Source organism: Lygodium microphyllum, chromosome 15, assembly GCF_053477565.2.
Source record: "Lygodium microphyllum isolate KBCC chromosome 15, Lygodium_microphyllum_v1.1.10, whole genome shotgun sequence".
In the NCBI taxonomy this organism is placed as follows: Eukaryota; Viridiplantae; Streptophyta; class Polypodiopsida; order Schizaeales; family Lygodiaceae; genus Lygodium; species Lygodium microphyllum.
The window spans coordinates 66710244-66854422 of record NC_141149.1 but is presented as its reverse complement, the minus strand read 5'-3'; the positions used below and the strand labels follow the sequence as shown (position 1 = coordinate 66854422).

The following is a 144179-nucleotide window of genomic DNA, read 5'->3' as shown; positions in this document are numbered from 1 at the left end:
TTGAGAGAGAGTGAGGAAGTATTGTGAAGCTCATCTTGCTCTACTTCTCTCCTTCTTCTTCTTCTTCTTCTCTCCATATCACAATTCAATGGTGGACGTGAGGATATGGATTAGATCAAGTAACATTGCCTAGATCATGGAGCATCATTTATTGAGGTACCACAACTACAATGAAGTAAATTAGATAAGTGCACTCAGTAAAATCCAAGCTTTGGGTCAATCTATTGTTTCAAATGGTAGATCTAGATTTGTCATCATCAAGTTCCATGTGTAACTTGGCTAGGTGAGAGATAGCCACATGACTTAGTGCATCATGCCCTTGAAATAATAAGGGTTATGTCCAATACTCTTGATGTTGAGCCAGTGTAATGTAACATTTTGGTTTTGTTGCCAAGACCAAGAACATATAGATCATAAAGTTGCTTATGCACTTCACATTAATGGTTGTTTCTAATTACTTATGGATACACTTCCAAGCTGTGATTTTTTATATCTAAAGCCCATTGGACATTGCCTAGTGACTCAGTCTATTGAGCATCTTTATTGACTAAGGAATTGTTTCTTATGCTTTAATTGTTGACTTCTAAGTCATTACAACTTTACTAGTACTTAATACATGAGTATGAGAAGGTATCGTAATTGTTTTAATGCATGAAGTGTTTCTTTTGGTTCTACCACTCTCAAGAAATCAATGTGTGTGTAGTGCTATCATTCGTTTTGGTTTACATTTTCTATAGAAAAATTTTTAGCTAGCTATTTCATTATTGTGGATTCTCTCATCATTTTACAATTGGTATTGCCTTATATTTCTAGGGTATACCATATGCCCCCTAAAACAAGTAGTTCTTCCTCAAGTTGCCTTGGGTTCTTCTAGAGAATGAGCCATTAGTTATCAAATGAACGAGTGCATCTTTAGTCTTTTAGATGTGTTTAACTCTAGGGTAATGGGGCCTATTAAGTGATATCTATCGGGCCCTGCCCATTTCTATCAATTTCTATGCACAACCGTCCACCGAACCACATGACCACTGAAAGCTGAAAAGATGAGTGGGTCGCCTCTTACCCACCCAGCCTCCAATCCTCACTAAGAGAGCTAAAGAAGGGCACCACCTAGCCAAAGGGAGGATGGGCTAGGACATCCCTTTACTAAGAATGGAAGAACCAAAACACAACTTCACAAGAGAGAATTTGTAGCCCATCTTAAGGAAAATGAAGATGATGGAAGGTTAAGAGAGGTGATGGCTCCTAATTTCTCCCATGAACATATATATAACATGAGGACATAAGGAATCCCCGCCAATAGAGCATATGGAAAGTCTTACTTAATCAGTTTAAGTATAAATGTAGAGAGAGAATTAGAATAGAGTACATATGATCTAGATACCATATGATCTAGACATCATATTAGAATAAGAGAGAGAGAGGGAAAAAGATGAGAAGAGAGAGAGACAAGAGAAGAAGAGGTAGAGGAAGCTTGCCATTATGTATTCATGGAATGCTATATAAAAAAGAGGCATAGCTTACCTCAAATAGATGGACTAGCATGAGGGTGTTGCATAATGTGCTCTTAGTGGCTCCCCTTTGGGCTTGATGATTTAGAGTGCTCTCATGTGCTTGTGATTGTATCTCTATACATCTCCATGGGCACTTTATATAGCCTCCATGAGCTATTAGATTAAGCTAATCTTCTTAATTAACATAATTCTAGATTATGTATGGCATCTTTGATAATATGGAGAATAGTGGATGAAATAAGTCCCCACCTTGGTCATCATGTAAGAAGCCAAGGGTGGTGGTAGACAAAAGCTAGAGAAAGAGAGCCAGATTACAAGAGGTGGGTGTCCAAAGCACATTATTATAATATATATATAAGAATGATAAAATGAAAAGTTGACGTGATAAAGGTGAAAGAGAGAAGAAAATTGCCTGCAGCCATTTGCTTAGCCAGTAGTTTGCATCTTTGTAACTTTAAATTGGTGAAAAATCTAAAAAAAGTTTCTTCTACAACTTTGTAGACCAAGTCGAAACTAATCGGGTAACGTGATAATTTTCTTGAAATTCAATTTTTCCTAGGATTTATTAAAATTATTAAAAACGGCTTTCAAAAGTTGCTTTGACTTTAATTCCTTATATATATATAAATACATATAAGCATGTGATAGAGGGGGTCCAAGCTTATAAGCTTTTGTGTAAGATCCAAATGACACCATGATGTGGACATTGACTTGTGTACAAGGGTGAGGTGTCCTCTAATGATGGTAATAGATCCCAAATCTTGGTGATGTAGGTGAAACCCAAGTGTAGTTGGAGGTTAGTCCTTTGAAAAAATCCATGCACTCACTCAACCCCTAGGTATAATCAGTTTCCATCTTCACTAAGATAACCCATCCCTTTTAACCTTTACATTGACATCCCTCCTAAGAACTTGTTTCCCCACTTACTAGAGTTGTCGTATAACTGAGAAGCAATGTAGCATACCTAGTGCCTGAAGAGTAAACCCAAAGTGATAAGATGTAGGGTTTAAGCTATGGGTAAGGCTCTTGATAGGGGTTTTAGCCAAATTTTGCAATAGATCCGGTTTGTAAAAAACTTGAATCAACCACCAAGGCCCACCCTTCCTTGAACCCACAAAAATCTTGGTGTTTCCACATGGCAGTTAGAGGTTAATTTGATTTAAGGAAAGAGAAAACAGATATGACGAAAATGCTCGACAATTTGGCACAAGGCTTTTTCCTTTTAGAGACTAGTAATGCCCTGCCAAGTGGCACTATCACTCCAGTACCAAGACAGTGCCGCTTCACTTTAGTGGCATGACACCTTGTATACTCTATGTGTGTGTGTGTGTGTGTGTGTGTTTCATAGTGATGGCTTTCTCAATATTGCAAGAATAAGCCAAGAAGTGAACCCTCTCTGTCGGTAGCAACAATGGCCTTTTTTTCTCCTGGACCAACCTCTTTTACTTCAACAAAACCAAAGACACCACTACTAGCACTTGCATCAAAAAGAGAAGGATCGCTCTCAAGAAGGAGAAGAGGTGGTCCTAGTTGTCTCTTCCAACACTGCTATGGTCAACTCCACATTTTGGTTGCCTTGGGAACATAAAAAATATTTTTCAACATCAATGACGCGAAGCAACCTTGCCTTGGTGCAGCAACTAGAGCAATTGTAGCATAACTAATCTAGAAGAGTAGGCATAGTCCATAATTAGAGCTTGCAATAATGTAGAGGAGTCACCTTCTATCGTCGCACTAGCAAATACAAATCGCATATTTGGTATTGATATTCCACGTTTCATGCAAGAATCATAGGAAAACTCGTCAGCATATCAAATTTCTAATGTTCCACATCTAATCATTTTTTATAGGAATTGTGGAAACAAGTCTATCTTGGTAAGTGTTTATCTGGATTAGGCATATAATAGTTCTATTTTCTTCAAATGCAAGTGGCTTTGACACATCTCATGTGGCAGCCAGGTAGGCACCAATGCACCTTCAATCATTTCTCCTATACATAGACATGAGAGAGAGAGAGAGAGAGAGAGAGAGAGAGAGAGACTAATGAATGACAAAATTTAGCAAAGTATATGACAAAGCGGTAATCAAATTCAGAGGTTTGGACGCATACATCAACTTTAACCTAAGTGACTGCAAAAACGAGCTCAAGTAGCTATTCTACCTTTCATATACTACATTTTGTAGGATTTTCAATAGTTGGGTTCAAACAAAAGCACAACACAACCGTATATGAGTAACACTCCTATAACCATGGCCAATCAAGTTACAGCTCAGACTATGTTGTGGTGTTTCCATTATAGATGACTTCTCTTATGAAATAGGAAATTTTTAACATCTAGAGGCACCAATGTATGGGTTTTTCATGAGGAAGCTCTTGCTATACGGGTGTAGCATTGCATAAATGTGGAAGATGAAAAGCCCGGATGGATCAATTCCTATGCAAATAGCATGAAAATTCTTTTATCATTGCTTAGAAGTTGTCATTATAGTTAAGCTGAGTCAGATATAATTTAGGATGTAAAGGAGAATCATCTAATATATAACTGCAGTTGGTTAAAGTAAATCTTAGTTTTTTCGAGGCAATTTTCAAGTGATGCAATATATTTCATGGTGGCATGTAAGGTTATGTTAAACATTGTTATTGTAGTATCAAGTTTTGTGATTTTTTAACTTTTGTTAATCCCAGCTTGAGACGGAAGCAAAAGAAGCAAAATGTGGAAGAAATGGAAGAAGCAAGACATAGAACAAGCAAAGGTGCAAGGGCAGCCTCTACAATCAACTTAAAGGCAAAATCGCATTTTTAAGTGAAAGGCGACCCAACACTTTTGTAAAATAGCTCTAGGCTCCCTCCTATGAAAATTGTAAAAGGGTAGATGGGCATAGGCTAAAGAAATCGGCCAAGTAGAAGGGAATGGAAAAGAGAACCTTGCCACAATGGCCGGTCATGTAAAAAAGAGGATGGGTGCCCATGGGATTTTAGGGCATGTATATAAAGTTCAAAAAGTGAATGAGAGCTCATTCTTTGGTGTGTGGCAACAAGAGACTCTTCTTCTTCTCTTCTACTCTTCTCTTTGCTTGCTTGCATGTGCTTGAGAGAGGGAGTGTGAGAGTGTGAGGGAATGAGTGTGTGAGGGTGAGAGATCAAGGAGGTGAAGCTCTCTACCATCTCCTCTCTTTTTCTTCTTCTTCTTCTTCTTCTTCTTCTTCTTCTCTTCTCTTGCCTTACTCGTAGCTATGGAGGATGGAGCTTGGAGGTGGAGGCTTGAGGATGCTTGAGCTTGCATCAAGAATCGTGGAGCAACCAAAGCACTTAAGGGAGAAGGCAACTCGTTCGAGCATTGAGGTAAGCTCACTACACCCGAGTAAGACCGAAGGCGCATCGGCGAGGTGAGAGATAGCCATAGGTACTCGCTTGAAATTCTTGAACAATAAGCTATATGTGGGTCTTTGCAATTGAGTGTGATCTCCTTACATTTTGGTTCCGTTTTTGGGACCACGCATTTAAGCTTGAGTGCTTGTGCGCCGCAAATCAAGCATCGAAGTAAGGGTTTCATCCTCAAAAAAGAGCTTGAGATAGGTAGGAAGTTTTGGGTTTTTTAATCTTTATAACGAGTAATTATTTTGGCCATTTTGGCAGTTTGATGATTGGAAGAGTAGGAGAAACCATTTCAGTTCTTTGATTCTTGTTACATTTAGAGTAGGTTAGGAGTAAGAAATCGGATTGAAAAAGTGTAGAGTTTTCTCCTATAGAACAGGCCCAAACAAGGCATAAATTTTAAAAAACGGGAAAAAAAGAGTGCTCAAGGGGATTAAGGTTGACGAGTGAATGATTAGGAGTGGCAAGACCTTTGCCGCGAAGGGGTTTAATAGCCAAGAGGACAAAGGAGAGCTTATTCGAAACCCTAGTTGAGAGAGAGAGAGAGAGAGAGAGAGAGAGAGAGAGAGAGAGAGAGAGAGCTCCATTGCGTGGATTCACTTTGATCTTGCAGCCGACGAGTTTGTTGCCCGCTACAGGTATATCCAATGTTTCTCCTTAATCCATAGATAGGATCTAGAAGTTTTTGACAAGTATAAAGTCTTAAATCTCTCAATTCATCAAATTTTTTGCCATTTTGATAAAAAACGCACCACGTTGAACCCGTCCAAGCGGCTCGATTCTGAGTCCCAGATTCGACCCTCCACCATTCGTCTTTGGCCTCCTCGGCCCGTCTGAATCGGCCTCACTTACTCGGACACACAGCCACTCAACCCACTCGAACTCAGACCTAGCCAAGTTGCGCATTCAAACGCACTAGATACTCAACCCACCCAATTCGGCCTTGGCCTACATGACTCGGCCCAATCCTGTTCAGCCACTTGGCCCTCAGCCCTTGGACACAACACCAATTCGGCCCTCAGTCATTCAGTATGTCAGCCATTCAGACCAGCCATCCCAACTCGGCCCTCGACCACTCAGTCCCGTCCAAGTTATACACTCAACTGCAATTCAGACTTGCTAGGCCGAATTTGATTTTTCCCAAAATTCCTAAATTCTGGACCAAACCCACCTAGATACTAGCAGTTCAAACCTCCAAAGGCTATAAAGACACTTGAAACCCCTTTCTAGCACAAGGAATAGAAGAATCGGCAAGATGCAGACGTAGAGACAACGCTAGTCAACTATCTAGCAATGTGGCCTATTAGCAACATCAAGCAAAGTCGTAGACCCCCAAACTAATTTTAACTGAGCGAAAGGTGCAATGAAAACCCTATAACCTAGTGAGGGCAAAACCAAACATACAAGCCTATCAGGAAAACCCATAAACGAGATTGCAAGAGTTGCTTAAACACTTTGTTTTCTCACTCACTCTGATTTCCAACACTTGAAACACACTTAAGAAAAGCTAAAAGCCTAATTGCACATAGTGCACGAAAAAGAGTACACACATGCACACAGAGTGAGGGTAAGTTTAGGATTGTTTGTAATCAACAAGGAACTCACTTCAAACATAAAAACCTAGAGGAACCTGCTAGTAGAGAATATCCCAAGACATAGATGGGTGATCAAATCCCCAAGTGTAGGATCAAGCGAAGAGCACAACTGAAAAGCCAGATGCAACAAGGACTGACACTATCGAGGAAGTGCATCTACCCGATCTCATCAATTTGATTGACAACTTGGCAGAACAGGAAATCTTGCTCTCCGCCATAGCTCACTTCCAAGCAAGCTTCGATCCTTCTCACCTTTCACTATTATGCACTTAGTCGTACCATTCTAGGGTGGGTGTACGAGGCAGTCAATTGACGCTTAATACCCCTCCCATTAGAAAACTACTCAAAGTCTTTGGAGACATACTCACCCCTAGTATCGGACCATAGGCATTTCAATCTATACCCAGACTGGTTCTCAACCAATGCAAGCCAATGCTAAAAGGTAGCCAAAACATCATATTTCAACTTTATGGGATATGCCCAGACCTTATATGAGTAATCATCAATGAATGTGACAAAGTTCTTCGTGCCTTTTACTAATGACTGACAGTGCATAGGTCCATAGACATCAAAATGAACAAGAGATAAAGGCTTGTCCATGCACAGAGTGCCAGACTTCTTATGCATACTATGTGTTTGCTTACCATACAAACAATGATCACATGATTCAAAACACTTATAGTCAAGGGGTGGAAGATACAGCAAATGAGTAAGAAATTTCATTCCCTTTAAGGACATGTGCCCAAGGCAACCCACAAACAAAACATGATCTACGGATCTAGATACAACCAAGGGATATATAAAGTGCCAGACTTGGCACCACACGCTAGAACATGGTTCTAGAATCCCCAAAGGGAACAAAGTAACCCTCATCATTTAGTGTGTTGGTAGAGATAAGACTATTCGTTAGAGCTAATACATGTCGAATATTATACAAAGTAAACATACTACCTGAAGCAAAACTATAGCCGAATATCACCAATACCAACTATCTACAATGCCAAGTCATTTCGCAAATGGACAGATCTAGTCATATTGGGATAGGAGTGGAACCACTCTCTATGAGGGGTCACATGAAAGGAAGCCCCTGAATCCATCAATTGACACTGAGTAAAACCAAGCGAGGCATCAGTTAGTTACTATGACTCATCCAAAGAAGAAGCTACAAGTATGTAATCATCATCAGAGTCAGGTTGCTACACTACATTGATCTCTTTGATCTTAACACTAGACTTAGCATGGACAATGTTGCGATAGTCAAACTTGTCATGTGCTTTCCCTTTACTCTTTTCCTTGTGCTTGTCAGCATGCATCTTATGGCACTACGGCATGATATATCCTGCTTTTTCATAATAATTGTATGTTAAATCGAACTTATGTCCATGGGACTTACTATACGAGACTGTCTATATGACTTAGAATGAGACTTCTGCAAGTCTCTACCATGGCGGTCATTCCCGCTCTTACCATCATGGTGACCCCAAATAGTCAAAGCATGAGAAGTACGAGAAGCATGCACATTCTTCATATTGATCTCCTCTATCAGGAGTGCACCCTCTACATTAGACAATTTTAGCCCATTCTCTTGGACATATTTGCACACATAGCAATACAGAATGTATCCTAAGACTCAAGCAGTGTGACCAATAAGAACAAAGGTGGAAGATTGTCCTTAAAGTCAATACCCTATGATGATATTTGGCCAATGATAGCATGAAACTAGCTCAAATACTGAGAAACATTGGTACCTTCCTTCATGTGAAGGTCCATAAGTTGCTTTAGCCAATACATCTAAGAAGCAAGACTCTGCTTATCATAGAGATTACAAATTTTCTCCCAAAGATCCCATGTAGGCTACCCATCTGTGACAACATTATAATAAACCTGCTTGTTGAGGGATAGGATAATCATGGACCTACAAAGTTCATCTAAGTCATCCCATACATCATGATCTTGACCTTCAAGCTTAATGCTCTTGCATTTGATCAACCTAATATGAGATTTATGCACCAAATAACCTGCCAAATTTGGGTCTTCCAATAGCAATAATTGTTGCCATTCAACTTTCCAATGTCAAAGAAGGCACTGCCATTTGAATGACTAGCCATATCGTAGGAAAAATGAGGCACAATATAAACCAAATAGGCTATTGTAATACCTGCAAACAACCCCAAAAACATTGCCAAAACAAGCTAAAAACAAGAGTACGGACCAAATAATGAGCTATCCACAAACCATGCCCAAAATAGCATCAAATGAAGGGAGTTGCTCTCATAAATAATACAAGAATCTGCAGTGCGTGAGCTGAACTAGCTCAAGCTCAACTACAAATAAAATCCAAAGCTCAAGGTAACATCCAACTGTCAAGTAAGCGGCTCCCATTGGAATGAAAGTCAAATGCCAGAAAAGCAAACAAAGCTCAAATCCTCATGTGAGGAGCATCCAAGTACCCAAGATACATCAATTACATAGCCAAGAGCATAAGATCCAATAAAAGCTTCAAGCCTTTAAGGTCATAGATCTCTGAAGCATCCAATGAAGTAACCAACAACCAATGTTAAATGTTGTAAGCTCAAATCAAAGCTCAAATGCATTCAATAGCATAACCAAGCTTAGAGCTTCAATGTCATGCACCAATACATCCAATAGAATGCCCAAATGGCATGAAAGAGCATTAGATATAGACTATCCCTATTAAAAGCTTGTTGTCCATTGTATGTATAGCAGTAAAATGATAGTCAAGGCTGAGCAAAAGTTAGCTCACAATCGAAGCCAAAAGCATTCCAGGAGCATGGCTAAGCATGTGGCATCAACCATAGACATCAATGTATCATCCCAAGTAGCTGGGAAGCATCAACAAGCAATAAGCATATGCTTTCATTAATAAAATAACCTTCAACCTTGCTTATTACAATAGTAAAAATGACAGTAATACTAAGCCAAATATGGGATCAAATCAATCCAAAAGCATTCCAATACATTGGCCAAACATACCCCAAGTGTCCAACATCAAATGGGCATCACATAAGCCAAGAGTATGACATTTACCAGACAAATACCATTCAACCTTGTTATGATAGTAGTGAGGTCTATGATAAAACTGAGCTAAAACAGTGCTCAAATTAGTCCAATAGCATCTTAAACCAATGGCATATGATCCCCCAAGTATCCGACAACAAAACATAGGTATACGAGCATCCTGAGAAGCATATATGAGCTCCAAACATTGAAGATATGGCTATCCCTATTTTATGATAGCATGTTGTCCTATTTGCATAGTTAATAGCTAAAGCTCAATGACTCAAAACCACTGCTCAATGCTAATGGTCAATATTGGGAGGAGTGGTAAACAATGCCAAAGCCTTTGTCCAATGCTTACCGCGGAGTCGTTGAGCAACCACTTGTGGTTGAAAATGGCCATATGTTAAAAAACGTATTGTATTTCCAGCCCTAAATATTGAGCTAAATACTCCATGAAATAAGCTCAATATAGGATCAAGAATGCCTTGAGATAGCCCCAATAGGTCCTAAGAAGTCCTAGAGCAATGAGAGCTCAATATGAACCTCAAGAGGTGGAACTATGGCTGCTAATGATAAAACCCTATTATAGGTAACTCAAATGAGAGCCAAAGCAATGTCGGATTGAACTCAAGATCACGAAGAAGAAGGATCTGATACTAGTTAAAGGGAGAAGCCTAAGTGGAAGTATGAGCAAGCGGAAGCAAGAGAGGTGTAAGCTATGGCGGATCGAGCAAGAGAGCAAGACAGAGAGACTTGATATGTGAGAATTTCAACAATCACAATGTGTGACCGGTCTTCCCTTTATTCAGATGTCACTAAAAGAATAAAGAATAAAGTGATAGTGATGGGCACTCGTCGCCTCTACAATGTGCACGTGCACGTACTGCCAATGTAGTAATACACGGGTGGTTAGGCATAGGCGCCTTTACCCCCCAATAGGGTGTAGGATGAGATGATGTTTTTCCTCATCTAGGTATACTCATATGTACATATTGTATATTTCTTCTTGCTCCCATCACAGTTTCTTTAAGTGGGAGATTGTTGGGGGGTTAAAGGTTGCATGTTCCTAACTATCTATATTTACCTTGTACTTAGTGCCTACACAGCTATGTATTGTAGATGGTGACCACCCATGATTGTCATATTTATTCTTCATTCTTTACTATGATAGAATAATATAGGGAAGGCAAGTCACACATTGTGGGTGTTGGAGTTCCCACATACCAATCTTGCTCTCTTGAGTTCAAACCTCTAATCGATTACTCTTTCTTTTTCTTGTGCTCTTCTCTCTTTCACTCTTACTCGTACTTTCATATAGCAAGCTCATGATAGCTTTATGGGTCTCTTGGACAGCTTACAACACTGCCACAAGATAGATATATTTAGGCTCGCATATGGAACTAACACAGTGTGCTAATCAAGATTACTTTTACCTCAAGATTGAACTAGGATAACAAGCTCATTGCAAATTTATGGGCCTCTCATATGGCTTATAATGTTGCCATAGGATAGACACCATTTAAGCTCACCTACAAAACTAACGCAATAATGTCATGGAGGTTTTTATCCCTACTCTTCATGTGGTGATGTAGGAATATTAGGAATGCACCAAAGTTTGGGCCAAATTTCTTGTCATGTTAAAACATCTAAAAAAGATATGTACTTAGCACACACATGCCTTATTTATTGAAAACACCATCTAAAAGGTATGGTTTGACAAGTATGTGTAACAGAGACCCTTTCACAAAGGAGATCTAGTGCTTATATATTCAATCAAAGACTATAAGCAAAAACTAAAGTTCAAAGACTTTAAACCTTGTTACATGTACATCATCAATAGGACATGCAATGTGGAGGTAGAAATCTTGGATGGAGAAAATATTTGACTTTTTAAAGGGAGTCACATTAAAACGTACTATCCTCCATGTAACTATCTATATGAAAACTTCATGAAGAAACTCAATGTTCTCATTAGCTCCATTATGGTAACAAAACAAACTTGGTATAAGCACCTTGAACAACAATTGTAATTTAATTAGTTGTCTAAATTGTCATTCAAAACCTCATACTACAATGTCAAGGCCATTGTTGCCCTCAGTAGTAATCTAGAATTCAAGGATGAGCCTGACTGCTTATCTTGAATTCTAGTTGACCATGGCAAGACATATTGTTTGCTAATGCCTTAACTGACAAAGGATCTAATTTCAATACTCTACAACTTTATCACTTCACAAATGAATTAGGCCAATAGCAATTGACCCCAAGTATTTCCAAATTGGACCCTTATGGATTCAAATCCTACCTCTTGTTAGGAAAATGTAAGTGCATGCTCAAAGTTAGGAGATTAAAAGCATCCCTCCTCTTCTAATTCTATTGAGCTGTGAAGATGTGGGGACAAAATACTCTTGGGAACATCCATCAAGTATTGAATGAAATGTAGCATTAACTACATTGAAATTTTTTTTCATGTGTAGTTCTAAGGAGCAAGGTTTGCTTTCAACATAGGGAAACAACCAACAAACTAACCCCACCCCCTAAGCTTCCAATCAAGATGGTAGCCAACAATTTACTCAAGCTATTACTGAACAACAAAGTGAAATACAAATAACCTATTAGTAAGCCTAAGTCATCTGCTCAATATCAGTGGCAACCCATGAACAACTACCACACCAAACCACTACCTCCTAGATTAACTCACCTATTGCACAAAAGACCCTCCTTGAGATGCAAGGGTGCTATCAAGGCTATCATTATCTTTGGGTTTCAATATGTGCCATGCCAATTAGCCTAGCCAAAGATGTAGCCATATAAATTTAAGAAACCTTCCATAACTAAGCCTCAACAAACATGGAAACAAGCTACCTATAGTTCTAGAAGTTTGAAGCCTTATAAAGCTACTTATGTTACCCAAGATCTAGAACTTCCTATTATGATCCATGCATTAAAGATATGAATTTTTTTTTCTTCTAAACATGTAAAAATTCATATTACCTATAAGAGTCTCAAATGGATATTCATTTAATCAAAGTTAAATATGAGATAAAGATGATGGATAAAAAGCTTACAAAATTTTGACTTTGATATTAAATAGAGGCTAAGAAAGGACATGTAGTAGCTAAGTGCTTTTTGAGAAAAAATGCATTCTTGCACATTGTGATAAGGAATCTCAAACGACCATCTATCCTTGATAACATTTTTTTAGATCTTACTCATTGTGAACCATATACTTGGATTGAAAATATCAAAGTGTCATGAAAGCTATAATCCAAAGAGTGAGCAGGAAGTAATTGTAGGATGAAAGGTAGAAGTTATGGAGTGCAAGAGGCTTGAGAGAGAGAAGCACACAAGAGTGCTTAGTGGGTACAATGAATGGTATACTTATTCTTTGTTATCTTCACTTACGTATAACTATACAATGTGTACTTATATAAGGGGTGCCTGCCTAATTAGTGGCCCTTGGCCTTTACCACAACAACCTTCTATTAAAAGCCAATGCAACTTTATGGGAGTATAATAAAAAAGTGAAGATACTATCTAGTGCCCATCAACACTCTGTAGTGTGCAAAGTGCTCGCAAGGTAAACTTTTTATGAGAAGATCTGTAGGGTTATCATTCATATGGACCTTGACAATCTTTATACACTTTTCTCAAGAACCTCCCTAATGAAGTGACACTTCACCTCATGTGATTTGTCTTTGCATGAAAGATAGGATTATGTGCCAAAATGAATGACACTCTCACTATCATGTTGCAATGTAGGCATATCTCTTGCATTGACCGAGTCTCCCACTAGATGGGTAAGACATATAGCTTCCTTGTAAGACTTAGTTCCTACAACATACTCAACGTCAATGGTAGATAAATCCATATGTGGCCACAATGAAGCTACCCAAGAGATTGCATCACCTGTCAATGTGAAGACAAAGCCTATCTAGACCTCCTAAAGTCTACACTCCCTATAAAGTTAGGATTTACATACTCAAGAACAAATGCACCCTTTCTTCAAAAGCATATGCAATAGCTCTAGTGTTGTTCAAGTATCTAATGATAATTTTTAGTACCTCCCAATGCTTCTTGCCAAGGTTTTCCATATATTTGCTTACCTCCCATTGCATAGGCAATGCCTAAACATGTAGCAACCATTTCATAGGCAATGCCTAGATGTGTAGCAACCATGGCATATATTAAGCTACCAACTATAGATATATAAGAATCCTTGGATATTTTATTCTTCTGCTCATCTAACTTAGGGTTGTTCCCTTGGATAAGTTTCAAATATGAAAGCAATGGAACACTGATTGCCTTCCCTGTCTCCATATTGAAATGCTCCAATATTTATCTAATGTATTCTTTTTTAGAAAATTAGAGTATCTTTTCATCTCTATCCCACATAATACGCATGCCAAGAATGTGACTATTCCCTGTGTCCTTTATATCAAAGGTTTTATGCAACCTTTTCTTTAGTGCATCGACATCCATGACTAACTTACCAATAATCAGCATGCCATTTACATAACAAATTAAAACCATAAGGCTACCATCATAGCCTTCCTAGTGTACATGTGTCAAGATTGTGGGAGAGAAGGAAGGAGTCTCACTTGTAGCTTTCTTGCTTGCACAATGGGGGAATACACACAAGGGTGGAGGCTGAAAACAGTTTTCCTCTTCTTAGTTGTGTAAGCCAAAAGAACTCTAGTACAAAGAAATAGAAGAACCCTATATATGGGTCTCAAGCCAAACTCAACTAACTAAGGTGGCATACTAACTGAGCCACGAACTAGAGTAGATAAGGATAGCTATCATGTAGCTATTATTCATGGGCGGTGTACCAACCGCATCTGCAACTAACATGTCGGTGACATAAATGCACAACGGTCACCCTGGAATATCACGAGTGGAGCTCGATATCTCAACACTCCCCCTCGAGCTCAATCCCAATTCCTGCACACCAAGGAGGTCTCTAAACTTGCGCAGCTTCTCTGCGCCCAATGCCTTAGTGAATATGTCAGCTACCTGATCCTCTGTGCTGACATAAACTAGATCAATAAGACCTAGGACCTAGTAAAACCCTCTCCCACACATAGTGATAATGCACCTCAATGTGCTTTGTTCTAGCATGATAGACTAGGTTATTTGCCAAGTGTATACTGCTCATGTTGTCACAATAAATGACAACTGGTCCATCTGTAGACTGATGCATATCATAAAGTAGCTTATGCAACCAAGCTACCTCACATGCAGCCATTGTTGCACCCCTGTACTCAGCCTCTGTGCTCGAAAGGCAACTGTAGGCTGTTTCTTGCTGCTCCAAGTGACTGCAGCACTCCCAAAAGAGAATACATATCCACTAGTAGATCATCTATCAGAAATACTACCAGCCCAATCAGCATCAGTGTATCCATGCAGCTGTATCTGAATCCCAGTCTCATAAAATAGTCCATACTGCAATGTGGACTTCACATACCTGAGTATGCGTCTAGCCGCATCCAAATGTGGTTTCCTTGGAGCCTGCATAAACTGACTTACCAATCCAACAGCATAGCTCAAATCTAGCCTGGTAATAGTCATATAAATCAAACTTCCTACTATGCGTCTGTACATAGTAGGGTCTTCTAGAAGCTCACCTACATCTGTGCTCAGCTTCACATTCTGCTCCAAAGAAACTGAAATAGGCTTACAGCCTGTCATCCCATATTTGGACAGCATGTCCAATCCATATTGCCTCTGCAAGAGTTGTATCCCACTTGGTGATCTAATCACCTCAATGCCCAAGAAATAACGCAGCTCTCCCAAATCCTTCATCTCAAACTTCTGCTTCAATAGCATTTTCACATGAAGGATATCTTCATCACTGTCACCTGTCATAATCAAATCATCAACATAAATGACAAGTAGCATAATACCTTTCTCTGTTTTTCTCACATAAAGTGAGAAATCTGCCTTGGAAATCTGAAAGCCAATAGTGACAAGATACTGTCCTATCTTGTCAGACCATGCTCTAGGTGCTTGCTTCAAGCCATACAAGGTTTTCTTCAACCTGCAAACAAACTCAGGATAAACAGCATGCACATAACCTAGTGGCTGCTCCATATAGACCTCTTCTTGCAAATCACAATGCAAGAAGGCATTCTTTACATCCATCTGATGTAAAGACCATCCCTTTGATGCAGCCATAGCAATGACTACTCTTACGGTTGCCATCCTTGCAACCGGACTGAATGTTTCTTCATAGTCAATGCCATATGTTTGTGCATACCCCTTGACTACTAATCTTGCCTTGTATCTGTTCAGAGAACCATATGCATTGTGCTTCACCTTATAAACCCACTTACAGCCAATTGCATTTTTACCTTTAGGCAAAGGTACCAATTCCCATGTAACATTTGCTTCCAAGGCATCCATTTCTTCATCCATGGCTTTCTCCCATTTTTCTTTTCCTATGGCTTCCTCAAAAGAAGTGGGTTCTGGTTCCTGTATCACTTTAACCATATATGCATAGTGAATGGCTGTAAATCCATCATATTTCAGCCTATCCACAGGATACCTAGCTCTGGTAGACCTGCGCAAAGTAGGTTCACTCCCAGGTGCTCTCAAAACATCCCTGGTCTTCCTTACTCTAGGTGTAACAATAGAAGGAATACCCAACTCATCATCAATGCTCTGTTCTGAGCCACTGGATTCACCATCCACATAAGAGTGACCTGCATTCACATCAAACATGGGCTGATCAACCTTCTCTTTTCCTTTTCGTGATACCTGCATACCACTATCTGCATTGCTTTGAGAAGATTCTCCTAATCTCAATATGCCTGTCCATGGCGAAGAATGTGAACCACTACTAGAGGACGCTCCAGGTCCACTAATATTTTGTGACTGCTGCTGTGAATTCTGTGCAACATTACCATTTTGTGCATCTACATCATCAATCACATTTACTGGTTTATACAAGCTACTTATCTCATCAAAAACAATATATCTGCTCACTGTAAACTTACGAGTAGAAGGGTTATAGCATCTATACCCTTTTTGCTGCAGAGAGTAACCAATAAAGATGCACTTCTCAGCTTTTGGATCCAACTTGGATCTCAACTCATCTGGCACATGTACATAGGCACTGCAACCAAAAATTTTCAAATGAGAAATATCTGGTTTCCTACCAGTATACCTCTCCTCTGGAGCCATCTTATGTATTGCTGCAGTGGGAGTCCTGGTCATTATGTAGACTACTGTAGCAACTGCTTCAGCCCAATAAAAATCTTGCAAGTCTTTTTCATTGAGCATGGCACGAGATACCTCTCCAATATGCCTGTTTTTCCTTTCTGCAATTCCATTTTGTTATGGGGTATGACTGCATGAATATTGCTGCTTTATGCTATGCTCCTGCAGGAACCTTGCAAACTCATTTGAGAGGTATTCTTCCCCTCCATCTGACCTTAGGCATTTTATCTGCAGGCCTGTTTCTTTTTCAACCATAGCTTTAAGAGTTTTGAAATGCCCAAAAACTTCACTTTTCTTTTTCATAAAATACACCCAAACTTTTCTGCTATAGTCATCAATAAAAGTGACAAAATAATGACAGCCTCCAAGAGATGCAGCTTTAGTAGTCCACACATCAGAGTGGATTAATTCCAATGGCTTCTCACTCTCTTGAACATGTCTAGGAAATTGTTTCCTTACCTGTTTTCCAAACTGACAGGCTTCACATACCTTATGCATTTCTGCAACCTTGAATTTGGGCAATCCTGCAACAATATGTTGGGCCTGCATTGATTTAAGTCGTTGTACATTAACATGACCAATGTGTTTATGCCATATATCAATATCTGCAACTACACCGGTCCCATATGCAAACATTGCTGCACTCAATTCAGACATGTCTGCATCCAACGTAAACATTATGCCCTTCTTTCCTTTTGCTATCAAGTGACCTTTATTTTTCATATCCTCAACAAAGCATCCATGAGGATTAAATCTGACCTGCAAGCCCTGCTCAACCATTTGACCAACAGAAACCAGATTCTTGGTGATATTCGGGACATGAAATACATCGGACATGTATTTCTTTTTCCCATCCTGTATAGACAAAGGAATTTTTCCAATCTGCACAATAGGATGTGCAGTATCATCACCAGTCTCCACAAATCCTGGTTTTTTCATTTTTCTTGCATCCTCCATCCATTCTGCATGACCTGTCATGTGGTTTGATGCACCTGAGTCAATATACCATACATCATTGCTTTCTTCTGCACTTGTCACAGAATTGTTTATGTGCTGCACCATAAACAAATGCTCGTTTCTGTCATCACCCTGTCTACTAGAAGATGCATAATTCCCTTGTTGCAATTTTCCATTCATGATGTCATTCTGCTTTTTATAGCAATCTTTGGCCATATGACCCATTTTACCACAGTAGTAGCATTCAACATTACTGTTTGCATTTTGGTCTCTTTGCCATCCACCACGACCTCTTTGGCTCCCCCTGCCTCTAGAGTTACCATGTCCTCCTCCATAGGACTGGTTTTCTTGAGTTTGCTGCATATTCTGATTTCTACCACGGCCTCCATATCGGCCTCCTCTACCTCTGCCTCTACCTCTTCCAGCATTTGAGTAGAAGACAGCTTCTTTTGAAGTTCCTCCTGAAGAAGATGCACCACCATTTCTCTGCTCCTCAGAAATTAGAAGAGCAATCAACTCCTCAAAATCAGGAAATCTTTCACGGACGGAAATGGATGTTCGGAACTGTGCATAATCCTTTCCTAGACCATTCAAGGTCACTGAGACTAAATCATCATCTTCCACTGGCGACCCAATGGAAGCAAGTGTATCTGCAATCTTCTTCACCTTCATGTGGTAGTCATTGATGCTCATACTTTCTCTTTGCACATTGTGCAACTCTTGCTTGAGTTGCATTTTCCTGGCTTGCGTATTTGTGCTATACATTTTTGACAAAGTATCCCATGCCTCCTTTGGCGTACTTGCATCTTGAATTTGCACAATCATAGAGTCTGAAATGCTGATAGACAGCCAGTACATAACTTTCCTGGCTCTCTCATGCCATGCTTTAAATGCCTGCATTTGCTGTTGATTGGGAACATCAGGAAGAACTGGTTCTTCTTCATTTCCTGCAACAAATTCCCAATATCATTTTCCCATAAGGAAATTCGTCATTCTAAACTTCCATGCTTGAAAGTTGTTCTTGTCAAGCTTTTCAGTGACAATCTGTGAGAGAGAATCAGACGCCATTATAGAACACTGCAAAAAATTCTGTCACTGCAAAGAACACAGCTTCAGCCTCACAAAGGCAAATCTGCAAAACTGGCGAAAGTGGTATTTGACCACACAGTCACTTCCTAGTGACGATTTTGCATAAACAGGAACCAAGGATGATTCTGAAACTCCCAATGTCTCTGCGCACAAGCATACGATGCAATTTCTACAGTAACTTTTCACCGACCTCTAGAACAGTGGTCGCACAGCATAAAATAGGGCCTTTTCCTGAGTGCGTGCAAAGAACTTCCGCCTCCAAAATAGGCCCCAAAATGGCCTCAAATCAAAAAAACAAGGTCGCCGAGGGCTCAAGCCCTCGCCCGCAGCATATACTGCCCTCTTGCTTCACCGCGAAGGGTGTCTCAACCTGAGACAATGCACTCTTGCAATTTTCGGTTGTGCTACCTGCAGAGATGTGCTCCCAAAACAGAAAATGAAAGCAACATTGCTCCTCTTACCAGAACACCGCGAGCTTGGCTTGCTTTCTTGAGCTCCTTACCACGAACAAGGCTCTGATACCATGTCAAGATTGTGGGAGAGAAGGAAGGAGTCTCACTTGTAGCTTTCTTGCTTGCACAATGGGGGAATACACACAAGGGTGGAGGCTGAAAACAGTTTTCCTCTTCTTAGTTGTGTAAGCCAAAAGAACTCTAGTACAAAGAAATAGAAGAACCCTATATATGGGTCTCAAGCCAAACTCAACTAACTAAGGTGGCATACTAACTGAGCCACGAACTAGAGTAGATAAGGATAGCTATCATGTAGCTATTATTCATGGGCAATGTACCAACCGCATCTGCAACTAACATGTCGGTGACATAAATGCACAACGGTCACCCTGGCATATCATGAGTGGAGCTCGATATCTCAACAACATGAAGCAATCAATCCCACTTCTAATGTATCCCTAAGACTACATAAAGGCATCAAACTCATGGTACCATCCTTGAGGGCTTGTTTCAAACCATATAAGCATGTATGTAGCTTGCTTAGCAACTATTCTTTGCCTTCCACAACAAACCCCTTTGGTTACTATATGTTAACATCCTCAATCTCCATGTAAGAAAGTTATCTTTATATCCATCTAAATATGCTCCATGTATTCGTGGGTCACTACTACAAAGTACCATACTAAGGGTAGGGATCTTGACTACTTGTGAGAAGATCTCATCAAATTCAATGCACTAAAGATGTCTTTATATACTTAAGATCCATGACTTCCTTGGCCACCATTACACAACTATTGTGTGAAGGGTAGTGATCTTGACAATTGGTGAATAGATCTCTTCAAAACCAATGTAAGAGAATTAAGGAAGAAGCACACAAGAGAGTTTACTAGAGTACAATAAATGGCACCCTTATTCTTTGTTATCTTCACTTATATATAATTGTTCAATGTGTACTTACACAAGCGATGCCCCTCAACCATTGGCCATTGGTCTTTACCCCAACAAAGAGAAAACTCAATCAAGGAAAAGTATAAAATAAAGGAATATCATGCCACTAAAGGATACCTTTGTTATCAAAATCGACCCTACATCCCCAAATCTCATGAGATGAAAGTGAATTCTAATGGAAAGTCCATGATATTCCTATTGCAAGTTATGCAAAGACCCTTAATTATGTTTGAAGAAGCTATTTTTGGACAAGAATGAAGAAAGATACCTTGTGTTACATGGCTTGGTCCCTATCTTGTCAAAGAATCAAAGTAGAAAAAATCAAAATGCCATAAGAACCTCAATGCCTAAACATTTGAATAATGACATTGGAATCAATAAGTATGGGCTATATTGTTAGACTACCTATTGTTGTTGGTGGATACAGCTCCATTATGGTAGTGGTAGACAAGCTAATAAGAATAGCTCATTTGATCCCAGCCCAAGACTACTGATAAATTGAGATATCATAATACTCTTCACTAAATATATATTTGCATCATGTAAATGATCAAATATGATCATTAATGACAAAGGTTCAAAGTTCTAGACTTGCTTATTCATGCTATTAGAACCATCTTTATTTTGGTACTTTTTATCACCCATAAATCAATGGCCATATTGAAAGGGCAAATCAAGTCATTAGAACCTTCTAGGATCTTATTATGGATACAAACCAAGAAACCAGGTCAAATATCTACATCTAATAGAGTTTTCTAAATATATGTCACCCTTAAACTTCTCATATTAGACCTTTGGATAAAAGCATCAAAATCCATTCTAGATAAGATGGACCAACAATTCAATGCTATTCACTAAGATATCAAGGTAGCCCAAGGCATATAGAAGGCTTATTTAGATTCTCAAAGTATTGAGAGAGTATTCAAAGAATGTAACATAGCTTTTCTATAAGTGAGACCTAAAAAGTGATCCTTGTAATTGGAAAAATATAAGAAATTCAATCCAAGATAATGTGAACCATATGAGATAAGCATATCACTAGGAAATTAACCTTATAAGTTTAGATTGAAAGGTAGAGCCTGAGTGGAAGCACATAAGCAGAAGTAAGAGCAAGGCAAGAGCTATGGTGGATGGAGCAAGAGGGCAAGAGAGAGAGACACTATATGTGGGAACTCTAACCATCACAATGTGTGATCGGCCTTCCCTTATTCAATAGTCACTAAAAGAATAAAGAATAAAGTGACAATCTTCAAGTATTGGAAGTTATTGCCATCAAGCTTTTCAATATTGAAGATAGCACTATATATTGATGAAAACTACCATAATGATTGCAAATGTTAGCAAATAATAAGAGTATGAGCCACTATAAATTTAGCAAAAATAGCTCCAAAACTAATCCAAAAGGACATGTAAAAAGGGCATGAACAAATGAGACTAGAACTATCCACAAATTGCAATTGAAAGAGTTCCAAAACAAACTATCTTCTCTCCAAATGAATGTTGAAAAGTGCAATAACAACACTGTTGTAATAAATGTAGTAGTATGATTAAGACCATTGTGGAAAAATAGTCAAAAAATGCCAAGCTTCCACAGCTAGAAATATCTGAGTAACAACTCGTATATATAAAAGAAACTAGCAGTAAATAGGCATACAATCAATACTAAAGGTTGTCATGAACTCAAAGTGTCTATAAACCAAGCTCAATTGCATGGAAAATCCAAATCTCTAATGCAAAGTATCCAATCAATACTAAAGGCTGTCATGAACTCAAAGTGTCTATAAATCAAGCTCAAGTACATAGAAAATCCAAATCTCTAATGCAAAGTATCCAATCAATACTAAAGGCTGTCACTAACTCAAAATGTTCATAAACCAAGCTTAACTGCATAGAAAATCCAAAGCTCTAATGCAAAGTATCCAAGTAAATGCAAATATCTGAAAGTGCATCTAGAGAAGCATATCCAGAGTATAAAGGAGCCAACCAATACATTCGGGAGTATAAAACCCAAGAAGTCTTCAAACCCATAAGTGACAATCATTAAAGCAGCTGAAGCACATGGAAAAATCCCCAATACATAAAATGTAGCTCAAATCCCAATGTCAAAGCATTCCATAGTCATATTGAGACTTATATATCAATGCTAGCCATCACTATAGACATATACAATACCCAAAATATCATGTAGACACAAGAAGCATTTAAAGTATAGAGCTCACTATCCTATGTTTTTTGCCCAAACTGTTATGATAGTAATAAACCTCTGCAAAATTGAGCTAGTCATGCTCTAAACAATCCAAGTAGCATCCCAAAGCATTACCATAACATAAAGGCACAAAAGTAGCATCATTGAAGCATTTAACATGCATAATGGAGCTCATTGTTTTCTATCCATAGGGTATACAATAGGTCTGTATCAAACAATGAAGCAATAGCTAATCAAGAACACCTTGCTTGAGAGCAAGACAAACAATTCCGAAATGATTGCAAAGGAGTGTATCAAGTGCCAATAGTAAACAATGGCTAAGGTGAGGAAAGTGTGATAGGCAAGGAGCAATGCTTAAAATGCACCAAAAATTGCAAGATATTCCTTGCTCTCTTCATTGGGTCCTACTAACCATAGTTAGGGCCTTGGGTAATGCCCAAAGAGCCTCATTGAAATCTTAGAATAGGCCTTGGGAGTGCTAGAGCAAACAAAGATTCAATGTGTGCCTTAGGAAGAAGAAGCCATTTCTACCATGAAAACTTAATCTAAAGCTTTGTCATGGATCGATTGAAGCAAATGATGAAGAAGCTCCTCGAGTCCAAGCTCTGATACCAGTTGAAAGGTAATGCCCGAGTGGAAGCACACAAGCAAAAGCAAGAGCTATGGCAGATGGAGCAAGAGAGTAGGAGAGAGAGAAACCATAAGTGGGAACTCCAACCATCACAATGTGTGACCAACCTTCCCTTATTCAATAGTCACTAAAAGAATAAACAGGAAAGTGATAATTATGGATTCTTGCCACCGATAGTGTACAAGTGTGTGGGTACAATGTGTGTAGTAAATACATGGTGGCTAAGGCACATGTGCCTTTACCACTAACATAGATTATTCTAACATCTCAAGATCCATGATATATTTAATGTTAGGCTACTTAAACCTTATGTACCTAACCTTAAGCATGACTTGGACAATGAACAATTTGTAATGCAAGCCCAACAAGTTATTACCAAAAAGGATCTTACAAACTAGAGAGAATCCTCTTAGACCTTGCATTGACCAAGAATACCTTGTACAATGAATGGACTATCCAAAAGAAGATACCACATGGGTAGAGGAAGCTAGCCTTGTAAAAAAGTACCTCCACTTTCTATCAAGATGAGAACATCTCAAAGTTTCTAGGGGAAAGGGATATAATGTACCAATTATGTGTGCTAAAAGCCTAAGTGACTTGAGTTTAGAAATTACAAAAAGATTTCAAAGTAGGGGGACTTAATTCATCAAATAATCTATGAAATGTAAAAACAATAGCTCAAGACCATCACACAAAAAATGATACCACATTGAGACTAAATGTGACAAAAACAAGGATAAATTAGAAGGCTTGAGCTCAAGAATTGATAAATTGAAAAATCTTGATCAATTTTTAAAAAAACTTAACATGTAAGAATGTTATGGGACTAAAGTGGACACTGAGAACTCATTCTAAGTATCTTGAAGTAGTCAAACTAAAGCAAGCAAAACAAAGCCTTATGGGAAATTGAAGGATAACTAGAAATCCCCTTGCTTTCAGGGATCTGCATGTAAGACAAAGAAAAACATAAGCGTTTCCTAATATTAGACCATCCAAATTGGGAACAAAGCACCTTGGTTTTAGGGATTTTGAAGTCATCTACTATCACCCTTACTTTCCCCCTCCCCACTCATATATAAACACTCTCTTGCTCACACTAATGATCATATTTCTCTTCATTATGATTTTATGCAAGCATCATTATTGGGAGAGAACAAGTTGATTCTTGTTCATCTCCTCTTCTTCTTCATCATTATTGAATATCTTTCATACTCAAAATGCTCACGCAAGTGCAATCTTGATCCATAGCTTGCAAATTGGTAGCATCAACATCATCTTGAGTATTGTCAACAAAAAGCAACTCTCATCATCTAAAATAGTATATCCTTCTTACTTAAAAGCATTATGCAAGTACACAACACTCTTGAAATATAGCTTGCAAAATAGGGCATCAACACCACAATAGTCTCCAACCACACCTAGAGTAGTGGGCAAGTGGAATCTCTCAACTAGTTTGCCAGGGACACTTCAACACTGAAGTCTCATCAACCATGCACAAGTGATCACTGACACTTGAGCAACCTTCATGGACACTTCATAAGGGTCACTAGACCTTTGATGACCTTTTGGTCTCCTTGCCCAACTCTCCAAACTCTCGCTCCTATCCTCATGACAATCACACTCCCACCACCTTTAGTCCTTTGTCAACTCTATATGCTACTATTGTTCCTCCGACTCCACATGCAACCATATCTTATACTCATGGTGCATGGTCTCATGTTCTTCTACCTCTCCTCTTCAAGTTGGTGTCAAGCCTACTCTTAATACTCTAGTCATCCACATGCAACCACCTCACATCCCACACCCCTACAAACACCCAATATAATAAACCTTATATAAGCTCCATGATTGTGCTTTAAAGATGCATCTAGCTTCTCAAAATAACCTTGAGAACCTTTTCTTTTTTCCACATTGATGTCACTAATCCTCGTTTTGGAACCCACAACCCATGAAAAAGCATTCGAAGAAGCAAACACAAACATTTTCTTTAAAAGTCTCAATCATTAAGCTTTAAATATGAGGCCTTAAAAGAGTATAGAACCCCCTTCACATGTGATGAAGCTTCAGAGTCCTTTGCACCCCATTTGCATGGGCTTTAAATTTATTTATTAAGAGCAACACATCTTCACCTCATCCTTTGCCAAAATGTGATCGATTCAAATACCCCAACAACATTCACCACAAAATGTCCCTAGCCCAAGTCTAAGATGGCCATGAGATCTTATATGTCAACTAATTGAGCCTTCATGCTATACCCTTCTCCTCAATCTTAAAATATCAAGCCTCTAACCTCTAGGTCAAACCATCCAGATCAAAACCTAAATGTTGCTTCATCATCATCACAACAAAAGTGAAACTTGGCTAGTCAATAGGAAAATCATTAGCACATTGTCATAGAAAATAAAAAACTGTGAGTAGCTAAGACCTTCCAACATCCAGCTTACACTAGAGTACAAAATATGTTCACTTATTCTATGTTGTGCCTAATATATATGCATTGTCGTCTCATGATTAGATCCATATAGATACTTAAGAAAGCACATCACATCATAAATATTTAAAATCCATTCTGAAGGGCCTAGATTTCATAGATTAAGAAAAAAATTTCATAGAAGTGATAATGAGAAAGCAAGGAATAAGATAGTACCAATTGTAGATGTAACTGAAAAAAGAAGCCTATGTTGGATGAGGAATTGCCCAAAGTCAAAGTTGAAGGTGAAACAATACTGACAAAACAACTTAATCAAGTGGAGGTGAGTTAAGAAAATTAGATTCAATAATCATGGTAAAAAATTAGGCGAATTTCACATTTTAAAAAGTGATAAGAAACATAGGATTAGAAAAGTCTAAGCCAAATGATTAGAGTTACAACCATAACTAGAAAATAATCCATCAAAAATATTAATCAAGATTGCAATTTTACATAACTAAAAAAAGAAAACTTAGTAAAGACTTGAACATATATTAATTTATTAAAAAAACATGATTCATAGGTTAAATTATCTTAGCCTAGGGCTGGTATCTTGGGGAAAATAAGAAAAGAAAGATCATGAAAATAAATTGAAATTACGTTATGCTTTTCTTTAGAGTTGTAAAAGAACACTAAGGAAATTCTAGTAATGAATGATTGATTATGAAATGACTACTTTTGTTTATGGGTTCAATGATTTAATGAAATTAACCCTTGGAACCATGCTTGACAACCTAATGAGGAGAAAAGGTTAAAGAAAGTGACCATTGGATATCCCCAAACCAATCTGTTTGAGCATCTTATAGCATGGAGATCAAAATCATATTGCATGACGAGTTACTCCACCTTGGAAGGTGTGAGGGAATAAGAGATTGCTTGAATATTTTTAGGAGAACTCCCTTGTTCGAGGGAAGCTTAGTGGGGCTATGAGCTAGCAATAAATATTCATATATCTTAGGATGAGAGTGTGACCATGCCTTAACCTTGAATGATTAAAAGATCCCATCCTATGAAGATAATTTACCACTCTTATGAGAGTGAAATATTACATTTACCTTTGAATAAATATAAATAGCATTCCTTGTGCAAGGAACACTATGCCACTTCATGAGGGAAGCGAAGTGCCAGGCTACCAAATGTCAAATTTTCTTCCCTTGTTTCTCTCTCTCCCCCTCTCTCTCTCTCTCTCTCTCTCTCTCTCTCTCTCTCTCTCTCTCTCTCTCTTTCCTTCTATCTCTCCTCTTTTTCCCCCCTCCTCTTCCTCTAATATTTCTCTCTCTACTCTCTCTCTATTGAAAACCAGAGTTGCAGCATTGGAATGTGTGCACAAGATGGAGAAGAGAGCTCAAAGTACAAGAATGAAATCTTGCTTACTAAGTTGCTTAGAGTACAACTTGGGTACACTCTCCCACAATTGATAGTGGCCCTTAGGCTGTTTATATAGCCTTTGCCAAGCTAGGGTTAGGGTTTCCCCTGCCCCTAGGGCTATTCACACTCATCTGCCCTTATACTCCCTTGCTTACAGTGGGTTCCTATGCCTGCCTTCTAACACCCCCCCTCAATGCCAGGGTGGCATTGGATTACAAAGCATGTAAGAGGTTCCCCCCCTTCTTCGAATGCCTTTATAAATCAGGCTTACAAGGTTATTTTAGGTAGATGATTTAAATAGTCAAAATAGTCGATCTTCAGATGGATTGGAGGCATAGTTGGCCACTTTCATCTTCTTGGGATACTTCTTCCAACAGTTGTTTACAAGATGTCCTTTTTCTTATTAAAGAACATCTAGTGAGAACTGTATGAACCAATACTTGATCATGGGAATTTGAAGTTGCCTGACTGTTGCTGCTTTCTTTGTGGTTCCTCTTTTCTTCATCCAAATAGGATTGAATGGTACTTGCCAATGTAGGATCTGGAATGTTGCTGAGAGTGGTTACAAGAGTAGGAAACACCTGTTTTACAGCTTTTAGGAGAATAGCAATAGTATCTTCTTCATGTATTGAAGCTTGTACAGAGGCAAGCTGTGCCATAAGTCCCTTCATATGAGAGATGAATTTTCCCAAATCTTCTCCTGAACGATATTCCAAGCTAAAAAAATCAATTTTAAGGAAGATTTTAGTATTTTTGCCAGTGGCTCCATAGAGCTTTTCAAGCTCATCCCATTTTTCTTTAGCAGTGTTTAATTGATCAACATGATGAATCAGGGATTCATCTAAGTGTAACATTATGATTGCTTGAGCACGTTGGTCATCCTCTATATCAATCAGATTTGCAGATTTTACATCTCTACTGCCTTGAATGAGAGGCCAATACCCTCTCTCCATCATTTTGTATTTTATAAGTACCTGCCATGGGTGGAAATCTTTGCCATCAAACTTTCGAATTTGAGGACGAACATCAGCGTATGTTGTGGTCATTGGGAAGGTCTTACCACTTGTTAGGACAAGGGCAGTGTCTAATCCCTTACAAACTTTCCACTGAATGCGGAAGCAAATCAGACAATTTGAAATCAAAGTTGCAATGAAGAGAAAGGCTGAAAATCATATAAATGTAAAATTTCAAAGTATGACTGTGGTGGTCCTTTCTTATGTGCAAACTTCTTCCGAGGTTTAATAGTCTTTTTAGGTTTTAATGAAGTAAACCTAGACTGGACTTCAGGCTCCTCCTTGTGGTATGGCTTAGTGGATGAAGCTTGTGTTGGACAAGGTTGGTCTATGATCTCAATGCTTGTTGTTGCTGATGATTTCGAGGAGAGTACAATGACACTCATGCTTTTGATTTCATTGACCAGTGTACTTGAGACAAAGTCACTCACGGTATGCCATACACTTCTAGTGTATGATGGTCTATGTGTTAATTGTACACATAACCTTACAACAATATACGAAGAGGAATAAAAAAACTCACTGGATTTTAATGAATGCCCAACAAGAAAATGATTAGATGATTCATGATTAGTGTTTAGAAAATACTATTGTCAAGCTTAGTGAAGTGCTTGAATGGAACCCGGTTGGAAGTCGGCTCCTAATGCTTAGTGATGTCCATTGAGCATGCCCAAGATCTTTAGAATTTGGAATAGGCTTCAGAGACTCTGCTTCAGTGATTAGAATCACTGTTAATGAAGCTTAGAGTGAAAAAATGACAAAATGTCAAGCTTGGAGCTTGTTGGCTATGGCTGCCTCAAAAAACACAGTCAAGGTTTGGCAGAGATCTCTCTTTGTGAGAGGAATTTCCAGGAACCCTTTTAGATGAGGCTAGCCCACTAAGGGGGCTATCAAAGCCCTAAGATAGCTACAGGGATCGCGTTGCCTACTGCGTGTACAACAGCCCGAATTCCGCATTGTCAAAAACAGCGCCTGTTTCTGGGAATCACGCAATGCTGGCCACGCCGTCGACTAATCTCGAGGTTTATCGTATCAGGCTGATTTGCCGTGGGATAGGCAAGAAGTCCCTAGAAGAAATCAGAGGGAGATATGGCCTCCTTTGTCCTCCCCAAGTCCTCCAATGGAGGTAGGTTGCAGGCAGCTATGGAGGAAAGAAGGATAAGGTGAAGGAGGTAAAGGCTCATGTGCACTTAGTGATAGCTGAGGTTGAGGGAAGCTGAGGAGAGTAGAGATGGCTCTGATACCATGTTGAAAACGAGAGTTGCAACATTGGAATGTGTGAACAAGAGGGAGAAGAGAGCTCAAAGTACAAGAATGAAATCTTGCTTAATAAGTTGCTTAGAGAACAACTTGGGTACACTCTCCCACAATTGATAGTGACCCTTAGGCTGTTTATATAGCCTTTGCCAAGCTAGGGTTAGGGTTTCCCCTGCCCCTAGGGCTATTCATACTCATCTGCCCTTATACTCCCTTGCTTACAGTGGGTTCCTATGCCTGCCTTCTAACACTCTCCCCCTCCCTTTTTTCCTTTCTTTTATATTCTTCTTCTCCTCTCTCTCTCTCCAACCTTTATTCTCTCTCTTCTCTAGCTACTCTCTCTTAATCTTTCATATTTTTTTCTCTATCCTCTTAATTCTTCTTCTCCTCCTCCTCCTCCTCCTCCTCCTCCTCCTCCTCCTCCTCCTCCTCCTCCTCCTCCTCCTCCTCCTCCTCCTCCTCCTCCTCCTCCTCCTCCTCCTCCTCCTCCTCCTCCTCCTCCTCCTCCTCCTCCTCCTCCTCCTCCTCCTCCTCTCTCTCTCTCTCTCTCTCTCTCTCTCTCTCTCTCTCTCTCTCTCTCTCCCCTTATTTTTATCTCTTCTTGAGTTGCAACATAAATTTTTTCTCTTTTTTAATTGCAAGATAAAAATCATATTCTGCTCTTTTTCTTCTCCCCCCCCCATCTCTCTCTCTCTCTCTCTCTCTCTCTCTCTCTCTCTCTCTCTCTCTCTCTCTCTCTCTGTTTTCTTTTATCTCTCCTCTCTTTGTCTCTCCTCTTTTTTTCTTCTCCCCCCTTTTTCTTCTCCTCCTCCTCCTTCTCGTCCTCATCCTCCTCCTCGTCCTCCCCTCTCTCTCTCTCTCTCTCTCTCCAACCTTTTTTCTCTCTCCCTCTCTCGCCTCTCTCTCTCTCTCTCTCCAACCTTTTTTCTCTCTCCCTCTCTCGCCTCTCTCTCTCTCTCATGTTGTATGCATGTGCCCCTACTCTGCTACTTTGTTGCTTCTTTGCCTAATGCCACATGGCAACAGTTTCAACTCCTCTTTTGGCCACCGATTTTGTGCAATTGCACACACTAATGGTGGGAGAAAGAGAGAAAGGGGGAGGGAAAAAAAGCTATGTTTTTTGGGGGGGGGGGAGAGAGAGAGAGGAGCAATGCAGGTAGTGTGAGTCCATCATCCTAGAATCATAGGTAGCCATGACTGGTCTCTCGCATCCTCTTCACCTACACCCTCACAACTTTCAAACAATCAAAAATGATAGCTTAGTTGCACAACATGCTCATGACTCTCCCATACATGATGTTTACATAGAGAGAGTCACACAATTGCATATGAAGAGGCATGTAGAGGTACTTACATCAACTCCTACCACTCATGTCCTCAAAAATGTTTGTTGTCTTACTATAAGAGAGTGAGTGAGTGAGTGGGGGAGAGAGAGAGAGAGAGTGTGTGTGTGTGTGTCACAAGAGATGATGATGTCACAAGAGAGTAAAGAGACTTACAAGTTGCAAATTTGAATTTGGTTTGGGATTGCTTGGAGGGTTGGAAATCATCTAGAGGTTTGGAGATTTACTAATGCTACAACCAAAATAATCATATAGATGATTTCTAAAATTAAGGGATTGCAAAAAAATCTTATGTAGCATGTGCTCACTTCTCACTTGTTTCACACTCTCCTTGAGCTAGCCTTGAGCCAAGTGTAGCGTTAATTACTCTCTCATTACTCTCATCCATGATTAGTTACCAAGTCATTGTCTTGGGTGGGCATTAGATAATTGATTTAGGATGACTCTCTTGATTTTTTGCTCGCTTAGTAGAACTAGAATTCCCACGAGGATTACATCTACCATTCATAGAAGGAGACAATGGTGTTGGTTATGGAACCACATGTTTTGGTCAACTACTCAAGGACTACTATAGGGACAATGAGCGTATTCACTAGTTATCTTGCTTGATTCCAAATTTCAAGTCCATTGTCAATTTGTCTTGTCAATAAGATCCCTAGAATACCCAAGCCTAGCAATTCTTAACTCACACATTACAATGTCATAATGGATCATTTTGATTATACAATATGAACCATATTTTTACTAGTAATTGGATTTTAGGGCTTCAAGAAATTTGGTTTGATAAGTAGAATTTTGGCTAGCACCATATGCACCTAGCTTCATCCAATGATGAAGTATCTTTGGTGGTTCGACACCCCACCTTGACCACAAAAAAGTGACGAAAAATGTTATACCTAGCTCAAAGTGGATCAAAATGGATGTAGGAGTGGATTATTGCGATGTCATAGTAATACTCACTACCATGTCACAATGGTCATGTGTTGAAGATTAAAAAGGTGGAGATCCTTTTTGGTTGCATTTCAATAACTTGTTGGGCTTTCATAGTCTCCTATTCTTAGCTAAGATGCTCCTCATCCACTCTATGATGCAAATCTACTAGTGCAGTTCCTACTCTCAACCAATGGAAGTACACAAGCAAGCTCAAAAATCATGGTTTTGCTATAGTTTACATCACCATAAGGGAGCAAGCTCAAAAAGCATGGCTTCATTGTAGTTTACATCATTATAGGGGAGCAAGGAATCATCTCAAGATCCTTGTATACACTCCTCAAGTACCATAGCCTCTTTTATTTCAATTTGGTATTCATTGTCATCACAAGTAAAAAGAAGGAAGAAGAAGAAATGAAGTAAGAAGAGGGAAGGAAGCTTCTCCCAAGCACACATGCGTGCGTGCGCATGCACACACACACACAATCTCAACCTAGCTATGGTGGAAGTAAGAAGGAGAAGAGGATAGAAGCACTAGCTCTCAAGTTGGCACACACAAGAATGACCCCTCTATTCATTGTTATATACTATATATGTAGGGTTTCCTTTTGGGTGGTCACTCTTAACCCTTTTGTACCTCACTTGACCACTTGCAATGCTCAATATTTAGACTAGGTTTTCCTAGCTTGCTTGAGGGATAATAAAGTGCATACACAATATTTTTATAAATAGCCTAGGTGATATTGCATTATACAACGACTTATTGGACATTTTAGTATTATACACAAGCTTATACAATTTGCACAAGGGTGATCCTAATGCTTGGATTTTACAATGTGGCATGATGTGTAAAATTGAATAAATATTAAACAATACAAAGTTGGTGCATGTAAAACATCCCTTAGCTTTCAATTGCTCCATTCAAGCTCATTGATGCTATCACTTGATTTTTAAATATTTGTAAATTGTTAAACACATGCATGATTATACACACACATACATCCACATTACCAAGTTCAACAACTATTAAGATTTAGGCTTCCACTTGGAAAATTATTAAAGCAAACTCATTCTTTTAAAATATAGGCAAAGAGGAGTATGTACACCACAATTACATGAATATAAATGTAAATCTAAAAACTAGGCTTTCTCTATTGTACATGATAAGAACTTGTAGGCATGCTACAAAGGAATATGGGCATTTGTAAGTGGACAATAGGGTGAGTGGAAGGATGGAGGCCCTAAACTCAAAACCCTCGATAGTTAAAGTTCCAATGTGAATATATATTTTGCGAGGCCTTACTCTATCTCTTCTCTTGCTTATCCTTTTTACTTGAATGTGAGAGTTAGTATGCGAGAATGAAGAGGAATCCATTTATCGTTTGTGAGCTATTCTTCTTTCCTTCTTTTCCTCTCTTGTCCCCATGAAATTTATGGAAGAATTGAGCACTTGAAGCAAAGAAGCACTAGTGGAGGCAAGACTTGGATTGGGAGCTTCATCCAAGCCCTCTCTTCAATGGTGGCTAGACTATGACAACTTAGGGAAGTGCACCAATGATGAGGATAAGCTAAGGCATCCTATGCTTGATATGCATAGGCATAACCATCATAACCCTGTATGTAGCCATAAGCTTGATTCCACTAGTTTGGATTAGTTTGTCCTTGGCCCTAGTTAATGGGCTTGTAGCCCAAGTGGTTTGAGTAGGTGGTTGTGTATATGGATGCATGAGCACAAACCTTGGATACATCTCATGAGGCATAGTTCTAATTTCAAGCCTTCTATAGAAAAACTAACAACTACTAATTCCAATGTTGAAATAAAAAAGAAAGTTTAATGTGATTAGATTTGACTATTTTTAAAGAAGGCATATGTGGTTGTAAAGTAAATTAATATATTCATATAATATGATAGATGTTCAACAAAAAGTTATTTTTGTCCAACTTTACAAAGCATGTACATTGAGGAAACCCAACATGCACTCTTAAGTGTAAAGACAAATTAGGATAAAAATATTCTACCATGACAGTTATAGTGTATCCCACAATACCTCTTTAAAAGTGCTATGCTTCAAGAATAATATATGACTAGCATGTTGAGCATTCGAATGTTCTGGCAGGTTGGAAACAATTTAAACCTCTTTGACCAGACATGTCAAACATGGTTAGGTTTCTGAACAAAGTTTACTATAGTATTTTACAAGTGCTATGTATATTCGTTTGACAAACCTTTTAAATTAAGAATAAGTGACATATCATCTTTTCTGATAAATTCAAGAATCTTGAACTTTACTGATGTTGTACAAAGAAGGATTAGCGATGACACCAACTTTTTTTTTGAAATGTGGGCATTGTCAGCAACATGAATAGTTTCTTATGTGATATTTTATGTCTAATGGATCCACAAACCTTTATAGGTTCCTAGGCATATTACTGCTCCTTAACAAGGATTCCTTTTTGCTCCTTTATGAGGATACTCGTGCACAATTTTCGATTAAAGTTTTAAGTTTTACACACTCTTATGTACATTTAGTTTTGGTTTTTCTAAGTTTGAGGTAAAGAAAACTTCAAATAGATAAGATAATAATAGATTTTGCAATACAAGTGCTTCATTGTGTAGGAGAGAATGTTCATTTCAACATTTTATCCATACAATCATTGTTGCCATTACTCATAATATTTAACTATAGCCTTGTGAAAGTAAAAACAAGGGAGACAGGAGCGTGGTTTTGTGACTCAAATAAATCTTTCTTATGTGGTTTAGAGAGCTCAAAGTTTGGTAACAAGGACAAGGTTGGTGTGTTTGTGACATCTGTATTGAAAATCAAACCACTCTTAAAGAGTGTCATGTTTGTTACTAGTAGTTGGATTTTGACCATGTGATAAGTTGTCTCTAAAAGGTTCTTTTTCTTGTATGAGTCTCTACAGTTATGTATAAACAATGCATATCCAAAGGTGTTTGGTCAAAGATAAGTGAAAGTAGATGTTGATTTTGGGGAAAGAAGGTGTTGTGAAAGGAAGGAATGCAAACATGAAATACCATGGGTGATTCCGTGTGCGTGGATTGTGTGAAGGACATAAGTTTTTTTGGAGATTTGCAACTTTTTGAGATTGCAAATACAATAAAAGTTCACTTGAATGATTCCATGAGGATATGGTGGGAGGTAGACAAAAATGGTATTGGGTCACTTTTGAAAGAAAAAGTTTACTTGAATGATTACATGAGGGTATGGTGAGAGGTAGACAAAACTGGTACTGGATTGCTTTAAACACTAAAGAGTTAGGGAATGTCACATGTGGAGCCCCATCTATCACAAGCACTTCCATGTGAATCTCCAAGTGACATGTCCATTGCACTTCTTGTTATTAATTTGCCAATGATGCTTTAAGGAGAGCCTCAAATAACTTTATACACCCTAATAAATATGTCTTGCTTATGGGTCCTCATGTTCATTATTGTGATGCATGCCTTAGTTATGAATGTGTAAGTCAATACTCATGTAAAACCACACTTGAGGTGACACCACACAATGATAGAAAGCGAGAAGCTTACCACCGCGAGGAATGCCTATCATGGTAATAGTTCAACACTTGAAATTTCGATCGACATTTGCCAAGCTAACACGATTCAGATGTGTCCTTGATAACACAATTGAGTAGCTACTTGAGTTTGGCATCGCTAGAAAAGGCGACGAGCAGTTCTCGAGTGTCCATATGCACATCACCTTACTATATGTATCTAGTGTAGGAGGTGCTTAGGGAATAAGAATTCTTTGAGACTAGCTACACCCCAAACATTTGTGTATTTTTATTCTAAACCTAAGGAATATGAGGACACGTGTATGCTGGTAGATGCGAAGTACGATGAACATCAGCATTGATTGGGGAGTGGGGGTTGTGTGAAACGATGGGTCACGAGGCCATGTGAAAGAGCTAGGTACACTATCAATTCATCATTCTAAAGTTGACCATGGACTAGGCAACGCAAGGCAAGGCTAGAGCCTAGGGGGCTATGCTCTCGTCTCGTGGGAAGGCCGGAAGGACACGACCGAAAGGGGGAGAGCTCCTCAGCCGAGAGAAGAGGCCGGTTAGAGAAACGGAGGGAGGAGGGGGATACTTCGAAAAGGAGTTTTGTAAGTATGCTAGCCTTGGAACAAGAGCCTGCTCTCTCTCTCTCTCTCTCTCACTTGACACCCATGAACCTATGAATAAGAGGCTATAATCTCTCTCTCTCTCTCTCTCTCTCTCTCAATTGACATTCATGAGCCTATGAGTAAGAGGCTAGATCCTCTCTCACTCACGCACGCACACAGTCATGAGTCATCCGCCCAGGAATAAGACCTTCTCGCTCTCTCTCTCTCTAGACTATAACACACTGCACTGCTGAATTGCTCTCTCTCTCTCTCTCTCTCTCTCTGTCTCTGTGTCTCGACGGACTTCAATTCAGCAGCTAGTTTAAATAATTAGTCTCTTCTTCCTCCCCCCCCTTCTCTCTCTCTCTCTCTCTCTCTCTCCAATGAAGCCTTGAGAGAGACAGAGTGAGGTCCTGTCCCCCCTCACCATGTCGCCATTCGTAGAAACTTTCCGCAACTGGAAAGATTTCCCCAATGGCTTGAGCGTCCTCGTCCTGGATGGCGATGAGGATTTCATCCATCACACCACTGCCCAGCTGGAGAGCTACTCCTTCATCGGTGAGAGCTTCGTTTTATACTTTCCCGTTCTATAAAGTGGGGACAACTGATGATCTATACTCACATGCAGGGCATTACAGGCTACTTGCTAGGAAAATAATTTACTGATCACTTTTGATTATTAAAGCAGAATTATTGCTTAACACCTTTTCATGGACTGATGATGAGCTCTTCAGAGAATTATTGTGCAGCCACGCTTTAGCAAACTATTAATCTTTACCGGAGAAGGTATAGAATACAGTGAAATAGATATAATTAAGTAGAAAGTACCAACTTATCTTTTGCCTTTTCTTTTTTGGTTTCCGGTGGGATCAAGTAATAAAACATACAGAAATTTATATCTCAATTCAGAAAATTAGATTTCAATTCACTTAATCATACTTCTCAAATCCATGATGTATCAGAAAACTACTGTGGAGTTTCCTCTGTTGCCCATCAATCAGAGTCCCTTTTATGCATTGAAATTGTAATCCTGTTACTGCTACTGTAAGAATCATAACCTCATTTAGGTTCCAGGTCTCTAGTAGTGTCCAGTATTTACAGAGAACCCTGTGAACACTTGCATATAATGAGGTTTAGACATGTCTCTAGTAGTATGAAGTGTTTATAGAGAACTCTGTGAACGCTTGCATACGATGAAGTTAGACATGTTCCCACATCTGAATCACCATTTCTCAATCCCCCAGAACTCCCAAAACATCACGAGTTTCTGCAAGGGAGCTACCACGTTCTAATCTGTGCCTGTGATCACCATTTCCCACTTCGCAGCAGGCTATGTATGTTGTGCCTCCTTGCAGGAGCTCATGAAGTTGACAATACATGGTGAATGACATAGAGTTTCTCACAAAACTTGTGCATTTCATGTTTAAATTTAAAGACAGACTTAATTCAAAGATTTGCCTTCGCCTGACACTACTACAGTGCATCCAGTCTCAGAGGCAGTACTTCTGTCCATTTTCATCTTCTAAGCTCTGCCAAAATATTCTGAGCAATCTCGTGTCTAGATCTACGTAAGCTCAGGCTGTCCCGTCATGATGAACTTTAGACATTTAATGCAGATTCTCCTCCACTCTTGAGGCCTTGTCTAACCACTTGCCATTCAATACCTCGGCTACCCGTCTGCTGTTCACTGCTCGCAGAAAACAATTTTCACAGCCAATGGAGAGTAGAGATGTACATGAAACTATGGGCATGCTATGTTATTTCTTACAGAAGATTGTGATACTTGACTAGCGTATTGATAGAGCTAAATGCAGCATATATGCTGTTGAGCTGAGCTGTCAGCATTATCATTGCTACGTGATCTAAAGTGTATATACTTATAAGTGCATGATATTTCTTGAGCTGATGCAAGTGGCTGAAGCATACCAGCCTTTCACAGCCATTCGGGACACACTGCACCCTCGATCCCTGAGCACTGCTCAATCAAGGAAGTACTTGACGCTGAGAACAGCCTGCAACAAATACAACCTGGTCAGGAAGGGCAGTGACTGCAAAGGGAATCCTTATTGAAAGGGCAAGAGCCATATGCCTGCCCATGGTGCTATTGAACTCCCAACCTCTTGGCTATAAGCTCAAGTCCTAAACACTTAGCTACCGGTTTGGAGATGATATGTTCATATTGACATCACTGTGATGTGAATTTGGTAGTAATGCTCTCATGTTCCCTGTGTTTTGGAGGGGCTGAACCCATGCATGCTTGATATAAGTGCTCGAAATCAAGTATACTACAAATTCTATAAAACGGAGAACCTTTGAAATGGAGATAGTGTTGAAAACTGGCATATTGGTCCTGGTATGGTCTCTGTTATGTAGTATTCAGAGTCATTATCTCTGAAATTGAAAGGGCCATAATTACTCTTGTTTTGTACTTCATGTCTTTCATCCACATATTAAATGTGAAAATTGATGTGCAGTAACAAGCTTTTTGAATCAAGATGAGGCATGTGCAGCGCTTGCGAATCCTTCACAAATATTTCATGTTGCATTGGTAGAGGCAAGAAGGCTTCTGCTTTTTTCTGTTTTTGGAAATCTTCATCTCGCATTCTGTTTGTTGCAGCAGTCCTCTAAAGTCTCAAATTTGCTGTACTTCTGTATCAGGCTACCACAGACACTGGCACTGTTGATGGTTGCAAGATACTTGAATTTGCAAAGGATATTCCCATTATTAGTAAGTCTATGGGGAACCATAAGGATGTGAAAATAAGTCTTTCTTTACGACTTCCATTCTCATTCCATTGTACATAAATTCCTAGGTCCAAGTTTTGTGGATGATGTGTGATACGCAGGTCTAATCACAACCAAAATCCTTGGTTCTTGATTCTTATTTTATTGCAGTGATGTCGGCAACAGAAAATATGCCCACGATGGTGAAATCAATTTCTGTGAGTATAGCATATATATGTGTTTTCTGAGTCATTTGTGTGCAGTGCCTGATTGTTGGTTTATTCACATTTTCTTTTGTCTTCCTTAACCAGCTTGGGGCTGTGGAATTCTTGCTCAAGCCATTATCGCAGGACAAGCTCAAAAATATTTGGCAGCATGTTGTTCGAAAGGTTCTGAGCTAGCGGTTTCTTTTCAGGGTTTCAACTTCTAGGAGAAATCTACTTATGCTTTCTCATACGGGTCTGGTTATTTTGTCAGCACGAGTGTAGTTGTCACTATTCAAGTGATTTGAGGTAGTTAATAGGGTCTCTGTAGATGAGATTGGCTGTGTATTGACAGCTGACCTCCTCAAGCTGGATATTATTTTTTGTAGGCATTGGACTCAAGAGACACATTACTACCAGGTTTTCTTGAAGCAGGGAACAGATCTGCAGAGTTGTGTCAGCAGACATCTGAAGTGAATGAGGAGGAGAAAGTGTCTGGTAAAACTGCCACTTTAGTTGCTGAAGTGCCAAGTGCTCAATGCTTTGTACTTTCTGCCCCAAATGAGAAATTTGCTGCACCATCAACCCCTCAGTTGGACCATCAGAGAATGGCCTTGACTGAAGCAGTCCCTGAAGAGTCTTCCCAATCACTTGACTCTATGCAAGCTAGTATCCATAAAGAAACCTGTGAAGAAATTGATGTAGTTGAGAAGTCCCTTATTTCAGAAAAGCTATTGGAAGTCAAAGTAGAATCCAATAATGTTCTTGCACCAAGGCCTGAGCTCATTGCTGTGAAACAAGAAGTGGATACAGATTGTGATTTCTTTGATCATGGAAAGCAAGAAAAAGAAGACATCAACAAGCAGCTTCTCTACTGCATAGGTTCGCAGTCTTCATCCGTTGACAGGAGTTCAGAGTCTGAGTTGAGTCAAGATTCAAAATCTGATGTTACAGAATTCAAGGCTGATAGCATCAGTCAACAACTTGCAAAACCAAAACCTTGCAAGGTTAACCCTACCACTGTGCCCAAAGAGCTAGATTCTCCTGTTTCTAGCCAACACAATGCTCAAGAAAGCAGAGGTAATACTTCACTGCAGAGTGAGGATCTGGAAGAAAAAGGAGGGCATATGAATGCAGAATCTCCAGTTTCTCCCCGATATTCTGAACAGGATGAAAGTGAAAAGACAGCAAGAGATGATTATAAGAGGAAGACGGACAGCTCAGAGCAGTGCAGCAAAGAAACCAAAGGTTCAAATGGGAAGAAAAAGACCAAGGTACCTCGCACTGCCATATCTACCTCTCTCAACCTTTAAGATAGAACCTGTAAATTATTTAAGACTAAGCCAGTTGTGTTTCCTGTTGCTTGCAGGTGGATTGGACTGCAGAGTTGCATCGCCGTTTTGTGCAAGCTGTTGAGTATCTTGGAGTAGACCAGGCCATTCCATCTAGAATCTTGGAGGTGATGAATGTGGAGGGTTTGACGCGACACAACATTGCTAGCCATTTACAGGTAACTTATGTGTATCTAAGCAACAGAAGCTTTTGTTTGCTACGACAGGCCTGGCACTATTAGTTACGATAACTATTATACAATGCAGACCTAAAAGGGATATGTGTCAAGACCAGGCTTTTGGGAGCCAAATGTCAGAAACCATGTTACTGGACATCAAAATGGCACATCTCAGTGAATCTTTCGAAGAACAGGTGTAGATCAGACGTGCATGCCCTTTGAGTGGATTACTATGTGCCATTGTTACCGATCCAGTCTTGTTATGTACAGATGAGCTAACATGAAAGGAAAGATTCCGTGGGCTGGAATTATCTGATGGGAAGTGTCATGTGTCTGAGGCTTATGCAGATAATTTCTACTTTTTTCTGCACAACAATGAGGGAGTTGTCAGACAGAGGCGTGAAGGCTCTTAGGTTATTTGGGATGAGAGCTGCATTGCATCTAGATTTTCAAAAATTCTTCATTGCTCCCATTGAAAAAATAGCAGAGGCATGACATCTTATGGCTTTTCCAAATAATAGATGCGAATGATTTAGTTTGCCTATGTGGGTCATTTCATTGCAAGGAACACATCTAGAAAGCAGCAAATGGATTAGATCATGCAGAATTTGAGAGAAAAATTCAGTTTTGGAAGTGACCCAACGGCTATTGCAGTGAGGCAGCTGATATTGCAAACCCATGTTGATGGTATGTGTGCAGTTATATCGGCTATTCCTGATGTGCACAAAAACAGAAAGTTATGTCCTCATTTCAGTCTGTTTGGATGTTCCTTGGGCTACCATTGACACAAGGCCTTGAGTCTCATAGTTGCAGATAAAATTTGTTTGCCAACAATGCATGGAGGTTTGAATATACTCAACATACATCAACATGCATTGCCGAGAGAGTTGACTGTCCTGGCAGTTAAGTTTACGAGAGGAAGCTCTGGACAGTGATATTAGCTTATGTGTATTCGGGAGATGGCATATTACTGTTGTATTTAGTAATTGGAAGATAGATTATGCAGATATAGTACCTGGCAAGTTCAATGGATTAGTGTGTGGCCGCCCATGTGCTGCATGTCTCATAGAAGACAGGAAGACTTGGTTATCTTGGACAATAAGACAGGATACTTAAGGAAATTTTATGATGTTGGAGAGCATACACTTGAACTGGGTATTTGAACATCCCTTTGCCAAGGTCAAACCTTGTAGAGCTCACCATTTGGCAGAGAATGGTATCAGGCAAATACAAGGTGTAGTTTATTGTCAGGACAATGTCCTAATCTTTTGACAGACATGTAGAAGATTGGGGTTGCAATTGCATCATGGATCTGATTGGGGCAAAGTTAGTGTCTTGTTAAGCAGTGTTACAATCTCTGTCTTCACTTACTTGGAAAAATTGAAGTGCTGAGTGGAGTATTATGTCCAATACACGTATATTTCCATTGCATCGACTTTCACAGCACTCTGGAATGTGGTGATCAGTATTGACACATGGGCAAGCCATTGAAATGTTTTGCGAAAAATCTCCACAGGGTGTGGACAAGCGAACTCCCTTTAAACAAAGACTCTTCTTTTTGTGATGTCTTATTGACACCTTGCAAACTGGAAGTATCTTATATCAACGCAAAACTGCAACTTCAGATTAGAGGAGACGTTGAGCAAATAAGTAAAATATGCTACATCTGTTGTGAGATGTCCACGATCTTATCATACATGGGTTTGCTGGTCCTCACACCCATCAAAACCTAGGGAAGAATTTCTGGCTGTCTTTTCCTGGTTGTCTTGAAGATTTCTTGCTTGACATAGAGATCATGCCTTCTTCTTGGTTTGGACTATAATCACCTTTTGTGTAGACTCTTGCAACAATCTCATTATGATTGTATCTCTTCAGGGCATCCAGATCCCTTATTTCCCTGTTTTATCTCTTGAGGCTCTGATGGGGTTCACTTCTTTCCTCACATTCAGGTAGTGGCAGCCTTGTCGGGTGGGTCCTTTATGTTCCAGAACAGGCTTTCCTTGTACTTGACAGAGCTTTTATAGTGTATGTGTTCTTTGGGACTTTGAGGTGTTGGTCCCACCTTACTTGGACATTGATTTGGATGTCTGCCCAACCAATTTTTGGCAAGATTTACTTCCTGGCCTACTGCATGATACAAGAGTAAGCATTTTGGTTGCTATGATAGGCAGTGTCCCAAGGGGTCTCATCCCTTTTGAAGTTGATGGACTCTTTGACACAAGTGGGAGCATATGGAATTTTCTTACAAGATTGTTGGCTTGGAAGTACAATGGGATCAAGAGAGGTTGGAAAAGAGAGTGTGTTCTGCATGTGTCTTTACCTTATCACAAGATCATGCACTTACTAACAAGCTAATGTAAAGCATAAACAAAGAGTAGAGAACAATTAAAGCAAAATAAAGAAGGATGATTAGATAAGATTTACACGCCATCAATAGACAAAGGATAATGACCAAGTAAAAGTTATCCCAAAGCAACCCACCATATACATTCACAACAAGTAGGTGTTAGGCTATGAAAAATCAGGTCAAGATTAATCCTTGATCATCGATCAATTTATTGGCTCTTCTATAGCCCCAAAAGGTAAAACTCAAAAAAGTTCTTGTTGGGTGTCCATATCACCCAAGGGGGAGCCACTTTTCATTCTGCATTTCTCATTGGCTCTTCTTTTTCTTTTTTGTGATAAAAAATGTGGCCACCTATATTACTTAGGAAAATTTTACAATGATGTAGATGTGCTCAATAGTCTAGTTGAAGCTATCTCAAAATCACAACACAATCATATATACAAGCCTCTCAAGGTGGTTTTGGGGCATATGGGAGAAAGAATGATGGAGGAGGAATGTATCGCCACCTACCCATTGGCATTGTGAGAAATAGGTCTGCCACCCTGAGTGAGCATAAACTATTGTTGAAGCTCTTGATGGGCTTGAGACTCACCCAACTAATCTCAATAGCCATGGAGTGAGTGGATAATGGATGTCTAGAGCTCTACGAAGGTCGTGTATACCGAGAGGCGCCCCACTAAAAATCATCTGGTGATGTGCCTTCTAGATGACAAATATGCTACCAATGAGGTTCCCAATGATCTTTGAGACCTCTGAGCATGATGGTGTGGGCTCTTGTACCTGGTGACTAGGCAATGCATCCAAGCCAACCACAATGCAAGAGCCTATCTCAATAATGAAGATCGTTGTGAGAGGTGAGAGAATGCATAGAGATTGAAGCTCAAGCTCAAGCTCAGTTTGCAAGTACAGTTGACAGTAAAGAGTGTGTGAGTGTGATAGCATGACACCCAATGCAATAATCTCAAGAGTGTAAGATACAAGTACAAAGTACAACCCTTAAACCTTAGGGTTGTAAGAGTGAGTTCACACTCGAAAGATGTAAAATACGTAACTTAGGTACATAAAATAAAAGGAAATAAATTTGGGGGAAAAACCTCTTGTAAGGAGAGTAAAAAGTGCCCCAATGTCCTATTGAGGATCACCAACACTCTCTGTGAGCATAAGCATGAGTCAAGCCCAACAAACCCCCATGGAGTGAAGAGTGATCAATATACAAGGGTCATCCACCAAAGGAGATCAAATTTAAACCATTGCGGAATGCTTCAAATTTGTCATGAGAAGAAAGAGCTTTGGTGAAGATGTCTGCCACACCACTGGGTCCTTGGCATAAAGCAATTCAAGAGTCCTAGTACCTTGCAAGTAACGGAAAACACACTTGACAACTTGCTAATGTGACATGTGTGGCTGATGCATATATCAGCTTTGGGCTAAAACTGCAAATTGAATGTTTAGCCTTGTGTTGCATAAGTAAATGAGACATCCATTTGCTGGAGCATACATATGGATATTAAACAGATCATAGTCATCATGCAAGGACAACTTTAGTCCAGACTCCATTGGTGTACAAACTGGCTTGCAATCTTATAAGCCAAATCTCTCAAGAAGTCTACTAATGTATCTAGATTGTGATAATCCAATGCCTCTAGCATCATAAATGAACCGAATGCCCAAGTAATAGTGCAAAGGCCCCAAATCTGACATCTCAAAAGTTTGCTGCAAATTTTGTTTGAATGCTGAAATCTGATCAGCATGTGTCCTTGTAAGCAAAAGATCATCAACATATAAACATATGACCAGCAAGGATTCCCCCTCTTTTCATACGTAAAGGGTAGACTCAGATGAGCTGTTTATGAACCCTTGGTTGAGTAAAAAGGCATCAATCTTTGCATACCAAGCTGGAAGAGCTTGCTTCAAATCATATAAAGCCTTTTTTAAGTGTTTGGATCCCACAACTGTAAAACTAATGGGCTACTGTACATATACTTCTTCTTGAAGTTCCCCATGTAAAAATGCAGTCTTTATATCAAGTTGGTGTATAGTCCATCCATAACGGGCAGCCAAAGCAACCATAGACCTAGTGGTAGTCATGCGGGATGTGGGAACAAATATCTCCTCATAGTCAATGCCTTTTTTCTGTGCATAGCCTTTAGCCACAAGCTTGGCCTTATATGACCCACTTTGTACAGATGGATTTCTTTCGAGTCTTAACCATATAGCTAGATTGATCTTCAACAAGTGCTACCAAAGCCAAAAATGCATCATACACTTCTGACTTTTTCACCAAAGAGTAGACTCAACAAAAACAAGTAAAGTCATAAATGAAAGTGACAAAATAGTAACAACTACCCAATGACTTTGTTTGCATAGGGCCACATACATCTGAGTGCACAATTTGTAATTTGACAGTTGCTCTAAAAGAAACATCACAAGGAAATGAAAAACAATACATTTTTTCCAAAATGCATCCCTCGCATATATGCTCAGGAGGTCTCTTCAAAAGAGGTAAACCATCAAGCATTTGTGTATGCTGCATAAGCATCAAGCTACCATAGTTTACATGCCCCATGTGAGCATGCCATAGCTTTGCGTGTGAAATAGCAAGAGTAAGAATAGACGCTAGATAGACTGACTGATCAACTGAAAAAGCATTCAACTCATATAACCCATGACATAAAGTGTTAATCAAAACCAAAGTCACGTGTTCCTTATCTCTGACCATACATCTACTATCATCAAAGGTGACTTGCAAACCACACCTTGCCAAGGAAGAAATAGACAATAAGTTCTTCTTTATGCCTGGCACAAATGAAGCATCACGTAAGTGGAGAATAGAGCCATAGTGACTATCAACACAATCTCCTCAATGTCTCTAATAGGGTACGATGCATTGTTGGCACATTGTACATATTTGCCAATAGGGGTTGCAATATGATAGACAAAAATAAATCTCTGCAGGATGTGATATGTCTCGAAACACCACTGTTAAAAAACCATGTGCTTGTATCCTTAGTAGAGCTAAATGCTTTATTAGCCCAAGAAGAGTCATAACTGCCTGAGTAAAAACAATGGTCCTGGTTTGCAACAAAAGACACAAACTTAGTAGCAGTAGAAGGTGTATCAGAAACAGACATCCTTGACTTCTCTTCCTTCTCCTCAGGTATGAGCTTTCTACATTTTGTGATGTAGTGTCTTGGCTTCTTGCAATAGTGGCACTTGCCCTTCTTGGCTGCACCTAATGTCCCAGAGCTCTGTAGAGCATTTTTAGCTTGGTTGCCCTTGCCCTTCTGCTTTGCCATAGAAGCCTGCTTAGAGGCTAACTTCCACATCACTGTTCTTTCTTGTCTGGTCTTCCTCTAAGAGCAAACTAACCAATTGAAGGAAAGTAAGTGGCTATGAGAAAATCCTCATGGTGAGGTTCAAGGCCGTATAAAAGGCCAAATACAAGGGTGGCAATGAATTCAAGATAGTAGATATCAATTGCGCTTTTGAGTAATACTCATCTACATTTATAAGCTACTCGCGCAAGTCCTAAATTTGATTTAGATGACCTTGCATAGAATAACCCTCATCCATCTTCATAGTCTCAAGCTCTTTCTTCAAGAAAGAGATGCGTATCTCATTCTTTCCAGCAAACATCTGTCCTAAGGTCAGCCATGCTTCTTGTGAATAAGTTGTAGACCAAATGTGTGGGATGATGGATCGTTGAACTGCCAATGCAATTAGCGACAAAGCTTGAGCATCCCATGTGTTCCATGCCTTTTGTGCTGTTGATCTCTGGGAACTGGTTGAGCTGGAGCAGGCATAACAAGCTGAGTGGGCTGAGTTTGCCGTTGTCCATGTCCTTGTGGGGAGGTGTAGCAGGAGCCACAACCCTAGGCCTAACTTCTTCACCATTGACATAAACCCAAAGATTCTTTATAATCAACACATTCTTCATGATAAAAGACCATAGAGAATAGTTGTTGCCATCCAACCTATCCTTCTTGGATACATATGTGAATACATCACCTCCCTGATTTGCCATGGTAAATGTCACTGATCAAGGAGCAAAAGAGCAATACTTCAAGCTAGACCAACTCGGAAATCTCAAAATTTCTAGAAATTACAGCAAGCACTTTGTTGTAATTAGCAAATTTAATCACGCTCTGTCAAAAATTGTCTAAACTACACGCTTTCCAAGGTGCAAATAGTGCTCAGCAGCACTAAAAATGCAAAAGTCCAAAAATTTATTGCCCTAACATGCACAAAATCAGTCTATTTCAGATTGTTATTGATGCACATTTGCTAATCTCTGAGCAAACAACAAAAGCCCCAAAATTTTGATCCAAAATTTCACCAAATATCGGCGTGAAATGTGTCTCAAATACTCGCAAAATCAGAGAGATGCTACCTGGGCACAAGCCCCTTCCAGTGAATGTGATTTGAATTAATTTTTTTTAAAAAAATTCTCTTTGATTTTTATAGTTGGAGCTTGAGTTGGAGGCAAATGAGCTATGCACTACACTGGACTGACAGGGCGGTGTTCTAAGTGGTAGGCGCTGCTGCCACTACGCAGGGAGCTGGTGACAGGTGCTTAAGCGGACAAGAGCAGGGGCACTGGAGGTGGAAGCCTTGCTTTCTCAGGTGGCGTGCAGGGAGTTGGCAGCATCTGCCACAGGGACAGGGTGCCTTAAGTGTTGGCGGGTGGCTCTCCAGGTGGTAGGCGTTGGAAGCAGCGCGAAGAGTAGGTGCAAGGGGTGGACAGGAGACATGAGGTTAGACGTGGGCGTTGACGACTGCACTTAGCTTGGGGCATTTGTGTAGAGGGGGCGCTGGAGGCAGACAAGGCCAAGCTAGGAATGTTGGCGATGTCGGCCAATAAGGTAGGAGAGACTGGCGGATGAGATGGTGGCACTTGGAGCTAGGAGCTGACACACAGCTGAGGGGTGGTGGCTCAGCTGGAGATGATGGCCACTGGTCAGGTTGAGCTGAGAGCCAGCTTTGATACCGAATGTGAGAGATGAGAGAATGCATAGAGATTGAAGCTCAAGCTCAAGCTCAGCTGCAATTACAGTTGACAGTAAAGAGTGTGTGAGTATGATAGCACGACACCCAATTCCATAATCTCACGAGTGTAAGATGCAAGTACAAAGTACAACCCTTAAACCTTAGGGTTGTAAGAGTGTGTTCACATCCGAAAGGTGTATCTTTTTAGGTACAATTGCCCTTTAGTGGGGTTGTTGTGACCACATGAGATGTGAAGGCAGGTGAGCCTTGAAGTGGAAGCATGGAGCGGAAGCTAGTGTATGCATATGTGGATACTATAAGTGTAGTGAATATATAGGTGGTGTAGGCGCATAGATGCCCTTACCCCTAACAACCTCCCACTTAAAAGAAAATATACCACTAGTAAATGAAATAACACACTTTCTTTGGCTGCTAGCTATCTCGCAGGATTGATAGAAGGTTCGACGAAAAGCATCATTGATGATGTGCTTTGACCGATCTCTGTTATGTAAGGGTGTTCCACTCTAGCGCATCTAGAGACCAACTCTCCCATATCTAGAGGTGCTACTCTTGGATCTCAAACCAACATATGTACGGGTCTAGCCGCCAAGTCTTCCCTTGGAGGTTAATGACACGGATCCTCCTCCAAGGGATGGTAGGGAGAGCCACACCCTGCTCTCCTTTCTCGATGGCAAGCTGGCCACCCTCTTGTACTAAGAAAAAAGTTCTTGGTGGGCACTGTTGAGTTTACATGCCAAGCCCATAGGCAAGAACTGAGTTGCCCATACCTCTCTCGGTTGCACTAGCTTTCTTTGGGGAGGAGCTAATTAACCTCGGGACCATCAAGATAGCTCAAGGCCAAATTTCTTTTAGCCCAAGGTGTATCACCCCAAAGCAACTAGGGCATTGGGCAAAGGGTGCTTGTTGATTGCCTAGTGACCTGCCAAGGCTACAGAGGCGACGGTTATCTTACCAAGGAAACTCACGCGATCACTGTAGAGAGATCAAGGCATTGAATACAGGATGCTTGTTGACTGTCCAGTGGCCTACGAGGGCCTTTGCAGATGGAACCACATTGAACTTTACTTTTTTTTGTTTTTTTATAAAAATTTTAAAAGTGTTTTGAATGATAGTTTTCGTTCTATTGAGTAATCTGTGCCCCTAGGAAAAATAAAAGGGATGGGTAGACCCAACACATCACAAAATAAACAAGCTATTCCAACCATCCATGAGTTCCAATGAAAAAGGAAAGGTATGTGGTGAAGAAAGTAAGATTATTTCCCTAGGAGAATGCCATGGGAGCTTCCATAAATATGGTGGATTCACAACCATCCACTCTTTGAGAGAAAAGGTATAAATGCACATTGATGCATGTTCATATAAATAGAATGCCAATGCATGGGATAATGCAAAGGGCAATGCAAAATGTCATGCTCATGTAAAATGCTATGTAACGGTGCCACTCGGACAGTGCTCTGATAGGGGAATTATTCACTTGTCCAAGCATCCTTTTACAGTCATAGTCATTGTGATGATGCGGATGACGATGTGGATCTCTTTGGATGGCCATCACTGTAAGTCTTGTGAAGCTATGTAGATCTCTAGGGATGGCTATGGGCATAAGTCTTGTGAAGCAACCATGGCTGCAGGAAAAAGTCTTGTAAAGTAGTTGTTATTGGTGACTAAGGCATCTAGTGGAGCATCTTGTTTGTGAAAGCATTAGAGTGTGGCATGTGGATTCTTGCATGGTTCTCTCTTTGGTTCTTAAAGAACAAGTGAGAGATGCAAGCCATTGTAATGTGAGCTTTGTCATATGAGGTTTCTTTGCTTGTGGAGCATTGCTATGCTTTTTGAAATGCACTTGAGGATATTGCTTCCCTTTGTGTTGTTGGCAAATGCATGTTTGCATAGAGTGTGGGTTTCGGATGGCCACAAGATAGAGCAAATTGCATTATGACATGAATTGTTGTTATGCAATTCCTTAGCCCCAACAATATATTGCACTTTCCCCCGACATGCCTAGCTTCTTGCATTGGAGTTCTTTCATAGTGGCACTTGGACCCACATGAGAGTTGCATGTTAGGCGAAGTTCCCACTTCCTTTGGAGGTGGGAATCTTTGTTATTTGCAAGTCATGGAGTGGCAGGGCCTATTTGCTAGCTCCCTTGGATGGGCCGAATTACTCTTTCTTCCTCAAGACTTCCCAGTTAGGTAGTTGAGCAAAGACACAAGTGGAGGAGATCCCAAGAGAGTAGTCTTGAGCTAAAAATGCATTACTTGCTGATTAGCCACTTAAAATAGCCCAAAACAAGCTTAATTAATCAATTTATTGAAACTTTCATTAAAAGAAATGTATTCCTAGAGAGGATTTGTGTCCCATAAGCCAAACCCTAATTTGGGAGGACCTAGCTATCTATAAATAGACAGGCTGCCCACCACTCAGTCTCAATCTCATTTTTTTCAGCTTGCAAGTGTCTTCTTACTGCTGTGCACACCCTGTACTTGGAGGATATCTCAGTTGAAGCTGTTGCCCAGTGCTGTCTACCATCTCGTGTCCTTGTGCTACTGTTTCAGATCCTTCTACCAGCTGGTGACTTCTGTCTACACTGGAACAACTTACGTTTACTGCTTCTACATGGTTTGCTGCTGCCATACAGCATGTCAGCTTGCCATCCTGCTGCTGTGTAAGCCCTATTGCTGTGTTTGACTGATTTCTGCGTTCGCTTGATCTGCCTTGCCATCAAATTTGCATTGCATAGTTGTTTGCATCCATACAGCTGCCATGTCATCATCATACTTGGGTTTTGCTGATCTGCATCATCTGCTGCCCTTCTCTCATTGCTCCAGCCATCATAGTGTACGCTTGCTGCTGCCAGATAATTTGGAGGTTGCTTGCTACATCTTAGGACCTGCCAAGAGTATGAAACACTCTTATGCTCATACTCTTTGCCCCAATCTTGGAGACACAGGTGTTTAGGTGTTAGTTTTCACCTTGCATAGTGTATTTGTCGTACAATTGTGTTTGTATTTTGTAGACAAGCATTTCTTTATATGGTATCAGAGCTAGGTACTTGTTGAAAAAATATAGGCCCTTGATCAAAAAGCTATGTCTTCGAAAACAGGAACTATAGAGGTCAGATGACATTGAACACTTCCACACCTACTCAGTTTCCAAAAGAGCCTATGTCTAGAACTAAGTAAGAATTGCTTCCACCAGCCAATTCCACAAGGTTCCGATATGGCTAGAGATCCTTTTTACTTTACTAGAGAGACGTGTTTTTATTCTATCATAGACAAGGAGCTGCAGCTGATCATGGCTTTGTTAGAGGTTGCCATCCCTTGGATAGGCATTTATTAGATAGGCTATGTACATATGCATTTCCTATCAGATAGGCATTCGAGAATAGTTTTGTGTGGTGGAGTAGATAGGATATCCATGTGGCAGATTTTTGTGCAGTTACAGTCGGTAGGACATGTGGCAGTCTGGTTGTATAACAGGTTTCAGCCATTGTAGGTGCCACGTGGCACAACACGAGCAGTCGGTTAGTTTGTTGTAGTCGGCTGCATTTAATGCAGCTGACCTGCATTATTTTTATTTTTGGGTTATTTATATTGTCCATCATCACACACTTTCACACACTTTGATCACAGGTTTTCAGATTACTGATTGTGGAGACTACTACACATACTTCAAGGTTCACAGCCCGTGAGATCTTTGAGGTGGAGACATACATAGATATATACTTTGCGCTCGTGTACATATTTGCTTCCTTATAGAGCATTTTTCATTGCAGATTTTTTGTGTTTCACAGTCTCTTTCACTTTCTCGCCTCTCTCTGTTCACTCTTAGTCTTGGTCATATGCTTCCGCACAGCTTCACTCTGACATGGTATAAGAGCATTGAAGGACTACCTACTTGAAGAGGAGATTTCAGTGCGACACAAGGCTGTGTTTTCAGCATTCAAGGGTGAGTAAGAGTGTTGCGCATCAGAACAAGGCTGTGTTTTCAGCGTTCAAGGGTGAGCAAGAGTGTTGCGCATCAGAACAAGGCTGAGGCGAGCGTGGGTGTGGGAGAAAGGAGCAAAGTTGCTGAATTTGCTACTAATTTTTGCTCTTTGAGAAGAAAGAAGACTCGTTTTGGACCTTTTAGTGCAGATTTTATCTTTTCATTGCCTTTGGCATGGGTGAAGAAGGAGCGGGACGGAAGAGCCCTATCGGGCTGCGTTTTCAGAGCAAGAGGGAGACTACTTTTTCTATTTTCTTTAGGCTATTTAGGTGAAGATGTCTTATTAGGCCGAGATAGAGTTTCAAGTGATCATGGACTGGAAGGTGCCCATGTTCTCGGCTCTTCCATCAAATTAAAAGCTCGATGGCGAGAACTGCCGCATCTAGCGTGTTATGATGCTTGCCATTTCGGAGTCCTATGATTTGGTGGAGCTTGTTACGGAGGGTATTCACTGTCCTTCATTGAGAGACGAGTCCAAACTCTCTAGAAGTGATAAGTTGGAGTTGAAAAGGCTCAGCTACATTGGGACAAATTAAATGTTTGCATTCGCTCATTTTTATTTCTCTCCTACACTACAACAGTGATCTCCCATATAGAGCGTTTGACAGTGGCTCGAGAGATATGGTTGGAGCTTGATTAGATATGTAACTGAATAACCGTCATGAAACAAGTTTCTTTGAAAGTGCAGATGAGGATCATGAGTGTTAACAAGTCATCTTTTATGCAAGAGCATATTAACAAGTTGAGGCAGCTTTAGATGTAGGAGCAGAACGCAGGGAAGGTGATCACTTTTGAAGACATGGCGATAACTCTTCTTTCATAATTACCACCTTGTTTTAGTGGTTTTTATTTTGCCTTGATTGTCTCAGGGTGATCGGAGACTCTTCATTGGGAGGAGTTGGTTTCTATGGTCTTGGATCAAGAGGAGTAGTTGAAAGGGACCAATGCTTCTAAATTGGAGGCATTGATAGGTCAGTCCTCTTAGAAGAAGGGAAAGGACCAAAAGGAGGAGGAGGACAAATCAAAGAAGGACAAGGAAAAGGAGTCTACTTGTCTCATGGTAAGACAAGTCATTGGAAGAATGATTGCCACAAGAAGGAGAATAAGAAAAAGAAGAAGAATGAGAAATCTTCAAAGGATTCTGGAGCGGTGGTTGCTCCCTCATTAGCTACTTTTCTCCACTTGGAGGTGGTTGAGGCATCAATCTTGAAGGCCATACTCGGGAGTGGATTTTTGATAGTGGTGCATCCTGTCGCATGACTCCTACTACAGTAGATGTTGCTCATTTGTGGCCTTCAGATGGGCACATTCTCATTGGTGATAGTTCTTCTATCCCTATTTAGGGATGGGGTAACATGCATCTTATTTCAAATGGGCAAGGTGGTGCCCATATATCCAAGGTGCCTTATGTAGCAGCCTTGGAATACCATTTGCTTTCGGTGCACAAGATTTGTGCCCTTGGCCTATTGGTTGAGTTTGATGTGGATTCCTTTCGGATTCTTGATTGTGGATCAAGACAGGTCCTTGCTTCAGGTCATGAGGAGAATGGAGTCTACAAGTTGAGGTCTTCTTCTACCTTGACTTTTCTTTTTCTTACCACTCAGACACAGTCTGAGCTATAGCATGCTCGGTTGGCCACCTCAACTATGATTACCTTTGGAAGGCATCTAGGGGATAACTTGTTCGAGGTTTGTCGGATATTGTCATGAGCTAGTAGCCATGTATATCCTGCATCCATGGGAAGCAAACTTGTGATGCTATTTTCAGAAAGGCTTCAAGGTGGTCTTCAGCACCCTTGGAGCTTGTTTCTACTGATCTTTGTGGACCAATGCAAACGGAGTCTCGTAAAGGGAGCTTGTATTTCATGCTAATTGTGGATGATTACAATAGGATGACACGGCCTTATTTTTTGAAGTTGAAGTCAGAGGCCTTCTCCAACTTCACGGATTGGAACTCTTTGAGGAGAATCGCTTGGGCTAGAAACTGGAGAGCTTACAATTGGATACGAGTGGAGATCTTGTTTCTAATGAGCTTGCTCGTCTCTGTGCAAATTGTGGTATCCACCAGGAGTTTGTCAACACAAACACTCCTTAGGAGAATGACATCTTGCCAGTGTGATCGAGATGGTCGTACCATGATGGAACATAGATAGACATTGCAATGTCTATGGGTTGAGGCTGTGGCTACTACAATCCACATCCTTAATCGCTCTCCTACTTCCATTGTTGTTAGTATGACACCTTACGAGGTGTATTTTGGATCTAAGCTAGATGTTTCTTATTTTCGGGTTTTTGGGTGTGATGCCTAAATTCACATTCTGAAACCATAGCGTGAGAAATTTGAAGTGGCTTCGAAAGGACAGGTGTTTGTGGGCTATATCTCTTAGTCTTAGGGTTATTGATTTTATGATCTCGTCAATTGGAATGTCTGCATGAGCCATGCTATTCAGTTTGTGAAAGTTCTAGCCTTAGAGGGGGGGTGAGGACCACCTCGTTTTTGGCAATCTAGGAGATAGTTAGGCACTAGCGATTGTACCTTTGAAGCTGCTGTCTCTTGAGGATTCTTCTTCAGATGAGAGTTTTTTCTCTGCCACCAAACTCTCTGATTGCGTCCTAGTAGTCAATGGACATTCTAGAGACTTCAGCAGATCGCAAGCGACGAAGAGATCCGACCTCCTCATTAGGCTCGTGATACTCTTCATGGTGTAGGGATTGAGGGAATCCTTGAGGAGTGGCAGCCGCAAGATGGCCCGCGGCGTTCTCGAAGGAACCAAGCAAATTTCACAGAGCTTATGTACACTAATTACTGTTTGATGAATTGTATCATGCAAGATTGGGATGATGAGTATGAACAGAAGCAAAGAGAGTACACACGTCAATCGAGGTGAAGCAGGAGTTTAGTGAATAGTGAGTGAGTGTGAGAGTGAGAGTAGACAGATAGATGTGTACCGGTGTGGTACAGACAAAGAATAAAATAATGTATTTATACTTAGGGTACGGTACACTTACACCCGCAAGGGTGAGTTTACATGTGTAAAGTAATATACACATGGGAGTAGCGTAAGGGCCTTTACACCCAACAACCTCCCACTTAAAGGCCCTAATAAGCGAACCTTTAACCAACTCCCACTAGTCGCATGCAATGCTCATGTTGAGCCCTTGCAAGACTTTTAGTGAGAACATGTGTAGGGTTATCTTGTGGTTTGATCTTAGTTAGTGTGACTAGACCATCATCAAGAGCGTGTCTAATGAAATGATATCTAACATCAATATGTTTGGTATGTGTATGAAACATGGCATTTGTAGCTAAGTATACAACACTTTGGCTACCACATCCAAGTACAGGTGTTTTGGTGGGCAACCCAAAATCCTTGATCAAACAACCAAGCCAAACAGCTTTTTTTGAAGCTTCAATGGTAGAAAGTGCTACTATCTTTTGCAATCTAGAGCACCAAGAAAGTGTCCCACCAGTCAAGGTAAAAATGTACCCGCTAGTAGACTTGCGAGTATCCAAGTCACTTGCCATGTTTGCATCACAATACCCTTGTAGATCTAACATACCCTTTCCATAGCAAATACATTTTCTTTGTGTGCCCTTGAGGTATCATAAGATGCATTTCACTGCTTCCCAATGCGCTTTGCCAAGATTTGACATAAATCAGCTCACAACTCCCACTGCATGAGCAATGTCAGGTCCAATGGCAACCATAGCATACATAAGTGAACCACAAGCTAAAGCATAAGGAACACCCTTCATAGAGCTGGGTGCCATATCATCTTTTGGGTAGTTTTCTTTGCTAAGCTTAAGATATGGTGGTAAAGGAACACCAAGTGGCTTAGCATCAGCCATAGAAAAACGATCAAGTACTTTGCTGATGTACTTTTCTTGTGAGAGAAACAAGAGCCGTTGCTCTCTATTTCTCATCACACTCATGCCCAAAATGTGTTTAGTTGGACCAAGATCCTGCATGGAAAAGGTTGAATTCAGCTGTTTTTTCAATGAATTAATCTGGCTTTTATGTTTACCAGCAATAAGCATATCATCCACATAAAGCACAAGTATAATAACGCTTCCATCATCAGCCTTCTTAATACATAAGCAGTGTTTTGCATTACTTCTTTTAAACCCATGTGAGAGCATGAAGGCATCAAACTTTTTATACCATTAATATCCGAAGTGTGGTCATTTTGACAATAGGAGAAAAGACTTCCTAAAAGTCAATGCCCTCCTCTTGTGTATAGCCCTTAGCAACTGGGTTTGTATTTAGGTTTGCCATCCACACACTTGATTTTATAGATCCATTTGTTAGGAATGGCTTTCCTATCCTTGGGTAGTGAAACCAAATCCCAAGTATCATTCTGATACAATGAATTCATTTCTTTCAGTCCAAAGAGGGATCAAACCTTTGTATAGGTCTTCTGACACGTGTAGACCTTCTTATCCAATGATTAGTGTTGTCAGGCAATGTATCCACATCCAAAGGAATGTCAACGACCTCATTATTTGGCTGCTAAAATGCATGTTCAAGTTGCTGCAATGTATTTTTAGGCTGTTGTAATTCATTTTCAGCATGCTAATTTTGTTGCCCTAGCTGATTTTCAGCATCCCTTTGCTGCTCATTTTCGTCTGGCTCAATGATGATACGCTGATTCTCATAACGAGCATCAAATGGAACTGAATTTTCAGTGGCGGATGGTTGTTTAAGAGGGTGATCATGTTGAAATTTCACTTTCTTTTTGTCTGAGTCATTAGATGTGACATTTTTTAGCAGCTTTGACTCATTAAATACCACATCCCGGCTGTGTAGCACCTTTTTCATGCTTGGAACCCAAACTCTTTAGCCCATTTTTCCTTCATCTCGATAACCCATAAAGATGCCTCTATGAGATTTCATGTCAAGTTTGATCTAGCTATCAATAGGTAGACGTATATAGTATTTGTAGACAAAGACTCTTAAGTGGTCATATGAAGTAGGTTTGCCAGGCCAAACCTCTTCAGGAACGCCACTTTCAAGTACACGATGTGGAGATAGGTTGCAGATATGCACCGTGGTTTTGAGTGCCTCTCCCCAAAATGATTGCAGGAGATTAGCTGTGGACAACATGCACCGTATCTTCTCACATAACGTACGATTCATTTGCTCAGCCACACCATTAGATGGCGGATTATAAGGAGCTATAAGCTCCCGTTTAATCCCCGTATCTTCTCACATAACGTACGATTCATTTGCTCAGCCACACCATTAGATGGCGGATTATAAGGAGCTATAAGCTCCCGTTTAATCCCATTGGCATAAAAAAACTTATTGAATTCTTTAGATACATACTCTCCCCCGTTATGTGTTCTTATGCATTTTAATTTTAAACCCTTTTGAGTACTAACAAATGTATAAAACCTTTCAAAAGTGTCTAATGTCTGACTTTTCTGCTTAAGCAAGTAAACCCATAGTTTGAATGGTCATCAATAAAGGACAAAAAATAACGAAAACCATTGTGAGTTTATAATGGCTTGGTGCATATATCAGAATGGACTAAATCCAAGATACATATCTTTTAGACGCTTCATGAGAGTATAGACTCTTTACATGTTTACCCAGAACACAGTCATCACAAAAGTCAAGCTTTGAGTTTTTCACATCAACTCTTCCAAGTGAAGAAAGTGCCTGTAAACCCTTTTGGCTCGTGTGTCTGAGACGCTTGTGCCATAACTCCATGTATGATTTCACTTTAGCAACTACAATAAACTTTCCAAGAAGTGGCTTGCAGTAGAGATAATATAGAGTGCCCTTTTTACCACCTCTAGTGACTAGCATAGACCCTTTCTGTATCTTCCACATTCCACCACTAAAACTAGTGAAGTAATCTTTGTTGTCTAGCTACCCAACTAAAAGCAAGCTCTTCTTAATGCCAGGTATATACCTAACATCATGAAGGATCAATTCTTGACCATTTTCAAGAGCCAGGTCTATGGTGCCCATTCCTTCAATATCACATGTATGGTTATTGCCTAGATAGACCTTTTCAAGTTTACCTTTTGTATAAAAAAAAAATCACTCCAGAGATGGAGTTACATGAAATGAAGCACCACTATCAACAATCCAAGATTGTGACAAACCATCATGGGTTGATAACAAAGCATCTATCACATCCCTTTTAGTGATATACATGTTCTCCACTGTCATAGCATGTGGATCTGAAGATGCAACCAGCAAATCATCATCTTTATCTTCTTCTACCTCCTCAATAACGACACTAGATACCACATTTACTTTTTTTGTTTCTTTAGGAATAGAGCTGCTATTCTTTTCATTCTTTTTCCCTTTTGCACTAGCTTGCTTTTTTCATTCTTGATCCCTTTTAAAGTACTTACAATCGGGATTTTTATGCCCTTTGCGACCACACTGATAACAAGTTACATCTTGCTGTTTTTTCTTGCTTTTGCTGCGATTTTATTTTTATTTGCAACATTTGATATTTTTTTAGTTCTTCCTCTTACATTGTAGACTGATCCATTGTTTTCCCCACTTGCCTTGCGTCTAATCTCTCCATTGAGAATAGAACCACGCATACCATCAAATGTCAAGTTGGGGTTGTTGCTCAGAGACACAACCAATGCTTCGCATGAATCAGGCAAAGTCATGAGCAAGAACATAGCCCTCGATTTAGGATCAAAAGTTGGCAAGCTTGCATCCTGTATTTGACTTAAGATACTAGTGAAAGCATTCAAATGCTCTGAGGTAGACTTAGATTCATCAAGCTTCAAGTTGACCAATTTTCGCATGAGATGTACCTAATTGATAGGAGTTGTATTCTCATAAGTAGCCTTGAGTTTCTCCCAAACTGCATAGGCAGTAGCAAGTCCCTTTGTAACAACCAAGATATCATCTGTGACAGCCATTTTAATGTAAGTTATGGCCTATTTATTCATTTTATCTCAATCCTCATTTGGTAAAGCATTAGGCTTATGTTTTGCCAAGGCATCATCACAATCCTTCAGAAAGAGTTTACCTTGCATACGATCTTTCCAAAGATCAAAGTCATTGCCATCAAATTTGCAAATCTCAAAGAGATTCTTTGTGTTAGATGTAGATGCACTGTTAGCCATCTTCAACAATAAAAAAACTGCAATAAAGTGCTGAATGCTTTCAGCCAATAGCAAGGTTGCTTAATGTAACAGCAATTACACATCAAATTTGATACATTTGCATTAATGACAGCTCCCACTTCAATAATACATCATAATGCCCAAATGCAATAACCCAAGTGCTGTATATACCATTGTTTCATTGCATAATGAGCATCTAGCAATACATATACCAAGAAAAGCTGCCCTTTACAACATTTGAAACATCCCAAGTTTAAAATTTCTCCCACTTAGCAGTGAATCTGCTGCAAGTTTCATTGTCAAAGCTCAAACCGACTCAAAGTGCATCACCAATGTGGAAAGCCCCAAAATTTTTACAGTAAATCTGCCCCAATTGCATTAGAACATCTTCCCAAGCATCAAATGTGGACAAATGTTGCAGAAATTTTACAAATTCTGCGAAAGCCCCAAATTTCGGGTTCCAAGTGTACACAAATTTCAATGAAATTGGCTCAATAGAGCAGAATTTCACTTACATGTGAAAAAGCCCTAAAATTTCCGAGGCCTATGCACCCAATGTCTGTAATTTATGGGTCAACAGTTAGTGTTATACATGTCCGGCACCAAATCTAGAAAAGGCTCCAAATTTCAAGAGTAAATTTGCACAGATTTTGTTTTGTGCTTGCGCGCGTGAACACTCGGTAAGATGAGGGGCCTGATTCTTCAAAGGAATTAAAAAATGATAATAATAAAAGATATCTAAGTGTTGATTGTTATGGCCTGTCACCCCCGTTGCCTGATTGGGTCGCGTGTCGGCCGTCAAGATGACCTGGAGCCCTGCCAGCGCTTGTCGCCCACTTGTCGCTTGGGTTTGTCCCTTGTGCTTGTCGTCTGCATCAGTTGCATGTGCTTGTCGCAGGTTGCATCTGTTGCCTGCGACTGTAGCCTGTGACTATTGCCTATGCCTATCGACAATGAGTGTTGTTGTTGCCTATCGACTGTGAGTGATGCCTACGCCTATCGTGTCTACCAGCTTGGACTGTCGAGTTGTGATACCAATATGATGAGTATGAACAGAAGCAAAGAGAGTATACACGTCAATTGAGGTGCAGCAGGAGTTTAGTGAACAATGAGTGAGTGTGAGAGTGAGAGTTGACAGATAGGTGTGTACCACTGTGGTACACACAAAGAATAAAAGAATGTATTTATACTTAGGATATGGTACACTTACATCCGCAAGAGTGAGTTCACATGTGTAAAGTAATATACACACGGGAGTAGTATAAGGACCTTCACACCCAACATGGGAGTCCACCTCAGTGAAGGAGGCTTTACAACATCTTTACAACATGATCGTTTGCAGAAAGCAATGGAGTAGGAGCTTGAGTCGATTAAGCGGAATGGCACTTGGTATCTTGTGCCTAAGCCTTCTCATAAAAAGGCAATTGGAGTTAAATGGGTCTTTAAGACTAAGTATTGCAGCAATGGCATGTTGGACAAGCATAAGGCTTGCCTTGTTGCTAAAGGTTTTGCACAGCGCCCAAGCATTGATTTCCGTGATACTTTTGCTCCTACAGCTTGGATGGCTACCTGCTATAGGTAGTTGGTTGGCTTCTTGATCTAGCTTCTCAACACTTGTGTTGACTTATGTTGTAGGTGTGTTGGCCGAGTTCATGAGTGAACCTAAGATGGTGCATTGGCAGGTTGCTCAAAGAGTTTTGTAGTTTCTTCGGGGGATCCCCGATCTCGGGATCTATTATCTAGTAGGTATAGGTGATGCAGGCTTGGTACTTACAGGATGGAGTGATTGAGATTAGGCTGGCGATGTTGATCATCAGGGGTCCACAATAGGTTATTGTTTTACCTTGGGTGCAACTGCTGTTTTGCCCACAGACAGGTCCTACTGTTCTTCAGTGCGACAATGAGAGCTGCATTGCCTTGTCCTAGAACCTTGTTTTTCATGCTAGGACGAAGCACATGGAGATTCAATACCATTTCATTTAGGAGAAGCTTTTGGATGAGACTATTGATGTGATATATTGCAAGACAGAGGACAATCTTGTAGACTTGCTTACAAAGGCGCTTCCTCAAGCTTTACTTCGACAACATTCTAGATCACTCAGCCTTATGCCACATCTAGGATCTGAGAGGGGTTGTCATCCCTTGGACATGCATTCATAAAATAGGCTGTGTATATATGCATTTCTTGTCAGACAGGCATGTGAGAGCAGTTTTGTGTGGTGGAGCAGGCAGCATATTCATGTGGCAGATTTCTGTGCTGTCGCAGTCGGCAGGACACGTGGCAGTCTGGTCATACAGCAGGTTTCAGTCTTCACAGGTGCTGCATGGCATAGTAGGAGCAGTCAACCAGCTTATGTGCAGTCAGCTGCATTTAATGCAGCCGACCTGCATTATTTTTAGCATTTCTTTTTGGGCTATTTATACTGCCCAGCCTCCACACACTTTCACATCCTTTGATCGCAAGTTTCCAAATTACTGATTGTGGAGACTGCTGCACATACTTCAAGGTTCACAGCCCATGAGATCTTCTAGGTGGAGACATACACTCTGTGCTCGCGTACATATATGCTTCCTTATACAATATTCTTCATTGCAGATTTTCTGTGTTCCATTGTCTCTTTTACTCTCTGTTCACTCTCAGTCTTGGTCATACGCTTCCTCACCTCTTTACTCTGATAGGCTCATAGAGCCAGGAAGAGTGAAGAGCTTAACGAAAAGATAGCAATTGAACAATAGCTACTTGAAGAAGGTATACATGGTTCTTTCCCTTCAGACATTGTGCGTAAATGTGATGATGTTGTAGGGTTGTCGAGAACTCTATTAGGGATGGGTTCTCCTCTTGGAAAAAGAGATCTAGAGCATGTCCTCTACTTTTAGACCATTTCATCTACTCCGATGCAAGGTATGCAAGTTTTGCCATTTGTCACTTCTTCTTTTACATCTACTCCCTTGCAGCATTTTGATAAAGATCATGTTGAAGCTAGAGTGCCATATGTTGATTATGATAAAATCCCTCTTGAAGATCCATTTTCGTATGTTAATACTTGAAGAGGTGACTAAAAGAAAAAGATTGGTATTCCTTGTTCTCCTTTTTCTTCGTTAAATTTTTATTCTCAAAGTCAGATTAACAATGTTGTTTTTTCTTCTATGCATTCTATATCATTATCATCATTCCAATTTCCATATTTAAATCAACAAAATCAATTTAATGTATCTTTATCCACATCATTTATACCACAGTTGCAAAACCCATCCATCCCACCCACTTCTTCCATTGTATGACCGTTATCATTTACACCATTCACATTTTCATTTCAGACACCATATGTCATTATACATATCACACCGGAGAATCCTTCAAAAATAGACACATCCTTTGGGATCTCTATACCTTTCATTTTAGGTGGTGCTCATGCACCTTTGGGTGAGGCTTGGCCTTCACCTTACACGCCTTTGGGCTGTTCCTAGCATGGGGTTTCTACCCTTGCTTACCTAGGTGTGGACGAGTTGATACCACAATTTGCTTCCATGGTAATTCCTAGTGGGCAATTTGGTTATGCTACTATGTCTCAATTGATAGTTGTGTAGGGTTTGAGAGTCCCCGTGCCTGCTCCACAAGTACATGTGGGTCTCTCTCTGACTTTTTTTGCTTATCCTCCCTATTCCTCTTCCTATTCTTAATACCTTCCTTACACTCATATACCTCACAATTCTTTGTCTTCATCATCCAAGCATGCATTTATTGATGCAACTTATTTTAACAGGTCTAACCATATCACTTGGTCAAATCTAATGAGGCATGTCCTTCTGTAGGGGCTAGAATCCCAACCAAACCGACACCTTGTTCCATCAGAGGTTGTTCACTGATGGAAGGCTAGAAATATCTGAGCTATTGTTTAGTTGATGCAAGGTCAATTATTTGAATTCCACTCATAGCTATAGCACTTTGACCTAGCATAAGAGTGGCAAGAGTACTTGATTGACCACTATGCAACTCGGGATAGGACTTGTTGTATAAATCTTGACCATGAGCTTCAAAACTTGAAAATCATCGATTGGGATGACCCAAAGGTCAAGTTGGCTGAGTATTGGTGACTTTTTGTTGAAAATCCCTTGATGACTAGGTTACATTGTTTCTAAATAAGTTGCCTAGGAAATACTTTTGTTTTGTGCAGCAAATGATTTGATAGCTTGCAATGCCTATACTCTATGAATTCGAGTGTCAGTTATTGCATTATGCTTGGTTGTTTGATCGGTTTCATGGTGCTTTCTTTGTAGGGGGGGCTTTTGTTCTCTCTTCTCGAAGAGGGCAACAAGGATATGACAAGAAAAATCAAAATCAAAACAAAAAATAAAATCAAACTCAAAATTAAAATCAAAACCAAGCTAGTGAGATAGAAGGGAACTCCTAATCACCCTTAAAACTCGGGTGGCAAATGTACCAAAGAAAAATTGGCATTGTCAACATTTTCAAAAGATTTGCCATTTTGACGAGGATGTTGATCAAAGGCAAGAGTTACATAACCAAAATAAAAGACTTAGACCCAGGCCCCCCTGTAGGAAAGGCAGGGTGGTGGCAACCAAAATCAAGGGTAGTGGAGAGATCAAACCCATATTGCCACCATTTAGCCATCACAGCTAGTATCGTTCTCAACTCCAAAGGGATGTCTTTGACTAGTCTACTAGACATGAGGCTCACCTTGTCTCCATAGAGACATATGAGGCTATTTAGTCTATATTTGCAAGTTACCTCTTGATGAGGCAAAGCATATCATCTTCTTTTTGGATAGTGTGGATAGTGGAGCTACCCAACATATGACCCCCATCTAGTACATTTTTATCTTCAAGCCCCTACACGTGAGAATATCCGATGCAGGAAAGACTCCTCAGTCAAGATCCATGGCTTAGGTTGCATTAAGTTTGATACTAACAAGGATCAGGATCTTACTTTGCTGGACGATGTATACTATGTCTCCCAGCTTTTGGTGGATTTATTGTCCATTCAATAACTTTGCCAATCGGGGCAAGTAGTTTTCTTTATAGTGACCAGAGTGGAGGTTATAGACTTTTAGATTGGTTTAGTGATTGCTTGTGGTGAGGCATAGCTTAGTGGCCTTGTTTTTTTCTTAGACGACAGTCAAGGATTTAGAGTTCCATCGCTTTGAGGCTTTAGCCATTGTACAGAAACCTACAAACAATGAGTGCCTTTGGCATTATTACTTCAGACACCTTGGATACGACTTGCTCTATGAGCTATTACGCTATCAAATGGTTAAGGGAATCCACATCTAAAACTATTCAAGGATGTCTGTCCAGCCTGTTAGCTTGGGAAATAGCATCGCACTCCATCTCCTCAATAGACTACTCATAGAGCTGAGGTGCCTTTGTGATGGATTCATGTTGACCTTTGTGGGCCGATATCCATTGCCACCTTAATGGCATGCTATACTTCTTTTTTACAGTGGATGAATTTTCTAGATACATGTGGGTGTATTCTCCAAAGCATGACACATTCACCTACTTTTCATTTTGGGTGTTGTTGGTATATAATTAGATTGATTGTGAAGTAGGATATATGAGGAGTGATTTTGATAATGAGTGTATCTCCATGAGTTCATTGACCTCCTACAAGAGCATGGCATTTCTCACCAACTCACCTCTACCAACTCCTCTCAGAATGGAGTCATTGAGTATAGAAACTAGACGATGATGAACATGGCACGTTGTATGTTGTTCACAATAGAGCTTCTCGAATACCTTTGGGTTAGGGCTGTTAACACTTGGGTGTACATCCTCAATCGGTGCTCGATTGTGGCGGTTTCTCAAAGGATACCCTTTGAGGTATTTTTTGGCACTTGGCCTGTGATTTTCTACTTCAAAGTTTTTGAATGACGTGCTCATACGCACACTCTTGATGATAAGATAGGAAAGCTTGCTTCTCGAGCTAATCTTCCAATTTTTGTAGGCTATTTCTTTGAGACAAAAGCCTATTGTTTGTTCGATCCTTGGACGAGGGGATATCATTTTTTATGAGAGGAATGTTGTATATAGCACAGCATTAGCCCTTGAGCTAATCCCTTCACCTTCCATATGCGAGATAGTGCCGTTTGAGCTAGGTATGCTATCTGCTTGTGATCCACTTGCAGAGTCTTTTGCACCCAGGCCTCCTCCACAAGACCCGTTACCTCGCTAGTACTAGTTGATTGTGCAGGATTCAGGAATCCTTCTATCGAATTCCACTTCGGAGGCTCGAGAAGATCTGCTTAGCTTACACCTAGTGTATCATAACATATGTCTTTATGATAGACTATATAGTACATTTTGAGCTAGAGAGTTGGCAATAGATTCTAAAGCATCCCCAACGGCGAGAGGCCATGGAAAAGGAACTTGTCTGAGATGAGACTTGGAACTTGGTGAATCGTCTAAGCCACAAGAAAGTCATTGGGACCAAGTGGATTTTTAGGACTAAATTGAAAGTCGATGGAACTTTGGATAAATACAAGGCTCACCTTGTAATGCAAGGTTTTCGATAAAAATATGGCATAGATAATAATGAAGAGACCTCTGCATCCTGTTGTGTGCTTGACATCATTCCGTTTGTTGGTTGAACTAGGTGCATACCACAATTGGCCATTCTATTAGATGAATGCCAAAAGTGCCTTTTTGAATGGTGATTTGGAGGAGGAAGTTTATATGGATCAACCTCCTAGTTCTCCTCATGTGGACCAAAAGACAAGGTTTTTTGTTTGTAGAAAGCTCTTTATGGATTGAATCAAGCACCACGTTTTTGGTTCTATAGGATGGATAAGTTCCTTAGAACTCATGGCTTTCATTTTATCCCTTATGACCCAAACTTATATGTAATAACCACTTCTGAGGGGATCCCTATATCCTTTTATATGGTGATCATTTATTTATCATAGGCTCAGATTTTGCTACCATAGTGGACATATAAGCTAACCTTGTTCTACATTCAAGCTGATTGACCTTGGCCAATTGTCTTATTTCTTGGAGATGGAGATGGTTCTCGATTTGGGATAGTATTTTTGTCTCACAATAGAAGTACATGCCATCTTGTTAGTTAAGTAGTATTGCATTGATCAAAGACGACATGCGATCATGCCTCTTCATCCCACTACCAAGCTTTCTAAGGATTCCCTAGATCAGCCCTTTAATGAGCATACCTATAGATCTGTTTAGAAAAACTTCTTTGGTTGATTCATACTAGACTAAACGTTGCATCTTTTATCTCCTTTCTCAGTCAATATTTCAATGCACCTAAGATGTCACATTGAATTGATTGCATGTATGTGTTGATGTATGCTTGGTATATTTTATTATTATGGCTTGACATATGGTTATGATTTGCTTATGTAAGGGTACATTGATTTGGACTTGGCTAGAGATTCCGATGCCCAACGTTCTCATGGTGGCTACGTGTTTTCTTTAGGCATGGCTCCCATTTCATGGTCAAGCTATAAGTAGGAGATAGTGGTTGCTTTTACAGTCGAGACAAAGTATTGAGTCCTTTGTGAGATGGGATCACCAAGGCTCTCTACTTGAGAGGATTAGTGGCAGCTCTTCATTTCCCATGTGTTTCACTGACTGTCCCCTACTACAACAACCAAAGTGCTATAACACTAGTTGATAACCCCATCATCAATTAGTGGACACGATACGTTGGTGTCCGCTTCGACTTCACTAGAAAGTGGGTTGAGCTTGGTATCATCCACTTAGAGTTTGTGCCTACATCAAACAATTTTACAGACATACTAATCAAAGTGGTTAATTAACCGGCTCTTTAGTACTTACTACCCAAGATCAACGTGGGTACAACTCCCCCTAGTACAACAATACTATTGAGCATGAGCTTGAAGTCCGAGAGAGTGTCAATCACATATCTTTAGCCTTTGATAGGGAGAGAGTGCTTTCCTTTGGTTGAGAGGCAACCTTCTTCTCTTGATGATGATAGGATTTTGGCTCATTATTGCTTCATAGAAATTTATTATTTGTAACATTGTATCATTATTTGCATCCTTTGGATGACTATGATTGTTAAAAGGGCGCTTAGGCGAGTGAATAATTGCCTTGGGAGGGCACTGTCCAAGTGGCATTGTTGCATACCATTGTGGTTTCATCTGCCTTTGTAGGTTGTGGTAGGCTACTAGCCAGCCGATGAGCACCCTTTGTTTGATGCCTTGGCCTCTCTAGGGTGATCACTTGGGCTCCTTCGGTAAGATAACCATCGCCTTTGTAGTCTTGGTAGGTCATTAGGCAGCCTATGTGCACCCTTTGCATGTGTTGGTTGGTTTGGGGTGGCACTGTGGGAAAAACAAGAATATATAGGTTTGGGCTAGTACAACTTCTTTTTGGTTCTAGTTTTGGGCATGAGAGGGGGGTATTGAGCTAAAAATGCATTACATGCTGATTAGCCACTTAAAACAGTCCCAAATCAAGCTTAATTAATCAATTTACCAAAACTTCCATGAGTGTTTGTGTCTCATAAGCCAAACTTGAAACCATAATTTGGGAGGACCCAACCATCTAAAAATAGACAAGCTGCCCACCACTTAGTTTCAATCTCATTTTCTTAGCTTGCACGTGCCTTCTCACTGTTGTCCACGCCGGAGCTATTGCCCATTCTTGTTTATATTTGGCACGTGCTTGTGTTTACTCTTTCCGCACCATCAGATACTGCCTTACAGCTTGTTAACCTATCGTCTTGTTGCCATGTCAGCCTTATTGCTATGTTTGAGTGGTTTTTGCATTTGCCTAATTTGCCACATCATCAAAATTTGCGTTTTGCGGCCGTTTGCATTTGTACAACCGCCATGTCATCAACAAACTTGGGTTTTGCTGATGTGCCATTTGTCACGATCTGGCCACCATCACAAGTTGTGGTTGCTGCTACCTGACACATTCGGAGGCTGCTTGCTGCATCTTGGGATCTGTTAGGAGTATGACACACTCTTCCGCTCATGGCTCTTGGAGGCCTTTGTAGGGGTTCAAGGAGCGACCATCATTGCCCTCCTTGGTCCTATGACCATAATGGGGGAGTGGAGCTCACCATCTAAGCCCTCTGCCAAGAACTAGTGTCAGTCACACAACTCACCTTCTTCTTTGTCTTGGATCACGTCAAGCAACCTGCTCGGAAAACCCTAAGACTTTTCCCATGAGCTTGCACCTAGCATCGTGGAATGTGAATAGTCATTCACTATAATGGGGCAAACGGTCCTAGAAAGTTGATTGTTTGGTAAGAACTGTAGCTAGCTTTTGCTAGATGGATTGACATTTAAATTCTATAGGACCATTGTTGGGAATAAAGGCTCACCATACCTTTTACTATGTTCGGCTGTGAATGCACCCCTACACTCTTGTACTTTATATATTATTTAAACCTAAAGTGATACACCCGTCATTGTACCAAAATACTAATTGTGTTGTGCACTCACTCCTTCAACTCACTCTTCTCTTTGCACTTAGTCTAGCTTGTACTGTGTCTCAATCCTAGCAAGAGCCTTCAAACTGGTATTAGAGTGGGAAGTAGATAAGCTGGTCTGTTGTCATAGGCGAGCAGCTGATGGGTTGCGCAAGAAGGTAGGCGAGTAGGCAACAACGCAATTGACGGGCTGGTCAAGTGGAAGGCAGGAGTCACGAGCGACATGTTGGTTAGGCAGCATGAGCTGTGCCAGTTCGACGCAGCAGGTCAGGTAGAAGGTAGAAGTCACGGGCAACACGTACGCAGGTCACGCAAGAGACCAAGATGGCAACACCATGACATGCCCCTTTTTCCTCTTTTTTCTTTAATTTCTGTAATTTTCCCTTCTCCCCTTTGCCAGGTTTCATATGCACAAGCACAGTGTGCAATTTTGACCTTGAAATTTGGAGCTTTTCTCAGATTTGGGGACTTTGATGCAGGACAAGACAATTTGACTCAGAATTGCACATTTGGTGCACATTTGTCCAAGAAAATTTGGGACTTTTCACATTTTAGTGAAATTTCTTTAATTTTACTAAAAATTCTGCACACTAGACCCAAGAAAATTGGGGCTTTTGCAAAATTCCTTCGATTTGTGCAACAACTACCTAGTATATGCACTTGGGTACATGTATTGATGCAATTTGGATGGATTTCCTTTTGAAAATTTGGGACTTTTGATTGAAATTGTCAAATATTTGCCTAGGAATGCTTTTGGAGCAGAAATTGCAGTTAAATTTTGGGGATTTCACATGTAATTGGTGCCTTGGTCTCTAAATGTGTCAGTAATTGCTTGTGGAGTGCAACAATAGATACTCTCTAATTCTGAAAATCTATTTGCAGATCTGAAATTTCTGCAATCTCTGGATTTTCACTGCTGGTTGGTACTTCCAGTGTACCGTGGTTACTTGTGTGACATTTGGGCTTGCATTTGGTGACTTTTGAGTTAATATAGTACTGCAAATTATGGCTGGAAATAGTGACAACAGCAATCTTTTGCACATCAAGAAGCTCGAGGGTGCACATAATTTTGCAATATGGCAAAAACAGTGCTACAATGTCTTGGTGCAGAAGAAATAGGTGAAGACCATCAAAACAAAGGGAATAAAACCAGTAGATATTGAACAAGACAAGTGGGATGATTTGGATGAGCTTGCATGCTCTACCATTGAGCTCTCAGTGTCAGACAACTTGCTCTTTAACATTGAGAAGTTGAATTTAGCATATGCAATGTGGCAAGGCTTGAAGAATTATATGCTCAGAAAAGCGCAGCCAACAAGGTTTATTGGCTGAAAAAGTTAAATGGACTTTTGCATGAAAGAAGGTACAACCATTTCTATACATTTGAACGAGTTCAACTCAATTTTCAGTCAGTTGATTGCTTTGGATTTCCATATTAATGATGCGTTCAAGGCTACTTTCTTGCTATGCGCTTTGCCTGAAAGTTGGGATAGCAAGGCTTGAAGAATTGTATGCTCAGAAAAGTGCAGCCAACAAGGTTTATTGGCTGAAAAAGTTAATGGACTTTTGCATGAAAGAAGGTACAACCATTTCTATACATTTGAACGAGTTCAACTCAATTTTCAGTTAGCTGATTGCTTTGGATTTCCATACTGATGATGAGTTCAAGGCTAGTTTCTTGCTATGCACTTTGCCTGAAAGTTGGGATACTTTTAGGACAGCTTTGAGTAACTCAAATCCTTAGCTGTTATATTTTGGTGTGGAGAGTTCTTTGCTGATGGAAAGACTTAATAGGTAAAATAATTTAGTAAACAAGTCTTCTAATGCATTGCACACTAGAGGCAGATTTCAGCAACAGGGCAGTTTTAAAAATAGAGCATGTAGTAAGTCTTGTGACAAAAATGTGGAGTGCCATCATTGTGGCAAGAAAGGGCACTACAAATGGGACTGTTTTCAATTGAAGAAAGAGAGATGCAAAAACAAAAACACTAAAGACAATAAGGCTGAGAAAAAGGACAACCAGCTTGCAAAGAAGAGCAGTGTGAAAATAGAAGAGATAAATGTAGTCACTCATGAGAATGACAACGACGATAATGTACTTCTTGCTTCTTCTTTGAGTGCACATGCATTGATTGCAGATTCTAAGGATGACATGCACACTTGGATACTTGATTCAAGTGCGTCCTTTCATGTCACACCATATCATGAGTGGTTTTCTGACTACAATGGTGGTACATGTGGTGTTGTCCACTCGAGGGATAAGTCTGCATGTAAAATTGCAGGCATTGGCATTGTGAAACTGGAGTTTCAGCATGGCTCTGTGTTTGTTTTGCATAATGTGAGGCATGTACCTCAGCTCAAGAAGAGCTTGATAAGCATAGGGTAGCTAGATGATGAAGGCTATCACACCATCTTTGGGGATAGCAAATAGAAAATTTGTAAGGGTTCTCGCATTGTTGCCAAGGGCTCCAAAAGTGATACTTTGTATCCTTTGCATGTATCTAGTGTGCGTGACCATGTAGTCACCATAATGGAGTAGCCAAGTGTTTCTTTGTGGCATAGCCGATTAGGACACATGAGTCAAATTGGAATGAAAGTGCTTTTTCGTTTGGGTTATTTGTCGTCTTTGAGGTATGCTGATTTTGAACAGTGTGATCATTGTATTTATGGTAAGCATGCTCAAACGTCACATAATAAATCTCTTTCTCTAAAGTCTTCACCCTTAGAGTTAGTACATTCAGATGTATGTCAAATGCCAGGGTTATTTCTAGGGGAAAAAAAGTATTTCATTACCTTTATTGATGATGTCACATGCAAAGTATGGGTTTATCCAATCCGTCGCAAAGACGAGGCCTTGGATAAATGTAAAAAATTCCTGGCACTTGTTGAAAATCAAACCAGCAAGACATTAAAGTGTCTTCGCTTTGATAATGGTGGGTAATATATGTCCAATGTTTGTATTGTTGAGACATTTGCAATCACACCTATTGTAGCCTCTTTGTATGAGGCAGTTCTGGGCTAAGGACATGCAGGCAGACTGAATCTCATATGCGCAGAGAGGGAAACTGTAGCCATCCAACAACTATAAAGCATTGTACTTGACTACCACTTTTCATATAGAATGAATACAATATCATGATGCTTTGTACTTTCAGTTAAGTGTCTTGTCTTTGTCAGTCCACTAGACAAGATTGTGTTTATGAGTCCAAGCTTCCATCTTCGAATCTAATTCACTTGTGTAACAGTTGTGGTCTTCAGTCAATGTCATCATGAGTTTAGTCTATGCTTACAAGCCGTCATAGCCATGCTCTAGATCCACATATTTTAACATGGTATCAGAGCTCAGCTGAGCATGGCCTAACTCTCCTTTCACTCCTCTCAGCTCATTTGAGTACTGGACCCTATCTCCAACTTCATTTGCATTCTTACCTTCAATAAAGCTTCCATGGTAGCCATAGCAAGCAACACTTTGTCAGCTTGAAGCTTTCATATCTCTCTCCACAGGCCAAATCTCTCTGAACTTCCTTCTGGAGAAGTGTTTCTCTACTTCCAAAGATCCTCTTTGGCACCTCAATCATTGAGATTGGGCAACTATAACATTGTCTCTTTTCAGAGTCACTGCCATAACTGTGTCTGTGGACAGCACCTACCTACCTCTGTTGGAGCAGCCATATCTTATCAATGAGGTCATATCTCTTCGAGCTTTCCTCTCGAAAGTTGTTCTTCAGGTCAAGGCGCAACTTCTTGGCACAAAAATCAAGGAGATTGATGCACACCATACCCGACATTTGGATTTTCCCAAATCTGGGCGCAGTTTTGACAGCAACCACTTTGAATTCTTAGATCTCTCAGCTTGGGCAAAACGAGTACAAACCCTCTTAGGGGAAGTTAGATCCATTAGTGAGGGTCCTCTATCTTAAAGGGTTTGAGCAGATTCGACCTGTGGAGCTTGTGGGAGCTCATTTACCAGTAGCTGGTCCCTGCTTTGACAAGACAGCCATAGCCACTTACCTTCAAGCTCATTTTTCCTTCATTTTCTCTCTCTTGCCCAAGCCAAGGCCACTCTAATCTGAAATTTTCAGCAAGTATTCAACCATCAAATCAACAAGGAAGGGAAGCTATGAAAAGTTTTTGAAGATCAGTCAAACTTAAGCAACAAACATCAAATTTCAAACTAGTATCTTTTGATACTTTTCTGCCATTGCTTGTGTCTTTTGACACATACAAAGATTAACTCATTGCTGGTTATTCTCAGTCATTTGAAGCTGATTTCCATCATGAAAATTACCAAAATCAATTCTTTTATGAAGATGCTTCTCATGAAGAGTAACATTACTCTTGTTGCTCAATTCAACTACATGGAAGACTTGTTTATTCCGCTTGCAAGGATGGATGGATTTACTTGTTTTGAAGAGCAATCGATGAATTTATTTGAAGATTTTGAAGACATTTTTGCTGCCTCAAAGATGATGATACCTTTTCTCGAGGGAGACATGGACATAAAGACTCATACAATTGGTGCAAGCAAAGTCAATGAAGAAGTAGATCAAGAGGACCAAAAGATCAAAGAGAAAAAGAATAAGAAGAAGAAGCATAAAAATCATGAAGACTTTGAAGTGGCAAATAAAGTGAAGTACAAGTACAGGAAGCTAGGCAAGAAGAACCTCAAGCTTGCTAGTATGTGCATAAGACCATGGGACGACTGTGGCTAGGAGAGTTCTATGGGTCATGCTAGACATTGGCAACCTAATGCTATAGGATCCTCAATATCTATGCATCCATAGAGATCCATGCTTGCATGGATTTTTGGTTGGAGATTGTCGTAGCCTTACCCAAGGTGGAATGCTGGATTGTTGGAGGCGACTTTGATAACTTGGAGACATTAGAGGATTAGGAGGGTCGAGACATGGACTTCCAAGGCATGGTAAATGGGGAGCGAGAGGCATGGGAAGCCTTCATCATTCCAATAGAAGTTAGGATGCTGGAGGGATTACCTTCTACAGGCACGATGGCTCTTTTGATTTCTCTTGGGTATATAGGTAATTGGGTGGTATGCCTTTAGAGCAATTGGATAAATTCTACATAGGGGAGTGAGGGTGCACTTGAGGACGGCATGTGGGGTAGTTGGCAGGGACCACCTTATCAGTTTATACCTTGATTCTCCTCACGCTTGATGCCCTTGCTTCAGCCTTGGATCCTTACTCTTACCTTATATCATATTCAACCTATGGGCATGAGGAGGTAGATCGAGTAGCTTTGGACAAGGGAGTGTGGACAGATTGCAAAGGAGGTTGCAAAGGCCTTGAGAGAGTCAAGAAGGATTTGTCAAGAGATCGTCAAAGCCCATCAACAATGTTGGGAGGAGGTGAGGGCCCTTCAGAGAGATTTAATAGCTATTTAGAGGTTGCTATATAGGAGTCACATGGGGATCCTACCCTCCATATCCATAAATTGCGAGCATGAATGAATCTCGTAGGCTTAGAGGACAAGAGGTCCAGAGTAATTCTTCCATGCTTCTGTTCTTTTTTGGGTGTGAAAAAGGGACACGATATGCAGAGAGTTTTTCAGAGTTCACTACTTGTGCACCTTGGAGGACTAGATTTGTAGTCTGTGACTAGTATGGAAGGGTCCGTTGTTCTTGCCTAAAGGAGGTGATTGGGCTCGCCATTGACTTCTACAGACAAAATTTTAGTAGGGGGTGGTCTCAAATTGGGCGAGTGATGTAGGCAATAGGTTTAAGATTGCACCACATTCCTTGTCATAGGGGAGATGGGATGGTCTCTTCTTTCTCCTTCCACTGAGGAGGAGCTAGCCTAGGCTTTCTAGTCACAGGATAGGTAGAAATGTTGTGGAAAGGATGGGTTTTCCAAGGCCTTCTTCATTGCATATTGGGAGGAAGCATTTCAAAAAATCTTTAGTTTTGGATGGATGTGCAATATGTTAGTAGGTCTAGTTAGTCTCCTCTCCAAAGGGACATACTGCTTGGAGTTGTCCTAGTGGATGCTAATCACCTTGTTGTTAACTATCTACAAGACACTAGCCAAGATGATTGGTAGTAGACTCCACTCCTTTCTCTTGGATATCATTCGTGATGCATAGAGTTGGGTTTTCACCACCTTCTTCGACACCATGAAGTAGGCATAGCATAGCGGCCACTAGGTGCTTATACTCCTTTTGGACTTTGAGAAGGCTTATGATAGGGTTGATTAGGACTTCTTAGAGGGTACCATGGTATGGCTAGGTTTTCCTCAAGAGTCAATTGGAGACGTATCTGAATTATACAGATCAACCATTAGTAGAAAGATTGTCAGAGGTAAGGAGGGGTAGAATTTCCAATAGAGAAATTCATATGTCAGGCTTCTCTCTAGCTCCATATCTCTTCTTACTCTTTGTGGAGTTGATGTTTTACTTCATTTTGAGTGAGTAGGTTGCAAGTCCTCAAGCTTCGTGTAAGGGCAGAGATGGAGTTGGTAGACTTGGAGTTATCCTAATGACAAGGGTGCATTTGCTATATTTACATGATAACTAGCACTATCAGATGCTCCTACATGACCAACACCAAATCCTTGTGCTCCAATAGTCCCTAGGGATGTAGATACATATCTATATGGCATGGTTTGTGCCCCGGGCATCATGCCTATGCTACCATACATGGGATTGGGCATTTCACTTGCGTTACCCGGACACATTGGGTGTTGTGAGCCATGCATTGGCTGTTGTATACCATAGGGATTTGAGCCATACACGTAGGGACCGATTAGGCACGAAGATCGAGGCAGTCAGTCGTTACGCGCAATGAGAGATAGAGAGAGTGCGTGAGAGCAGAGTAGAGAGTGAGCCTGTTTTCAAGTACAATGCTGAGTGTGTGTCTTTAGGTTTTTTAGATAGATATATATGTGTAAGTATAAGTGCTAAGGGCATGTTCACACTTGAGCACATTTAAAAGGCAAGAGGCCTTTATTCCCAACAACCTCCCACCTAAAGGCAATGTGCCTTAAGAGGAGAAAAGAATCAGCTAAGTCTAGGTATGCACAAAGTTGAAATACATATATCTATCCAACTCCCATTATTTGTTGGCAATGAGAAAACCGCTCTGCTAGAAGACCCTTCATGAGAAGGTCTGCAGGGTAATCATCTGTATGCACTTTGACAAGCTCAATGCTTTTGCTGTCAAGTACATCTCTAATGAAGTGGTACTTCACCTGTATGTGTTTTGTCTTTGCATGAAAGATAGGATACCGTGCTAGCATGATAGCACTTTGACTATCACAATGGAGAACAGGTAACTTTGTGATACCAAGCTCTCCCACTAGACATGAAAGCCATAAAGCCTCCTTGTATGCCTCAGTGGCAGCCACATACTCTGCCTCTGTAGTAGACAATGCAACACACTTTTTAGCCTGGAGATCCAAGAGGCTGCTCCTCCTATGAAAGTAAACATATACCCAAAAGTGGACTTCCTGCAGTCCGCATGACCAGCATAGTCTGCATCCGTAAAGCCAACAATAGATGCCTTCTGCTTTCCAAAGCAGATGCACAACTCCTTTGTGCCATTGAGGTATCTCATAATACCTTTCACTGCATCCCAATGCTTCTTGTCAAGGGTTGCCATGTATCTGGTAACCACTCCCACTGCAAAGGCAATGTTAGGACGTGTAGCAACCATAGCATATATCAAACTGCCAACAGCTGAAGCATATGGTATCTTGGCCATTTCAGCCTTCTCATCATCAGATATAGGGTTGTCTTCTGCACTAAGTTTCACATATGGAGGCAATGGAACCCCAATTGTTTTCCCCCCCTCCATATTGAAACACTGCAAAACTTTGGAGATATACTCCTGCTGAGATAGATAGAATAAGCCTTTCGATCTATCTCTGAGTATCGCATGCCAAGAATGTGATTTGCATCACCAAGATCTTTCATGTCAAAGTTGCCATGAAGACTTTGCTTCAATGAATCCAAGGCATGAGTATCCCTGCCAGCAATCAACATGTCATCAACATGCAAAACTAAGATAATCAAGCTACCATATGCTGCCTTCTTGGTGTACAAGCAATGATCCACTTGACTTCTATGAAAGCCTTGGGACTGCATGAATGTATCAAACTTATGATACCATTCTCTTGGTGCTTGTTTTAGCTCATAAAAACTCCTTTTGAGTTTACATACCAATTTTTTCCTTCCCTTGTTTAACAAACCCTTTGGGCTGCTGCATATATATGTCTTCATGTAGATCACCATGTAAAAATGCAGTCTTTATATCCATCTGTATGAGCTCCATATCCTCAATTGCAACCAAGCCCAAAATGGTTCTCAATGTAGTCATCTTGACTACAGGAGAGAAAATCTCATCAAAGTCAATTCCATGCTCCTGCTTGTACCCCTTTGCAACCAATCTTGCTTTGTACTTTGGTGAGGAATGAGAAGTGACCATCTTGTAAACCCATTTGTATGGAAGGGTTTTTTGCCCTTTAGGCAACTGCACCAAGTCCCAAGTGCCATTTTTTTCAGGAGATTCCGTCTCTGACAGCACGACTTTATACCATTTCTTGCTGTCCTGTCTGTCCATTGCTTCCTTGAAGCAAGACGGTTCACCACAGTCTGTCAACATGACATATTCAGCCACATTAATTGCACCAAGAACAAACCTGTTAGGTTGTCTAGTAGCCCTAGATGATCTCCTAACCCAATGGTCATTGTTTGCTGGCTGTTCCTGCAAATTTCCATTTTCAGCATGCTGTTCTGGCATTTCAGCTTGCAAATCAGCATTAACAGCTTGTTGTCCTGGCTGTTCCTATACATGTAATGGCTCATTTTCATGGGCAATAGCTGGCTGATCATTTCCAGCATCATTTTCTGCATTTACAGGTTCATTTACAGTAGGTATTTGCTGCTGTACAGCGGGCACATTTTGCTGTCCAAAAGGTATTTCTTCCCAAAATACAACCCTACGGACCTCCTCAGTCTTTTCGGGCTGTTTGTGCATACGATCTTCTTGGAAGATAACGTCATTGCTGCGTACTGCTTTCCTTTTCTGGGAATCCCATAATCTATATCCCATTTCACCCTCGTCACCATATCCTAGGAAAATGCATTTACAGGACTTTGGCTCAAGTTTGCTGTATTTTTCTTTACGATTGTGCACAAAAGCCTCGTAGCCAAACACTTTCAGATGAGCATATGAAGGTGGCTTGCCCGACCACGCTTCTTGGGGAACTCCCCTCCCCAAGACCTGTTTGGTGACCGATCAATTAAGTGAACGGCTGTCATAACAGGCTTTGCCGAAAAACCATGGGGCAATGCAGCATGAGACAGGATCGTACGGACCTTGTCCTGTATGGTCCGATTCATACGCTCTGTAACTCCATTTTGGGGCAAATTATGAGGGGCAGTTAGCTCTCTTTATCCCTTTGCTGTCACAAAATGCCTGAAAGGCCTTAGACATATATTCCCCACCATTGTCAGAGCAAAGATACTTAAGTGTTTTATCTGTCTGATTTTCAGCCAATGCCAAAGATAATCCTGGCATTTGACATACATTCGAATGTACTAACTCTAGAGGAGAAGATTTCAAAGAAAGAGACTTTTTGTGAGACGTCTGTGCATGTTTGCCATAAATGCAATGATCACAATGCTCAAAATCAGCATAACGAAGACAAGGCAAGTGATCCAAACCAGAAAGCACTTTTATTCCTATTTGACTCATGTGTCCCAACCGACCATGCCACAAAGAAACGCTTGGCTGCTCGATCACAGCAACAACATGGTCATGCACACTAGATACATGAAGTGGATACAAAGTATCACTCTTGCAACCTTTGGCAATAAGCCTAGATCCCTTACAAATCTTCCATTTTTCATCACCAAAGGTGGTATGAAAACCATCATCAGCTAGCTGCCCTGTGCTAATCAAGCTCTTCTTGAGCTGAGGTACATGCCGTACATGCTGAAGTGTAAAGATAGAGCCATGCTGAAACTGTAACTGCACACTACCAATACCTGCAATCTCACATGCATAGTTGTCCCCAAGATGGATAACACCATGTCGACCCCCTGTATAGGCGGAAAAACACTCACGATGAGGGGTGACATGAAAGGAAGCACTTGAATCAAGAATCCAGGTATGCATGTCATCATCTGTATCTGCAAGTAAAGCATGTGCACCAAAGTGTGAAGAGACAAAGAGTATATCACTTCCACTGTCACTGTCATGAGTGACTACATTCACCTCTTCAATTTTTACACTGCTCTTCTTAGACTGGCTATCATTTTTCTCTTCCGTGCTATTCTTCTTGCCTTTTCCTTTCTCTTTCTTCCATTTGTAACAATCACGTTTAAAGTGACCATTCTTTCCACAATGATGGCATTCAACATCTTTGCCATGTGATTTACTGCGTCCCTTGCCATCATATTTGCCCTTTTGCTGTGATTTGCCCCTAATATGCAAAGCACTGGAAGACTTGCTAGATGCATTGTTCTGCTGATTCATCTCTTCCATAAGTAGAGCACTCTCTACATCAGCATACAACAAGATTACATTAGAATTACTCATAGCAGTTCTAAATGTATCCCAACTCTCTAGTAGAGTGCAAAGCAAGAAAGTAGCCTTAAATTCCTCATCAATCTTGAACTTCAAGGCAACCAGCCGGCTGAAAATGGAGTTAAACTCACTCAAGTGAGTAGACATTGCTGTATCCTCTTTCATACGCAAATCCATAAGCTTTTTCAGCCAATACACTTTGCTTGCAGCACTCTTCTGTGCATACAGTTCTTCCTGTCTAGTCCATATAGCATACGCAGAATCCAAACCTTCAATGTTAAAGAGCAAGGCATCAGAAATCGATAGCTCTATGGTTGAGTGTGCGAGCTCATTTAACTCATCCCAATCGTCCTGATCCATGTTTGCGGGCTTTGCCCCTTTGGTTTTGATCGGCTTTGCCTGCTTCTTTTGTAACAGGATATTGTAGCAGTGCTTTTGCCAAACTGCAAAATTATGTGCACCTTCAAGCTTCTTTATGTACATCAGATTACTGCTGTCATTGCTGCCAGCCATGATTTTCAGCCCAAATGTGACAAAAAACTAGCAAATGCAGGTCCAAACTGTCACCCAAGTGACCAAGGTACAAACAAGTACCAATCAATAATAAATGACCACGCAGAAGTACAAATTTCAGATCTGTAATTAAATTTTCAGGAGCACCAAACCATGTGCTACAACATTATCCAACTGATTGCAGCTGTTCCAAGGGCATATGCATCACATTACATGAGAAATCCCAAAATTTCAGCTGCAATTTCTGTTGTACATGTACCCACGGGCATAAAATTTGACACGAACGGTCAAAAGCCCCAAAATTTTGTGCTCAAAGCATCAAACACACATGTGCATTTCCTCTGTTATGCATCGGATATGCCAGTTTTGCCAAAATAGAGCAATTTCACTAAAACCCCCAAATTTTACCAAGTGTTGATGTCCAAATTGCGCGGAATTCAACCTGCATGTACATAAAATGCCCAAATGCAGCCCAGATTTTTCCCAAACTGTAAAAGCCCCAAATTGCACAGGGTCCAATGTGCCTCAATGTCGAGAAATTGGGTTAATTTCAGCCCAATTTGCGCATGTACATTAAAAGCCCAAAATGCCAGGAACAAAATGTCACAAATTCTTGCAATTTCTGAGACAAATTTGCTTGTCCTGCATCACAATCCCCAAATCTAGGAAAAGCCCTAAATTTTCGGACCAAGATTGCATAAATTTGCACACTATGCTTGCGCGTGCGAACCCCTGTTGAGCCAAGGGGAAATTCCAAGAGAATTTATAAGAAAACAAAAAACGAATTTGTGGCCCACAAAGAATGACGTGACGAGGTCCATTGACCTGCCAGTCACATCATATCGTGTGACTTGGAACCCCGCCAATTGCCGTCTGACGTGCGTCGCCTGTCCGTCACAGGCTGGTCGCAGCTCCCTGTAGACGTCGCATGTGTTGCCCGCTGGCCCCCTCCGTGAATCCGGCTGCTGCCCGTCACACCTGCTACTGCTCGCGATGACGCCTGGTCGCAACTGCTGATCCACACCTGCACCCAATTGTCCCGTCAGTTCCTGCTAGTCCACGCTGGACCAGTCGCCTGGTCCTGCCCGTGTCGCTGGTCACCTGCGACTGTTTCCTCTCTCCTATCTAGCGACGGACACATACTCAACTGCTGTACGTGAGCTGCCTGAGTGCTGTACGTGAGCTACCTTTGACCTTGAGGAGCGTGCACTCTGCGCTCTGATACCAGTTTGTAGGGACTGATTAGGCATGGAGATCGAGGCAGACAATCGTTACGCACAGTGAGAGACAGAGAGAGTGCACGAGAGCAGAGTAGAGAGTGAGCCCATTTTCAAGTACAATGACAAGTGTGTGCCTTTAGGTTTTTTAGATAGATATATATGTGTAAGTACAAGTGCTAAGGGTGTGTTCACACCCGAGCACATTTAAAAGGCACGAGGCCTTTATTCCCAATAATACATTTCCATATACGGTACCTATCCAACCATAGCATGAAAAATGGTACCACCACCAAAGTATCCTTGTTGTCCCATGCTTGCATACGCATAATTACATTGCTGCCCATGTTCCTATGGATTGGCACTACCAAGTTGGCCATGCATTTGCACTTACTGCCTCATGGGTACCAATTGTTTCTACTCATCAGGTATTTTGGGCTCTTTCAAAGAAGGCTTAGGCATTTCCTTTGGTTTTTGTGGCTGTCCTAAAGCGGTAGAAGGTGTCTTCTTCTCTTTGCCTTTACTGTCCTTCCTTGGGTCATTCACAAATCGAGAAAATTGGGAATCCTTTGCCAATTCAGCAAAAAGTTTTGCTGTTGTACGCATTTGATTCTTCAAGCTATCATCGAATTCTTCAGCCCCTTACTGGTCATCAGCCTCTTTATGCATTGAAGTGCCAACATTTGGGTCATTTCCCACATTTTCAGCTTGTTGTCCATGTTGAGAACCATGCCCAACATTGTTCATTGTGTTTCCCCCCTCACCACGTGACTGACCAAGGACTGATGCATCCTCTCCACTTGATTCCATATCACCATGTGAAGACATGCTTGTTGTAATTCACTGTTGAGAGCAATTTCAGCACTAATGCAATAGTCCCAAGTTGCAATCAAGTGCCATGGGCCCACCAATTCAAAGGATTTGATGGTATTCAGGCAATGGAACCATGCAACTAGCCTTCCTTCCATGGATGGGTAGTAATTCCGTGATTATAACTTAGTTATAATAGCAACATTTATTACAAGACTGAGAAATGCAAATTAACTCACAATCTTGGACAATGGATACCTTGTTGATTCCAAAATTAGTGTCCCTTTCGGTATTTCTTTAACTTAATTGAAAAAGAAGTTGATGTACAATTGGATTTTTCCAATCCTTTCGGTATTCCAACTCCCCTTGCTATCCAAAATGACTAGCAAGTCTTCAATTTGATTCGCCCCTTGATTTGGGCAGTCAATTGGCCTTCATTCGCTTTGATAGAGATAGAAATTGCCCCAAATTCATCGATTTGCCGGTCCCTCTAGTTGAATTCGACTGAAAACAGCTTCAGCCCTGTTGAATCCAAGTTTAGAGCTTCCAATTTTTCACACGCTTTCCGAGGTTGTTGCTAAACCCTAATTTTTGTAGGAGATTAGGGTTTACAGCAGAGAAATTTGAAATTTCTCGACCTTTGGCGATCTTGATGCTGTAATTTTTAGAGCAAGGCTATAGAAAGGCTTAGAGACGAGAGAGAATGTTGAGGAGAGAGAAAATTCAGGCTTTCTTTGCAACAAAGAATTGAAGAAAATCTGTCATTTGTTGTTACTGCCTTGTGTCAACAACCTATAGATGTTGTCATCTACAATAAATGCTGCCACCAATAGCCCAAATGCTGTCACCTGCAGTTTGGGAGTCCCTAAGAGTTGTTGCTTGCTGCCAGTCTACTCTTTCTTGTTGGAAAATTGAGGAAAAACAGTCCAATCAGCTCCAATAGCTCCCCACGATTCACAACAGTAGAATGGTCATATTTTTCCTCTTTTTCAGCCTCCCACCAGCCTTCATAGGCAAGTTTGCCAAATGGTAGCCTTCCCAAATGGCTTTTCCAGTGTTGTTCATAATTAAAGATTAATTTAAGTCTTTAAATATTGAAAATTAATCTAATAATTATTTCTATGTCCAAAAAAATAATTTAATTGGCCAATCATTAAATTGGTTAGGTAACTTTCATTTTCGAGTGTCTTTGCGCCATCTTTGACCATCAGATTGATATTAGGTACCATTAAATGCCACTTCTCTAGTATCACCAATTGACACTTATGGCCAAATGAATGAGCTAGGCCAACAGTTGGTACGAGATACCACCAAGTATCTTTGAAGTATAAGTTATAGTAATTTTTACCTTTGACATCCCGTGATTTCCTCGGATCTTAAGCTAGTAATTTTACTCTTATCTCAGTTACACCTCACATGTGCAACATTTACTTAACCATGTAATTAAAAATTAATCCACATGTTAAGTGAGGTTTAAAAAATACATATTCTCATGACAAGATTTGGTGCAAGGCTAGAACCCCAATTTGATCCCGCACTTGTTTCATACAAGATTATTTTGCTCATGGAAGGCTTGTAATACCTCCGCTATTATTGAGCTTATGTAGGGTTTACACTCAACTTTAGTATTTTGACTTAGCATTCGAGTATTGGGCACACTTCATTGACCACTATGTCGTCTTTGATGAGAAGGACATTATGCAGTTTTTTGCACTGGACTGTACATCCTCACATCCCCTCACACTGCATGAGATCGTGCCTTTTGAGTCGAGTCTACTGCTTTCTCTTGACCTTTTTGCAGACACTTCAGCTCCTAGACTCCCTCTACAAGACTTGTTACCTTGATGGTATCAATAGACCATGTAGGATTTTTGGATTCTTCCATCGGATTCCACTTCGGAGGGTGCTAGAAGGTCTATCGGCCCGTTCCTTACGCTTTCTCTACATCATTGTTTACAACTGATTACATTGCACTTTTGAGTGGGGCGGTTGGTAGGAGGCTCTCTAGGACGCTTTGTGGTGCGAGGCCATGGAAAAGGAACTAAATAGTATCGATTGAAATGAGACTTAGATCTCGGTGGATCGTCCTTGTCACAAACTGATCGTCGGGACAAAGTGGATTTTTAGAACCAAGCTAAAGGCTAATGGTACTTTAGACAAATACAAGCTCACATTGTAGTATAAGGTTTCAGGCAAAAGCACGGCATTGACTATGAAAAAACCTTTACAACTCTTGCTTGATTAACATTATTTCATCTATTGGTTGCGCTCGTCGCTCATCACGGTTGGCCGATCTATTAGATGGATATCAAAAGTGCATTTTTGAATGGTTATTTGGAGGAGGAAGTCTATGTGGAGCAACCTCTTGGCTTTTCTCGCGTTGACCGAAACGACAATGTATTTTGCTTGTGAAAAGCTCTTTATGGACTGAAGCAAGTATTGAGGTCTTCGTACCACAAGATGGAAGAGTTCTTACGGACTCATGGATATCATTCTAATCCCTATGATCCAAATCTTTATGTGCACACCACAAGCATGAGGATAGGCTTGTACATTGATGACATAATTCGAGGCAAATCTTTGCGCTACATTCGAGATAAACAACTTAGATTTATCAGAGATGGTGATTGTTCGATCCAAGGGAAATATATTTCTATCACAGCAAAAGTATGCACTAGAGTTGGTGGAACAGTATAGCACCGATTTCACACGGCTAGTGGCTACACCTCTAGATTCCATTGTCCATTTGTATAAGGATACCTCGGGTCAATCTTTTGATGTTCGAATCTCTCTCTTTGTTGTAGGAAAACTACTTTGGTTGATACATACTAGGCCAAATATGCATACTCAGTTAGTTTGCTTAGTCAGTATTTTAATGCACCTAGAATGTCTCATTGGATTGCTTGTCTTCATATGTTAAGATATTTACGGTATACCTATAATTATGGACTAACTTATGGTCATGATTTATGCTTGCAGGGGTACATTGGTTCTAACTAGGCGCGAGATTCTAACACTGAATATTTCCATGACGGCTACCTCTTTACCTTGGGCATGACACTCGTCTCTTGGGCTAGCCATAAGCAAGAAATAGTGGCGGCTTCCACGGTTGAGGAAGACTATCAGACTCTCTTCAATTGTACCATCGAAGTCATCTATTTGAGAAACTTGTTGGTTGCGCTTTAGTTTTCTTGTGAGTACTACGGCAACGAGAGTACCATTGCCCTTGCAAGCAATCCATCACGATACCTCAGACACAACAGATAGTGGTTTACTTCAACTTCACTAGAGAGTAGGTTAAGCTAGATATTATTCACCTAGAGTTTGTGCCTTCCAGTGATAATTTTGCAGATATTTTGACTAAGGTGGTCAATAGGTTGGTTTTGCAGTACCTTCTACTATGGATCGGCTTAGGTACACCCTCCTCTACTTCTTGAGATTGACAAGGAGAGGGTGCTTCCCTCTTACTTCTCCTTATAGTTTGAGAGAAGGGGGTTTGCTTCTCTTGATAGTAACAATGATGACACTTATAATTCTTTTACTGTGACATTTATTTTCCGTACTTTGGGGCACAGTGACTTAATGAGATGAAGATTGATTTAAAATTTTCACTTAATGCTAAATTTTATGACAAACTAAAACAAAGCCCACTGGTAGGGGGTGACTTTAACATGGTGGAGGCTCTTGAGGGGACAAGAGAGACAGATACACAGATATCATTAGGGGAGGAGAGCAGGCTGCTTGGGAGGAGTTTTTATTTCAGATTAGAGGCCAGGACCCATGGTTCACAACAGAGTTTGGTAGGACCACAGGCTCACTTCAGTTCTCCAGGAGAGACAGGGCGATAGGAGCCAGGACCTTCTCCAGGATTGATCGATTTTATGTGGATGACTGGGCTTGCGACAGAGGCGGCCTTACAGGCAACATACCTGGCACGACCCTCTCAGACCACTCACCGATTCAGATACTTCTTCTTGAGAGAGTAGGGGGACCCCATTCTAGTGTCAGGATTCCAGAGCACTTGTTTTATGAGGATGATCTTAGAGAAACAGTGACACAGTGCTGGAGATCTAGACCCTTCTCAGTTGGACGGGCAGCTAGTGACTTGGATGAGAGCCTACAGGAGATTAGTTCCCTCTTCAGAGAGGAGGCCACAAGGAGGAGATAGAGCCTTCTAGAGAAGGAAAGAGCTGCTAGGGCATCATTGGTTGCCTTACAAAGGGAGGAGGAGAGATGGCCAGGATGCAGGTGGATAGTTGAGAGGATGCATATTGCTAGGGCAAAGATTGATTTCATGAAGAAAGCTAGATCAGAGTATATATTTCATGTGAGAGCCTCTTTTTGGACTCAGTCTAGGGACAAGGTTAATAGGGATTTTTTCCGCACCACAGGGCCTAAACACTCTAGACAGGGTGTTCGGAGACTCAAGAGAGCTGATGGATCCATTGCACAAGGCCCTCTAGAGGCGAGACAGGTGGCCACATAACACTATACATCCCTACTAGGATCCACCACTAGACCCCTTGGATTTGAGAGAGATAGAGTAGCAGTTTGGTAGAGCACGCAGAGGGTGGTTACAGATAGGATGAGCAGAAATTTGATGGCCCATTTTACAGAGGAGTTAGAGGAGGCACTTCAGGCACTACCCTCAGGCAAGTGTCCAAGGTAAGATGGACTAGATAAATCCTTCTTTGTGAGCTACTGGGATCTTATGAAAAAAGGCCTTCACTCAGCCTTTCAGGAGATTATGGCGCCAGGGACTATGCTAGAGAGACTCTCTAAGGGGTTGATTCATATTATCCCGAAAGGAAGTGGAGATAGATTGGAGATCACACAGTGGAGACCGATCACCTTGCTTGGAACTGCCTATAAGATCCTCGCAAAGGCGATTAGTCTCAGGTTGGCACCATTGATGTCAGATATTATACACCCCACTCAAACAGGATTTGTCCGAGAGCACAGCATCTAGGACAACATCTTCACCTTCTGGGACACCACAGCTTTGGCTAGATCTAGGAGGCAAGACCTTATTGTGCTCCTTCTCGACTTTGAGAAGGCATATGATCGCGTGGATAGGGAGTTCCTAGAGGGCACAATGCTGATGATGGGCTTTCCAAAGGAATGGGTCAAGGGTGTAGCAGCTCTCTATTCTTCAGCACATAGCCAAGTCATGACTGGAGGGGAAAGAGGAGATAGATTCAACATCCATATATCAGTTAGACAGGGATGTCCACTTGCTCCGTTCTTGTTTCTATTTGTAGCAGAGGCCATGAGTTCCTTCTTGAGATACAGATCTACAAGTATCAAAGGCATCAGGCTACCCATCCTTAAAATCGAGGAGCTTCTTGATGTGGAGTCTGCTGGTGATACAACAATTTGCTTGGATGGGAATGAGGGAAACTTTAGGGCCTTTGTAACAGCCATGGAAACATTTTGCAGAGCATCAGGAGCACTAATTAATTGGCACAAATCCTTTGGATTTTGGATATGCGACACTAGACAGCTAGAGTGGCGACCACATGAGAATTTCACATGGGTTCCCCGCAGGACCACTGTGAGATATCTCGGATGCCATGTGGGGATTGACATTACCTCAGAGCAGCAGTTGGCACCCCTTCTTTTGAGCATCAGATAGAAGCTTTTGTATTGGAACTCGGCGAGACTCTCGTTGGCAGGAAGAGTAGTGGTTGCCAACCAATTTCTTCTTGCGACCATGTGGTACATCACTTCTTGTTGGGCATTCTCTAGGTCGTGTATTGGCAGGTGAAACGCCTCATCAGGAACTTCATTTGGTTAGGAGGAGATGGGAGTCCAGCCAGAGCAAAGATGGCTTGGGATGTCATCATACAGCCTAGATCTAGAGGAGGATTGGGGATCATAGACCTAGATAGTCAGAGCCAAGCCTTATTGGTCAAGCTCATTGTTAGGGGTTTGCAGCCCTGGAAGAAACTTTTGATGGGGAGGCTAGAGGACTTGACACCTATACATGGAGGACCATGGTAGCCCAACATTCACTGGATATTTCAGGAGATCAGCACCAGAGATTTAGGGAGGAGCTTCGAGGTTAGATTTGCAGCTGCCATTATTAGAGCTTGGAGATCTGTATCTCCAAGGCTCCACCAGCTCTCCCCGACTACTATTGAAGAGAAGAGGAGACAGCCTCTTCTCTTTAATTATTATTTGAGATCAAAGTCATGCCACACCATTGGGCAATAGACACACTTATCATGGGGGAGATTCTCTTTATAGGTCGCTACATCAGTGGGGGAGTGGTTTGCATTTCAGGAGCTACCACACGAGACCCAAAGATAGAGATTACATGGTCTTAGGGGAGCCAGGGCTATGATTGAGGCCGTGATGGAAGGGGTTCCACCAGATTGGCAAACTGAAACAGCTTCCTCTCAGACTTGGATTGGTCTTTTCTCTAGAGGGGATATCCTTCTAGCAATCATTGCATCTAGCAGAGATAGGACATTCACTTTCACAGTCGAGGAGGATGGCTGCCTCTAGTGAGAGGACCTTGACCTTACAGCACTCAGTGGCTGCTCTAGGCGGAGAATCAGAGTAGTGGCACACTTTCAAAGAAAATGGCACATAGACCCAAACCCAACCACTTGTCTTATAGATGGATGGAGATATTGGGCATACCAGAGGAGGCCTCTACAGAGACTTCAATGGGATCCAGGAGAGTGGGTGTGTAGGGATCCCTTCCTTTATAGGCCATTCGACATCCCCTTCTTTGGCTACACTACTAGATTGGGACGGAGGATACAGATGAGCAAGATTAGAGCACAGCCTGCATCCATCCCTCATTGGCATAGAGAGGGAGTCTCAAATGAGTTTCTATTCGACTTTTGGAGGCAGCTACATGACAGCTTCAGGCCCAGGAAGATATCTCTCTTTCTATGGCTTTTAGCCCATAGGAGTTTAGCAGTTGGCACTTGGCTTGGATATGGCAAGGACCCAGTGGCTTGCGCGCGATATGGTGAGCCAGAGGAGACACAGAGACATTGCCTCTGGGACTGTCCTAGAGCCCAAGAGATTTGGAGGAGAGCTCTTAGGATAGTATTCCATGGTACAGCAGAGTCCATGGTAGTGACATGGGGGGTTGCAGCTTGGGTCACAGACAGAGGTCTAGCTTGCGGCTATGAGGACACTCAAGGGAGCATTTCTTTTCTCATCATTGGACAGCATCTGAGCAGGATCCCTACCCCAGACTACTCACAGACATAGTGGACTCAGGGACATTGTCACAGATGGGAGCTGTTTTCCAGCATTATAGCTTGGTACATATGGACTGCGAGATGTAGCTAGGTCATTGATCTTCAGGATATACCCACTGGGGAGTCTTCATCGAGGATTTGGATAGAGATAGTCGATTTTCTCCGTGGGAGATGGGAGAGGTTGTAGGGCAGCTCTGAGAGGATGAGGAAGAAAAGAGAGGTTTTTGTGAGGATTTGGAATTCAGATACCTTCTTTCACACTACCCCTTAGATGGTGTGGCACTTTAGCCCACCAGATTGGTTGTTTACACACCATTGTATCTTTGATGTACTTAGTTACTCTTCACAGAGCTTCTTGTACTTTGTATTTACCTTAGGGGGACTTTCTCCAAGGTGTTATTAATAGAGTTCTCTTTTCTTGGAAAAAAAAACTAAAACAAAGCCTTTTTTTAAAAAAATCCATTGTTGATTCCATCCGCCTTTGAAGGACTTGGTAGGACACACGGAGGATGCTTTGGTATGTTTCAGAATGTGTTTCGGAGTACAACACACTCTCCAACTCATAATCTTTGCCTTGATCCTAGAGATACGAGAGTTCAAGGTTCAATATTTAGTGCACAATGTGCTTGTTGAATGAGCATCGTATATTCAATAGTCATTCACTTCATTATTCATTGTGTATATTGTCTCTGAGTTACCCTAATCCTAATTGTGTTCTATGTTATCAGTTTATGCTTTGTCATATGATTGGTTTTGTGTTTTCTAAGTTTAGAGCATCTTTTTACATCTGATGGTAGCAAAGTTGGTGGGAGGGGTGCAAACTTGACTATACATGATGTGCAAGTACTCTTTAAACTCCTTTGTGATATTACTAAGTTTATGCGGTCTCCATCTAGTGACGCCTAGCCTACGATGCATATCTTGGGGAGCCTTCTATTGGTAGTTAGTTAGTGTGAGTCACCACTTATTGTATAAGGCTGAGATGCATGACTATGATCCTCATCGTGGAGGTAGATTCTTGTATTGTGGTTGACTTGGATACATTGCCATTTGTTGGGATAGAGTCCGCAATGTCATATATATAGATATGAAAGATTATTGGGAGTCTCACAAGGTAGTACATTTAGAAGGCATGTTGTTAGTTGATTTTAGCAATGGATACCTCTCCGTATATATGATTGTGGCAAAGCTTTGAACATCCATCATCCATTCCCTCCATGGCTGTTGGGACCAGATGCAAAGCAATTCCTGTAGGGGGTAAAGGCTAATAGAGCCGTCCACCCATCTTACCAACCCTAACTATATATGTACAAACTCATTCTTTATTTTTTAAGTGATAAGACAATAAGTTATTGCTCATAAGAGAGCTATTGGAGGCACAAGAAACATAGCATCTTCTTTGTGCGTGTGTCTCTATGTAAAACTCCATTCTTCTTGTCCAATGCCGCCAATATAAAACTCTTCATTGTCTTTGTTTTCGATGAGATTTGGTGTGGATGAAGAGGTCGGCAAAGTCTTGAGGGCAGTTCATAAGTAGTTAGTCCACTTTGTTTTTTTATCCAAGGCTCTTTGGGACTTCATTTTTGACTTGTAAGTGCTGCACAGGTTGTTTTGTCTTTTTTTGAAATTCTAGATAGGTTGTTCAAAATGTGCAACATCAAGAAGTTTGATGATATTATTTTGGATTTGTGGAAGGAGCAAATCCAAGTTGTCCTAATTCAAAAGAAGCAGTCCAAACCTATAAGGGACATAGATGAAAACTAGGAGACATGTTTGAAGATGATTGGTTAGAGCTTAATGCATTGGCCAAATCCACTTTTAGGCTGCACTTGGCAGAATCTGTATAATTTATGGTTGTCAATGAGACCACTACACATGACCTATGGAAGAAGCTACGTGATACTTATGAGAAGGAAATTGTTTCCTATAAGGTACATCTCATGAAAAGATTATTTGAGTTGTAAATAAAGGAGGGCTTTACTATCGTATCCTACCTTAATGAACTCAACATTATATTTAGTCAGATGCAAGCCCAAAAGTTCAAATTTGAAGATGAGGTTAAGTCAATCTTTTTGGTATACTCCTTGTTAGCATCATGGGATATCTTTAGAACAACCATCAATAATTCAGCTTCTTGTTTGCATCATGGGATCCATATAAAAAACTTAAACAAAAACAGTAGTGAGCCGCTTGACTTAGTGCACATTGATATATATGGATCCATGCCTACAAAGTCTATGGGGGGGCATTCCATTTTATTACATTCATGATGCAACTAGGAAAGTATGGTTTTTCACTATGAGTAGAAAAGATAAGGCTTTGTCTTGTTTTCAAAAATTTTTAGTACAACGATGCAGAAAATTAGTCTAGCAAGAGACTTAAGTGTCTTAGAATTGATAGTGGTGAAGAATGTATCTCTCATGAGTTCGGAATTTTTTGTAAAGCACATGGGATAAAAAGAAGACTCACTGTACTTGGTATCCAAAATGACATTGCAAAGCGTATGAATAGGACAACAAATAAAAGAATGTTGAGTATGCTATCTAATGCTGGTCTTACTCGAGGATTTTGGGTTGAGGCTATGGCAATTGCTGCACATTTGATAAATAGGTTGCTTAGTACTACATTGGATGGTGGCATTCTTGAAGAGGCATGGTTGGGCAAGAAGCCCTCTTACGATTACTTAAAGAGTATTTGGTTGTGAAGCTTATGTGCTTGTACCAAAGGAAAAGTCTAGCGAGGTAGAGCCAAAATCTACTAAACACATTTTTTGGGGCTATGGATGGAGTGGCAAGATGATTTATTGCCTTTGGGATCCAAAAGGTAGAAAGATTATTGGTAGTAATGATGTGATTTTCAATGAGAAGAAGATGCATAAGTAGTCTCTTGAGGAAGTGGAAACAATAAAGTTTACTTTCTAGGATGCAATGCCACGTGTTATTTTTCCATGTAAATCAAGTGCTAGTGTACCAAATGTGCAGTCAGAGAACACAAATTATGCTTCAGCTAGTGAGTAGGAAGTAGGGAGATTTATTGAGCATCAAGTTGAGAGCCCCATGGTGCCTTAGAAAGAAAGAGTGGATATTGAAATTTCCACTCCAAGTCAGTCCATTGTGCTATGTAAATCTACTCATATCACTCGTCTCCCTACGAGATTTTAGTCTAGGGTTGATTATTTGATATTGACAGATTGTGGGGAGCCATCTTGTATAAAGAGGCCATGACTCGTGATGATACTCTTAATTAGGAGCTAGCTATGCAATTTGAAATAAATTCTATTATGAAGAATCAAACTTGAGACTCGAGAATTTGTTCCTTTGCCAAAGTGTAAACATGTTTTGCTATCCAAGTGGATCTTTAAGTTAAAGGCTATTGGTGATGCTAAACAAAAGTATAAGGCAAGGTTAGTAGGCAAAGATTTGAAGTAAGAAAAAGGTGTGGACTTTGATGAGATCTTTTCACATGTGGTGAAATTGACTACTCTTCTCACTATGCTTGTCTTAGTAGCCAAGGATGACATGGATCTTGTACAATTGGATGCTAAGGCAACATTTTTGCACAATTACCTTCATGATGAGATCTACATACAATAGTCAGTGGGTTTTGTGAAACATGGCAAAGAAAAATCGAAGGGTTTTTGTTTGCAAGCTTTAAAAAAGTATTTATTAATTAAAGCAAGCTCCACATGCATGAGATCTACATATAGTAGCCAAAGGTTTTGTCTATAAGCTAAAAAAGAGTCTTTATGGATTAAACTAGGCCACGTGGGAATGGTATAATAAGTCTAGTGTCTTTATGCAGTCTCATGGCTACAACAGAAGTGAGATAGACCATTGCTTATACACTAGAAAGACTAAAGATAGCAGCTTGATAGTATTGATCTTGTGTGGATGATATGTTGATAGTTGGGAAAAACTAATATGAGATTTATGCCTTGAAAAAAAGGTCAATCAGAATATACAAATGAAGGAATTGGAATATGCCTTGAGATTTATATCCTAAACCTCTAAAATGAAGGATTTGAAATATGCAAATAACATTCTTGGCATGTGTAAATCAGGGATAGGATAAATAAATTGCTCTATTTGTCCCAAAAGGATTATGTTAGCAAAGTATTGCTGTGTTTCAATATGGAGTGGGTAAGACCATTAGTACTTTATTGTCTCCATATGTGAAACTTAGTGTTGATGATTGTTCCAAATTTGATGAGGAGAGGGTTGAAATGACCAAGGTTCCATATTCATCACATGTGGTATGAAGTGAGTGATACGCAACAGAGATGCAATGATCAACAACGATGATGGTAGATAGAGAGAAAAACGTGAGCATCAATAGAGCAGTAGAGAGTGAGAGAGATGCGCAATGTGTGGATACAATAAAGTGTACATCTTTTAGGTTTTTGAGATAGATATATAAAAGTAGAAGTGTTAAGGGTGGGTTTATATCCATGCACATATAAAAGGCACAATTGCCCTTTATTCCCAACAACTTCCAACCTAAAGGCAGTGTGCCTTAAGTTTGAAAGAAAGAATCAGCCAAGTCTTAAGTATGTACAAAGCTGAAATATATATACTATCCAATTCCCATCTTCTGTTGGCAATGAGCAAACCACTTTGCTAGAATACCCTTTGTGAGAAGATTTGTAGGATTATCGTCCGTATATATCTTGACAAGCTCAATGCTTTTGCTGTCAAGTACATCCTTGATAAAGTGATACTTCACCTGTATTTGCTTCATCTTTGTATAAAAGCTCTCCCACCAAACGTGAAAGCCATAAAGCCTCCTTGCATTCCTTAATGACAATCACATACCCTGCCTCTATAGTAGATAATGCAACACACTTCTATAGCCTAGATATCCAGGAAACTGCTTCCCCTATGAAGGTGAATACATACCTCGAAGTAGACTTTTTGTAGTCAGTATGACTAGCATAGTTTGCATCTATTAAGCTGACAAATGCCTTTTGGTTTCCAAAGCAGACCCACAAATCCTTTGTGCCTTAAGATATCTCATGATACCTTTTACTGCTTCCCAATACTTTTTGCCAAAATGTACCATGTACTTGCTAACCACTCCCATTGTAAATGCTATGTTAGGATGTGTAGGAACCATAGCATATATTAAGCCACCCACAGCTAAAGCATACAAAACCTTGGCTATTTCAGCCTTTTTATCATCAGATGTAGGGCTATTCTCTGCACTAAGTTTCACATATGGAGGCAATGGTACGCCAACCACTTTTTTACTCTCCATATTGAAACACTATAAAATCTTGGATACATACTCCTGTTGTGATAGATAAAGAAGACTTTTTGATCTGTCCTTGAGTATATCCATGCCAAAAATATCATTTGCCTTACTAAGATCCTTCATGTCAAAACTGCTATGTAGGTTCTGCTTCAATGTGTCCAAAGCAAGTAATAAGATTTCCATCTGTTGCCTTCTTGGTATATAAGCAACGATCCACTTGATCTCTTTTGAATCTTTGAGATTGCATGAATGTATCAAACTTATGATACCATTCATGTGGTGCCTGTTTCAGCCCATACAAGCTTTTGTTGAGTTTACGTACCATCTTTTCCTTTCCCTTTGCCACAAAACCTTTTGGCTATTGCATATATATGTACTCATACAGATCACCATGTAAGAAAGCGGCTCACATGCAACCAAGCCCAATATGGTCTGCAAAGTAGTCATCTTGATTACAAGAGAAAAGATCTCATCAAAATCAATCTCGTGTTCCTACTTGTATCCCTTTGCAACAAGCCGTGCTTTGTACTTTGGTGAGGAACCAAAAGTGACCTTGATCTAGTAAAACCCATTTGGATGGTAGGACTTTTTGCCCCTTGGATAAATGCACAAAATCCCAAGTTTCATTCTTCTTCAGAGATTCCATCTCTGACAACATAGCTATGTTTACCAACATGACATAATCAACAACATAATTTGCATTAGGAACAAACCTATCTGGCTGTTTTGTATTTTTGGTCGTACAAATTTGCATTAATAGCTTGCTGTTCAAATGATTCAGCATGTTGTTTTACATATTGTGGCTATTTTAATGGCACATTTTCTTGCTGAAACTGTGGTATATCATAGGCAACGTCTTGCTGATCAATTTTAGCATCATTCCCTACATTCAAAGGGTCATTTATAGCAGGTATTTGTTGTTGTACAGTGAGTACTCTTTGTTGTCCTACAAGTATCTCTTCTCTAAACACAATCCTTTTGACTTCCTCAATCTTTTCGGGTTGTTTATGCATGTGATATTCCAAGAAGATAACGTCATTGCTATGTACAATTTTTCTTTTCTCGGGATCCCATAATCTATATATTATTTCACCCTTGTCACCATATTCTAAGAAAATGCATTTACAAGACTTTGGCTCCAATTTGCTGCATTGTTCCTTGTGTATGTGCATAAATGCCTCGCAACCAAACACTCTTAAGTGTGCATACAAAGGTGGCTTGCCCGACCACACCTCTGAGAGGACTCTCCCCCCCAAGGACTTGTTCGGTGACTGATTTATTAAGTGTACGGCTGTCATAACAGCCTCTGCCCAAAATCCATGGGATAATGTAGCATGAGCTAGCATGGTATGGACCTTCTCTTAAATAGTCATGTTCATATTCTTTGCAACATCGTTTTGGGGCAGATTATGAGGGGCAATGAGCTCCCTCTTTGTCTTTTTGCTGTCACAAAAGGCGTAGAAGGCTTTTGACACATGATTCCCCATCATTGTATACCGTTCAGCGTGTTGACCATATTTTCAGCACACCATTCAGCTTGTGTGTGCTACTGATTATGCTGTTGTATACCCTAAATAGGTTGTTTAAATTGACCAAAGTCTAGTACACCTTGTTGAGATAATGGTAGCCAACTATCAAACATATATATGGGGCCCACAGTTTGCAGATTTTTGCAGTCCATGAAGGGCTGACTAGCATGTTCAGAAAATACCACATCATTGTTAATGAAAACCTTGTTCATGGAGGGTTGGTACAAGCAATATCCTTTGCTTTTTGCAAGGTAACCAATAAAAATGCATTCAACAGCCTTATCTTGCAACTAAAGCATATGCCAAACAACAAATGACATGTACAAGTGACTCCATTGGCTTTCGGCCATTCCAAGCAACACACCAATCAAGGAATATTTTTTACTTTATTATGTTCAGCTCGACCTTCAGATTTCTCATACTTTCTTGCATGGGCAAGACTTTTGGGCTCTATGGACAATATGGAGAGCACACCACCAATTTTGCTCTCTACTCTTTGTGCCTCTTTTATTGCTTAGATCTTTGTAGCAATCACTTCATAATAATTTCATCCTCTATGTGATTTCCAATGTTTTTGATACATTTTTGGTGTTGCTAGGTCCCTCGATAGCATCACCTTTTGTAGATTGACTCAATCACACTGGTTTCACAAACCTGTCCTGTGTGTTTTCTTGATGGAGTTTGAAAGTTAATAGGCTTCATAAAATTTTTGAAAGAATATTTGCCTCTTGAAAGCTTGTAAAATATGTAAACAAGATTTTTCACATGTTCTAGTTTAGCTATATCCCTAAGGGTATATGACCTATCTTCTATCTTTTGTCTAGATTCAGTATTGATATGCCAAAAATTGTTAAGCTTGGAATTGTGGAGATGTTGTGTGTGTGTTGGGGAGGGAGGGATGGAGGGAGGGGACTTCTTTTCCATGATGTCCGGTTTCTTTTAGTGTATTTTTTGTGGTGGAAGAGGGAGGGGGGATTTTTGCATCTGGCTCACTGATTCTGCTTTTATCTATCATTCAGAAATACCGATCGCATAAAAGGCATCTTTTTACAAGGGAACTGGAAGCAAACAATTGGCATCATCAGAACAGCCTTCTGACTAGGGCTGGGCAGAGTGGAAATTCACAACTAGCTTCTCAACAAACGAACTTGAGTTGGGTCCAACCATACCCAGCAATACAGCCCTCTTTCCAAACACATCCTTGCGCCTCCTATCAACTTATATATCCCCCTTTACATGTATGGGGCCATCCAGTAGTGGAACTTCCTGCTATGCATGTCTCACCTCATTATAGCACAAAAGCATGGCCCACATCTGATGGTTCAATCTGGCAGTGTCCTGTGGTAATTATTCAGACAGTAAACCATATTTGGTACTTATGAAATCTCTTTTATTGAACTTAGTCTCAATAATCATATTTGCAGGCTGATTCCCAGATTCCCACATTAACTCCACAGACACCATACTTTGGGCAACCCATGGTATGCATATAAGTCTTTAAATATGAATCTGTAGTTGCATTCAATCTTTTTAACATGTATATGAAGTGAATGCCAAGTTGCCTATGCTGCTTGGATAGGTATTTGTTCCTCCCGTAGACAATTCGACACTTGGCACATGGACATCGGGAAAGGAGAACACAAAGGTCTTCTGTTCAGATGTTGCTGATAGACCTGTCCACAACAAACTCCTAGATCTCCATCCAGTAAGATTGAAATCTCAGAGACTATTAGCTGCATTTATTTGACAAAGGCAAAGCTTAATTTCCACTTTCATAAGTTTTTTTATAACAGCTTTGTCTTTCTTTTATTTTGTGCCCTTTTGTCCTATGAAAGCCAAAGGAGCTTCTACATGAAGTCATTAGTGAAGCCCTCAGCAACCCTTGGACACCTCTCCCTCTAGGTTTGAAGCCACCATCCATGGAAAGTGTCATGGCAGAGCTTGAACGGCAAGGGGTTAACACTTCATCTCCTTGTACATGATGGAGCTCCGACCTACAGTGACTGAATAATGTTAACTGACTTGATATACAGCAGAATTCGTCGACCTTGCCGGTTACAGCCCATTGTCAGAAGTTTTGCAAAGGAGCCAATTCATGTGCTCTGTATACTAGTTCCCATCTGGCTGGTCACAACTTGTGGCAGTGTAGTCCATAAGGCCTGTTTAGGTCAAGTTGAATGTAATGTTAATAAATCTGCAGTTGGAAAAGAAAGTGTCAATGCATGAAGGCTGTAGAATTCAAGCTGGCAAATCAATGGACATTACACAATTGGTTCTATAAACTGACATTCCATCAGTGCAAGCATTCAGCAGATGCATCATAATGTATACCATACCAATAATCGAATGTCGAATAATCTTTGAAATGGTACCTACTGTGATTCCAGACAGCTTTCTTGAGTGTTGCTTCTCATAAGGTCTAAGCTGGTGGCCTGTTCACATTTGATGTGATCTTTCGAAAATACTTGCATATTGCGTGTCAGTAAGGAGAGCAAAAAGGACCAGGTTTACTGGAAGTTTTTGTGATATTTAAACAGGGGCGAGATAGGTCCGAGTTGTATCTTATGTTCAATCGACCTGCAAACTTGCAAAGAGAATTAACACTTACAAATGCTGTTAATTGTGTGATGTGTACACAACCCTAACACTTTCCAGCACAAATCAGAGGGGAATGAACAATGTACCAGACATCAAAACTCAGCAAAGAAGTTTCATCATCTATATTTTGACATCTAACTCGACACTGGAGCATATCATCCCCTTGACAGCAATTAAGTCGATCAATTGACTTGGTCTCTAGAAGATAAAACGAACTGTTCTCACAAGATACCTAACAAAAACTCATCTTCTGCCATGGCAAGGGAGCAATGCACATACATATGATGAAGCCTGAGCTTGAGAATATCTTCATTAATCCTCATGGAGAGTAGCTAGCTATGGTGATAACAAATCAAGCTCGTGAATTTCTGGAAGCTACAATCACAGCAAGTGATTGAGGCTTACTTTGGAAGTCAATAAACCAAAGTGGATTCAAAAGGTTGTTATTTTGCTTCCCTTTATAGATTGAAGAGGACATGAGCTTGTGTACCTCTTAAATTGGCAAATTGCTTACTTATTTTTAGATTGGGGAGTCTCTTCCATCTGCTCACCTTTACATATTGGAGAGGGCATTAACTAGTAGATTGCCTACCTAGTTTTAGACGGGGAGTCTACACCACCCACTCACAAAGTGATGGACAAGGGTACACTCTTTACATGGGTAACCTATCCGAAAAATGATATATTTATCATCTAATTTTTTTGCAATGTCAATCCTTATGTTGTGTAACGATATCGCAACCATGTCTGTGCCCTTTTTCGAAAAGTACATTCTTGCACACTTTAGGCAAGGGTTGGGGTTCCATCACACTTGGGTGACCACTTGTAGTGTTAGATGCCATCATGGACTATAGTTCTGACTTGTTATTTTTAGTACTATGTGGCATCATTCTTGTCCAAGCATTTGTTTTCAGTACCCGCATGGCTCATTCTCTTGTAATGATTCGCAAAATTATTCTAGGCTAGCAGCCATGCAAGGAAAACTATATAGCACTAGATGGGTTGGACAATTTTTGGTCCCACATGCAGTGACATTACAAATTTTCTTTTAGTTTTTGTATAAATAAATCAATATACTATTTGGCCATAGCCTTAGTGAGTATTCACTATACCTATTTTGAATAAGGGACAAAAGTATTTTAAGTCTAAATCTATAGACCATGAAGACATAGGTGACACAAATATGGTAAGGGGGTTGACATATGATAGCTCCAATATTAGTGACATTTTTGTATTAGCTATGGACCAAGTTTGAAATGTTGGCAAATGTCTTTTAATTGGAAAGTGATGAGGTCACCTAGCAACGAGTAGAATACGAATTTCGTGTTCTCGGAGAGTCAAGTCATTGATGCATTTTTTAAAAAAGCTCATGATTGATTACATTATTGCAAGCAGTTTCGTGAACACACAAATTCATAATGATAGCCATGGTAAGGGCATGAAGTAAGTGGGAGATTCTAATGATTATTGTGGTTTGCATATGCAAGATGCAAGATTAGGATATGGGAAATATAAAAAAGATGATGATAGCAATGTGTGACAATGCCATACAACAAATCAGGGAGGACATGGCTAAGGTGTAAGGATAGAAGAATGAAATATACGAGGAGATTACAACACACTTCACCTCTTGGAAGGTAGACATTGAAGCCTCTCTCCCAAAGAAAAGTAGGGCGATTGAAGAACTCTGGCATGAGATTACTGAACATCTTAACCAACTTGATCTCCTTAAGAGGGAGGGAAAAATCACCAAGGGAGTGATGCCCAACACGTGCAAATTGAAATAGATGAGTTGACACACATGACAAAGGAGATTAATCATAGTGAAACAAGCACATGTAAAGGTGGCTAAAGACTCCAAGATGGTTTGAAGTGGCAAAGAAGACATTGACAAAGAAGGAAGAGCTTGTGAATGTAGCACTTGAAGAGAAGAAGAGAAGGAAAATTAGAGCCTTTGCATGTTTAGGTGGTCGAGTGGAAAGAGGAAGACAACCCTTTAGAAGATGCCCATAGCATATGTGAAAAAATGGGAGTGGAAGACCCCCTCCACGATGGAAAATGCATGGTGGCGCATAAGGAAGGATCTAGAAAAGGGCTATCCCCTTATTGTCAGATTTGATGATTTGGAGTCACAACGAGCCTTCCTTGCCTTTCTCTCCAAAAGGAAGGCTCTGAAAGGAGAAACAATATACCTTGAGGATGCTCTCACACCTGCCTAGGTAGCCCACCACAAAGAGTGCACATCGTAGATAATGGATGCTCGAAAAGTGGACAAATGGGCAGTATATAGATACATGTGCATCATTATCACAAAGGCGCTAATGATAGGGTGTGGCCTATGAGATGCACTTCAAGTTCACAATTTGGAACTATAATGGAGCCATGAGGACATATGTAGGGCTATTCCAAGAGACCACTAATAGGGATATCATCCTATATATAGAGAGACACTAGAGTCTGGGTACACGCTTGCCAAAGTTGAGAGGATATATATAGGAGAGAGCATGCCATTCTATTCATGAGTGGGGCACCAGAGGGTCTACAATAGCTATGTTGTATAGGGAGGAGCTACAACATATGATATAGGTCATGCAGAGAGATGAGGAGGCTTCCTTCATGTGAATTGGGATAAATACAGATTGACCCCGTGATATATATATATATATGGAAATGTACTACTTTGCTATAGCACATTCTCCATATGCACCACAAAGGGGAGTCATCATATCTACCATTTTATGAGGACATTATGCATTATTCCAACATTGGAGATGTCATGTTAATGGGGGACTTCAATACGCACACATCATAGAGACGTTTCCTTCTTTAAGAGTAAGGACCACATGCACAGAGAGTTGGCACTAGAGGAGATGGGGCTCAGACATCACACATCATAGCTAAGTGCACAGATTATGGTAACACCTCCTAGACTTGGGAGATACACATGGATAAGCCATCCTTAACAGCTTGGATGGATGGCCTGGATCGAACACTCTGACATGCTTTCCACATAAGCATGCATCAGATGTACAAGAGGAGTCCCCCTCTAGAGGATCTATACAAAGACAAGGAATGAGCACAATGGACTATCTCCTAGGGCTCTTATCCCTCATCCTCAACATACAGTCCTTCAAGGTGTCCCCTTGTCCACTAGCGTGGTAGTCGACCATGCCTACCTATAGTTTACCATCACTTGTAGACATGATGTGATCTCTAGTGAGTAACCACTCGAGATTCCCTAGATACTAATTCACTAGATTGATAGCAAGTGCTTACTTGGATCATCTCTATTGGAGCTTGCAAGAGATGGATCCCTACATACCCCTAAAGGATTTTATGGTACATCTTGTCAGAGCACTTTACACCTCAAATCCCATGTATTTTCCCCACACATGCACCCAAACCACCACCCCAAGCAAGAATGTCCCACAAAATAGTTGGCATGACGAGTACAAGGAAGTTTGTCTTCATCTCCAGCAAGGCTAAGCATGAGGGACCTATACATACAATTGAACATACTAGATCTTTCACTGCTTAATGTGGTGGGAGAAGAGGGCATTTCTATCCAAATTGGAGCATGAGCTTTACCTCTTATTCTTGGGATAGGATAGCAAGGTGTGGAGAGCATTCCAGGAGCCCCAAGCCCATACACCCATCACCTCTTCACATAAAGGGCATGCATAAGCTATCTCATTATACCAGGCAGCCCCCATTGCCCCAAACACTAGAGGACAAACCTATATCTTCTACCTCATTATACCAGGTACATGGGTAGCCCCCATTGCCCCGACCACTAGAGGACAAACCCACGTCATCTTCCTTCTTTAGCACAATGAGGGTTCGTGATGCCATCGATAGACTCTAGAACGGCCATGGGCCCAAGACCATGATGGACTAGTAGCAAAGCACCTACTATAGATATATCCTAGCACCCCTTCTAGCCCACCTATTCAATATGACCATGTGTGAAGGCTACCCTACTAGTTGGTTAGCCAATACTATAGTACAAATCTTGAAAGCTAGAGACATCGTAGTTCCTAGGATGGTCATGGTCGGCCATGTGCTAGCCAAGCTTTTCATTAAAATGTTACATTAGTGAAAAGTGTGGAAAGTGAAAAGCTTTCAAGTGATATAGTAGGTATTTCAAATCCTCAAATGCAAGGCAAGTAGAAAGTTGCATTGAGGGAGATGATGTAGTGGTGGAGCAAGCGTCTAGAATAGTGCAAGAGGAACATGAGAAAGCAATAAGCCAAGTTTTTTATATTCAATTGCAAATGGTAGGATGTGGGGATGTTATAAGTCTATGTAGACTTATGTCTCAAGAAGTGTGCCCTTGTATTCTCCTATATTGCATGATGCATCTTCAATTGCCAAACACCGCAAGAAGGAGGTGGTGTGAAGAGATGAACTAGAAGAGAGAGAGAGAGAGAGAGAGAGAGAGAGAGAGAGAGAGAGAGAGAGAGAGAGAGAGAGAGAGAGAGAGAGAGAGGAGGCACAAAGAGGAAGAAGCCCATGTAAGGGTTGTCTGAGAATAGGAAGAGGCCATACAACTATATGATGCTCATATGATAGATATGGATGATTGAATTCAATCGATGGTAGCTTTAGACAGTGGGTTGCAAGTAGTAGATAACGGGTCACAAGGGATGGAGAGTGGGTCATAGAGATTGTAAGCTTTATAGCATGATATGGAGGAGGTTGCACATCAATCCTCTCAATCCCAACCATAATCTCACCAACAATCCCAACCACAACCTCACTACCAATGATAACCTTGCTGCCCACATAACCACCCCTACTCTCAAGATTTCAACCCCTTCCCTTGAGGAAATTGTTGACCTTAGCCTTCAAGGCCTTTGCACTATGTAATTTTGCAATGGCTCATTCATCACTTTGTACACAACACACGAGAAAATAGAAATCCAAAACAATAGTCCTCATTCATATCGCTAAGCTTGTTGATTACATTTATTTGGTAGTATTGTCTTTCTTGAGTATAAAAGGGCCAGGAAATGTTTGTCTTTCTTATACGGGAAAGGCTTGTATAATGGCTTCTACAAATATAGGTGTACAAGTAGAACTAAGGTTTTTAACACAAATGCACAACATTGTTTCTTATCTCTTTACACAAAACACTCATTTCTTTTCTCATTGGGACTTGGTAGACATCAAGAGAGTAATTAGAGATAATGTGATGCAAACAAATCCTTTGATTGTGAATATAAAGTAAAATAAATTATACAAATAATAATCTATATTTTCATCATCAATATAGAAGTTAGACAAAGTAGAAAGTTCGATAACTTCATTGTGCAAGTCCCTTCTCAATTATAATGTGCATATTAACCCTAGCTTCATAATGATCAAAAGTTGACAACGTAGTTAAACATCAATATCTTGTATTGAATTTCCAGAAAACTCCCTCATGTCTTGGTCTAGTGGCAACAACCACTCTTTGCTCTTGAAATATGCAAAGGGAAGGCTAGACAAGGTTCCCCATTGCTCACTAAAACGAGGTGGTATGTAAAAATCGTCATAAAAGAATATGCCCCTCTCAGTTAGTGTTGCTTTGGTCCTCCCCTAATAGAGCTCTTCTCCAACAACAAAGATGTGGATAACATCTAGAACATCTACTTCACATTCCACTCACTACCAGTCCTTGATGCTTGATGGATACAACTTTGGCAATATCAAATAGTCTTATCAATTATAAGATGAATAAGAAACAAGGACCTTTGGTTATACCAAAAAGTAGATGCAAGTAGAATACAATACTAGTTGGGTCTATGGAGAGGGAGATTAGAGGCATTGGGTTTAAGTTGAAGCACGTTATGCATGAAATACACTCCACATGCACTTCTTTGATTGTCTTCTTGGAGCCACTAAACTTAATATATGTTGCATTGCCCTTCCAGCATGACAAGAAAAGGTTGGCTACCGAGGAACTCTTCTACTTTCCTCACCACATGATTACCCTGCTACGGTCAAGGGAGTCAGAAGTAGTTGGGGCAATGGAAGCATAAAAAGATGTTGAAATAAACTACTCAACACAAGATAGAAGAGAAAGAAAGAGAAAACCCAAAAGAACACTATAAAGAAGAGAACTTAGAAGAATGCTCAGGAAATGGAATCCATATACCAAACATGAGATAGTGGTGCACAACAATGAGTCACTAGTTGCGTGGGCATTGGCACCAGCTCCCTCTCTCCATAAAACCTTAAATGTGATGAATGAGTGAGATTGAGGATGAAGCTAGTAATATATAGGCCAACTAGCATAAAATGCCTAAATAAGCATTATAAAAACTACTTTAAAAATGCCTAAATGTCATTGTAATGCCTAGCTCAACCCAAACTAACACATGAGATCACTATACTACTAAGATCACAAGAAGAGGACCATGGATACCTAAGTAATGGGTGATCAAGCCACTACCAAGGTGGCTCGGAGAGAACTTGATTGTTGATGTTGATTGTATCAACTCCTAAAGAATAGAAAAGAATCATAACATATCTCTATGTTTGTCAACAATGTCTCATAATAGTATACAAGACCATCCTATCAAAAATGCTTTTGAACATATGTGAATATGGATTCTCTGCCTTTGGCCAAGACCGTCAAAGTGTCCCCTCATGTGAGCTTGGACTAGGAGCTAGGACTAGGAGCCAATCTTGCTCTCTATCAAGGAACAACACATCATGAACCTCAATGTCAATCTTAGCTCTAGGATTTCAAAACTTGCTATTGCATCAAGGAAGTCCCTCTGTGGAATTTATGCACCTGTATACATGTGTAGGTGAGACTCACCTACCCCACCTCACCACCCTCTCACACTCCCCCTCTAGCACAAGAGAGTCATGAGGGATGCCCTATCATCTACACTAGAAAGCAAAAGGAGGGGCTACTAATCCTTTCCTATGATTTCACGAAGATGATCCTATATACACCTGGCCTTGGTGTGGGCCGAAGGATGCGAGTTGGAGTTTGAGGAAGAGGATGACTCAAAAGAGGAGTCTAGATCTTACTTCTTCTTCTTCTTCTTGTCTTTCTTCTTCCTCAAAGCTACTAACTCTTTGCAATCTTTGTGCAAATGTCCCTTCTTACCACAATGATAACACTAGGCCTTCAACTTTCTTCATGTCACCCCTCTCTAAACCTACTTTAGTCCCTTTGTGAGGAGCAGTGAGGGCTTAGGACCAGAATCCCATATGCACAGTAGGAGAAAGTACCACCACTCAAATCTTATAAAGCATTGTACTTGCACTCTTTTTCTAATGCAATGATAGTACTCTTTCTTTCCAGTAAAGTGCCATGTCACTGTCAATACACAAGATTATTTTTATGAGTCCAAGTCTCAATCTTGGAACCTAATTCACTTGTGTAACAATTTGTCCTTGTCAGGGTCAATGTCTTCATGAGTTTCCTTTTCCTCTTTCAGCCTGCATAGCTTTCGCATTTGCCATGCTCTAGATCCTGCATATTTTAACATGGTATTAGAGCTCAGCCAAGCATGGCTTAGCTCATTTTAGTAGATCTTCACCTCTAGTCCATCTCTACTCAGCTCAGTCTCAGTCTATGAACTCACTTTCCATCTCCACCTTCAAGCTTGCCTTCATGGTTGCCATAGCCAGCAGCACCCTGTCAGATTGAAGCTCTTGTATCTCACTCCACAGGCCAAATCTTACAGAGCTTCCTTCTAGAGAAGTGTTCCCCCGCTACTAATTCTTCTCTATATCATCTCAGAACTTGACATTGCCTCATCCACCACTCAACATTGTTAATTTTCTCAGGTTCTGTTCTGTGGCCTCCACAGCCAGACAGGACTTGCTGCACTTGGAGCTTTCATATCTTATCATAGACCTCATATCTTTGGAAGATTCCTTCTAGAGAGTTGTGCCTTTTCTCAAGGAGAAGATTCCTATCACCTGACACCTTGACATTGGCCACTTTAGAGCCTAGCATTGACGAAATTCGTTGTCGTTGTCCAAAATGCACCTGCTATCGTTTGGGCTGCTGTTGCCATCGCTACAGGTCGCAATGTTGACAACCACCATAGAGCATTGATAAACCATCATTCAAGCTTCATTTTGATAAAAAAAAGTTTTGAAAATGATCCACTGTAGCTCCCACAATCAGTAAAAAACCAAGGTTGGGTCAAAACCCTAATCCATGAAGCCATAGCCTACATCATTGTCAAACAAAGTTCAAGCTACTGATGACATTACTAACATGCATGCTACTATTTTTGATGAAGTTAAAGATATGATTGCCAAAGCCCAGCAATCATACACAAAACAAGCCAACAAGAAAAGAAAGGCTATGAGTTTCAAAGTTGATGATTATGTCAGGTTACAAATTGAAAAGCGAAGATTACAAAGTGTTGACAAACACCCTGTTGTAAAGTTAGCTTCTAGATTTTATGGACCTTTCAAGATCATTCACAAAATCAATGACAATGCATTTAAACTAGAATTACCACAACACTGGAAAATCCACAACACTTTTCATATCAGTTTATTATGACCTTTTGGAGGCCAATTACCTGTACACCCTGTCTATGAAAACCCTCATTTGCTAGAAGAAGAAACTGAAATCCTTGAGCCTGAAACTATTCTAGATATTGACTTTATGACCACTATAATTGGCCGTAGATATTCTAGATATTTGGTTAAGTTTTAAAAGCATCTTGTTGAAGAGGCCCAATGGATGCACGCTTGAGACCTAAGTGCTTACCCCTCACTACTGGCTCCACATTGAGCTAATAGCAATTGAGAACAATTGCTATCCCACCTCGGGGGTATGATGCCAATAGGCATATTCCACAGTGGATTCTATGAGGTTTTGCAGTGGATTCCGTAAAATTATATTTATTGCCGAGGCTCATACACAAGGTGGATTCCTTGTGCGAAAAGTCGATGGGGACGCCTGTCCTTTTTGGGTGTCTTGTTAATTTAATGTGCAAGTGGGTGATTCCATAGTGGGTGATTCCGCAAAATACATATTTAAATTAATAGACGTTTATGAGTTTAGAGTGCGCACTCATAATAAATTAAGGTTAGGATTGAGTTCTAACAAATTTATTTATTTTGTAACTGAAGACTGCTAGGTATTTACTTTTGTCGGTTTAATTTTATTATTTTCTAACAATTGTGAATGCTTCAGTTGATGTGTAGAGCAGGCAATGGTGGCGTTGGGAAGCACTGGGCGATAACGTGTATTCAAGTTATTTAGAAGAAATTATCATTTTTGATGGGCGCGCATCTTAGGCGTGGCACCAATATTTATTTTGACGCACTTATTTATTGAAGCACTTGATATTTATTTATTATTTTGTATACGCATGGGTGCACGATTTAAATATTTGTTATTGGACATTGTATTTGGGCACTGCCAGACTCTTTGGGCGCCCAATAGCTTTAATTCTTTAGTGGGACAAAAGCAAACACAAAAGCTAAAGCGTGCTAATTGTAAATTGGGCTATTTTTTAAGCTTGGAGATGAATAATATATCAAATACATGCTTTGTGGAGCACTCACACACGGGGGGAGATTGTACCCAATTAGTCTTTTGCTTCATGTCGTGCAAGCCTTCTCTCTTGTTTTTCGTGCAAAAGTAGAGTTCTTTTGTTCTTGGGGACCTTTCGGCACTCACTACGCGCGCATACAACATCCGATCTGTGCACCATACACACACACATACACTGAGTGATTGAAAATTGAAAATTGCTTGTAATTAACAAGGATCTCACCTAGACGTAATAACCTAACGAAACCCACCAATAGTAGGAGAAGACCTGGAGACATAGTTGGGTGATTGAAACCCCAAGCATAGGACCAAGATGAGAAAGCAACAGAGAAGTCAAGCACAACAGGGGCAGTCTCCATCGGAGAAGTGGATCTACCTGACCTAATCAATCTCATCAACAACCTGGTGGAGCACGAGACCATAGAAATGGTAGAGACCAACTCAGATGATAGACACAACAAGGAGCTTAATCTAGGAGGTTTTCTAGAGAAGATCCAACAAATGGTGAACGAATATGATGCTCGAACTCGGCTAGACCACCATGCCAGACCTGTGGAGGCTGTCACAGCAGATCTTGAAGAGGAAAGAAAGCTAGCACACAAGGCTTTGCAGGGCATAGTGTCTTATAACCAAGATTAGCAGACCGGGAGCTTAGCCAAAACATGGAAACGTGAGAGATCCAATGAGTGCTAGCCCTAGTGAGTAGAAATCAGATAGGACCAGACGTAGAGAGGGAGAGAGTGCTAGAAGGAGACCTTACACTGAGCGAGCTTCTGATGAAGCGATTGCTAAATAACATGGTAGTAGAGCAAAGTGCCGCACGGCACTAGAAATGTCGCTACTCACAAGACTAGGAGTTAACCAGGGCTCCAAGAGCCAATGAAAAATCCCCGTTGTCGCAAAACAACTAGATAAATACTAATCAAATGATGACTCATGCAACTTTTGGAGCAATTCGAGTAGGTTTGTGAGGCCAATGGCCTCACCGACCCTACTCAACGCTCGCAATCATTTGGTCTATGCTTAAGTGGGGAAGGACTTGGTACAAAAGTCTAGATGCTGCTGAGCAAGCCAACTTCAATAGCCTTAAAAATCTCTTCATTTAAGAGATTCTCTGAGCCAAGATACTCCGATAACCTGCTAGTGCACCTGATGAATGTCAAGCGGAAAGACAAGGGGAACATAAGAGACTACATCACCTATGTGCGGAGTCTCTTTAAGAGAATTCAACGGGCGAGCGACCAACCGAGAGAGCGGTGTCCACAGTATTCACTAACTAATGGAATACAAAGCAAAGAGATCTACAAGGCCTTAGGCAGGCAACTTGAGCTTACAACGGGATGATGCATTGGCTAGGGTCTTTGAAGAGGCCATTAGAGTGTACAACCAGCTCAAGGAGAGAAGCTCCAAGAGGTCGAATCGAGAGGAGACTACCTCTAGGAATTCTGAGAGAGCCTGGACGACAAGCAAAAGATCAGGCCCAAGTACTTAGGATAAAGGAAAGGGCACTAACTCAAGCTAGGAGCTAGTGAAGGTGAATATGAAGGTAGCTAGATTACAAGAGATGATGAGCTGACCAACACGCCCTTACGTCCAATGTGTGTATTATGGTGTGGCCACAATGCCATGCATTGCAGACTGCCGAGGAGACTTCCGTACCCACAACCATACAATCAACCTTACCTAACGAATAGGCCGCCAAACTTCTTCGAAAGGGGAGACCCATTGGCTCTCCCGGGACCCAATGATGCCAAGCTAGCCATTCCTAGGATGGAGATAAACCTTATGGCCATACCTAGACCACCTGGACCACCCTACGTGACCCATACCCATCCATCGAGTGACGCTCGAGTCCAATATGTGGAGGAGCTGAACGATGAAGAGCCTTACGTGCACCCTTACATCTCGTATGACAAAGAGTCCAATGCCTCCTGGCTTTATAGCTGATAACTTGACTAAGGAAGAGGAACAAGTCTCATTGCTCTCTTACGAGAGTATATAGATGTCCTTGCTTGGTCCCTAGAAGATCTCAAGGGGGTAGACCCAAGTATAGTGCTCACAACATACCCATGACACCAAAAGCAACACCAGTCAAGCAGCGACCATATCCCATGAATCCAAAGCACTCCCATGCCATCAAGGAAGAAATTAAAAAGCTAATGAGAGTAGGATTCATCTACAAAATTGAGCATATGGACTAGGTTTCGCCCATTGTCATTGTATTGAAGAAGAATGGGAAGATTAGAGTTTGCATTAATTGCAAGAAGGTAAACGCTCCTATGAAGAGATATAACTATCCATTGCCTTACACAGAGTACATACCTTGAGAGAGTGGTTGGTAAAGAGGCCTATAGTCTTTTGGATGGCTTCTCCAGATATAATCAAGTGCAAGTGAATCCTAATGATAGGCATAAGACCGCATTCGCCACTGAGTGAGGAGTCTTTGCCTACATAGTCATGCCTTTCGGGTTGACTAACACGCTAGCTATCTTTCAATGATTGATGTGCACTATATTCAAAGATATGCTTAGGAAGGAGTTAGAGGTCTTTGTGGATGACTTGTGTGTTTACTCTACTTGGAGGGAATACTTAGACAAACTCCGAGCGGTCTTTGAACTATGTCAACTATATCGCCTCGTGTTGAACCTTTGAAGTGCTAGTTTTGGGTGAAGCACGGATGCATCCTAGGGCATGTAGTGTCGAAGAATGGAATTGCCACAGACTTCTTGAAGATCAGGGTCATTGTCGATCTTCCACCCCAACTGATTACAAAGGCATTTAGTGTTTCTTAGGCCATGCAAGATATTATCGGCGGTTTTGTTGAACTATGCATTGATTGCTAGACCTCTATACAAGCTATTGATCATATTCGAATGGACCGAGGAATGCCAACGTGCATATGAGGAATTGAAAAAGGCTCTAACCACTACACCAATTCTACAAGCCCTGGATTGGACACTCATGTTCCATGTGCATATTGACACTCCGAAATTCAACGTAGGAGCTGTGTTGTGCTAGTCTGGTAAACACAACCTAGATTACCTAGTGAGATTTGCTAGCAAACAACTCATTGCGACTGAAATGAAATACTCAACAATGGAGAGAGAGGGTTTGGCGGCCATGGTATTTGCTGTAAAGAAATTTTGGCATTATCTTTTGGCTACACCTTTTATCTTCTTTGTTGGCCATCAAGCCTTGCTATATCTTGTTAATAAACCTTGTGCTATAGGACCCATCACCCGATGGCTAGTTCTGCTTTTAGAATTTGAATTCACCGTGGTGGTACCTAAAGGGAAGCAACACTACATGACTGATCATATGTCTCACATCCCCGTAAGAGAAGTTGTTGGACAAGGCATTGTAGACGAATTGCCAAACGCGCACCTATTTAGCTTATCCAGCAAAAGAGACTTTTTTAGAGCTGACATGACACTGTATTGGGTAGATGACATAGTCTAAGTGCTTGAGCACAGACTATCAAAGAGACCAATAGAGAAGGCCCGACTTAGGTGACTCATCCTAAAGATCCAACCCTATTAGTTGATAGTAGGCAAACTCTATAGGTTGGGGCAAGATGGGTTGCTGGGTAGATGCGAGTGTGAGTATGAAATGCATAACGTACTCACAGAGGCACACAATGGAATCGCAGAGGACACTTCAGTGGGGACACGACAACCCGCAAGGTGCTGCAGTCCTAGCTGTGGTAGCCCACTCTTTTTCGAGATCTTTTGCGAGATGCAACACAGTTCGTAAAGCATTGTGATGAGTGCCAACGGACTAAGGTCCCTATTCATAAGGATCACATGGAGCTAACCACAATCATTGTATAACAACCCTTTGAGAAATGGGGGATTGACTTCATCGGACCCATTAGTCCCACATCACAGTATTCACAAGCTAAGTACATCATTGTCGCCATCCATTATCTAACAAACTGGGTAGAAGCACATGCTACAAGAAAAAATAACTCTATGACAAGTTCTTATGGGAGCAAGTAATATCATGATTTGGCTGCCCCATCGAACTTGTTAGTGACCAAGGCACACACTTCATCAATAAAGTGATAGCTCATCTCCTATCCACCTTCCTAATCATCCATTGGAAATATTGGCCTCATTACCCTTAGGCAAACGACCAAGTTGAATCCATAAATAAAATATTGGTAAACATCTTGACCAAGGTAGTCTTTGCTTCGTGCAGTGACTAGGATAACAAGCTGATGGCGGCCTTGTGGGCCTACCGCATGGCTTACAAAATAGTTGTAGGTCAGAATCCCTTTAGGTTGACTTATGGAACACTGAGGCAATTCTACCCTTAGAATTCTTCATTCCTAGCCTGAGGATAACCCTTCAAGAGAGATGGGATGGGAAGGAGGCATGGATGGAATGCTTGGTTGAGCTTGAACGCTTATTGGAAACTTGGCTTCTAGCCACCCATGCACTAATATGCGAGAAGGCAAGATGCAAAAGCTAGTTTGACAAGCATGTCAAGCAGCGAGACTTTGAACAAGGTGACTTAGTGCTGCTATACTCGGTCAAGGGACATAAATAGAAAATGAAGTTTAGGGGGTTATGTCCCTTCAAAGTTCGAACCATCAGCTGAACTGGCAATGTAGAACTTGAAACCCTAGAAGGTGAGGGCATAGGCTTCTTCAATGGCAACTGCACAAAGAAGTACTTCCCTCCCATGCACCCACTGCATGAGCCTCCAATGCTAGCATTCCCTCTCAATGTATGAGTAGCCACTATCACTGAGATGGACGATGAGGATGAGGAAGTTGTAGAACTAGCTTATCTACGCATAACGGTCACTGCCAAGCACACATGCACCTTCAATGCATCGATCAATGAGGGAGCTGACTTTAATATCTCAACTCATTATCATTGGATCCAAATTGGCAAACCGTAGTTACAGTCTGGCGCAAGGAAGGAGGAAATAGGAGCATGCCATGCCGTTTCAAAATGGCATCCCCCCCTCAAAAATTTGATTTTTTAAAAGGGGCCTTTGTCCCCCCCTAAAAAGCATGCCCAATCTTTAACATTTCTTGGCCCTTTTGCCTTTGTCCTATCCGACCTCTCGTCTCAACCGTCCAGCTTCCAAATTGAGTTTTGAAAAATCCTGCCTGACCGGCTTGACATTGTAAATGGTCAGGAAGCTGTCTCTCTTCAATCCCGTGGTCAAAAAAATTACTAAAAATCCACAACTACCGCAATAGCCGAAGTTTTGCATTTTCATCTTCCTTGGTCTCTAAAATTGTCAAATCTTTAGGTTCCACTTCCGTCGGCTTTAAAATCCCGTCTAAAATTTGCACAATAAGAGACTCTTCTTCTTCTTCTCTTCTACTCTTCTCTTTGCTTGGTTGTGTGTGCTTAAGAGAGAGAGTGTGAGAGTGTGAGAGAATGAGTGTGTGAGGGTGAGGGTGAGGGATCAAGGAGGTGAAGCTCTCCACCATCTCCTCTCTTCTTCTTCTTCTTCTTCTTTTTCTTCTCTTGTCTTGCTCGTGGCTATGGAGGATGGAGCTTGGAGCTAGAGAGGTTGGAGGATGCTTGAGCTTACATCAAGAATCATGGAGCCAACAGAGCTCTTGAGGGACAAACTCATTCGGGCATCGAGGTAAGCTCACTACACCTTGGTAGGATCAAAGGCGTGTCAGCTAGGTGAGAGATAGCCATAGGTGCTCGCTTGAAATGCTTGAACAATAAGCGGTCCGTGGGTCTTGGTGGTTGAGCATGATCTCCCTACAACTTTCTTTATGGTTTTGTAGATATAGTTTGATTTATATTAACGGTCTACATGTTTTTTCTCTGAGGTACATATACTTAAGATTTTTTGATACATCTATTGAGGTTGCAAAGTCAATTTCATGCAAACTTCATATATTCACTAATGGCACTTCTGTATTTGTTGTAGTTTTTATCATTAATCTTGATATATCTAATCCTAAGTAAAATAGGCGTATGAAGGCATCACTTGGTTTTACCTTCCGATGTGCAAGGCATATGACAGAGGTACAAATTGATGTAATGGAAGGGAGGCTGTTAGAAACTTTTAATCCTAGCCTTTTGAACATGATTTAGCCATGGAGGCCATCAACATGGAAGGTAGTTTTTTCCCATAGAAATTATAGTGCTGAGTATGGTTAAACACTTTGCAACCATCTTCTTCATGGTTGCTATTACCTCTTTATAAGTTATTACACTTCTTTGATCGGTATTTTTGCTTTATGGTCTATAGAATGTGAGTAGAACTTGGAGCTGACCTCTGCATGGATAGAGATGAGTAGCAATGCCATTTTTGGTATAATCAAAAGTGTGATTGGCATGTTAATCATGTTTGTTGTCATTTACATGTTTATTGGTTCTTCTACAAACATGCAAATAAGTGTTCTAGGGTAGTACGATGAAAATAGAACCATTGGTTCTAACTGTCATGTGAAATACTCAAGTCTAGGTACAAACCTTGCATGTAAGTGTTGCATAGTAATTGGATGAAAATGCAACCATTGTTTCTGATTGGCATACCATCTCCTCAAGTTAAGTTAGGTACAAATCTTCATGTTAAGTGCTACATGGTAGTAGGGTGAAAATTCAACCATTGGTTCTAATTGACCCATAAATTTTGTTTCACGGACATGGCTGGGGCATCCATGCTATCATTAGTAGCACTGCTGATGTCCTGAATTTGCACATGTATATCCAAATTGGAGCAAGGAAAATTGTTGTAGTTGAGAATATCATATTTTAGGGGCCAAATTCCTATTGCCTTGAAGGTTGCTTAAATGTTATGTTCTATGCAAGATGTGGTTAAGGCTGTAGATACAATGCTAGCTAGTTCACCCTTAGTAGCATGTGCAAAGAAGATTTAGGCTTACCAAAGTTTCCTCTCCTTGCAAGAATTGGCCTTCAAGGACTTAAAAATAGACATATTTAATTATTGGACCTTGTGAGATGTGTTTGAGGGTGTTGTGATGATGTCCACTTTGAGATTTTTGTACCACCTCAAGGTATGTGTAGCTTCCATGGCCATCAAAAACCAACAAGTGCCAATGTGAGGGAGATTGAGGATTGGGCACTAGAGCTCTAAAATGTTCTAAGCATGCCTCAAACAGTTGCCTAGTTATCCATGCTTTACTTTGCATTGACATAATAGCTCCATCCTCACATTCCATCAAGTAGTTTTGCATGACTTTCTTCCCTTTAAAAATGTAATAACCTAGAAGGGCTATTCTAGCCCCATTGACACAACAAAGAATTGTGAGCCACTGATGGTTGTCTATTGTTATGTTGAACACAACTTTTGAACCCTTTCGAGCCAACACTTGCATACCTTTTTCCTTGCTACCTTGCACTCCTATTTCATTAGCATTCCAAATGTGAGGGCAATTATGTAGATTGTACATGGTTTGCAGGTTGTCATGGAATGTCATTACCACTTCTGGGATGAAGACTATTTCCCCTTACTTTGTCTAAGTTTTCACTTACTTGAAAAGTAAGTTGTGGGTGTCTCCTCTGAAACCCATCCCATCAACTCTTTATGGGGATGCCATTGGCAAAAAGGGTCTCATGCATTTGACAATATTCAACAACCTTTAATGTTAAGCACCTTGAAGAGGCGGGCTGCCCCCTTATCAAATGAGAAGAGCTTCCCCCTTATCAACTGTAATAAATATTGGGGGGTCCCCTTCTCTTCCTTTTGGATGCCATCTAGCCAAGCAGCCAGGGCTCCTATGTGCAACAATTGCCTTGGCCATATCTAACTGCATCCAATGGAGTTTTCTCTTGGTTTTAGGCTTGGCGATTGGAGTACTTGATGGCTCATTTGTTGAGATATGCAAGCTCAGTCTGTACTTCTACTATCGACTCTATCCAACAATAAATTAGCTAGATGACATGTGTGTGTAATAAAGTTGGTCTAACTTAGCTGATACAGTTAGACTAAGTCTCTTTACATTGCTTATTGACTTAGGTTGTAGTACATTGTACTTTGGGTTACTTAGTTAGAGTAAGTATGATGAATAATGAAGAAGGAGAATACTGAGAGTTGACTACTCTCTATTGCCCCTATCTCTCTCTCATCTTTCTACCATGGTATCAGAGCCATGAACCCCCATGATCCTACAAAGTGTGTGAAGCTTGGAAGCTTGGCATTGGAGTTGTAGGAGCTAGAATGAAGAGATCTGTGAATGGTCTACACCAGGAGTAAAGAGCTATCTTGGAGTGTTGGCAACCATAGCTCAAGATCTAGGTGTGTTTCTATGGTCTACCTACCAAATAGTGATTAGAGCCCATTGAGGCTTGTTTGTAAGGGTTATTAGCAAGCATTAGAGCTCTTGACAATGAGCATTGACCTTAATAATTGCAACATCATCAAAAACGTGGGTAGGACAGGTTGCACCTTATGCTTGCATTTGGAGCTCCATGTTGAAGACAAATGGCATACAAATATTATCAAGGACCACCTAAAGTCACCCAAGCATCGTGAGATGCTTAATGCTAGATCTGGAAGCCATCTACAACTTGTGTGATCTACCTTGAACTGCACCTCTAGGCTGATCATTCTCTGTTGCTCAAACTCAGACATTGACAGCCATAAACACACTCTACTATTGGTTAAACAACTTATCATGGATTGAAGAAGACTCCATAGCATTGGCATTTTGGGTCTTAGCTCGTGTGTGGGATGTTTGAATTAGACATTGGCTAGAAAATAGAGTAGGTATGCTGTTAATCATACAGAGACAGCATACATCTACTTGGTTGTAGCTCATTGGGAGCTATATTTAACTCCATTAATGTCTACTGATGCTTGGAAATGTATATGCCTTTACTCTCATGCATTTGGGGATGGCCTTGAGATTGCAGATCAGTTAGCCCTTGTAGGAGTTGAGGTAGATGATGATGATATGGTGGCTATGATATCTTGAATGTTCTAGGACCAGAATATAAGTCCTTTGGTACATCAATTTCAGTCAGGGCTGAAATGCCTGACTATAATGAACTTGTATCCTTACTTATTCATGAAGAAGTGAAATTGGGTTTGGCTACGAACTCAAGTAGCTTGAAAAAAAAGATGAAACTTTTTCCTCTAATTAGAGAGGCTGTGGTCATCGTGGTAGAGGTTCTAGCCATGCCAGGGGAACCCAACAGCATGCATCTCAGCATGGGCAGAGTCAATAGTTAGGGATTTGTTGGTAGAGGTGGTGGATACTCCTATGCGAGGGGATGATCTCAGTTTAGGGGGAGAGGATCTTGGCACACTTAATCTACTCATGAAAATGCAAACAAGGATAAAGATTTCCATTATGATGGCAAGCATGGCCAGATTACAAAAGAGTGTTGGAAGAAGCTGGCTAATTAGAAGTGTAGACAACAAGGACACTATGCATTTTCTAGTCATGTAGAGCCTGAGACTGGTGAGAGAATCTTTGCTTTGACTCATGTACTCAATAAGGGCAAGTAGCAAGAAAAGTCTAAGGATGTCTGGTGTATAGATTCTTGTGCCTCAAACCACATGACACCACATGACATGTGCTAATGGTTATATATGTTCTAGAGATGATTCTCAACATGACATAGTATACATAGGGATTGTTCCTTTGGTTATGCCTGATGGCAGAAAGAAGCACTTGTATGATGTATTGGATGTTTCGTTGATCACCAAGAATATGTTATCTTTAGGCCTGATGGTTGAGCAGAATCTGCATGTATGATTTAATAGAGATGGCTACTTCATAGAGGAGTATGGTAGAGGATGTAGCTTGATTGCTAAAGACCAGAGACATGGCAGGATATTTACACTAGATGCAAACATACCTGAATTGAATGTTGCTATGTTTGCTAATGATGGGGCAAGTATCAAGACATTGATATTTAACATAAGCAGATTGGACATATAAATATCCAAAAGCTAAAAAATGTGCAGCATAAGGAGCTTGTTACAAGGCTACTAAGGTTTAAGTATGCTAATTTGGGATATGTATGCTCAATGTGTTAGTTTGGGAAAAAAGCTAGGTTTCCATTTTGCAAGAGTACACAAAATAGTAGCAGGCCTTTATAGCTTGTGCAGTTAGATGTTTGGGGACCTGTACATATTGTAGCACTTGGTGGGTCTCGATACTATGTGACATTTGTGGATGACTATAGTAGATACACATAGATATACATCTTAAAGCATAAAGATGAGGTATTTGACAACTTGATGGATTTTAAAGCTCATGCTAAAAAAGAGCCTAATTGTTATGTCTCATGCTTACGATTTGATGGTGGTGGAGAGTATGTCTCAAAGGACTTTGACATATACATATTAGCAAAGCATGGGATCATGAGGCAATTGACTTGCAGCTATACTCCGCAACAGAATGGAGTTGTTGAAAGAAAGAACAGGGTAAATATGGATGCAGTTAGGGCCATGTTAAATGAGAAGGATATGTTGTTGCATCATTGGGTTGAAGCATCACTTACGACTATCTATGTGATGAATAGAACACCTATTGTAGGAATACATGAAAATACATCTTATGAGCAACTACATGGCTACAAGCCTAATATCTGACATTCGAAAGTATTTGGTAGTATTGCATATGTCCATGTTCTCGATGACAAATAGAAGAAACTTGACCCTAAAGCAGTGAACTATATTTTCATTGGATACTCACAGGAAATGAAGGCATACAAGTCCATTGTTCAGACTACACAAGAGATATTGCTCAATCGTGATGTCGTGTTTGATGACTTAGCATCTTGGTATGGTGCTAAGCAGGATGCAATATATAATGAAAATTCATAGGGCACATATGCTGAAAATGGACAGTAAGGCACTACTTCTATTGGTGGACCTACTCAGGATGCATTTGGCAGTGTAAGTCCTTGGATAGGAAGGCTATGTAGCCATGGGTCTCCATCCACTATCATAGATAATGAGTGAGGGGAAGAGATATAGAAAAAGAGAAGGTCCATTGACTTTAGGATATGACTCTAGTGAGAGTTTGGATAGTGAGTTTGGCATACCTATAGTGGTTACACCCGGAGTTAAGCGAAGATATGTATTGCCTCATGAGAGAGTAGAATCTAGTTCACCTTAATTGCAAAGATTACAGAGAGAAAGGAAGCCTATGGATAGGCTTACCTACAATGGATACTCAATGAGACATTATGCATACATGACAGAAGTGTAGAAATACAAAGAGCCTACATCTTTTGCAGAAGCAGTTAAGGATGGGAATTGGTGCAAGGATACAGATGATTAATATGAGGCTTTGTTGAAAAATAGAGCATGGGAATTGCTTGAGTTGGCTGAGGGCAAAATGGCTATCGAATGCAATTGGGTCTATAAAGTAAAATGTAAGTTTGATGGCTCACTAGAGATGTACATAGTCACATTGGTAGTGAAATGATACGCCCAGTAGTATGGGATGGATTACGAGAAAACCTTTAGTCTGGTTGCTAAGATGGCAATTGTACGGACTATTATTCCATTGACTGCATCCAAAGGGCTAGAATCTTTATCAGATGGATGTTAAAAATGCCTTTCTAAATGGTGATTTGGTAGAAGAGGTTTATATGGATCACCTAGAGGGCTATGTGCATCTTGACTATCCGTCATATGTATGTAGATTGAAGAAAGAATTGTATGGCTTGAAGAAAGCCCCACGGGCATGGAATGCCATGATTACTTCCTACTTGGATTTCAGGTAGGTAAAGTTGATCACAACCTATTTACCATGAAAATAGAGACAGGATATGTGATGTTGGTACTCATATGTAGATGATTTGGTGATCACAAGTAATGACATACAGGGCATTGATGACATAAAAGCTATGTTGCACAAAGAATTTCAAATTATAGACTTGGGAGAGCTTAAATATTTCTTAGGGATTGAAGTTATGTGTACACCTCATGGGATATGGATGATACAAAAACAATATACACAGAATATGTTGGAGAAGTATAGCATGCTGGAATGCAAACCCATGGACACACCACAGGGGCAAAATGTAAAGTTGGTTGTTGATACAAGAAATGTGATAGAGAACGTGACTATGTATAGACAAGTGGTTGGGATTATGATCTATCTCACCATCACTAGATCGGGCTTGAGTTATGCAATTGGTTTGATTAGCCAATTTATGTAGCAACCAAGGAATCCTCACCTAGATGCTATGAGGAGGATTTTGAGATATGTGAAGGACACATTGTCTTATGAGCTGTTTTATGAGCATGGAAAGCCTATTGAGCTTACAGGTTATAGTGATGCGGATCGGGCCAGTTGATGTATGACAGGAGATCGACCAGTGGGGATATGCATTTGGACTTGGAAGTAGCATGGTTTGTTGGAGTAGTTTAAAAAAACCTACTTTGGCTCTCTCAAGTATAGAAGCGGAATACATGGGTGCAGCATTGGTTGCATGTGAGGCTGCTTGGCTAGTTAAGTTGATGGATGACTTGGGGATTCGTGTGGATAAACCAATCATGATGTACGGTGATAACATGAGTAGTGTGCTTCTGGCAAGCAATCCAGTTTATCATGCCAAGTCAAAGCACATAGAGGTACATTACCATTCATTAGGGAAATGGTGCTTGGAGGTAGGATAGACCTCATACATGTGAACATTGAAGGCCAAGTGGCGGAATCTTTACCAAATCAATTGGTAGAGATAAGTTCACTCATTTTAGATTGTTGTTTGGGATACACGAAGTGACTTGAGCTTGAGGAGGAGTGTTGAGATATGCAAGCTCAGTCAGTACTTCTACCGACTCTATCTAGCAGTAGATTAGTTGGATGACATGTGTGTGTAATAAAGTTGGTCACTTCGTTGGTACAGTTAAACTAAGTCTCTTTACACTACTTGTTGACTTAGGTTGTAGTACATTGTACTTCGGGTTACTCAATTAGAGTAAGTGTGATGAATAATGAAGAAGGAGAATACTTACAGCTGATTGCTCTGTGTTGCCCCTATCTCTCTCTCATCTTTCTAACATCATGTTTCTCCAAACCTATTGGTGTGTTTAGAGAACATAGTTGGGTTGATGTAAACACATACCTTTCACCCCTTTCAATTTTTTTTTTAAAATAATCATTTTGCATCTAGTCCTCAAGTGGTAAGAAGATAGAGGCTATGTGTTCATAAATACAGGAGGATGAGCCACTCTTTGAGTTTCTCAAAGACAAAAATTAGGTTGTTATGTTGACAAACACAAGAGAATGAGGCACTCTTTGAGATTCTATTTATAAGGGAGAGGTGTAGGTAGTTTGCGTGGAACATGAAATAAATTTAGTGTTAATTGAGGGGTGAGATAACAATGAATACTAAAGAGTACGATGATAATTCTGCGTAACACCATATTAATCTAAAAATCATTGACAATGCGATTGGAATTATAGGCTAAAATAGGCATTAGTAGGTAATGTAGAAGTGTGAGATATTGGAGTTAACAAGTACCACATTGAGCATGTATCACTTCATTAGGTATGCATAATCTAAACAATGAACCCTCTTCTTTGGTGTGCTTATTGATGGTTTTCTTTCTTCACCTACAAACTTTACAGATGAACTTGCTGATTGTTTTTTATGATCACTTTGTATAGGAGGGTGTTCAGCTTCCTCAATAGATTGAGATGAGAGAGAAAGAGGTTTTGAAGCAGGAATTTGCTTTGGCATTTTTCTTAGCAAACTTGTGCATAATGTGTATGCCCCCATAGGGACAAAACCTTATGCCCATGTTTATCTAAGAGAAAGTTTATGCATAAGATATGAGCAACAAAGGGATGTCTTGCAGTCAAACATGCCTTGCACTCACAAAGGGTTGGAAGTGTGGCATACATTGGGTAAAAGTGAGTTACGAGCTATTTAGAGAAGGAGGTTGGAGAGGTTAACAATTTATAGATATAATAGTGAATTGTAATTGGTGGGTTGGTTTGTTGCAAGATCAAGCTGAAGGGGAATGGTGCAGCTGAATGTTCGTTTGAAAAATGGAATGATGATCCATAGTGAGCATTAATGCATATTTTCAACTTGATGTTTGATTCTTCTCCTAATATTGGTAGTAATGGGTTTTTTGACAAGTTGCATTTTCTTATGTGTTGCAGGCCAAGATTTGAGCAAGGGTAGCCATAGTCTGATTTTTGTATCATATTTGGGCATGAGGAGGATAGATTTGTACTAGAATTAATGACCTTGCCATAACCAAAGAAAGGATGGCAGTCTAGTGACATGCGTGAACAAAGAGGAGGGCAATGCTAGATCCGATGGGATGGCTTGTATTGTATGGATATGTGATGAGACATGAATTGAGAGACATATTTCTATTTTAATGTGCTTCCCCTTTTGAAGTGGAGTGGGGTTGACACAAAACAGGCCTTCGCTTGACTCAAAGAAACATCACAAAAAGAGGGCTTTTTGGCCCTCTAACTCTAATTTATCTAGGAAGCTAAAGTGATTGCATTGAATGGGATGTTCTTATAATTTAAAATGTATCTTTAGTAATTTGACTTTCATCAATAGTGGTGAATAAACATGCCTAGTAGTTTACTTGGAGATGACTTAGTAACCTCAAGAAGGTTACTAGATTATTTGGATGGTTTGGCTTTCTTCTTTTAATTTTATGAGGATCACTGGAGATTGGTACCATAAAATTTTGAAAGGTTTAAAGAATACTTTTTGGAGGGAGAATCTTAACATCCCAACTTGAATTTATGGGGGAGGAAGAAGCAAGCACATGATCTTACTTTGAGATAGCATTGCATAATAGTGTGAAGTTGTGTCATGCAAGAGATGTTAGCTAGGATTCATTATGGAGTTTCAACTCACAATATCTCATGTCCAAGCCATTAGGGTCTCCAAAATAGTGTAATGGTCTCCATTTTGGATAGAAAAAAGGAGCTAAAGGAGTCTGTAAGTAGTTTGAGTGCTAGGCCTGGGAAAATGCAGTGGATTTGCAAACTCTTCGCAAAGAAATAGGCTAAGGCCTTATGCATAGTCTTACTCTGCATCAGGCATAGGGCTAAGGCGTGATGCATAATTTTACTAGGCTTGTAAATACTTTATCTTTTGATAATTGAATATTTTCATTTCGCATTAAAGACAGATGCTAGTTAGCCTTGTGAACAGGCCTTTATGATTTTTACCTTGATATGAGTAAAATTTTTGTGAATGGTAAGGTGTCAAATTTCAATTATTAAATGTCGTGCTTCAAATCAAACAAAAGCAATTGTGAGCAACGAATGTGCCACGTGGACACATATTACAAGAAATGTACCTAATGACAGTTGCTTTTACACACGCATGCACACTCAAGGTGCTGCTTCCGCCATTGCTACGGGTGCACAGGCATACAGAGAGAGAGAGAGAGTTTCCGCCATTGCTAAGGTTGCACAGGCACAGAGAGAGAGAGAGAGAGAGAGAGAGAGGTCTCCTTGTTCTGCACGCCTTCATGGCCTTTGCCTTTACTTTGCCTGAGCTTCGGGCGGAGCTCCGCTCTCTCGGCCATGATAACGTCCCTGACGAAGTGATATTTGACTTCCTTTGTCAGCTTAATCTTCCTCCCTATCTCATTCCCGCTCCGCCGGACCAGGAAGTTGCTCCACATGATCCTCCTCCTGTTACCGTCACGAACACTTCTGTGAAAGATGTTTATTGTGAGGATTCCTTTCGGTCATCGGCGCCAGCAGCCAATGTTGAGGCCCGCATCATCAGCAGCTCCACAGGTCGCCGGCGTCGACCGCACTATCTGTCTCCTTCATTATCAACAACAGAAGAAGATGATCATTCTGATGATGATTGTGAAGAGTCGCCCTTATTTGATATGCCACAGAAGCCAGGCCACGATACAGACCGTCAAAGGGACAAAGTACCAGAGATGAGTGTTGGTGTGATGTCGGGAAATGGCCAAGGTATTGCCACCACCACCAACAACAACAACAAGAACAACGATGATGATGTTGTTGTCGACGACGACAACAGTAGTTCAGTACTCTTTCATAAGGAACATGACGGAATACGTATCAATGCTACGAAACACCCTGCATTTCATCACCAAGAAGAAGGCCAATGCCAGAGTGGAGATGATGAATTCTCTGAACATTCTTTAGCTTCTGAGTACTCAAGCTTATGCACAGATGGTCCAGGAAGGTCTCAACATGAAACGGATAATACGGCTATGCAATCCATTAACAGGCCAGTGAATGATGTTCTAGAAATTCACTCCAATACCAGGCCAGTAAAGGATGTTCTAGAAGAGGGTGCAGAGTCAAAGGATGAGAAGGAGAAGGTTTCCGGCAACGAGGATTACACAGATAAGATGATTGAGCACTATTGGATCAGTGTTGGAGAAGATTATATGCGAGCCATGCACCATAAAACCTCAGCCTTCAATATGGAAGAAAGGAAGGCGGATTGCTCAGTACATGATAGCAACTCTAGTAAGGAAACAAAATTAGGCTTTGATCCAAAATGCTGCGAGAGCTTGTTACAGAAGGTGCAAAGGTGCGAGGATGAGCTCCAGCGCCTGACCTTGAGCTTAGCGAGAAGGCCCAATAACACTACTGCATGTTCTAGACCATCTAAGGTTTCTCCTTTGATGAAAAGGCAGACCCTTCCATCCTCACCAACGACATTAGAGAAGAAGCTGCAAGATAGGCCTGTGTCTTCTTCAATATTAGTTTTGGCCAAAAAGCTGCAGGACCAAGCGGCGTCTTCTGTACAGATTTCATCCCCTCATGTCTCTCCGTCAAATGATACGAGATATAGTAATACTTCACAACAATTTAGAGTGACTAGAGGATGCAAGAAGAAACTGCTGCGTGTGCCTGACAATAAGAATATTAAAGCCAGCAAAGTGTGCTTGCATACACCTGGTTCTGGTCAGCACTCCGAGGACTTGCATAAAAGTGACGACAAAGAAGAAGAGACTCAATTTCAACTGTCAAACATACGCGGGGTCAAAACTAGTCTCAAAGAAGGCATAACTTCATCCATTCAAAGCATGTCATGTTTGAGAGCCTCTCAGGTATTGTTGAAGGAGTCCAGACAAGAACGTGAACAGAAGGAAGCTGACGACACGGCTGCATCAGTACCACATGATCCTTCCATTGGAATCACAGATGAAGACAATGATCACGAGGAAAAGGAGCTATCTTGCAGGGTGGGAGATGTCAATGATGATGATGAGGAAGAGTCTGTGAGAAAAGAGGCTTCCATATGCAGCAAATCAAGCTCTGACCAAAGCAGCAACAGGCATACTTCAAGTATCTACTCTACTCGCTCTGTTTCTATGCATGACTTCAATATTGATACTAGTCCTCTCCTTTTTGATACTGCCCTAGGTCTGAAACATGGTAGCTTCTCAAGCCACACTTAGTGAGCCCGGTCTAAGAGTTACTCTTGTGACAGAATGAGGGAGACTCGCACAGATAACCTGGTCCTGGATTGCCTTAGCTTGTAATTAACAGTAGAAAGAGCTGGGGTTATATTTTTGAAGCGAGCATTATCAACGAAGAGTAATGTTTGGCGAGATGCACTTCTGTGATTAGAAGAGACACAAATCTTGCGCATAAGAAAAAATCTAATTAACAAGTTCTGCTTGTTTGATACTTATTAGCTTGGTGTTTCCTCAGGTGATGGTGGAAGCAATATCTCCCATAATTCATCCAACTCATGCCGTTCGTCGTTGAGTGCTCAACATCATCAGCTAATGAACGATCACAATGTCAATTCTCGCAATTATACTTGTGGACAAGTGCAAGCTCGACGAGGAGGAAAGATTGATCGTGTTGCAAGGCAAATTGCAATCACACACACACACACACACACACACACACACATATACTCTCTCTCTCTCTCTCTCTCTCTCTCTCTCTCTCTCTCTCAATTGAGATATGCATTAAGCCTACCGCTTTAAATTTATTATTCTTTGTCCTCTCTTTGTCTAAATCAGGTATCGACACATGGTTCAGTCTAACTGTGTCACTGATTTGGCTACTGCCAGGTATGCTGAAATGCAAAGGATTTGGAAGAAAGATGCCTTTCTCAAAGCGAATGATGGAGGCGGCAAGAGGAAGTTGCAGAGTTTCCATCGTCTCTTTGCCAACCTTCATAGCAATTCTCACCTCTCAGCTCCTCATCAGGTTGCTAGTAATCTAGTGCGTTCCTCAAAGGTCGGGATCTTATAGATTTTACACAACTCTCAACATCTTGCCTATACATTCAACGCTCAAGAATCTATCCACCTTGCTAGCAAATTGCCTGTCTCAACAGAAGCTCCAGCTTTAGAAAATCTACACAAGCATTAGAAATAACTTGTTGAGCCCTTGGGTGTTTTCAGGAATAACCTGCCTGGAGTAATAACCACTGTTCCTGATCCTGTTTGGTGTTTTTATGTAGAGGCATGCTAAAAGTTCACAAAAATCTTCAGTAGATTCTGCAACCTTCAAGATATTAAACAGTTATCCAAGAGTAAACTAATGGAGGCTAGGAAACTAGGGCTCACATATCCTAGTTTGTAGTGTCAGTTTCTTGACTGAAAACAAAAATTTCCAGTTATTGCGAGATTGGTTCTTAATTTTCCAGTTATTACGAGATTGGTCCTTAAATTTCCAGGTCAAAATTTGGGTTGTTGAGTTATCTCGACAATAACATAAGCCTGGAGCATTTTGTGGGACTTCAATAGATCAAGTCGTCATTTGCGAGTCTCGAAAATTGAGTCGGATATTTAGAGACTCCTGCTTAAAGATTTCTAGTTCAAATAAATCTATAAGAGCATTACATGCCATGGAAGGAACCCTTTTATCGCTACATTCTGAATTTCGAACTATTATTTGGTTGACATATGGTTTCTTTTTGAATCCATATGATCAAAGTTATATCATGTGCCTAATTGAATCTGTATCAAGGTAAAGTGAGAACAAAACCATCATGAAAGATTATTTGATTGTCATTAAACGATACTTCAACAAAGAATAAGCATTATAGATCAAATCATAGAAATGCATATACATACGCCACAATTTGAAATGCTCCCAAGTTTCTAAGTTAAGGGTTTTGTTTTTACTTTCAATCTTATTCGTGAAAACCCCTCTCTCTCTCTCTCTCACACACGCATAAAAATGCTCCCAAAATTTTGAGTTAAGGGTTTTGTACATGGTATCAATCATATATGTGACTCTCTCTCTCTCTCTCTCTCTCTCTCTCTCTCTCTCTCTCTCTGCGCATATACACGAGTGTATGCATGCATATATACATACATGTGCACATGTATGCACATGCAAACACATGGTTTATGAAAAACACCATAACAATAGTAGAGTTCTTTGCTCCTAGTTTGAGAGTTGCAACATAAGGGTGATGGGAAGGAAACATTTGAAGACAATACATTTATAGAACTTGAAAAGTTCACTAAAATAAGATTACTAGCATTTTGTGCACTTATTGTTGCAAAGGAGGCTTGGAGGGAATCCAAGTCAGAACCATACTTATCAAAGGTCTTGTAAATCAAAACATACTACCATATAAAGTTTGGGCACAACTTGGAGAACTAGAACTAGCATTTGCTAACGTGTTGATTAGCCTATATGACATTGTATCCTACCCTTGCTTGGAACATGTCGGGTATTAATAATGATTGAAATAGAAAGTGTGTTGTTATGTTTTATGTGATTTCTAATTTGAAGGTTAAAGGAAAGATGCTTTGATTGACATGCAATCTAGAATAATTGCAAATTACAAAATAGACTACAAGGATAGAAGATTGCATTTTAGCTTACCCAGTAAGTAAGGGGAGTAAAAAGGACATTCTAAAGCTTATGAGCCAAATCTTTGCCATAACAATTCAAACACATAAGAAAGAAACCAAGATAGAGAGACCTTAAGTACTTATGGCTTCTTCACACTAATATGATATAATAAAACATAGCATGAAGAAAGAACAACTAAAATAGTACCCTAATATCATAGAAGGAGGCCCATGATGAAAATATGGGTTCCAAAGACAATACTAATTGTACAAGGCTACTACTCGAACAAGCAATGGCTTTGATTGCCTAACTACGATAGTGATATGATCCTTGTAACTAAGCAACCGAAGGCTCATCAATGGATTTAGCTAATAAAGTGCAATAATAATGTATTTCTTATCACCAAAACACTAGAGATCCATTAGATTTTTTAGAAAAATATAACCAACCACCATCAAGATACTCGAAGTTGCATAAGAGCTAGGAGGTGAATCAATCAAAAACAAGAAGGAAACTTTGACATTCAAGACTTATGATGCTCCACAAGAGCTAGAAAGCTAATTGATCAAAACAAGTAAGGAGGCTTCAACATACAAGACTAGGAAGACCCCAAAAGTGATAGAAAGCCAACCAAGCAAAGCTGGTGGCTTCAATATCTAAGACAGAGGAAGAAACCTAGGAAGAAATGTGCCAACAAGTAGATCCTCCAAAGCCAAACGCCCTTAAGAAGAGAAGAAGACAAAACCTAAAAAGATAATAAGTATGAGCACAATTAAGAAGAAGGCTGAGCATGAATATCTTATTGATCACCAACCAACATGCCCCAAGAGACATGGACCATATCATTTACAAGTGCAAATATCATAATGTAAAGCCACAAAGCACCAAAGAGCTAAAGATCACACTATATCATGACACAAAAGTCATAAGCCAACAAAGGTGGAAGGTAAGAAAAGATCACTGATATACATTATCTAACCTAACCTTCTAACTAGTCTTAAATCTAATCATGTTCAATGATCCTTACATGAAATATCTAAGAAACTACCTACACAGTGGGTTTCGTATCTACAAAACTTTAACGAACAAGATGAATTATCCAATCTCTTAACAGAGGCTTATAAAACATATGACCTAGGCATAACCAATCTTGAAATGACCATCCTAGCATAAGCCTAGCCAATGAATTGGGACCAATGTGAACACATACATGCTCATCAATTTGAATTAATCGGTGAACTCTTAGAAAAACTCACACTAGACTAGGCTAGAAGATTTTGGATAAAACATTCTTATCTTCCATCAATGCATACCATACTAACGAGTTAGAGCTTATTAGGAGCAAGAAGAGTGAGAGGGAACCCTTCATAAAGCACTAGAATGGAATGTGTTGAGAGCTAGTAATTATAGGGTATTGACTAATCAAAAGTGAATAGAAGCATAGGGTGTGAAAGACAATGTACTACAACCCTACTTACATTGCACCAACCAACACATTGTTGATCACAAAAAGTAGATCAAGAAAATACTTGAAAATTTCATGAAATATCCATTGAGCGATAAAGTTATTATCGAATAAGAGCTACATACGATTCGTTGCTTTTTTTTTAAAATAATAATGTGATGCATCTTCAAATATTTGAATAATGATGGCTAAGAACCCTAGCTACTTGGATAGATTAGCACAATTTTAATATTAGTGTTATCTTTCTCATCTGAAGTAAAAATAACCAAACCTTTGACATTAAAAAAATTAAATGTCATGGTGAAAATTGTAATGAAATAACACCCATTGGCCAACCAAAAAATCTCCTTACCAATTTCCTAGATCTTGCCTTCATCACTATAGTCAATTACCTCTACCTTCTTACACTTCTCCCTCCTTAGTTGACCGAGGATCCCATGTAAGGAGAGGCTATGAAACTCTTTTTTGCTATTAATGTAGGTGTGGATGCTAAGGCAATGATCTTACTATACCTCCATGCAACCCTTCTTTGCACTTAATGTATAACTATTTTAGAAGATATGATTGAGAGAAGGTCCATCTCTTGCAATCGGCCCCTTCCCTTTTAGCTTCCTCCTTAACCTTAAGTTAGCATGAAAGAAGACAACATGCTTAATAGAAACTTCCTTGTGAAAATCCTTAGGTCCACACCCCCTATCATAAGCCATGTAAATTACCATAAGTCGCCTACTTTTCTAGGGAAAGAGAAAGAAAAATAGAAAATAGAAAAGGAAAAACAAGAAAAACGTCCATTGTAGGACACATACTTAGCCATTGCACTTAGGATGCTTAAGTTGACAATGCCCAATGATCTTGAGTCAACGGACTCCTTTGTTAACCAAAAACTAAAGGAAGTTGGAGAAAGGTTGATGCATGCATGACATGCAATATAAAGCAGGAGCTATAAGTAAAAAAAAGGTAATTTAAAAATTTTCCATTCCTTGTAAAATTAAGCACTAGACTTCCCTTTAGTGAAATTTCTATCTATAGCAAGAAAGGTAAATCTTATGGTGTTTTGTGAAGGCCTTTCTAAACATTGGGTGTTGTACATATTCAATGAAGGGAATTGCAATAAATAAAGAAACCCTAACCCTAATCCTAAATGTATATAAGAGATTAAATGGAATGGAAATCTCAAACAAGTGGGTTTCCTTTGTTAGCAATATAGTCAGCTCATGTGTGCTAGTGCCCACACAACTAATGACTCATTGTTGTATACGACCGTCTTGTGTTTGGTATATGGATTCTATTTCCTAAGCATTCTTCCAAGTTCTCTTCTTTGCAATGTTCTTTTGTGTTTCCTCTATATTTGTCTTCTATTTTGTATTCAACAATTTATTTTAACATCTATTTAGGCTTCCATTGGTGCATCCACTTTTGAGATGGTATCTGATTTTTGGATCTATGCTCTTGTTGCTATGTTCTACTAATAATAAGTGTTCCCTTGTTGGCCGTTGACTTTTCCTAACTGCATCACACTCTTTATAGCTTGGTGACATCTATTTGTTGCCAAAGGCAATGCTTCCTCTCTTCTGTAGGTTGTGTTTTTGTTCAGTGTGTTGCATTTTCCATTTTCGCATTATTTTATTATTGATAAGTTTGTATTTTGTTGCATAGCTACTACATTTACTGCATATTATTAATTTTGTAGGTTGGCTGACGTCACTTTTTTGGCCTTTGACAATTTTTATTGATTGTAATCCATCTCATTTCTTTATTTTTGCAATCAGTTTTTGTGATCAGCTTAGCTCGTAGACACTACATGTGAACTCCGTTTAGTGCAATCTTTGCTATTGGCTAAGTTGTTCTCTCTCTCTCTCTCTCTCTCTCTCTCTCTCTCTCTCTCTCTCTCTCTCTCTCTCTCTCCCCCCAACTCTATGATGCTTTATTTTCTCTCCCTATCCTCTCCAGCTGGCTCCTCCCTACTATTCTATAGATCATAAATTACATAGCCTTAATTATCTAACACGGAGTGCTGTTATGAGAGCATGGCTTGTGTACAAGTGGTTATGGTATATTGTTCTAGAGCTTGTGAGTGTCTTGAACATCCTACTCCTCTTCCACACTGATTTTAACGAGGACAACTATGAAGAAGTTGTGCTCACATGGGATATTGATGATACCCATGCATATTCTACTCTTCTTTTGCTACATATCTAAAGACGTCCTTGTAGTGGTCACCCCTTGCAAGAGTTCTCTAGTGATTTAGGTGAAGTTTCACATGTTGTACGAGGCTCCTTCACCTATGCATGCCATAATCCTTTATGGATAGCTCCAGAAAATGAAGTTTGATCGGAATCCTTCTTACTTCATGTCACACAAGCACATGACCAGTTTCGACACATGCAGTTTTCCCTTCTAGAGGCTCATCTTGTAGAGACTGTGCTCTACAAGCTTCCTCGAGAGTTTGATGCAGTAGATAATGCTTTGAGGACTTTGATGTCATTGACACCTGTATGTTTTCTACATATGTCTTTGATATTGAAATACACCTGCAAAGTGTGGGCACACCATAAACATGGCAAAACACTAGAGGTTGTCATAGAAAAAGGCTAACTATGGGTACCACAAACATGATGGACATCCAGAGGCTGTAGCAGGGGCCTCACAAAGTGTATAGAGGCTGTAGTGTAAGGCTAATTGAGGAGTTTACAAGTTTATGTTTGAGGCATTAGGGCTAGGAAATACAAAACTAAAAAAGTCTATTTTAATAGAAGGACTGATGAGGTTTGTCATTCTCCTAGTGGTCTTCTTCTTCTTCTTCTTCCTTTGCTCCGTTTTCTTCTTCTTCTTTGACTGCAACTAGATAGGCCTTTTGGGACCTCTTTCTGGCGTGGCAGAACTTCTTGATGTGTCCGGTCCTTTTGCAGAAGTCACAAAGAGCTGATCCTTCTTGTCTTTGTACCTATTGCCAACATATAATGCATGTTCATCTCTAGAGGTGCTTGGTTCTTTCGTAGTTTTTAGCTTCTTTTCCTCCTCTAATAGTGATGCCTAGATATCAACAAGTTCAGGATTTGGCATGTTGATTAAAGTTGTTGACACATTATTATATTCAGGAGGAAACTCTTAAGTAGAACACCGATGCAAACATCTTCTTTTATTTTAATGTTGATTCCTACAAGTTGGGTTACAAGTCCTTCCATGTATTGTACACCGAACAAAGTGTCAAGTCTCTTCCATGTATCCTGTGAGGTCTCACAGTTATCCACATGGTGGATATAGCTGTCATCTAGCTCCAATTTGATAATGGCCTGAGCCTTATCCGGGTGAACATAGCCTTCAAGCTGCTCATATATACTTCCTCAACCAAATCACCGTTCAAGAAAGCATTCTTGACATCCATTTGCCATAATTTCTAGCCTTTGCATGCTACCAAAGCAATGACAGTTCTGATTGTTGCCATTTTAGCCACTAGACTAAAAGTCTCCTCATAGTCAAGGCCATATTGCTGTGCATACCCTTTTGCAACTAGCCAGGCCTTATAGCATTCTAACAAACCATTTGACTTACACTTAACCTTATACACCCATTTACAACCAATGGGGACTTTGCCTTCAAGCAACTAAACCAATTTCCATGTCTCATTTTTAACCAGGGCTGCATACTCCTCATCCATGGCAGCACACCAATTATCATTTGTAACTGCATCATCAAACTTTGTAGATTATTTGTAACCTGTCACACTAGCCATATATGCATAATGGCAGGTTGAATAACCAATGTATGTAAACCTATCAACTAGTTTTCTGACTCTCTCAAATCTCTGTAAGCTGTGGCTCACTCTAAGCTTGCCTCTCATGAGGTGGTACATAACAACTCTGCCTTGCTCCAGGCATCATAATAGATGAAATGCCCAAATCACTATCCAAATTGTCACTGTTAGATGACTCATAACCTGCTGTAAGTGGACCTTTCATATCCTCAAGCTTCTTTTCTTTTCCCTTATCCAATCTCCTCCTCACTGACATATCCGTGTCAGTGGATGTAGGAGTACGACTCCGCAAGCGTCCTGACCAACAACTTACTGTGTAGGTGACCCACCATCACCTATAGGATCACTCATAGATATACTCACTGTAGGTGTATTTTCAGCATTACTAGTGCTGATCCATCAATAGCCACTGCAATAGGATTACCATACCACGATGCCAGCTCATCAAAAACATCTCTGCTAATCAATGTCTCATGTGTAGACAGTATATAACACTTGTAAGCTTTTTGATCTTGCGCATAACCAAGGAACACACTCTTGACAGCTTTAGGATCCAATTTCTTCCTCTTTTCATCAGGAACATGCACATATGCAATGCTGCCAAATACCTTTAAGTGTGAAATGTCAAGCTTATGACCATACAACGTCTCATATGAAGTTACATCATGAATTCCTACTATAGGGGTTCTATTCTCAGCATATAGACAACAATCACTACTGCTTCAGCCCAATAACCATTTGCCAAACTCTTCTCATTCAGCATAGCTCTTGCCGATTCCATCAGTACCCTTTTTTTCCTTTCTGCTACATCATTTTGCTGCAGTGTATAGCTACAAGTTAACTGTCTTTTGATCCCATGTTTAGCAAGGTACCTGTCAAAGTAATTAGAGACATATTCTCCACCTCCATCTGATCTAAGACATGAAATTCTACAGCTCAACTCATTTTCAGCATGCTTCTTGAAGTCCTTGAATGCATCAAACATATCATCCTTATGTTTCAGTATGTAAAGCCAAGTATACCTACTGCTAAAATCATCAATGAAGGATACATAGTAATGAGCACCACCAAACGAAGCATTATGAGATGGACCCCATACATCTGAATGTACCAACTGTAAGGGTCATGAGCTATTCCATACATGTCTCATAAATGGAAACCGTGCTTGCTTTCCAAACTGACATGCATCACATAGATGTCCAAAGTCATGATACTTGAACTTAGGTAGTCCAAGCACAATCTCCTTCTGCTGCATAGATTTCAGCTTTTGTACATTCACATGGCCAATCCACTTATGTCATATCTCAACATCCCATATAGCGCCATCATCATGTGCAAACATGGCTGCTTTCAATTCTGGAATTGATGCATCAAGAGTAAACATTCTTCCATTTCTTCAGCCTCTAGCAATCAATTTGTAGCCATTACCATATTCTTCAACAAAGCATCCATCTCTATTAAATCTCACCTGTAGATTCTGTTCTGCCATCTGTTCAACTGACAAAAGATTCTTGGTTATTGTAGGTATATGTAGTACATCATGCATGCTCTTTTTCTTGCCATCAGGCGCATCAACAATGGAACAATTCCTGTGTGATGAATGTCATGTTGGGTGTCATCCCTAGTACACACATAACCATGTGGACCTACAACCATCTCATCAAACCATTCTCCATGGGTTGTCATATGATTTGAAGCCCGTGAATCAATGTACCATCTCTCATCTTTGTTTGCCTAGATGCATTCTTCGACACATGCTGCATAGCAAACAATCTGTCAACTTGCTCATCATGAGCACCGTTAGAAGATGCATAGTGCCCATGTTGTTTGCCATTTGCCTTCGTATGTCTCTGTTTCTTATAACAATCCTTTGCAATGTGTCCATATTTGTCAAAGAATCGCGTGATGGGGGGATTTTCTTAAGCTGTTGCGCCAAACACACACTGTATACACAAGAGGAAGCTCACTCAAGAACATAAGAAGAGAGATGGAGACAAAACGTTTTCTTGCTGGTTTTTTTTTCTTCTTCCACACACTATACAATGTACACAAAGTATAGATAAGATACAACATAAAGAAAAGTGGTCTACTAAGTCAAACAATGCATAACCAACTACACTAATTGACTGGCGCTATGTCTTTGCCAGCTGTAGGTAGATGTAACAAACTAAATGTAATAAGTGATAATTCAGTGGCCATGTGAGTATCATAATGACTACCAATGTGCTAAGTGTAGACATGCGGGCCCATCTAGCCAGGTGGTCAACTCTATCTCTGCAACTCCAAGTAAGCTTCAGAACTTTCAAAGCTTCTCTGCACCCAATGCCTTTGTGAAAATGTCAGCTATCTGATCCTGTGTGCTGACATATACCAAGTCAATCTCTCCTGCAAGTACCTTCTCTCTCACAAAGTGGTAGTGCACCTCAATGTATTTTGTCCTAGCATGGAATAGTGGATTCCTAGCTAGTTGTATGCTACTCATGTTGTCACAATGAATGACAATTGGACCATCTCCCTGCACGTCCAAATCACCTAATAACTTTTGCAGCCATACCACCTCACATGCTACCATAGCAGCACCTCTATACTTAGCCTCTATACTCGATAAAGCAACTGTAGGTTGATTTTTGCTACTCCACGTAACTGCTGCACTACCAAGGGAAAACATGAATCCACTCGTAGATCTTCTGTCTGACATGCTACCATCCCAATTTGCATCTGTGTATCCAAAGACTTGTACGTCCTTACCTGCCTCATAAAAAAGTCCATAATGTAAAGTGGACTTCACATACCTCAATATACGTCTAACTGCATCCAAATGAGGCTTTCTAGGCATCTGCATAAACTGACTGACAAGGCCAACAGCATGGCTCAAGTCTGGCCTTGTGATAGTCATGTAAATCAAACTCCCTACTATCCTCCTGAACATAGTAGGGTCTTCTATCTCATTTCCAACGTCAGCACTCAACTTCACATTTTGCTCCAATGGTACTAAAAGAGGCTTACATGCTGTCATACCATACTTGGATAACATATCCAAGCCATACTACCTTTGGGATAGCCATATACCATCATCACATTTGATCACCTCAATACCAAGTAAGTATCTCAGCTCACCCAAATCTTTCATCTCAAACTTCTTCAAGAAGTCCTTAACTTCAGCAATCCCAATTTCACTATCACCTATAATAATCAAGTCAACTACATAGATGACTATGATGACCAAACCTGCATCTCCCTTTCTCACATAAAGTGAGTAATCAACATCAGAAATACAAAATCCAATATTGACAAGATACTCTCCAATCTTGTCAGACCATGCTCTAGGTGCTTACTTCAGCCCATAGAGTACCTTCTTTAACTTGCACACATATGTGGGATGCTCTAAATCCTCATAACCTGCTAGCTGCTCCATATACACTTCTTCTTGCAATTCACCATGCAAGAAGGCATTCTTAATATCCATTTGCTGCAATCTCCAACCTTTGGCTACTGCCAAGGCAATCACATGCCTAACAGTTGCCATCCTAGCAACTGGATTGAATGTCTCGTCATAATCTATGCCATATGTTTGACCATAGCCTTTTGCAACTAGCCTAGCCTTATACCTACTAACTAAACCGTCTGCATTATTCTTAACTTTGTAAACCCACTTACAACCAATAGCTTTCTTACCCTTAGGTAAGGGTATCAAATCCCAAGTCTTATTGGCTTCTAATACAGCCATCTCCTCATCCATTGTGCTGCATCCCAATGAGCATGACCAACAGCATCCTCAAAACACGTGGGCTCAACATCCTCAACTAGTTTCACCATATAAGCATAACGGTGAGCTACATAAACTTCAAAACCAAATCTTTTAACAGGGTGTTTGACCCTGCTAGATCTGCGTACCACCGGATCACTCAATGGAGCCTTTACATTACTATGAGCTCTTTGTACACCTAGTGTCCTGACTGAAGGAATGCCAAGCTCATCATCCAAACTCTCTGAAGAAAGTGCTAGATGGTAGATGCATCATTACCATCCAGCACTTTCTTCTTTTCTTTGTCCTTCCCTGCAACACTTATAGATCCACCTGAAGATGTGGAGCTACTCCTTAGTCTCCCAGACCAAGGGCTCACTATAGGTGAGTACCAGATGATGTTTATGGTCCACTAAGACTCTGTGATTCTTGTTTTTCTTTCTACACATAACTCTCATGATCATTATCATCATCTAATATATCACCAGCAGGTGCATACCAGCTGCCCATCTCATTGAAGATAACATCCCTGCTCACTCTGAACTCACCTATGACAGGGTAATAACATCGATACCCTTTCTGCTCTAAAGAGTACCCAATAAAAATACATTTTTCAGCCTTTGGATCAAGCTTCTTCCATAGCTCATCTGGCACATGAACGTATGCAACACATCCAAATACCTTCAAGTGTGATGCATCAGGCTTCTTGCCAGTAAAGCATTCTTCAGGAGTCATCCCATGAACTGCAGCTGTGGAAGTTCTATTCATAATGTAAACAACAATATGGACAGCCTCAAACCAGAAATGTTTGGGCATATTCTTTTCAGCCATTAATGCACATGCAGCTTCTGCAATATGCCTGTTTTTTCTTTCTGCAACACCATTTTGCTGTGGGGTATACCTGTAAGTAAATTGCATCTTTATCCCATGAGTCCTCAAGAAGCCGCTGAACTCATTAGAGAGGTAATCTCCCCCTCCATCTGATCAAGCACTTTACTTTTGAGCATGTTTCTGTTTCAACAACTGCCTTAAAAGATTTGAAGTGCTCAAACACATCACTCTTTTCCTTCATGAAGTATACCCATAGCTTCCTTGAACAATCATCAATAAATGTGACAAAGTATTTGCTGCCACCAAGAGATACATTCTTTGTAGGCCCCCAAACATCTGTATGCACTACATCAAGTATTTTTCTACTCACTTCTCTGTCATGCATGAAGGGTTGTCTTGCCTGCTTACCAAACTGGCATGTTTCACAGACTTTATGAAATTTTGCAACTCTAAATGAAGGCAACCCTGTAAACAATCCTCTGGACCGCATTAATTTTAGCCTTTGCACATTTGCATGTCCAATATGTTTATGCCATATTTCAATATCTGCAACTACTCCTTTTCCTTTAGCATACATAGCAGCATCCATTGCAGGAATTCCAGCATCTAAAGTGAACATTCGGTCAACTCTACTTCATTTTGCGAAAAACCTGCACTTATCATTAAAGTCTTCTACAAAACAACCTTTTGCATTGAATCACACTTGCAACCCCTGCTCTACCATTTGGCCAACAGACACTAGATTCTTTGTAATTGATGGCACATGTAATACATCTGTCAGACTCTTTGTCTGGCCATCATACAAGGACAAGGGAACATTTCCAATGTGTGAAATTGGGTGGCATGAATCATCACCCATCTGCACATAACCTGGATTTTGTAAGTCATGCATCTCTCCAAACCATTCAAAATGACTGGTCATATGATTAGATGCACCTGAATCAACATACCATACATCATCATGTGTCCCCTTTCCTGTAACTGCATATGCTGCATAACAAATAGACGCTCATTTTTGTCTTCATTCTGTCGTGAAGACGATGCATAGTTTCCTTGCTGCAATTTACCACTGCGAATATTATCCTTCTTTGCATAGCAATGGGCTGCAATATGGCTTGTTTTGCCACAATAATGGCAAACAATAGTAAAATTTCCAGAACCTCTATTCTGCCATCCACCGCTTCCTCTAAAGCTCTCCCTGCCTCTAAAGTTTCCTCTGCCTCCAAAAACCTGCATTTCACCAAACTGTTGATTGAACCTATTTTGCTGGTTATCGCTAGCACGTCCCATACCACGGCCTCTCAAAGAGGATCTACCACGTCCCCTTCCTGAACTCGAGTAAAATGCTTGGACTTGTTCACCATTTCTTTCAGACAAATCACCCTAAATATTGATCTCTTCACTAATCATGAGAGAGATCAGCTCATCAAAATCTAGAAATGGCTTCCGTACATATACTGAAGTAATAAATTATTTCCATGCCTTCTCATTATTAAGGCCACTCAGAGTGGATGAAACCAAATCATCATCATCCGACATTGCATCAATCGCTGCTAAAGCATCTGCAATGCTCCTCACCTCTTCAACACATACTCATTGTCAGATATTTTTCATTTCTTCAAGGCATTCAACTCTTGCTTGAGTTGAATCTTTCGTGTCTTTGTATTTACTGAAAACATGCTCTCAAAAATTGTCCAAGCTGCATGTGAAGTTTCTGCATCCCTGATATGTCCCAACATAGTATTATCAATGACTACAGATAGCCAGTACATCACCTTTTTGTCTTTCGTATTCCACTCTTTCCATGCTTTTAATTCATTTGCAGTCGGGGAGGGATACCCAGCTCTGGCTCCTTTTCTTCACCTGAAACAAACTCGTAAAAAGGCCATTTCCAATGAGGAAGTTCGTCACACGAAACTTCCATGAAGGGTAGTTGTTCTTGTCGAGCTTCTCAATAATGGGATTTCCACTGTTCTCTGCCATTATCACAAACAAGGATACAACATAGCAAGCTAGTCTTGTGCAATCTTTCACAATACGTGTACAGCAACACACCAAGCAACCTTTTTCACTGATTGCTCAATAGTACATGTAATCTGCAACCTATTTGCAGTTAAACCTTATGTTTGCTTCCTACAAACACCTAAAAAATTACAGATTCACAATGTGTAACCTGTGCACCCACTTTCAGTCAATACAGCCGAAATCATAGTGTATCCTGAAACTACTGTCCACAACCTTGCGGCTCTAAAACAAGGCCTGAAACGGCCTCAGATGCCCAAAATAACTGTGGGATAGCTCTAAAGGGCCTTCCTACAAAATATACAGTGATCTGCTTGCACACCAAATCTCACAGCAATCTAAGATTTTTGCTCGACCCTGCTACCGGTGCCTCCACAGACACTATCCAAGAGAGAGAGTGGAAGAATGGGAGAGCTTCTTACCCGTTTCTTGCTTGCTTGAACCTTGCTTCTTCTCCTTCACTTCAGCCTTTAAAATCAACCTCTCTCAGTGGCGGGGCTCTGATACCATGTCAAGAATCACGTGATGGGGGGATTTGCTTGAGCTGTTGCACTAAACACACACTGTATACACAAGAGGAAGCTCACTCAAGAACACAAGAAGAGAGATGGAGGCAAAACGTTTTCTTGCTAGTTTTTCTTCTTCTTCCACACACTATACAATGTACACAAAGTATAGATAAGATACAACATAAAGGAAAGTGGCCTATTAAGTCAAACGGTGCATAACCGACTACACTAATCGACTGGCGCTTTGTCTTTGCCAGCCGTAGGTAGATGTAACAAACTAAATGTAGTAAGTGATAAGTCAGTGGCTATGTGAGTATCATAATGACCACCAACGTGCTAAGTGTAGACATGCGGGCCCATCTAGCCAGGCAGTCCATCATCAATGTCTGCACGTGTTGAACTTGCCATCTCAACAATATCTGCTACAATAATGACAATCCTTATCTCTGTTTGACTGATCATTTGACTGCCATGAACCAGATCCACCACCTCTACCATGGGATGATCTCCCCCTGCCTCTAAAGCTGCCAGATCCATGTTGGCCCTGTGTACTTGTGCCATGCCAGGCATTCTACTGATGTTGTCCATAAGTGTTTCAAGTGTCTCCTCAACCTCAAAAAGAGCCATGGCCTCTACCACCTCTACCACATTTCCTAGAGTAAAGAACAATGTCTCTGCTTTGAGACGTACTAGAGCCTGTTTTTGGCCCAAGTTTAACTTCCTCACGCAGCAGCAAAGCAATCAGCTCATCCTAATCAAGGGATTCAGCTCTCACAAAAATAGACATATCAAATGCTTTATACTCTTTGCCAAGTCCATTCAATGTCACTGCAATCATATCATCCTCAGACATCATCCTCAAACACTAAAGATCCAATGGTGGCAAGCTGATTCGCTATGTTCTTGATCTCTGTAGTGTAGGCCTGAATGCTTCTGCCATTCCTAAACATGTTATTGAACTATTTCTTTAGCTGAATCTTTCTTGTATGTGTTACATTTCCATAATTCTTCATGAGTATGTCCCATGCATCCTTTTGGAAACTGCATCCAGTAATCTGTATAATCATAGCATCTGATATACATAAGGAAAACCAATGTAACACCTTGCATGCTCTCTCAGTCCATAGCTTATGAGCCCTTTTCTGATCATTTGTCAGATTCCTTTCATGTATTTTAGGTTCAACCTCATCACCTGTACATAAGTCCCAATAACCTCTACCAACCAAAAATTCTTCATACGAAACTTTCATAAAGCAAAATTTTTGTTGTCCAGCTTTTCTCCCACAATTTGAGTGATATTGTCAGTGCCTTGATCATTTGCCATAGTTGCAGCTTAGGTATTCAGTGATATATACAATGTGTAAGTATCTGACTCCTTTTCCTACAGTTCAGGACTAGTTTCCTACTATTTAGGACAGTTTCTTGCGATTCAAGACAGTTTTCCTGCCAACCTACTTGCTGCAAATTGTATTCCAACAATGAAAAAACATAGTCAACTAAGCATAAACCAAGCTCAAATCAGTTCAAAACATTCTATAGTACTGGCAAAACATCCCAGCAACAAACTATAGCCATACAAGTATCAATGTTTGTAATGTATGCAAGTAGCAGTACCAAATACAACCAGCCCACTACTATAACCAACAATATTTTCTATGTTAAAAATTCAGACCTCAAAATAGCCCCAAAATATCTCATTTAGTTGCCACTCTATGCAGGAGTTGATACATGTCCAACCGGTCAGAATATATTGTATGTATGTTAAATGAAGATGATAGGTATCATTCTTATAGACAATAACTAGTCAATACCCTAGTATAACCAGCAACAAATCAATCCAAACTTTGGACTTTCAGCACTCACAATATCCCAAAAAGCATCTACCACTCAAGTGGTATGATCCAAGCATTTGTTAGTAGCAAATAAGCATCACAGATACTTCAATCATGTAGGTATATTGTTTCCAAATTCAGGACAGCAACCAGTTCACTGTTTCCAGCCTACAAATAAGCTCCAAAACTAAGCATTTAACACTCAAATATCATGCTCGAATGCGTGATAATAAGGGCATATACATTGTTAGGATGAAAGCCACCAGTGCCTTGGAATCACCTATTGTTTACTATAGTAAACAGTCAATCTGCATAGGTATGTGCTAAATATCTCAAAATCTGTGAGGAATTTGAAAACATTTTCTTCTACAAAGTTGTAGATCACGTCAAAATGTTCAGGAACCTTGTGCCATTCCTCCAAAAACCATTTTTGTATCAAGATATAGCTTTTGCAAAAAAATGGGATGCAGGCACAGTCTCCTTTGATGACGTTTTCTTCAAATTTGATGTCTTGATATCAAATGGCCACTGCCAAGCCTTCAGGCTTCAAGCGTTCAAGCTCTAATACCATGTTGGAAGAGAGGGAGAGAGATAGAGTGGAGCAGAAGATGAGCCTCATCTCATTGTTGTTCTTCTTCATTATTCTTCCATCATACTAATTGAAAGAGAATTACACACATAGGTATGACTAACCAAGACTAACTGTGGTTAAGTCACTGAATACACTGACTTATTGAATGTCACACATGTGTATAGCTGTATCTAGCTAATGTCGGTCACACACATAAATATAGACTGAATGAAGAGTAACAGAAGCTTGGTATTCTAACTCGAGGTAAACTAGCATAGTCTTCTAGGTCTACATCTCTATCCTCACTACTTCCATTCGATTGCCTAAGAAGATCAAATTGTTGCCCTTGTCTTCTATGACTCGTGCATTTTGCATCTCGGGTCGGCCCAACAGGATATTGTAGCTGACTCCCTTCATGATGATGGATTCTACTCAAAACTGGACTCTTGCAATCTTCAATGGCCAATTTTTCAGCACTCCAAATGGTTTTGACCTTCATCCCATTGGCTAGTGTGACATTAAACCTAGTGTTCTCAATAAGCATGTTACCCCAGGCTTGGAGCACTGTGTGGCTAAGTGAACTAACTCCTGCCTCCATGTCTACAATTCCTTTCCTTGTAGTGTCTCCTAGTTCTAGGATTGGCAAGACTGCATGCATCTCTGTGCCTTCCTAGAAAGCGTTGACATGTAAGGACTTGGGCACTAAGTGTAGCATCAAACTTGGTATCTACATCACTGCATCATGGTCATGCAAGTCAACTACCCTTTGCTGAAGTCATCCTTCCACCCATTGTTTCAACTCTTGCCACAATGTCAGATACTACCTAAGCAAGTCTCCTAAGCTCAAAGTCACTAGGGTGGTTACTAGCATCATAAGAAGATTGCTTGTTACTTCCTTGTCTCTTGATTTTGTGCTCCTTAGCCAATGGTTCCTATTCAAGTTGTGTCTAGGTTGCTAGGCCTTGGTAGTGATATGTCAGCATGGTCATGACATGCAATAGGATGGGCATAGCCTCTTTGTCATGTGTTTCAACTCTGAACAGTCCCAATGGTATTGATGGCATGATTTCCAAACTAGAGGATGGTTTCTATCTAGGGCAATCCACAAATAGGTGGGTGATTCCACACTTTGTGCATCTAAGATCATCCTTTTCTTGGTTGGCTTGCTCCCTCTCAGGGCAACACAAGGAAATGTGCCATGGGGGTGACTACAAGTCCAACAAGCAATCAAATCTTGGGTTTTCCCTCCTAGGCCTCTACCTCTACCTCTACCTGTGCCTCTAATGCCATCATTGGCACTGGTTGATAGTCCATAAGGATTAGATTTCCCTCTTCATCGTCTGAGATATAACAGTCCACATATGCCTCTTTGTCATTTGGCTCCTCCACATAGTGGACTGGTGCTCGATGGGTGGGTTACAAAAGGTCCAGGAAGCCTAGGTATGCTTGTGGGGTTAATTTCCATCCTAGGGATGTCTCGTTTCATGTCAATAGATGCTGGAAGAGCCAATGGGCTCCCCTCCCAAAGGAATTCGGTGGCTTATTTCCTAGGTACAGCTAGTTGAATGGTTGTGAGTATGGAAGTCTCCTTGGAAGTCTACAATGCATGGCATCATGACTGAACCTACCACATTTGGTACAAGGTCGAGACCGAGGGACTTGACATTCTATTGGGAGGTGGTTTCCACTGCAATGCACACATTGGACATGTGGGCACATGGATCTCCTTACCATTTCTTGTAGTCTAGCTAGCTCCATCTTCATTTCTGCTAGCCCTTAGCTCTGATCAATGACTCTGGTTAATGGTTGTCCCTTTATCTTAGGTGCCTGGGGATGACCTTTTGCTAAATTTTTTGGCCCTTTCTGAGAGCTAAAATTAGCTTCATCTCGATTAGAGATCCTGGAGCTTCTCTCCTTGAGTTGGTCATCCACTCGTATGGCCTCTTCAAAGACCCTAGCTAGTGCATCTCTCTACAAGCTCGAGTTTTTTACCAAGGCCTTGTAGAGTTCCTCATTGTGTATTCTGTTCATAAAGATTTTGGAGACTGCTCTCTCGATGGGTTGTTTGTTAATTGGGATTCTCTTATAGAGACTCTGCATGTAGGTAACATAGTCCCTAATGTCCTCTTTGTCCTTTTGCTTAACATTCATTAGCCGAACTATAAGATTATTGGAATACCTAGCTTTAGAGAATCTCTTAATGAAGAGATTCTTGAGGTTGCTTATGTTGTTGTGTTTCGTAGCGTCTAAGCTTGTGTACCATGTCCTACCCTTATCACCTAGGCATAAGCTGAAAGCTTGCAAGCACTGAGCAAGATTGGTGAGACCGTTAGCCTCACAAACCTACTTGAATTGTACTATGAAACTATATGTTTTATTGCTCGACTGGTATTTGTCTAGCTACTTTACGACCTACAGGGATTTTTGATTGGCTCTTGGAGCCCTGGATGACTCCTAATCCTGCAAGCAATGAGGTTGCTAAAGCTGTCATGCTTTGCTTTGCTGACATATTGTCAATGAGCCGCTTTGTAAGAAGCTCTCTCAAGGTTAAGTTTGCCTCTAGTTGTGTGTGTGTGTGTGTGTGTGTGTGTGTGTGTGTGTGTGTGTGTGTGTGTGTGTGTGTGTGTGTGTGTGTGTGTGTGTGTGTGTGTGTGTGTGTGTGTGTGTGTGTGTGTGTGT

General features: G+C 40.5%; 2 protein-coding genes across 9 annotated transcripts; both read left to right on the top strand.

Moving 5' to 3' along the window:
• The first annotated feature begins 35372 nt into the window (after positions 1-35372).
• LOC148024636 (two-component response regulator-like APRR2) lies at positions 35373-97292 on the top strand. 8 transcript variants are annotated; one of them, XM_087694260.1, is made up of 11 exons: positions 35373-35518; positions 37993-38066; positions 38177-38246; positions 38414-38460; positions 38554-38631; positions 38835-39719; positions 39815-39955; positions 95941-96264; positions 96346-96402; positions 96501-96626; positions 96757-97292. In XM_087694260.1, the coding sequence occupies exons 1-11, from the start codon at positions 35398-35400 to the stop codon at positions 96901-96903; spliced, it is 2070 nt and encodes a 689-aa protein (XP_087550386.1). In that variant the 5' UTR covers positions 35373-35397; the 3' UTR covers positions 96904-97292. The 8 variants fall into 8 exon arrangements, with proteins under 8 accessions (XP_087550386.1, XP_087550385.1, XP_087550384.1 ...); XM_087694259.1 differs by having other exon boundaries at positions 37993-38072; XM_087694258.1 differs by lacking the exon at positions 35373-35518 and adding an exon at positions 35550-36076.
• A 25134-nt stretch (positions 97293-122426) lies between these two features.
• On the top strand, positions 122427-125741 carry LOC148024635 (uncharacterized). Its single transcript, XM_087693730.1, has 3 exons — positions 122427-124287; positions 124657-124819; positions 125028-125741. The coding sequence occupies exons 1-3, from the start codon at positions 122475-122477 to the stop codon at positions 125209-125211; spliced, it is 2160 nt and encodes a 719-aa protein (XP_087549856.1). The 5' UTR covers positions 122427-122474; the 3' UTR covers positions 125212-125741.
• Positions 125742-144179: the final 18438 nt, after the last annotated feature.

Excerpts from the sequence above, each read along its gene's own strand:
- LOC148024636 (XM_087694257.1), top strand. The coding sequence starts at position 35,947 with ATGTCGCCATTCGTAGAAACTTTCCGCAACTGGAAAGATTTCCCCAAT. Across the intron at positions 96,265-96,345 it reads CAATCTGGCAGTGTCCTGTG|GCTGATTCCCAGATTCCCAC; the intron begins GTAATTATTCAG and ends TCATATTTGCAG. Across the intron at positions 96,627-96,756 it reads AACTCCTAGATCTCCATCCA|CCAAAGGAGCTTCTACATGA; the intron begins GTAAGATTGAAA and ends GTCCTATGAAAG.
- LOC148024635 (XM_087693730.1), top strand. The coding sequence starts at position 122,475 with ATGGCCTTTGCCTTTACTTTGCCTGAGCTTCGGGCGGAGCTCCGCTCT. Across the intron at positions 124,288-124,656 it reads CAGCAACAGGCATACTTCAA|GTGATGGTGGAAGCAATATC; the intron begins GTATCTACTCTA and ends GTGTTTCCTCAG. Across the intron at positions 124,820-125,027 it reads AAGATTGATCGTGTTGCAAG|GTATGCTGAAATGCAAAGGA; the intron begins GCAAATTGCAAT and ends GGCTACTGCCAG.